Source organism: Coregonus clupeaformis, unplaced genomic scaffold (genome assembly GCF_020615455.1).
Source record: "Coregonus clupeaformis isolate EN_2021a unplaced genomic scaffold, ASM2061545v1 scaf1605, whole genome shotgun sequence".
Taxonomy (NCBI): Eukaryota; Metazoa; Chordata; class Actinopteri; order Salmoniformes; family Salmonidae; genus Coregonus; species Coregonus clupeaformis.
In genome coordinates, this window is record NW_025535059.1 from 1 (window position 1) to 124,516 (window position 124,516).

Here is a 124,516-nt window from a genome sequence, read left to right on the forward strand (position 1 = left end):
CCTCAATCCCAATGTGAGAGCTCTGAAAGAGGCGGAGGCAGCCAATGAGAGAGGGGATGAGGAAGGCCAGGGGAGGGGAGGGGAGGGGAGGGGAGGGGAGGGAGAGCAGGGTGGCAAGGTGAGGTCAGGTGAGCCACGCCTGGGGAACCTGACAGTGGCAGTCCTACACGCCTCAACAAGCCCACAATGCCTCCCTGATTAGAGTCTGTTAGGCCCCTGATCCCCATGGCCACTGTGACTGTGTGGACACAATGTATATGGAGAGCTGTGGGGGCAGAAGATCGATAGAATGAGTGGATTGTTTCACAAGGCAAAGAATGACTGAACTGCAACCGGGTGATTGACAGCTGGATAGATGTTAGGGTGAGGTGAGAGGGTGTGTGTGTGTTAGGTTACCTTTGCAGGTCTTGCGGTCTGGCTGGAGAGTGAAGCCTACAGGACAGCTGCAGCGGACTCCGGTCACCGCATCGTGACATGTGCTGTCACAGCCACCGTTGTTCACTGAACACGTCTCTGCAGAGAGAAACATACATCACAGTTAGACACACACACAGACACACACACACACACTGGGATTTTATAGGTGGTGGAAATGTTCCCAAAACCGGTTGCTTGTTTAAAAGATGTCTATTAGTGTACAGTGTAGTTTCAAAGAGGATAAGAAAAAAACAAATAAGAGACAGGAAGTGCTGTAGTAGTTTGCTCCTGTTTGCTCAAGGGAAGTGAACAAAGAAGACAGAGTTAGATAATGCAACAGATTAACAACGACACTATGGAGAATAAAGGATCAGAGTACTAAGAGCATAGTGTCAAGACATAAACAAATGAGTGTGTGCACGTGTGCATGTTTAGCTGCTCTTGGGGCAAGGTGAGTTAAAACACCCCCACCCCCATTCCTCCCAACTTCCTCACAGGACATCAACCAACTCCTGTCATGAGGACAAACCAGCTATTCCTCCAGACAGTTGTGGTCAAAATATATATTTTTTACCCTGGCTTTGACAAGAGCTTCCAGGCATTTTGGGGATAAAAAAGCAATTTCACCAGGCCAGTCTGTGCGTTAGATAGATTGATTTGAGGAATGGAGGGTGGTCAGTCAGGGAAAGGAGGGCAGGTCGGCTGCCCGGCCATGCCTCATAACCTCATCTCCAGACACTGACACATTTCACGGAGGAGATAGGAGATTTTTAACAAATGGCAGAAGAGAAGAAATTTGATGCCACTTTAAAGAGCTTGGTGTTCGTCTGCTGTTACATTATTTTGGCAGCCCTCACCAATAGCTTCAAACACTCTGGAAAAATAACACCATTAAAAAACTAAACCTCATATACTCAGGAAATCACAATATATTGCTCTGAGGGCAGCTGATCACTCATAGAGAAGCACATAGCATCACTTTTCCTCTAATAAGCTGAGGGATAACAGTTGGCAGTTAATTCACAAATAAGTCTATTAAAGACCCAAGAACCTATCTCATAAAGTGCACCAGAACAGCTGGCCTGGCTGTGGGCTTCACCACAGACTGCTGAGAGGGTTGAGACTGGTATGGAGAGGGCTTCTCACACGTGGTACCACAGAGGAAGCACAGCTCCCCCAGTCTCCACAGAGAATAACTTGATATTTTTGGGGAATACCTAGGCTAACATGAAATTATGCTGCAGGGAGCAGCCATGATGGGGCAGACCAAACCATCAAGGATCATAGATCAAGGAATTATATCTAAGTGGGAGAAAGTGTTTAAGCATTTGTTGCTCATTTCACTTCTGGTGACAGTGGTATCACAGCAACACTGTGACAGAGACCCCAGGCAGTGATCTGCTGGTATGGGCCTTCATGGGCCTGGCTCTGGCTGTAAATTAAAGACGATGGCTCAGCCATCCTGTGTAAGTACAAGGGCGCTGCGCATGGGTAGAGCAAGAGAGCATTCCTAGTGAACCACGGTAGTGTTGTGTGGTGATGAGTGGCACAGCCAGTGTGTTTGTCCAAATTGCACACTGTCTGTGAGGCACAGAGAGTTGGCAGGCACGTTGATGCAGAACTGTCACGACATGCCTCCAAAATGCTTAGTGAGGCAGTTATCACACCAAACAGTAATGATCATGTGTTAAGAGGGTAAAGAAATATTTATGACGATTATGGCTTGCCAAAAAGGAAGAGAGTGACACAAGCTCTGGTATGTGTGTGGGTTGTGTTTTCTGGAAGCGGACCAGCCATGTCGACAAGTGTGTGTAGACTGTAAATAGTACAATATAAAGGCTCTGATATGTACAGTGTATCAGTTCCATATGTTGATGTAATGTACAGTACACCTCTCTCCCTGAAGCAATAGTAATGCTTTATCATTTGACTACCAAATTACACCTATGTGGTGATAAGCTTTGGTTGTTTGCCAAGGGGAGACATACCTCTTGCTGGCTGCCAATAAAATACATTTGAGTTTGGGTGGTCAATGCCCACCAATTGGATAGTTGAACAAAATATTTCATAATCATAAGCAAACAAACACAGACACAGACACACACACTCTTCCAAATCCAAGCCTCTGAGTTCACCTAGCAGCAGACATGCAGTTAGAATTGGGATGTTCAGAAAATAGTACAGAAGGTTATTTGGAAAGAAGGACAATTATGTAGCAAATGTTTTTTCAATAATAATAATTTAAAAAACACATTAGGAGGATAACAACCCCTGAAAATGGTCTGCAAATATCCTCTACCACCGCAGCTTTAAAGGCAACCAAGCTATTGTGAGCTTTTGTCAGGCTTGGCTATATTGATTTCTGGGTTCATTTAGGGAATCTCTTTGAGCTCTGAGCTGACTTAAACCTCGGCAGAGAGCACAAGTGACCATGGTAACAACTTACTTTCACTCTTAGTTTAGAAACATTTCTTTATCTCTCTTAAAATACCTTGAGAGTGAATCTCCTTAGAGAATGCACTGCGCCTCTGTCGCTCTCGGTCTCTCTCTCTCTTGCTCTCTCTCTCCCCCTCTCTCTTCAGGTATCCCCCACTATTTGGAGCTTTGTAATTAAGTCATAAATCTCTCTGATATGCAGTGGTCTGATTCATTCATACAGATTTATGTGCTTATTTTTCTTGCCATCTGTCAGATCATAACAGCATAATTTATCCAGCAGACAATTTGGGTTGAAGTGCATTTGTCATGATTTGAATTGTAATTTAATAATATTTCATTGTTTCTCAATACAATTGATCATAAAATTGGGCTTGATGCAGAAAGAGTGACTTTTACAGTTGAAGTCGGAAGTTTACATACACTTAGGTTGGAGTCATTAAAACTCGTTTTTCAACCACTCCACACATTTCTTGTTAACAAACTATAGTTTTGGCAAGTCGGTTAGGACATCTACTTTGTGCATGACACAAGTAATTTTTCCAACAATTGTTTACAGACAGATTATTTCACTTATAATTCACTGTATCACAATTCCAGTGGGTCAGAAGTTTACATCACACTAAGTTGACTGTGCCTTTAAACAGCTTGGAAAATTCCAGAAAATTATGTAATGGCTTTAGAAGCTTCTGATAGGCTAATTGACATCATTTGAGTCAATTGGAGGTGTACCCTGTGGATGTATTTCAAGGCCTACCTTCAAACTCAGTGCCTCTTTGCTTGACATCATGGGAAAATCAAAAGAAATCAGCCAAGACCTCAGAAAAAAATTGTAGACCTCCACAAGTCTGGTTCATCCTTGGGAGCAATTTCCAAACGCCTGAAGGTACCACGTTCATCTGTACAAACAATAGTACGCAAGTATAAACCCCATGGGACCACACAGCCGTCATACCGCTCAGGAAGGAGACGCGTTCTGTCTCCTAGAGATGAACGTACTTTGGTGCGAAAAGTGCAAATCAATCCCAGAACAACAGCAAAGGACCTTGTGAAGATGCTGGAGGAAACAGGTACAAAAGTATCTATATCCACAGTAAAACGAGTCCTATATCGACATAACCTGAAAGGCCGCTCAGCAAGGAAGAAGCCACTGCTCCAAAACCGCCATAAAAAAGCCAGACTACAGTTTGCAACTGCACATGGGGACAAAGATCTTACTTTTTGGAGAAATGTCCTCTGGTCTGATGAAACAAAAATATAACTGAAAGGAAAAAGGGGGTCTCTTGGAAGCCGAAGAACACCATCCCAACCGTGAAGCACGGGTGTGGCAGCATCATGCTGTGGGGGTGCTTTGCTGCAGGAGGGACTGGTGCACTTCACAAAATAGATGGCATCATGAGGAAGGAAAATTATGTGGATATATTGAAGTAACATCTTAAGACATCAGTCAGGAAGTTAAAGCTTGGTCACAAATGGGTTTTCCAAAGCATACTTCCAAAGTTGTGGCAAAATGGCTTAATGACAACAAAGTCAAGGTATTGGAGTGGCCATCACAAAGCCCTGGCCTCAATCCTATAGAAAATGTGTGGGCAGAACTGAAAAAGCGTGTGCGAGCAAGGAGGCCTACAAACCTGACTCAGTTACACCAGCTCTGTCAGGAGGAATGGGCCAAATTTCACCCAACTTATTGCGGGATCTTGTGGAAGGCTACCCGAAACGTTTGACCCAAGTTAAACAATTTAAAGGCAATGCTACTAAATACTAATTGAGGGTATGTAAACTTCTGACCCACTGGGAATGTGATGAAATAAATAAAAGCTGAAAGAAATCATTCTCTCTACTATTATTCTGACATTTCACATTCTTAAAATAAAGTGGTGATCTTAACTGACCTAAGACAGGGAATTTTTACTAGAATTAAATGTCAGGAATTGTGAAAAACTGAGTTTAAATGTAATCTTGGAAAAAATATAAAACCTGTACTGTACATTTCTCCAAGTGGAAGTATACATTCCACACTATGTAACGGCATACATTTACATGCTCACTTCCAAAATACGTGATTCTGTGCATCCAAAAGGTTGGATGGTGTAGGCCTACATGAAACTTTAGAACAGAGAGGTATTCTGTGTTCCGTCTATTGTGTGGCTGAGTGCTTCTGGCTCCCTCTCAAGCACTAATACTCTGTGATAGCATTCCAGAACCGGCCACGGATACTGTAGGTGCTCGGCACAGCACAGGGCTTAATTCCCTTCATAGCAGTTGTATCAAAACACAAATAAACCACAGGGCCCTTCTTTGACTTGTTTCTAAAGAGCCATCACAGTAATAGGAAGAGAGGTTGAGGACTTTGAGTCAGGCCATTCACTTATCCCAGCTGTCACCAGCACATCCATTTACAGCTATCAAAAGAGAGGCATTGAACGTTTATGACAGGGTCAGACAGAACAGATTGGCCAAGGATTAACCCTAGGTAGGGAAGGGCTGTTCTATGATACAGCTCCAGGAAGTCCATTCTAAAGCCTCTATATTGTAGTATTCAATACATCCCATATATCTCTTACCTGTCTTTAATTTTCATCAAAGTGTTTTGTGCTAGTAAGTTGAAGGCTTCTTCCTAATACAGCAGCTTTGTTTTGAAAAGATGTGGTTTGACATGGGCAGCCACCATTATTATTGAAAGGGTATTCACAGAAGGACAAGGAAAGTGGGAAGGTGTCAAAGGTCAGGGGTCAGAGAGGGATGATGCCCATGTGTGTTAGGTTAGTTAGTTTCCACCGGGATGGTCAGCCTACAGCCCACACACAGACGGACGGACGGACGGACGGAGGGGCGCAGTCAGGAGTCAGGGGGTCAGTGGAGCCCCCAGAGAGGAGCCAGAGGAACAGAGATATTTACCATTGGGGAACAGCTGTGGGGCTGCCTGGTTCTGGACACTCCTCTCCCCTGCACACACATACACATTTAGTGCTCCAATTAGGACCATGGGCCAAACATCTGTGATGTCATCATGAGATTCATCCTGTATGTATATAATACTGTACATTAGTGGTATACTGTTCACAGGAATTTCCCCCATTTCTGGGCTGGTTTACTAAGCAGGCACATTCATGAAACACATAATATAGGTCATCTATTTCTACTGGATGAGACACTCAGAATCAATGCCAGAGGAATTGCAGAAAACCATTGATTTATCACAAGGGCAAAACTATTGATACACAGCACTATTGATAATGACTGACCAAAGAATGGTGTTTACTTTCTAAATCAAAACAGAAAATGGCTATGATAGACTTTTCTCTAGAACAAGAGGGTCACCTCTAATGACAAAGGCAGACAAAGGCAGAAAGATGCAATCATGCACATACAAGAGCCACACGTTCAAGAATTGTAGGGTGGAGGCGGACTTGAGGTAAAGACAGGTGTCAATCAGTTAGTGCAAGCTCTGCAAGCCATTATAGCAAGAGTCAGGTAGTTAGTGGTTAGTAAGAGAAGACAGGTCAGAGACAGCCAGATTCACCCTCATGCTTTGCTGGCAGGTATTTGGGGTTAAAAAAAATTAGAAGTTGTGACATCACAGAGCATGGTGCTACTGTTGTGTCATGTTGTGTAAGTGTGACACCACTCTCCTCGACTTGCTTAGAATCTCTTATTCCTCTGATAAATGATGGATCACACAGATCCATATCACTCTCTGTTTTCATAGAATCGCATGAAAACCGTTGAGGATTCTTTACCTCAGTGAGGAGACGGCACACACAGCATGCACTGTTTACATCCACTGTCGCCATTATACCAACATGACTGCATCCCAACATGCCCCATCCAACAACCATGCCTCTAGGCCACACCCCCAGACAGGATGCTAGAGCACTGTCAAAAGCATTAAAATGTACAACTACCATAAGAATGGATATACAGTATGGACCACCTAAAAAGTTAGTATGTATGTATGTGTGTGTGCATTTGAGCAATTGGAGCGTGTTCACTCTTTTGTGCATGCATGTGTTTATGATCGTGAGTGCATGTCCATCTACGCGTGTGTGTGTGTGTGTGTGTGTGTGTGTGGATGGCGTAGTGTGACTAGCTCCTCAGATGACTGCATCTCCTCAGCATGTCTGCCTCTGCCTGCTATTTGGATATGTTTATGATTTACTATACCAACCACTTGAATACTTCCACATGATGGCTGCTCCTTTCTGTTCTGTTAACTTTCTTGCTTTACAGAAACATACTGTATGTGCAAACACACTGGAGACCAGTCTAAGAGGGAGTTACGGTGTGTTAATTCAAGTTGTTTGTGTGTGTGTGTGTGTGTGTGTGTGTGTGTGTGTGTGTGTGTGTGTGTGTGTGTGTGTGTGCGCGCTTGTGCGTGTGTGTGACAGGGACAGCAATACGTAAGCCATAAATGTAGATATACTGCACCATGCTAATTTGATGTGTGTGTTTTTCCCCATATAGGGGCGCTCTACTGAGATGGAAATGTACAGCATGTAGAAGTAAATGTCTTGAGACTTGCACCATAAACTCTAAACCCCCAACAATGCACTAAAAGTGATAGACAGGAAAGATGAAAAGGCAAACTGTATAAAATAAAAGAGGCCTGCGTCATTGCCCATTATTGTTGAATAGTAATTGAGTTTGTTTGGAGAGACTGAGACAACAGAATGAATGAAGATGTGGTAAAGAGCACATGAAACACTGTTACCCCCAGAGCCTGTGGAGGGAAACCCAAGACCCTAACAGCCTGAGCGCTCCTTAATCTGTCACATCAGGCGCACATGTTTTCGGTTTTGGTAATGGTGGCACAGACATCTAATTTGGCCACGGCAGGCTTTGTAGCGTCCCCGCAGCCTCGCTAGCGTACGGCAGTAATGATAGGGTGGCTGACCAGTCCTTGACATGGGCCTGGATCTCATCAGCACCGTGGTGGAGAGGTGAACCAGACACACTGAGCCAACAAGCCAAGCAGTCACATACACCAGCCAGTAGTTCTTCAATGTAAATAAGGCATACTTTTACGACTGCTGAATACCAACTATCAATCACTTAGATCATGTATTTTCAGGTAGAGATATCTCGCGAAGCAACTGCTTTCTGTCCCTCTTGTGCGTTCTCTCTTCTCTCCAACTCCGTCAACGAGGTCTGGACAAGTAAACGGGCACGCAATGGATTATTTGTAATTTTAGTTAATTACCACATTTTCTGCGCTAAACTATGTAGAATATTTGCCTGTTGGAAACTACAACTACTACATCGCACAGTTCGGGCTTGATCTGATTTATCTCTACAGAAACTGCGCATCGAGCTCACAGAAACTGAGCACTGAGCTCACAGAAACTGAGCACCGAGCTCACAGAAACTGAGCATCGAGCTCACAGAAAATAAACGTACGAAATGGAATTAAAATAATTGAAACGACATCGGTCAATTAGATGTTAAAAAACCGAACAATATCAGTAATTTTAGTTAATCGCTCAGCACTACAAACCAGCCAACCAGCCTGCACACAGCCTCAGTTCACTTACAAAATGCCAAGAGCTGAATAAAAATATACTATATCTACAGTATATCCACCTGACAGAAAATGCCATTCAGGCTGGTTCAATTTGTCTCTTTCCATGGGTCATTCTACACCGACTCTATTTAAATAGTTAATGTCAACCACAGCAAATTATATTAACACATGTCAATGAGGTTGGGTTTGATTAGGTATACTTTCAGTGTTACATCATTGAGGAGTTGACCCTAGGTCTGAGAGAGTAGAGGAGCTGTGTATGGCTGCATAGGCTGGTGAAGCAGAAGCAGAGGAAACAAACTGTCCAGCTGGGAGAGACGACAGAACAAAGCAAATGCAGCCGCATAAAGAGAGAGAGAGAGAGAGAGAGAGAGAGAGAGAGAGAGAGAGAGAGAGAGAGAGAGAGAGAGAGAGAGAGAGAGAGAGAGAGAGAGAGAGAGAGAGAGAGAGAGAGAGAGAGAGAGAGAGAGAGAGAGAGAGAGAGAGAGAGAGAGAGAAAGAGGTGTCACAGCTGTAGACTGCAGCAGCACCAGCACCAGCAAATAATGGAAGCATTTTGTCTTTGTGTGAGAGAAAAGAAGCAGCAATCGAGACTTGGACATAAAATAGGTACTTGTCAATCTAAGTGAAAGGAGTTATATGCAGTCATTATGGAGCTCAACATTGCCTCTGGAGTAGCCTGGTAATGTGTGAATAAGGCTGTGGAGATGAATGACACAGTACATACAGATCACATCCTTTACTCAGTTATCCTCCACAACCCATCAAATGTGAGCTGACTCACCTACACATGTCTTTCCGTCGGTTTGCAGAGCAAACTTCATGTGACACGCACATCTGGGGCCGTGGTCCGTCTCCTCACAGATGTGCTGGCAACCCCCGTTGCCGTAGTTACAGGTCACTGCCGAGGAGCACACAGTTAAAGCAGTAGGAACATGCTGTACTGTCATCCATGCCTGGAGGTGTGCTGTGACGTCATCACCCTCTCAACCCCAGTGTGATAAAGATGTTTAGACACTCTTCCCATTCACACCTTGGTATGAAGGATCTCACACCACTAAACCATCACCTACTTAATGGAACGGAGCAGAACTGCTGACTTCAGAGTGTCATTCTCACTTGAAGACACTAGTTCCACTTTGGAATGAGAATACTGGTTCTTCAAAGTGACACAGAAAAATGGGAACGTTCATAAATGTTAAAAACACGAGTCTGGGTGTCAGTTATACCGTGTGTGTGTGTGTGTGTGTGTTTGTGGTGTGTCGAGTGTCGACATTAGCACTAAATACACCTGTGATGACAGACTGACAAAGCGTGAGAGCCAAGGCTTCCACCGCCATCCAGTCTGCACACCACTACCCCTGTGCCTTTTGGCCTTTTCCTGGGCTATTGCCAAAAAAATTTAGAATAACACTTCTCCAATCCTTATCCAAACATAGGCAAATCCCCCATCAGCCCCGGCCCCAGCCCTGACAGGACGAGCCCTGTTGCAAGGCAACAGGAAGTGTGTGCTGTCCATCACAACGTGTCTTTCTCAGAAACCCACTCCTTTAGTTACTCTAGTTCTGTCCGTTATCAGATGTTATAAAACATTTAGTGTGATAAACTGCCAGTATCATTTGGAAACAATCACTGTAAAATGTATTTGTTTCTCAAAATCTGTTGGATGCATCTGTTGTATGGTATTTGTAGAACGATCTACTCTATCTTCAATAGGTTTCTAACATGATAATAAATGGTATATGTGGTGCCAACGTGTACATTGTGTAGAGTAATGAAGATGGGTTTGTGGGGTGATGGGGGTCACACTCACACTTGCAGTCCCTCATGTTCCTGGTGAGCTGGAAGCCAGGTCTGCATTCACAGGCGACGCCTCCCTTTGGTGTCTCCCGGCAGATGTGAGCACAGCCATGGTTCTTATCCATGCAGGTGGGGCCCTCCTTGGTGCCCTCTGGTCGCGCTACAGGGAGAAGAAAGAGAGTGTGAGTTAGAGGTGACCTGATCACAGTTTCCACAATGTACTAGGTAGTCCTTTTCCCAATGCCACGCCCCCTTACATGACTGAATACACACACACATGCAAATCTCCAGGGTGGATGATAGCCTGTTAGAACACACTGCATTGAGTTGATCCTGCAGTCCTGTGAGCTTCATTGACAGACAGAAGTAGATACATTTTTCAAGCTCCGAGGCAAGAAGGGCTCGGTTGGACCGGAGAGGCCTAAAAAACACATATATTTCCAGAGGTTTACCACACTCTAACCACTATGCTTTGGTTCGGTTAAAATGGGTCAGTTTTCTGTGGATGCATGGATCCGTTATTACATTTAAGTCATTTAGCAGACGCTCTTATTCAGAGCAACTTACAGTTAGTGAGTGCATTCATTATTATTTTTCATACCCCCCGTGGGAATCGAACCCACAACCCTGGCATTGCAAACGCCATGCTCTACCAACTGAGCTACGTCCCGGCCGGCCATTCCCTCCTCTACCCTGGACGACGCTGGGACCCCATGGGTCTCCCGGTCGCGGCCGGCTACGACAGAGCCTGGATTCAAACCAGGATCTCTAGTGGCACAGCTAGCACTGCAAATGTTGTGCCTTAGACCACTGCGCCACTCAGGAGGCCTGAGTCTCAACACAACAAAGGGATGCTTTTGTTGGCCTCCATTATATAAAGCCATCTCGCAATATCTGAGTGTTTTAGCTATTCAAAGCTACATTCAAAGTGCAATGCAGATACATCATTTTTATCTCATTTATAAATGTATGAAAGTCACTTATTTAACACATCCGCGACACAGGAGGATTCCATTCCAGGTCTCACTTGTGTCATAAATTATAACAGGAGTCAGTGGCACATCTGTTATGCCACTATGTATTATGGATGACACCTTTAGGGATCAGAGCTGAGATTTGACTCCATGCGATGTGAGATAATGTCACTATTACAGATGCAGTGACAAGCCCCAAACCCACTGTCTCATTCAAAACCAAACCCATCTCTCATCCCCCACCCCTCTATGTGGTGAGCAGACACTGCGGTTGACTTACAAATGGCACCCTATTCCCTATTAAATTCACTACTTTTGACTAGAGCCCACAGGGCTCTGGTCAATAGTAGTGGCCTACAGTTGAAGTCGGAAGTTTACATACACTTAGGTTGGAGTCATTAAAACTTGTTTTTCAACCACTCCACACATTTCTTGTTAACAAACTATAGTTTTGGCAAGTTAGTTAGGACATCTACTTTCTGTATGACACAAGTAATTTTTCCAACAATTGTTTACAGACAGATTATTTCACTTATAATTCACTGTATCACAATTCCAGTGGGTCAGAAGTTTACATACACTAAGTTGACTGTGCCTTTAAACAGCTTGGAAAATTCCAGTAAATGATGTCATGGCTTTAGAAGCTTCTGATAGGCTAATTGACATCATTTGAGTCAATTGGAGGTGTACCTGTGGATGTATTTCAAGGCCTACCTTCAAACTCAGTGCCTCTTTGCTTGACATCATGGGAAAAACAAAATAAATCAGCCAAGACCTCAGAAAAATAATTGTAGACCTCCACAAGTCTGGTTCATCTGTACAAACAATAGTACGCAAGTATAAACACCATGGGACCACATAGCCGTCATACCGCTCAGGAAACGAGATGTGTTCTGTCTCCTAGAGATTAACGTACTTTGGTGCGAAAAGTGCAAATCAATCCCAGAACAATAGCAAAGGACCTTGTGAAGATGCTGGAGGAAACAGGTACAAAAGTATCTATAGCCACAGTTAAATGAGTCCTATATCGACATAACCTGAAAGGCCGCTCAGCAAGGAAGAAGTCACTGCTCCAAAACCGCCATAAAAAAGCCAGACTACGGTTTGCAACTGCACATGGGAACAAAGACTGTCCTCTGAGAACTGTTTTGCCATAATGACCATCGTTATGTTTGGAGGAAAAAGGGGGTGGCATGCAGAAGAAGAACACCATCCCAACCGTGAAGCACGGGTGTGGCAGCATCATGCTGTGGGGGTGCTTTGCTGCAGAAGGGACTGGTGCACTTCACAAAATAGATGGCATCATGAGGAAGGAAAATTATGTGGATATATTGAAGCAACATCTGAAGACATCAGTCAGGAAGTTAAAGCTTGGTCGCAAATGGGTCTTCCAAATGGACAATGACCCCAAGCATACTTCCAAAGTTGTGGCAAAATGGCTTAAGGACAACAAAGTCAAGGTATTGGAGTGGCCATCACAAAGCCCTGACCTCAATCCTATAGAACATTTGTGGGCAGAACTGAAAAAGTGTGTGCAAGCAAGGAGGCCTACAAACCTGACTCAGTTACACCAGCTCTGTCAGGAGGAATGGGCCAAAATTCACCCAACTTATTGTGGGAAGCTTGTGGAAGCTGAAATAAATCATTCTCTCTACTATTATTCTGACATTTCACATTCTTAAAATAAAGTGGTGATCCTAACTGACCTAAGACAGGGAATGTTTACTAGGATTACATGTCAGGAATTGTGAAAAACTGAGTTTAAATGTATTTGGGTAAGGTGTATGTAAACTTCCGACTTCAACTGTATATAGGGAATAGGGTGTCATTTGGGATGCAACCCAGGCAGGAAGATGTCTCAATTGACACTCACTGGACCTGCTGACACTCAGAAGGATGTTTGGGTCTACACTTCAGAGCTGTATACTGTTCCAGTCACACACATTAATATTGTAAATCACCTTTTTTGTTTTGCATGAGTACATGCATTTACATGCATAACAAAAAAGGTGATTTACAATATTAAAGGGCCCCACATCATTCTTACAGGCCACCCATACTGAAAGTTGCTTTGGATAAAGGTGTCTGCTAAACAGCATATATTATTATTATATGCCATGGAGGGCTGCACTGTACTGTTCATAGACAATCATTCTACAGTGTGTTCATGTGCCTGCCCTGTGGACAATTATTATTATATTACCTTTATTTAACTAGGCAAGTCAATTAAGAACAAATTCTTATTTACAATGACGGCCTACACCGGCCAAACCCGGACGACGCTGCCCTATGGGACTCCCAATCACGGCCGGTTATGATACAGCCTGGAATCGAACCAGGGAGTCTGTACTGACGCCTCAAGCACTGAGATGTAGTGCCTTAGACCGCTGCGCCACTCGGGAGCCCATATGATGTGATGATGGGAAAATGCTATCAGTAAGTGTAAATGTGTTGACGAATCAAAGAGCCAGAGCCTAGTATTATCCTCAATGACTTATGTATGTACTTTAACGCCTGCCTGCATAGGCTTCCTTTAATTACACCCTCTTGTTTTCCACGTGTTCTGCCAATAAACTGAACTGGCCCTTTTATTTAGTTTCACTTAGTTAGTTAGGGCTGATGTCAGAGACAGATATATTTCCAGTCCCTCTCTACTTTTTGTCTAGCTGACGAGGCAATGTTGATGTCTCGCATTAGTGCTGTCCATCACCTCAAGTCTGTTAAGAGGTGTTAGGATGTCAGGCTTCAGCCCTTCTGACAGGCTTCCTGCTTGTGCTTTTCTGATCTGTAAAAAGGGGTGATGGCGAAGGCAGAAAGATGGGAGAGGCTGAGCAATCAGACACTGACTGCAAAAACATACCGAGGACAGAGGGTAAACTCTGAACAAAAACACCATTCCACCACCACAGCCATTGAGACACAGTAAGTACAGGGATGATGACTGGAGTCCACTGACCATATAACAACACACCCTCTTTAAAGTGCAGCAAACCTCAGGAGGTCAGGGCGAGGGGAAACTTAAGCAGGAGTTGGAATTCAACGGTCCTTTCCCACTGCTCCGTGTCTCTCTGAGGGGGAGGCGAACCCAACACACAGACAGAGGGATAGAGTTTCCCACTTGGCAGCCCCTAAGAGACTCAAGATCACTTACCAGGGTCACAACGTGCATCCTCAAAAATCCCCCCGCTCTCTCCCCACCTACAGTATATGAGACCCCTCTCCCCTAATACCGCAGACTCATCCATCAATAGCGGGTGGGGCCAGGGCCAGAACCTGTGCTCTGCTCGTTCTCTGAGGACCTCGAAAAGCCGAAGTGTTGACACAATGGCCCTTTTCTCCCTGGCCAAGCTATGGAACCACCCTTTGCGGTTCTGTTCAACTGGCTGTCAAATACTGTCCTTTTTTATTATTACTACTACAGCTATTATCATTTCTGCGGTTTCTCTTGTTGAGAAATGAAATAAATAATAAATAATAGGGATGCAGAAAGAAAAAATTTTCCCATCGAGAAGTGAGCTGGGAAAAGTCGTGTAGGAAAGAAAAGGAACTGCGGATTGTGAACACCGCCGGTCCACTAAAACAAGCCTTTGACCCATGAAACATAACTCTATATGTAGAAACCAATAAAACATATCACAGGGCACTTTATAGACGGATCGCTGGCTAAGCAATATCTGTTAAAGTCATGGAGCCAGAGGGGAACCTTCCAAATGGTTACCAGGGGACAGACTGGACATTTGTTCTCACACTATTGAACAAGGACAGCGATCATCGAAAACCACTGACTGCACCGGTGGAAAAAAGAACACCCGGCAATTAGTGCAAAGAACAGCAAGAAAGAGAGAGCTTTTCCCCAGAAGCGACATAGCCACAGCAGCAGTATCCAACCAAGACAGGTCGTGACCTGCACACCAGACACTCAGGAGAGGCTTGTAACTCAAGGACTACTGCACTGCAGTGCCACCGCAGCAGCCCAAAGCTCAAATACTGCTATCTATTATCCCTCTCTGCCTCCCAGCTTCAGACACAATAGTGTTCAGGCTCAAGGCTAAGGCCTTTAAAGTGCACTGGAACACAGTAAAAGAAACACAAACAAGGCCATTTGGAGACTTCCATTTCTCAAGAGCTTCCAATAATACAATCATGTTCTGTGCATCTCTGACAATAACAGCACAGGGACAATCCACTCTAAATAGAAATAAAAGAGGACAGGGTATAATGAATGGAAAAATAGGACTAAACATACTCCCTGGAGAACGGTTCTGTTTGTCTCAATGTTCAGATCCCATCAGTAACCCCTCTAATGTAGTCCTTTAGATTCATCTGGAACTAAACACACTGTGCCTTTATGGGCCATTCTACACTAACACTTGTTCCTCTTATAGCACTTCATTAACACTGCCAACTAAATGGAGCAATTTAGGAAATTGTTATTACTACCTGTATTACACAACAGGTTGTAAAACTAATAGGATACAATCATACCCCTGGACTGGTATAGTAGGATTAAGTATTTTGTTTATGTAAATTATTTAATTGCAAATGTTTTGCAGGATGAAACTTTCCACCTTTGGCTACAATATTGGCTACTATCCCAAATGGGTAAACTTGCAATGTAACGTAATGCAGCATGTTGATCATGACATGTGGAAAGTGGCCCTCAGCTAATGAAGAAGAAACACATTATATAGTCCCCCAATTCTTACAATACATGCTGGGGTTTTATAGGCGTAGTCAGTCTAAGTGTTTGGGCTGGTGAAAGGAAGGCTTGTTGTACGGTACGAGTCCAGACTCCGAAGCCCCTTGAAGGGAGAAGGAAGCCCCATGGTCTTGATGCTGCTTGCCGTATTGATACGGCGCCACTGGTTGCTAGGGGGCCAGGGCCTAAACATGGAGCTACCAGGCAATTAAAGCAGCATTCCTTCCTCATAGATAATAGGCCATTACATTTTTTTACAGGAGTATAAAAATGTCTGAGTATGGAAAAGGTGGAGAGGGAGCCATGACTGGGCCGAGGTGCAGATGGGCCGGGGAGCGACAGGGCGTCCAGGGGGTCCACGTCGTGGCACAGCGCCGTCCCGATGGCAAGCGGATGCCCCCAAAAACAGACGGCAGAGCCAGCACACTGAGCCAAGCGCTACTGTTTGGGCCCTTCTGCCAACCGTTGGTTCCCTTCAACTCCCGAAGGCCTAGTAGAAGCAGCAACATTCCCTCACTGGGAAGAGAGACATAAATGGTCCCAGCCAGGGAAAGTGGCAGTTGATTGTGGAATGATATTTTCCTATAGGATCCATCTGCATGTCTGTGGTTAGGATGACAGGCACCTGAGCTACCAACAAACCTAATGACATGTACATTTATATTCTATAGCTGTGTTTCCAAAACAATCCTTGCATAGTTTCCTAATGATCCTAACTATATTATAGCTAAGTGGTTTAAATACTTTTGGTGTAAGAGATTAGACCTGATTTATTATGTGACTCTGCTTCTCTACCTGTGGGTGCATTCATTCTTTCTTGTTGCTGTTGTTGATGTTGTTGTTATTGTTGTTGTGGTTGCTGTTATCATTGTTGCTGTTGATGGTGTGTATGTCTTTGTGTTATTTATTGTATACAGTATGTGCATTTCTGTGTGTGTGTGTGTGTGTGTGTGTGTGTGTGTGTGTGTGTGTGTGTGTGTGTGTGTGTGTGTGTGCGCGCCCGCAAGTTTGCGTGCATGTGTGTCCATCTACAGTATATATCTGTCTATTCTGCAGCACCTGCTGTGGGACATGCCCCTCTCCCCTCACTCCTCTTCTAATCACTTCAAGGTCACCTCTCCTCTCCCAGCGGACCAAGCTATCCATGATCCCCCTCCCCCGACAGAGAAGAACACAGAACAACATAGAGATGCGCAACACACCAGAAGGATAGCATGCACAAACAAAGGACACTACCCACTCTCTGTAATAAAAATATATACGTTATTTCAAAGCCACATTCTTCTTGATATCAAAGGTAGACCAGCTGAAAGCAGTCGTCTGTCTGAGAGGAGAGGGAGACAGGATTCAGGCTGGACCTCTGGGTAAAGCAATGACAGCAAAGCGTTAGTGGAAAAATCCCACTGGCACTAAGACAGTCCACTGCGGCATGCTAGCACAGCTAGCTTAGAGATGGCCTTCAACAAACCCGCACTATGAAAAGGGATGTCTGCCACAAAAGAAGTATGGAGGATTCAGCAGTAGGGCAGCCAAAATTTGCTAGAGCCCAAGCCACTGATGTACAGCAGGTATATATTTGTTCAAGCGTGGGGAGCCATGGGGCCTATGAAAGCCCAGTCTAGACAAAGAGGGGATAGCAACTGAAGGTAATTTAGAGACAGAGACAGAGAGAAGGAGAGCGAGAGGAAGAGAGAGAGGGGGAGGAGGAGAGAGCACGAGGGGGAGAAAGAGGGAGAGAGAGAGAGAGGGAGAGAGAGAGAGAGAGAGAGAGAGAGAGAGAGAGAGAGAGAGAGAGAGAGAGAGAGAGAGAGAGAGAGAGAGAGAGAGAGAGAGAGAGAGAGAGAGGAGAGAAAGAGCGAGAGAGAGAGAGAGAGAGAGAGAGAGAGAGAGAGAGAGAGAGAGAGAGAGAGAGAGAGAGAGAGAGAGAGAGAGAGAGAGAGAGAGAGAGAGAGAGAGAGAGAGAGAGAGAGAGAGAGTGAGAGTGAGAGAGAGAGAGAGAGAGTGAGAGAGAGAGAAAAAATGAAAACGAGTGAGAGAGGATGAGAGGGAGAGAATTGCAGAGAAAGAGCAAGAGAGAAACATAATGAAAGAGGAAGGGAGAGAAAATGACAAAGGATGGAGGAGAGGTGGAGCGTCCTGAACGGTAGGACTCCTAGAGAAACAGTCTTTGATGCTGGACTAATGGTGAGACTTAATATGTAGCCATGGGAGTGCGGGACGTTCCAGTCACTCCATTTCCCCAGAATAGGAAAAGAGCCTAGTTATACGGTCGGGCTGCAGAGCAATGGAGCAACCACTCCTGCACTTGTAAAAACAGCTCTGCGGCCAGCATACAGCCAGACAGGCAAGCAGACATGCTGAGACACAGCTCCAGGAACGGGAATCGAAGGGACACTACAAGCACTTCACAGTAGGGACATCAGGCATGAGAAAGAGAGGCTTCTCTTTTCACACGACTGCCTATAACCAGCCATGGCATCATATAATGGGAAACACTTAAGAATAAAAATAATGTATCAATGCCTTTTGAAAAGAAGCAGAAATAGAAAAGAAGCCCAATAACAGTATTATAAAGTTATGTGTGCAGTGTATAAAACAAGCACCTGATACTCTCCACCATGTGTAATGGATTTCATAAAATCAAATAAAATCACATTTTATTTGTCACATGCGCCGAATACAACAGGTGTAGACCTTATAGTGAAATGCTTACTTGCAAGCCCTTAACCAACAATGCAGTTTTAAGAAAGAATACATAAAAAAATCACTCAAAAAAATACAATATAAAATAATCAGAAATAAAAGTAACAAATAATTAAAGAGCAGCAGTAAAAATAACAATAGCGAGGCTATATACAGGGGGTACCGGTACCGAGTCAATGTGCGGGGGCACCGGTTAGTCGAGGTAATTGAGGGAATATGTACATAGAGTTATTAAAGTGACATCACATTTATTGCAAGATTCTATGGACTACTGCAGTTATGGCTGGACATGATGTCCTGAAGTACACATGGCGTGTTCTGCATCCAAATGCTATAATAGAATGTGTCTCAAAAACTGGGCCTAAAGCTAAAGTCAATTTAAAACTCTTGTGTGCGTTCGTGTCTGTGTGTGCCTGCATTCATGCGTGGGTGTGTGTGTGCGCATGCATCTGTGTGTGTATGCGTGCGCGAGTGTGTGTATGATAGACGAGACGAGAGACAGCAAGTCTCATTGCAAAAGGGGCAACAACCCCCCTGGGAAGCTAATGAAAGCTCCAACCACAGGAAGAGGTTTTCAATGACAAAATAAACATTTCCAGGAATGGCAAGGATACTCATGTTCTACAGTTAAGGAAAGAGATTATTAGAAATTCATTGGTTGTCCCCATGGTCAGGTAGTTGACTAGAAATGGCTGGATGTGAATTTAGTGGTAAATGTCCGACACACTTCAAGACTATAGCACATTGACTGGTATTATTAATGTGTACCAAACTGCTCTCAAGGCCCTCTCCAAGTGATCGCTGTAAACCTGATATACCGAGACTACATTGAGTTCAGTGAGCAAGTGCGTGTGGGTGTCACAACAATTTATACTTCTATATTTAAACCAAACCATCAGGCACTGTGTCGCGCTTTGCCAAGGCCTGGTGCCATGAAGCATCTGTCATCAGTTTGATTGTGTGATTGGTATTATTCTAACACTCATTAAAAGTTGTATCTCAGTTCTCGTCTCTAATGAGTTCCCACAGAACACCTGCTCTAAGAGATTATCATTTTCAGTGTAGGTATAGAATAATAATTAGGTGGGTGCTTATATTTGTCTTATTTCACACATGTACAAGGGTATATTATACAGATGTCTGAATTGGAAATGTGTTTTTTGCATATCCCAACTCTCCCTGAGACAACCTCAGGGACACCCCACTGAGGGTGTCTCTTTTAGTTACTGGCCCAACGCTCTAACCACTAGGCTACCTGCTGCCCACAATTACCCCTGCTTAAGGCATATACACGTGTATACGTAAATACTTCTTTTCTATACAATGTCATGTTACTTTTCTGTGTAATGAATGTTGAAAAATCAGCAGTTTGCCAGATAAATAAGTGGACAGGCTTAAACTGAATATATGAACTTATATAATAGCCCATTAGTGTACACCATACGTACTGCCATACCAGATATATTTTTTTTTACTGAAACTGAAATGATACAGTAGATGTCTGAATTGACTGAGCAGCACGGAATTCCTAAGGGAGGCATTCCAATCTGCTGGACTCAATCTCACGCCCATACTGTATGTGTGTAGCAGGGACCCTGTTATTATTATTATTATTATTATTATTTATCTCCCCAACACATGGAAAAAGGAAACAATAAATAAAACGCAAAGAAGTAGAACCCTCGCTGACCTGAATGGCATTCCTATCAACCTGTAAGCACCTTGGCTGTTCTTTCAAATACTTTATATCTTGACTGGGAAGACATTTTGGGGAAGAATAAATGAACTGTTACATTCTGCCCAGCGAAACGATGGGAGCCTTCATTTGGAGGGAGAGTTTTTCATTCCTTTTTTGGAGGGGGCAGCAGGTCCTATAAGAGGCAGGCTAGTAGCAGACGCCCTTTCATTGGCTGTGAAGGCTGACAGCCCCCTGTTGCCTAATTGGCAAAGCTCTCTACTAACAAGAGCTCTCAGCTAGCAGGGGAATAGCCTGGTAGCGCCCAGCCCCAGACCAAGCCCCAGCCCTAGCCCCACCCCCAGACCAGACCAGCTCAAGCCCCAGACCAGCTGCAACGTTCCCTATCAGCCTCCCCCTCCCCTAACTCACCCGGAGAACACCTGATCCATTGATGAAAGGAATGGAAAGCTGATGTCTTTCTAATGAGGGTGATAAAGCTAAATGCATCCAAGGCCTAGCCCGTTTAAGGGGAGGACTGGCCAGGGCCATATTTATGAAGTACTGAGGGTCTCCTGTAAGCAAACTTGGCAAATACACTCGAGAATATATGTTTAATTCCATATTTTCTCTTTGTGACTTTTAGTGTAATCAAAAGAGAACCATCGCGCTCTCCCAGAAGCTTGGCTGGTACGTAAAACCCGCAAATGACTATTAGTGTAGCCTTTGCCACTTAAACATAATATTTGAATAAGCTGAGAATGTTAATGCTGAGGATGAGTCAGGGTTATTGTCCAATAACTCGGCCGACTGGCTTCCTCCTTTTCCCTATTAGCACACACTGTTGTAATAATAGCAATAATAATACGCAGATGCCTGCTGTTGTTCCGAATGTCTTTTCTAGAATAATGAAAAAATGACAGGCAGTGATCTGTTGAGTGAAGTGAGTTTGTAGATGTATGGTAGCTTTAATCTCTCTGTCCAAATGGATCTCATCTGGAAGCAATAAAACCAATATTATTAACATGAAAAATGGAACATCAACGGGGTACTTCATCGAGAGAGAGAGAGAGAGAGAGGAGGGGGCGAGAGAGAGAGAGAGAGAGAGAGAGAGAGAGAGAGAGAGAGAGCGAGAGAGAGAGAGAGAGAGAAATGGGCCTGGTTAGGCAGCGGTATCTGCCTGGTCCTGAGGATGTGTCTCTGACAGACAGACAGACAGACAGACAGACAGACAGACAGACAGACAGACAGGCAGGCAGGCAGGCAGACAGACAGACAGACAGACAGGCAGACAGACAGACAGACAGACAGACAGACAGACAGACAGACAGACAGACAGGCAGGTAGGCAGGCAGGCAGGCAGGCAGGCAGGCACACAGACCCTTCCCTTCGAAGCACACGATCCAGTCATTTGCTACACTCAAATAACACTGTTCTTATGAAACATAAACATGGACAGTTCACTAGGCCAGATTGATCTCATAAACCAGGCTTCCAAGATCCCTGGCTTTCTATTCTGAGGCTACATGAGACTGAAACTAGATCCTGTAGTGACATCACTGGTCACTGTCCCAGACCCCAAGACAATACAGCTCGCTAGCTTGTAGTCCTAAAACCCGGAAATAAGTTACCTCTGGTTTGTTCAGCCATCCCTATGGGAAAAATTCATGGGGAATGAATAGGGTTTTGGAATAAACGCCGAAAATAAGGTCTGAGGTTAACACAGGCTTAAGAGATCTTATACGTTTTGTTCTATGAGATAATATCAGTCAGTTAACATGACCTTTATGAATTATGAAGCCTTTATGTGCTTTTTATCATTACATAAATTCTTCAAAATTCACAAAAGATGACTGATGAAGCTGATGACGATTATGTCATAGAACAAAACGTATAAGATCTCCTAAGCCTGTGTTTACCACAGAACTTATTTTCGGTGTTTATCCAAAAAACCTATAGAAACGCCATTCATTTAATCTTAGAAAACCTTTTAAAATGGAAGGTCTTGCACAGTGTCATTCAAAACGCCATTCATTTTCCCCATTTTCCCCTTTGTCCAACGAACCATGGCGGAGTTAGTGCCTACAAAAAGACGCCATTATTATTTCTCTCTATTCAAAAGGCTACATGATGTGGACACGAGCGAAAAATTGGAGGGAGAGCAGAGAAGGAAAGAGAAAGCACTTGGGTAACGGCTCACACACCCACACTGCAGACAGAGAGCAGACAGAGAGCAGACAGTGGCTGCAAGTGGATATAATCTGCCTCACTGTGACCTCACCTTCCCTGAGACCTCAAGAGACTGTTGTACTCAAATCATAGAGGCTAGGCTTTTCTGTTTCAGTAGTACTGAAGAATAGAGTAAAATGGCATTTAAGGTTTCTCTTGTGAAAGAGACCTTTGGGCTTCCTTATTCAGGTTGATGAAAGTACAAAACATCTCCATCTCGATGTCAGGGTGAAGTCAAATAATATTTGTATTCATGAATTGACATGCTACCCAAACTAAAAGCATGATAATGTACTTATCAGTCAAGTTATTGGGAGCAGTCATTGTTGTTGTTCATCTACAGGTATCTCTGTGATAAGATTGGCTCCACACCTTCCCTTCTCTGACACATCCATCCCAATCACATAAACAAGTGCTGTTCCCGCTCCTGGCTACATATTTAATAGTTTTCTTTTCTCTCAGCCACCCCAAGGCCATTCATACCACTGGCAGTTAAGCTTCAAAAAAGCTGTCAGACTCTGCCAGATCAGATCAGTCTAATTTCAAAAGGACAGAAAATAACAACACACAGCTTTCCTCACAGCTCAGGTGTTTTCTAAGCACTCATACTGTTACCTTTGTTTACCTTTGCTGCAGGGCAGGCCTGTTAGGGCGGATCCTGCTGTCAAAGACCCGGTTTGATTCCCTATCATATCAGATCAGTCATAGAAGACATACCAGCAGGCCTGCAGTATTGCTACAGTATCCATGTGTCCAAAATGGCCCCCTATTCCCTAAATAGTGCACTACTTTTGACCACAGGCCTATGGGCCCTGTTCAAAAGTAATCCACTATATAGGGAATAGGGTGCCATTTGAGATGTTAGCCTATAGCCTTTCACTTGTAGTAAAGCTTAAACAAGGCTTAATGAAAATGCACCATCTGAAGTGTAAATGATACTTCCCCTGAATGGGACCATAATGAGGTCATGACCCCAGCAGTTTACTAGGTACCTTCAGGTCAGAGAGCAGGACTAATGAGCTCATATTGGTATCCTTTCCTGCACCATAAATCTGGAGCAGTCCCTTCGCTGGAATGCTTGTGTGTGTGTGTTGTCTGCATGTGTGTGTGTGTGTGTGTGTGTGTGTGTGTGTGTGTGTGTGTGTGTGTGTGTGTGTGTGTGTGTGTGTGTGTGTGCGTGCGTGCGTGCGTGCGTGCGTGCGTGCGTGCGTGCGTGTGCGTGTTGAGGATGCAAGGCTAACCTTTAGGCCTTTGGATGCAGGTATGCTGGTTGTCGCTCAGGAAGAATCCTTCTCTGCAGCGGCACTCGTAGCTGCCCATCATGTTGACACAGATCTGTTGACATCCACCATTCCCCTCCGAACACTCATCCACATCTGCAATGAAACAGGAAGAGAGAACAATCATTACAATCATAGAAAACAAATGGGAATGAGGAGATGGAAATAAACCACTAGGGTCAATTGGAGTAAGGGATCTACTCTGCAGTTACTTTTTGCAACCAGTCAGTTAGATTTTACTGAATGAAACAAGATATGATGATATACTGTAACAGCAACATAACAAAATGCAAGATTGTTGGCATGGAAGCGTTGACACAGGAGAATACAAGAGTTCATAATAATTTCGGAAAAATTACGAGCCAAATAACATTCATATCACCAGAGGAGTGGTTTCAGCAGTGCAGACTGCGGAGGTCACAAAATGTGGGGGAGATATGAGACATAGTCAAGAGAAGCAAGAGGGGGTTGTTTAAAGGTGTCTGAAGAGTTGGTGTCTCAGTTCACAGTTATCTTGCGTGGCAGAAGACGGAGCGGAGGGCTCACGGTTTGAAAGCCTCCAACTGTGCAGCACTAAGCCTGAGCAGCACACTCCTCTGGTAACTGTGGTAACCTGATCCACCTGGGGCAGAATACCTGTCGATGACGAGCGTCTGTCAGCCCCTCCACTGAAGGAATGCCACGAGAGGGGGGATCGAGGAGGGAGGAGAAGGAGAGAAAAGAGGGAGAAGAAAGGGAGGGGAAGGTAAGGGAGGGAGGGGAGAGGGAGGGGATCCACTTGAATCCTAGTGAAGTGCAGCACACAGCAGCAGTCTGTACAGTGGTATCTCCGGGGGCTTTGCTTTGCCACAGGGCATTGCGCCGTAGACTAATGAGTAGATTCTAACACGGTAGGTGCTGACATAGCATTTAATCCCACTGAGACTTCATTGTGCCTCTTACTCTATGTAAGATATTACTAAAGGTGTTCTGAACTCTCTGTCTGAAGCCAACTGAGACTACACCCAATCAGTGGTAACAGGACAACATCTATTCATTAACAACTTGTTAAAAACGTCAGAGCACACCGGTAACTACATGGGGTTTGGACCATAGAGAAACCAGGTGTAAGCTCTTTTAAATGTACAGCATCAAGCCACCATCTTATGGTGGGGAAAAATACTTAACAGTATCACATTAGGGACCTTTGGGGCCATCCACTAATCTTAGAAAACCTTTTCAAATGGAAGGTCTTGCACAGTGTCATACAATATTCCATACAGTATATTTTTATTTAACCTTTATTTAACCAGGAAGTCCCATTGAGGTCAGAAGATCTCTTTCCCAAGAAAGGACCTGTCTATGGCATTAGATGTTAGTCATGTTACTTGCCAGCCCAGCATTCCCTTTGCGTGACAGTGCCTTGACTCTAGGCCTCCTCCTCCCCTGGAGACCTGTGCTCTGTCCCTGACAACGGACAGCGCTGGAACCCTATCCATCCCCATGCTCGACACATCAATAATCTGCTGTATACACAAGGCTTTTTTTAATAAACTGTCATGCGAAACTAATTTTCTGTCTATTTGTCCAGTCTAAGAAGGCCTCTGGATGAAGTTTCCTTTCTGGGGGAATCTCAGCCTAGCATAGTTAGAAATGAAACTTCACTCTGTCCTCCTCTCTTTCACACACAAACACACACACACCTCAAACTCCTGAGTGATGTCAAAGTGGAACCTAACTAGACAGAAACCTCTGGGGTAGCTAAGTGGGTTAGTGGCGTGTGACCACAAGTCTAGTCCTCTGTTCTCACACTCCATCAGCACCGTTGCCTCCCTCCTCTCAAAACAATGTCATCATGTCACTCAGGCCCACTGGGAAAACCTGAGCACAAGCGCCATCCAGGTGACGTGTCTGTCCCTGCAGCCTTGAAAATAGATGCTAAATAAAGTTAGTGTTATAAGGACAGACTGGAAGGTCTAGGAAGGTTAAAGAAGTTGGAGTCATTTCAGAGTGTGCTCCATTTGAGCAGAGCTGCAATCCACCCCAGCCTCAGTGTAGCTGCTTTGGCTTTGACTTGACAGAGTCTTTCTCCACAGTGAGAGAGAGGGAGAGCGGCAGGGGTAACACCTTTCAGCTTAGCTGCAAGGAATCTGCAGCTGCACCTTTACAGATAAACTGTAAAGCCAAACACCAAACGCCCAAATACACACACCAACACAAGTGGGCTCACACACAAGCACGAGCGCACACACATATACACACACAAACACACAAAGAAATGCACTCATGACACATGCAAAAATGCACACCAAATACGCAGTCAGCCTCAAAAAGGAATTATCTTTCCAAACCCCCAGCGCATTAATGATGGTTTCATTTCCTGATTCCTTCATCCCTCCAAATAAGGCATCGCCTGTCAGTAGATCTCTCCTGTTTAAATAGCTCCAATAATTGCCTGTGTTTTGTGCTGGGCAAGGCTGGCATTCAAAGCAAATATTTCCAAGCGGAAAGAGATTCTGGCATGGCCAGGAGAAGTGCTCATTTTATTTGGATTTAAAATGTAAAAATAAAAAAATGTGTAGAGGATGGAATAACGTCTTAATGAAGTCAAAAGGGCTGCCTCAGTTTGGAAAAATTAGACATCTCTCCATTCTATCCCTCGATTTGCTGTAAGGAGGAGAGGGGGAAAGGGAAGATTAAGAGATTGGTTGTGTTTGCGGAGGCCATGTCCGCTGGTTTCTTAGATAGCCTTGACTGTATATATAACATTTGGCCTTGTGCTGACCTTTGCAGCCATGTAAACATGGCGGTTGAGTTACAGAAACTCCTCAACCCGTATTTTGGAGACGCGCTCGTCTTTTTTCTAAAAGGGTTCAGTGACTCTATGGCCATTTATTGCTGACCCAGCACCGGAGTTTTGAGGAGAAAAATTGAAAACTATGTGTATCTCCTCCTTAGTGCTGACCAAGATTTGTGTTTCTACAGACCCAACCGGCAGACAGACACAGACAGACAGACAGGAAGGCAGGCAGGGTGGCAGACAGACAGATGTCTTTGTAGTCCAGACCAGAGCAGACATCCCAGAGACATGAGGAGGTGAGACCGAGGCCGGCCATTCACCCTGTTTGTGCTTTTCATTTACAGGGGTTTAAGAAACACACACTCCCTAATAAGGCAGCAATCAGAGCCAGGCTGAAGGCAGCACACAAACAGCATGCTGTGTTGCCTGAGCTGCTCCGGTAGGTGAAGGAGACATTATGAGGATAAACATCCCTTTGGCTTCGCTGAGCATCGGTAGATGGGAGGGAGGAGGGACATAGAGAGCTAGTCCCAAATTAAAACAAGATCCTTTCTCTTTTAAACAGGATTAGAGGATTTCCTCTCCATTGCTGCTGGAGTTCAATGACACAATTCCTTCTCTCCACCCTCTTTACTGAACAGTGACCACGGCGGCAGGTTTGAACCGAGCCGAGACGCTCTGAGAGGAGCACTCAGTGCACACAGACACTGGCCACGTGTAAAGAAACACTCAGCGCTAATCAGGCACGTCAGCAGAAGGATGCACAAGTTGATGTGTTGTCTGAGCCCACGCATGCTCTCTGTCGGTTAGGTGGGTGGGTAAGAAACTGAACTCAGAACAGTGGGAGTGCTACTAGACTAGAGATACTTTGTGTTGCTTAGTCAATGCACTTCCTTAGGTTAAGCCAATGTATAGTGTTGTATGTTCAGGTCACTTTAATCAGGCTGATTTATACCCTGACTAGCGTGACTACAACACACAAAAACAAACAAGGCTTTGCTTAGGCTGCAATTTGATTCTAATTCAGTGGAACAGCTTGTTGTCATACTAACACGATATAAACAAAGCTAATGCTGCTTTGATTGAAACCCAGCCTCAAACGATGCACTCGTCACTCAGGTTACGATTTTTGGTAAATATACACAGAGAGAGCCTGAACTCCCACTGTCTCACATGGTTATCCCATAAATGAAAAATGAGCTTTGGTCATACCAAATGGTATTCCTCTGTTCCTCCAAAAGAAGTCTGGAAGTATTTAAAAAACAAACCCCAGGATGTGTGTTTGGGGTGGACAGGCTGGTGCCAAGAAGACGAGAGGCCCTGACGTCTCCTGCCTGACGGTTGGCTGTCTGCTGGATGCTTACATCCGTAAAGCCCAATCCCAGGCTTGAGTTTCCCCCCTGCCAGTCAACTCAGCTGGAATTGTTAATTTCATGGTGGATGGGGACAAACAATCCTGAGGGAGAGAGAGTGTTGATATCCTCTTCAAGAGCCAGCTAATACACCAAACCCAACTCCTCCTCCTCCTCCCTTACAACTCCTCACTCCACACTCCACCCTCCATCTCCCCTACCTGGACTGTGGAAAGCCTCCATGCCCAAACCTGATCTGTGCGTGTCACAACAACAGCAAATTGATTACACGCTGAGGAGAGGAGAGTATCTGATGAGACGGCTCTGGGTATCTGCATCTGCAATGGAGAGATGTTGGAGGAGAGCGGAGAAGAGGTTTATTACTAAGCGCCTAGAGAGCCTAGACTTTGTGATTTCCCCTGGATCAAACCAGAGGAGTGATAGCCTTTCCTCTGAGCCATGCTAGGAGAGTAGAGGGGTTAACCAGGGCATCATTATCTGGGCTCCCTCTCAAATAGCCAACAGCTTGACCCACATGATGACCATAGGGGAACAGTGAGGGTAAAGTAATCTCCTCATGTCTGTCACGATCGTCGTAGTAGTGAGTAGACCAAGGCGCAGCGTGTGAAACAAACATGACTTTATTTAATTAAAGTATCAAACAAAACACGACTCGTGAAGTCCACGGTTAACAATACCGACACGGAACAAAAACCCACAACACCCAAGGGAAAACATACAGTTTAAATATGGCTCCCAATCAGAGACAACCCACAACAGCTGACACTCGTTGCCTCTGATTGGGAGCCACTCTGGCCAACATAGACATAGAACAACTTAGAATACCCAACATAGAAAATGAACACATAGAATGAACACACCCTGGCTCAACATATAGAGTCCCAGAGCCAGGGTGTGACAGTACCCCCCCCTAAAGGCGCGGACTGCGACCGCGCCTCAACAAAACCCCAAACAGGGGAGGGCTGGGTGGGCATTCCTCCTCGGAGGCGGCTCCGGCTCCGGCCTTGACCACCACCCTTCCATAATTCCCCCGTAGCGCCCCTGGTCCGGTCTGACCCCGCTGGCTGGATCTGGACTGGACATTGACGGAGCGGATTGCTTACGCTCCGTTGTGGAGCAGCTGACCGGTCTTACCAGGCTGATGACTCGTACCCCGGGCTTGGTGCGAGTAGCAGGAACGGGCTGAACCAGGCTGACGACTCGCACCCCTGGCTTGGTGCGAGTGGCAGGAACGGGCTGGACCAGGCTGACGACTCGCACCCCTGGCCCGGTGCGAGTGGCAGGGAACGGGCTGGACCAGGCTGACGACGCACACCGTAGGCTTGGTGCGTGGAGCAGGGACAGGCCGGGCTGGGCTGTCGACGCACACCGTAGGCTTGGTGCGTGGAGCAGGGACAGGCCGGGCAGGGCTGGCGACGCACACCGTAGGCTTGGTGCGTGGAGCAGGAACAGGCCGGGCTGGGCTGGCGACGCACACCGTAGGTTTGGTGCGTGGAGCAGGGACAGGCCGGGCTGGGCTGTCGACGCACACCGTAGGCTTGGTGCGTGGAGCAGGAACAGGCCGGGCAGGGCTGGCGACGCACACCGTAGGCTTGGTGCGTGGAGCAGGAACAGGCCGGGCTGGGCTGGCGACGCACACCGTAGGCTTGGTGCGTGGAGCAGGAACAGGCCGGGCAGGACTGGCGACGCACACCGTAGGCTTGGTGCGTGGAGCAGGGACAGGCCGGGCTGGGCTGACGACGCACACCGTAGGTTTGGTGCGTGGAGCAGGAACAGGCCGGGCAGGGCTGACGACGCACACCGTAGGCTTGGTGCGTGGAGCAGGGACAGGCCGGACAGGGCTGGCGACGCACACCGTAGGCTTGGTGCGTGGAGCAGGGACAGGCCGGGCTGGGCTGTCAACGCACACCGTAGGCTTGGTGCGTGGAGCAGGGACAGGCCGGACAGGGCTGGCGACGCACACCGTAGGTTTGGTGCGTGGAGCAGGAACAGGCCGGGCTGGGCTGTCGACGCACACCGTAGGCTTGGTGCGTGGAGCGGGAACAGGCCGGGCTGGGCTGTCGACGCGCACCGTAGGTTTGGTGCGAGTGGCAGGAACAGGCCGGGTCGGGCTGGCGACGCGCACCGTAGACTTGGTGCGGGTGGCAGGAACAGGCCGGACCGGGAAACGACGCACACCGTAGGCTTGGTGCGTGGAGCAGGGACAGGCCGGACCGTACTGGGAACACACACCACTGGCTTTAAACGGGGATCAGGAACGGGCCGGACCGGACTGGCAATACACCTCAGTACCTCTCGCCGTGCCTCTACGACTTCCTTCCCTCCTCTCGCCAATGGCTCCCGTAACCCGGTGGCCTTCTCTCTTCGTCTCCTATTTCGCCCTGTGGCAGCCTCCTGCTGCCCAGTCGCCCACGCCGTGTGCCCCCCCCTAAAAAATTATTGGGGGTGCCTCTCGTCCGTCCGACGATGGCACTGCTGACGCCGCTGCTCCTCTCCTGCCTGGGTCTCCCCCTTCATAGCCCTCCGGTACCGGACGGCCTCCTCCTCGGTAATCTGCCCCCAACCGAGGAGGACATCCACCAGCGTCACCTCCTGCGTGTGTTCCTGGACACGCTGCTTGGTCGTTGTATGGTGGGTTTTTCTGTCACGATCGTCGTAGTAGTGAGTAGACCAAGGCGCAGCGTGTGAAACAAACATGACTTTATTTAATTAAAGTATCAAACAAAACACGACTCGTGAAGTCCACGGTTAACAATACCGACACGGAACAAAAACCCACAACACCCAAGGGAAAACATACAGTTTAAATATGGCTCCCAGTCAGAGACAACCCACAACAGCTGACACTCGTTGCCTCTGATTGGGAGCCACTCTGGCCAACATAGACATAGAACAACTTAGAATACCCAACATAGAAAATGAACACATAGAATGAACACACCCTGGCTCAACATATAGAGTCCCAGAGCCAGGGTGTGACAATGTCCAAATACTATCTGTCAAGATCTAGTCAAGTGAGGGGTGGTGATGGGGGAGGGGGGTTATCACACTACCATTTAAAGTTTAATAAATGCACTTAAAAGTGTTGCATCAAAGGGTGCGTGCTTCAAAGAGTGAGGATGGAGCGAATCAACGTGAGGCTCTCTGATGATTGCACTTTCCCATCAGCCCCCTGGTCAATAATACATCAGGCTGAATCCTGGCAGTTTGATTAGCCAGCCTTAGAGCAAGATCCCTGGGGATTAGAGGTACAGGCTCAACCAAGCGATCACTCAAAGCTGTCACAATAGAGTGTGGAGAAAACAAAGCTTTTCCACTTAGTCAGAGGGCTGTTGCCATGGGAATGGGATTATCACATAAGAGAATAAGGACATTTCATGCAGCTTTGGTTTGAGGTTGAAATAGAAGAACAGTGAATACTTTGACTATAGTTCATGCTCTTCACTGACAGAAGATGACTGAGGATAATCATATTGTTATTTGAACGTAAAGGCTTTATAAGCAATGGTATTGATATTGTGCCCTCTTGACTAAATACAGCTATGTGAGTCTGAGACCTGAGGTACTGCTCCTACAGAGAGAGAGAGAGAGAGAGAGAGAGAGAGAGAGAGAGAGAGAGAGAGAGAGAGAGAGAGAGAGAGAGAGAGAGAGAGAGAGAGAGAGAGAGAGGGTTTTCTGCTGGGGCCAAAGGTTAGTAAAGATGTCATTTGTGGTTTGGTAGCTATAAATCCATCAGGGTGTATTTATACAGATGTTAATGATACAGTTTTTTGCATCACATATCCCTACTTGAGCAATTCCAATGGACCGTACCAATGATAAGAATGATTTAGGGTCTAGAGGACCTAGAGGACCTTATAAAAGAAAACACATAGCTCATAAATGTGGGGACATTTGTACCTTAGTGGGGAATAATGGACATCATGCATTTGCTTTTGATTGTTATGCGAATGTGTGTGAACGAATTGAATTCAAATCCATTTTTTCCCCTATAGGCAGTGGTGGAAAAAGTATCCAATTGTCATACTTGAGTAAAAGTAAAGATACCTTAATAGAAAATGACTCAAGCAAACGTGAAAGTCACACAGTAAAATACTACTTGAGTAAAAATCTAAAAGTATTTGGTTTTAAATATACTTAAGTATCAAAAGTAAAAGTAAAAGTATAAATCATTTTTAAATCCTTATATTAAGCAAACCAGATGGCACCATTTTCTTGTTTTTTTAATATACTGTATATGAATAGCCAGGGGCACACTCCAACACTCACTCAACATAATTTACAAACGAAGCATTTGTGTTTAGTGAGTCTTACAGATCAGAGGCAGAAGGGATGACCAGGGATGTTCTCTTGATAAGTGTGTGAATTTGATCATTTTCCTATCCTGCTAAGCATTCAAAATGTAACGAGCACTTTTGGGTCTTAGGGAAAATGTATGGAGTAAAAAGTACATCATTTTCTTTAGGAATGTAGTGAAGTAAAAGTAAAAGTTGTAAAAAATATAAATAGTAAAGTAAAGTACAGATACCCCCAAAAACTACTTAAGTAGTACTTTAAAGTATTTTTACTTAAGTACTTTACACCACTGCCTATAGGCTACTTTTTAAGAGCATAAATATTCCTTCTGTCCCAACATCATTATGAACTAGGTGTGGTAATTCAGTAAAGGCCTTTAAAAAAAAGCAATTTAGCTCATAAAGAATATAATAACATTGTTTCCGCTTCACTTCTTCACTACAGTGTACCTCGTCGTAGAGATCTCAAGACATCAGTGACTACAAGAGCACACCATAAGGTAAATTATACAGTGACCGACAGCGGCATCTTACTCCACATGCACAGATTCACTGTGCTGTGACATCACATTGCTTCCACCTGACTTCCTGATGTCTTTGTGAGGTGTGTAGGGCTCCGCCGCCTGCCGCTGCCGCTGCCACCCAACATCATTAACACTGCTAGAGCCAATTACCAGGAGTCATGTGGTGCTGGCCGGTCAGTGGGGGCCAGAAGAACGCCTCGTTGGCAACTCCTGCCTAGCCCAACCCGGCCCCTGGCCTGACTAGCAGAGACAGCAACCCCTGCTGGCTAAGGCCAGGGCAGTGTGACAGAGGGCAACAGGAGGAGAGGAGCCAGGGCCGTGTGACAGAGGGCAACAGCAGAGGAGAGGAGAGGAGAGGAGAGGAGAGGAGAGGAGAGGAGAGGAGAGGAGAGGAGAGGGAGAGGAGAGGAGAGGAGAGGAGAGGAGAGGAGCCAGGGCCGTGTGACAGAGGGCAACAGGAGAGGAGAGGAGAGGAGAGGAGAGGAGAGGAGAGGAGAGGGAGAGGAGAGGAGAGGAGAGGAGAGGAGAGGAGAGGAGAGGAGAGGAGAGGAGGGAGAGAGGAGAGGAGAGGAGAGGAGAGGAGAGGAGAGGGAATCAAAGCCAACCCAAACATGTGAATCATCAACTTCAGGTGTTAAACAATAGATTTTCTGTGGGTAAAGGCGAAAGGGACTTGGCTCTATGTGAACTTTGGAGGATCAGATCAGGTGGGTCTAGGAGTGAATCACTCACTGATTACACTCACTGTCCCGTCCAGGTGTCAGTCTGCTCTCCAACCCACTACCCAGAGCCTCAATTAGGTCTGAGCTCCTCTGGGCAGCAGCTGCACAGCCACTCCAGTTACAGGCCAATAGAACTAATCTTATCGAAGGGGGAACATGAAACCCCCACCAATGCTTCTTCCTATCCTGTTTCTGTGGTAAGGATGAATCTCTTAGCATTCTGGAGCGGGTATGTATAAGACGGTATTCTTTCCAAATCCTCCAAGCTCTCATCCAACCCACAAGGCCAGGGTAATTGCTAGGAAAGAATAGGTGGCGCTCGAAGGGCTAGAAACCTTTTCAGAACCAATACATGCCTTACCAACTCAAAATAGTTTATCAAAATAATTTATCGCTAATTACGTTTTACTTTTGTTAATCGTTCAATGTGTGCAAATAAAAAGATACATCTGTTCATTGAATGTGTTATTGCACTGACTCTATGGGAGGTAAAACGATTCAAATGATTCAATGATGATTCATCCACTTGTTATTCACATCTGTGGGGGGACTAACTACGGCATATTACCAGTAAAACCATGTGTAATGCAGAATGACAAGGACTAGCTTTATACATCTAAATCCATGAAAAGACGCTGAGACCTGGGAGGGAGTGTGAGAGAAGAGAAAGCAGGGTTAGTTGGATGATTTCTCTGCCTGCTGGCCAAGAGGGCATCTGTGAAGAACACTGAAGTAGAACCGTGGCAGGAAGATTCATAGGATGATACACACATAACAAATCATCCTCACATGAACACACACACACTAACAAACAATTGAATACAGAACTATGTGTGTGTGTGAGTATGTGCAAGGGTGCGTGTATGCAAGGGTGTGTACATCTCTGTGTGTGTGTGCGTGATTGCGTGCGTGTGTGTGTGTTTGTGTGTGTGTGTGCCTGCACATAAAACAAGTATATGGATGATAAGATAGAGGGAAATATATCAAAGGGATTGATGGAAGCATGGCCTGAAGAGGCAGCAGGCCCACAACCGCAGATACTCCAGTTACACACCTGCATGCAAGGGATGAGCTCATCCACAGCATAGCAAATTATCCACACACAAATAAATGGGCCATGCTAAATGACTTGGAAAATAACCCTGCTTGTTTTGAGTTAAGAGAGAGATAGCGAGAGAGAGAGAGAGAGAGAGAGAGAGAGAGAGAGAGAGAGAGAGAGAGAGAGAGAGAGAGAGAGAGAGAGAGAGAGAGAGAGAGAGAGAGAGAGAGAGAGAGAGAGAAAATAGTGAAAGACTCTTTCAGTTCTTTAAGGGCATGATAAATATATATGAGTAGTTGTTGACTTTTCAAGCCCACAGCATGTATACAATGTTGATAAGTAAAGTTGTAGGTTGTGCTGATAAATAGTTTATCTACTGTTTATGTTAGTGTGTTAGAAAGAACACACTGATTTAATTCACCACCAACACATAATCACTCTATCCTACACCAATGAAGCATTTTGTAAACCAACAATAATACAGAAAGAGACAATGATTCACAGAGAAGAGAGAGAGACATCTGTCAACACATAACCTGTCTATGACAGATTAGAGTAGTTATACCAAATCACACTTGTTGCTATTCTCATTCATGGTCAACACACAGCAACAAACAACATCAAAGGTTCAAATGTTTCATGATGAGGTTCAAATCAATGTTTCTGTCTGAGGAGAAGCCAGGTTTGACTTGGGGTTTTGGAGCAGGGAGAGGGAGCCTGTGGGAGAGGGAGAGGAGGGAGAGCAGAGATGGTAGAGGGAGGGAGAGAGGGAGGGAGTGGGAGACTGTGGAGAGAGGGAGAGAAGAATAGAGGGGGAGAGAGAGGGTGGCTATGTTTAGCACGTGAGCAGAATTACACTCCCTTAATTTTGTAACCTTTTAAGTTAAATGGCCTCCTGTAGCTCAGTTGGTAAAGCATGGCGCTTGCAACACCAGGGTTGTGGGTTCGATTCCCACGGGGGGCCAGTATGAAAAATGTATGCACTCACTTACTGTAAGTCGCTCTGGATAAGAGCGTCTGCTAAATTACTAAAATGTAAATGTGTGCTCCAAGGGGCTAATATGAATGGCACACTGGTGTAATATTAAGCCATGAGAAAGTCTGGTCCACTTACAGCTCACTCAGAGCGCTGAGCCCAGGGTCAAGCTCTTCATAAATTCAGGCTTTTTTCGCATGTGGAAAACAGAAGTTGTGAGAGCATAGTCTACTTGCTATGTGGGACCAGGAAACATTTGCAAGAAGTGAACTACAGTAGTAGCAAAGATTTTTATAACTAACCCAAGGTAGACCAGAGCCTGTCTTTTCAATGGGAGCAAATTAATCATAGTGGGCAGAACGAGCAAGAAAGTAGGCAGAGTCAAGCACGAGCTAGTGAGATACTATTGGCGCGTTCTCCCACTGCCGGTCACAGTGGTAGTGAGTGGAAGCGCCAACCGCATGCTTCACATTTATGCATCCAGTGAAATATCTGGCTCATTGTTCTGTCTGTGGTAGTAGTCTAAAAGTCACACATAAGCCCTGACAAATAAATGATCCCGGCCCCAAAGCCCTTTTTTGAGGTATGATAGACATCCAGTCTGGAAGATAAATTCATGCAACAACATGAATTATGTCAAATTCAATATTTAAGACTTGGACATGTGCAAGTAAACCAGGCATTTCCTACTCAGGGACCTTATGTGTGCTACAGTAATTTATACTGAACAAAAATATAAACGCAACATGCAACAATTTCAAAGACTTTACTGAGTTACAGTTCAGTGAAGAAAAACAGTCATTTGAAATAAATAAATTAGGCCCTAATCTTTGGATTTCACATGACTGGGCAGGGGCGCAGCCATGGGTGGGCCCCCTTTCTTAGACGATCCCGGATGTGGAAGTCCTGGGCTGGTGTGGTTACACGTGGTCTGCGGTTGTGAGGCCGATTGGACGTACTGCCAAATTCTCTAAAACAATGTTGGAGGCAGCTTATGGTTTGAGAAATTAACATTCAATATTCTGGCAACAGCTCTGTTGGACATTCCTGCAGTCAGCATGACAATTGTACGCTCCCTCAAAACTTGAGACATCTGTAGCATTGTGTTGTGTGACAAAACTGTACATTTTAGAGTGGCCTTTTATTGTCCCTAGCACAAGGTGCACCTGTGTAATGATCATGCTGTTTAATCCTCTTCTTGATATGCCACACCTGTCAGTTGGATGGATTATCTTGGCAAATTTGTGCACAAAATTTGAGAGAAATAAGCTTTTTGTGCATATGGAACATTTCTGGGATCTTTTATTTCAGCTCATGAAACATGGGACCAACACTTTACACGTTGCGTTTATATTTTTGTTCAGTATAGTTCTCTCCTTGAGCTATCCAACAAAGTGACTGTAAGGACACAAGGTCATAAATCTGTTCATCAGAAAACACACACCAGGACGCACTCACACACACTCACCAAGGCAGTTGTGTCCGTCGTGTGCCAGGCGGAAGCCGTCATAGCATGTGCACCTGTAGTTCCCCGGGATGTTGATGCAGTCATGGACACAGCCACCGTTGTACTCACTCGCACACTCGTCTAAATCTGCAGGGAGGAAGAGACAGAGGGACAGGTTATGAAATGAGTAAGGCCTATGGGTTAGGACTACGGGATGTTAATGACTGACCTGCACCCCACCACCCAAGGTTTCGACTCAGCATATAGCCTGAGAGGGTGTTCTTGGTCAAATGAAACAGAGATTGGTATGACAAACTTTGCTACTTGTAAGACATGTTTAAGGAGTATGTTATTTCAACAATTGTTTGCATTCAGGTCAGAAACGTTGGTGCATGTATCCCTCATGAAATCTGCATAAACACTACAAATCCAAGAGCAGAAGACAAAAAGGAAATATACATTAACACTAAAGATGAGAATAGAATGAATCAGTGAGTGGGTGTGATGGGAGTAAATGGGTATGAAACAAGACCTGGTGTGCCAAAAGAGTGTGATATGTGTAATGTACTATAAATACTGCCACACAGACACAGTAAGTCAAGTTGACTCAACCTTTAGAGGCAGGCAGAGAGGGTACAGTAACTGTGGATGGGGAAAGTGAATTTGTCCATGAAGACAGGGAGATAACAGCTGAGATATGATGGGTGTTAGGAGAGAGAGGCAGAGAGAGAGTGAAAGAGAGACAGAGAGAGACAGAGGGAGAGAGAGTGTGAGAGAGAGAGATAGACAGAGGGAGAGAAAGACAAACAGAGAAAGATAACTAGAAAGAGATACTTATTTTCTGGCCCATTTAGGGCCAACAATCCGGGTGCTTCAGCTCCTCTTTGCAGCTGCCTGGTACAGATTACTCAGTGCTTGATTTGACTTGACAGCAATGGGCTGAGCCTGGACCAGTGCACTCTCCCTTTAACTCCCAGAGCTGCCTGTCACCTCAACGTTCTGCTGCTGATGTCACACAGGAGACATGAATGCCAGTCTCACTCTCATCTACCCTGGGCTAAGAGCATCTCATCCCCTCAACGAGTGGAGGCTTCCTCCCTCTTGTTCACAACACTGTCATTTCTCAAGATCAACATTATTCTATCCACCCAACTCCATTGTTCAGTCTGTTCACTATTCAGTCTGTTACAGACCAATTTGACTCATTCACATTGAATGCAGCACCATCAAATTCCTATCAAACAGGTGGATTTACTCCATGGGCAATACCAGTGAGATAAAAACTAAATAATGTTCTAGGGGTTAAAAGAAAGAGAGATTGAGAGAGAGAGAGAGAGAGAGAGAGAGAGGTCTATGTGATGACTTGGACAGGGGACTTTGCTAAGAGGCACTGAGGCATGATGCAGCTGCAGTGGTTCCCCTGCTGATGGACTAGACTAGATTGAGTGGATAGAATGGTTCTGAACAAGCCTGGCAGCCTTTCCTGTTCCCTGCTCTCCCTGACAACCTCCCTGGCATCCTGAGACAGAGGGTGTGCCCTGCCAAGGTGTGTTTGCCAGCCTCATGTCTGCCAGCCTGCCAACAGGAGTCTCAGTGCAACATGTCACCTGAGACCACTCTAAGGACCAAAGTTCCCTCCACACACCGTGAGTCAGGACCCATCAGCAAGTACCACATCTAGAACATGAATATTTATTATTCTTCTCTTTCCCTGTTTTGCTTTATTTCTCTCATCTCTCAGCAGAACTCTAAGGACCTATAGTAGCAGGGTATAAATACTGTTCCTGTGCTTAACAGTCTGTGACTGCTTACATTTTATAATGGCATTTTAATGTTGAATACAGAATGCTCAAGCTTGGTGTTATTGTATGGGTAAACATGCAGAGAAACAGGCAAAAACATGCAGTAAACAATGCAGTATATATCCAAGCATTACCTATAGGGCTGTGTGTGTGTGTGTGTGTGTGTGTGTAGACGTGTTTAACTATACTTTGACCAACAGGGGACATTTTGTTGGTCCCCACAAGGTCAAATGCTATTTCTAGGGGGTTTAGGGTTAAGGTTAGAATTAGTGTTAGGGTTAGAATTAGGTTTAGGGTTAGGGTTACGGGTTAGGGAAAATAGGATTTTGAATGGGACTGAATTGTAAGTCCTGACAAGGTTAGCTACGCAAGACTGTGTGTGTGTGTGTGTGTGTCAACACAACAACTGTTCGTCGGGAGCTTCATGAAATGGGTTTCCATGGCCGAGCAGCCGCACACAAGCCTAAGATCACCATGCGCAATGCCAAGCGTCAGCTGGAGTGGTGTAAAGCTCGCCGCCATTGGACTCTGGGGCAGTGGAAATGCGCTCTCTGAAGTGATGAATCACGCTTCACCATCTGGCATCCGATGTACGAATCTGGGTTTAGCGGATACCAGGAGAACGCTACCTGCCCGAATGCATAGTGCCAACTATAAAGTTAGGTGGAGGAGGAATAATGGTCTGGGGCTGTTTTTCATGGTTCGGGCTAGGCCCCCCTTAAAAAGGAAAATCTTAACGCTACAGCATACAATTACATTCTAGATGATTCTGTGCTTCCAACTTTGTGGCAACAGTTTGGGGAAGGCCCTTTCCTGTTTCAGCATAAAAATGCCCCTGTGCACAAAGTGAGGTCCATACAGAAATGGTTTGACGAGATCGGTGTGGAAGAACTTGACTGGCCTGCACAGAGCCCTGACCTCAACCCCATCGAACACCTTTGGAATTAATTGGAACGGCGACAGCCAGGCCTAATCGCCTGGCATATAGTGTATACTACCAGTGTGTACTCTAGTGTGTACAATTTCAGAATGAACTGAAAAGTAACACAGGGACAGTATAATTGAACAGCTATCCTAATATCTCAATTTCCACACTTCTTCATCCACAAGCACAAGGCCAACGCGTCAAATGTTATGATAGCAAAGGCTGTAATTCCATCTCAGCATATACAAGCCATTGGCCCATGCTTTGCCAAGGTTTAAGGAGTTTGTTTCAGTAACACCATATATACACCACTACAGTATCGCATCTACTGCTCCGCTTGCGCAGCTTTTGGTTGCAGTTGAAACCTACACTGGTTAAATTTTTACAGGTTTCTTACCCTTTAGCAGAAAACATCAGGTTTTTCTTTGATTAAAGTGTACTTTAAATTAGGTAATAAAAATGAAGAAGAAAAAACATTACAGTCAATGCTTTCGTTAACAGTAGACCAATAATCACAGTAATTTATACAGAAATGTAAACTCTAATGATTGGCAAAGAGATTAAACTTAAATGAAAAAATAAAACCAAATCACGATCATACATTTTATTTCAGGCCATACTCCTCCTGTCCTTAGTTTAAACCAGGTAAAGTCAATAAGAACTCACTGTGTAGAAACCAGGGCAGGACCAACAGCCTTGTACTGTACTGCACTGCCTTCTACCTACTATGATTACTAATATGATTATTAACCCACTCAATATAAGAGAGGAAGGCAGCTCATGGCAATCAACTACACTGATGTTGTTAATGGGCCTGGAGGTGTCTATACAGATGAGGTGCTATTGAAGAGAGAGAGGCACATACTCTGTCAGGAATCAGCTCTCTACTCTGTCCTCAGCTTAGATTAGCCTTTCAACTGGGCATTTTTTAATTTTCCTTTTTACATTAAATTCAAAAGCAAACCTTATAACCTGAAGGAAAAGAGCAATGAAAAACACAGTCAAATAAATTAAAGAATTATAATAGCAAGGGGGAAAAAATGACATTGTGATTTGGTTCTGCAGTAATACTAATAAAAATGGAGGGAAATAACAGTCCAGAGGCTTTGAACGCTCCCTGCTAAAAAAAAAACGGGTTGTGTCTGACAGGCTATAGACAGAGTCACAGGCAGCCCTGGGCTGTGGAAACATCTCTGACCGTTTGGCAGGCAGAGGCCTCTGGCTGCTGTTTCATCCGCTATCTTAATTCTCTTCTCTAACATGTGTAGGAAATGTACTGCTTCATTTCATCTTTGACACAGAAGAGCAGTCGGCTGCACCTGTCTTTTTCTCTCACACCTGTCTACTCTGCATCTCTATCCTCTCTCTCAGGTGAGTATGTCATTTAAAGCCAATGAGAAATGTAAAGCATAGGTGTGTGTGTGTGTGTGTGTGTGTGTGTGTGTGTGTGTGTGTGTGTGTGTGTGTGTGTGTGTATGTGCGCATGGGAGCGCATGGGTGCGTCCCTGACACCTTACCTTCACAGTGCTTGCCATCCCCCTTGTAGCCTGACTTGCAGATGCATTTGTATGACTTGAGCGTATTCTGGCAGATGGCATCGGTGCTGCAGTTGTCAATTTGCTCTGCACACTCGTCCACATCTGACAGAGAGGGAGAGATGGAGGGAACAGTGAGGTCTAAGGACATTAACAACTAACAATGTTTCCTATCCCCAGGTGGCTAATGTACAGTATGGGAGGAGGGTCAATCATCAATCTGACAAGGTATTCACCATATAGGATGTTCACTGTGGCTACACAACCTCTGTAAAGTGCCTGGTCAGACAGACAGACAGACCACCATGAGAATACAAGCAGTCACACTTGATAAAGACAAAACAACTCAGCTCAATAAACCCCACTACACTGTGGTATGTTTGACAGCTTAATCGTTCTCGGAAACCATGGTTCAAATAAACAGTTAATTCAGGCGTTTTTGAAGAACCAATTGCTTCATAACAATAAATAAGCAGTTGAGTAATTACTATAATGTGTAAATAAACAGTCTATCATTGATTGACCTGTGATGAACCTCTGTTTGACTGCCTGCTGGCTCGGACAATCTGTACCTTTGATACATGGGTCAGGAAATTGAGTAAGAAGCCAATGTTTTCATTGGGATGATATGATAGATAGCCCTCTGCCATGGTAATGGACCAGAGTTAGAGGGAAGAATGAAGTCTAGAAAGATATAATCAGGGATGTGATCAGGAAATAATATCAACTCAGGAAAAATAGGATATTAGTTTGAGATCAATTTAAATACTTTATGAATAGAGGATCCCAATCCTTGATAACATATTCTCATAAAAGATCATGCACATAGATATGGTAAATGATGGGTTTTATTAAAAGAGGTAACTGGGGAGTGGAGTGGGGGCGGAGTGGGCTCTATGGTGCCCTCCTCCCTAATCCAACCTGATCCCGGTTAGAGAGCCCAGGTGTTTGGGATGACCCCCCCCTTTCGCAGGGTAGGAAAAGCTTAACAAAGTTCACACAGCTTCCAATATCAACCCTTATCACAAGTCCTCTCTCTGCAGGGGCCCCAAGGACTGATCCCAGGGGAACACTGCCTGAAATCTGAGCACCGTTAGCTTAGCATCTACCCTGGGAGCCATAGGCCATCACTTCCATGGGCCTGACCACAGAGGACAATGACATTAGAAAACACATGCTGTTCTTTGGAGGTCAGGTCTCAATAATCCTTGGAGAAGCGTTTTCTTTTTTCCTGTACAAGGGAAGTCCATAGGGCCAACTGTAGCTCAATTGGTAGAGCATGGCGCTTGTAACGCCAGGGTAGTGGGTTCGATCCCCGGGACCACCCATACGTAAAAATGTATGCACACATGACTGTAAGTCGCTTTGGATAAAAGCGTCTGCTAAATGGCATATTATTATTTATTATTACATACACTTTTGACCTTTTGAAGACAAATAAGAAAATAATGTTTTCATCTAGATCTGGCATGGTTTGGTTAGACTGTCTGTCCCCATCCCAAGCCATGTTAACTACAGGAGCTTAGTAGGAGACTTTTCTCAGTCTCACACAAGCATTTGCAATACAAGAAGCCCCAAAGGCTTAAAGCTGTTAATTTCTCCACATTGATTTATATGAAGTGGTAACAATGGGAATCCTCAGGGATAGAAACAGGCTGGATCTTTTCTCCTCACTGATTATCCTTAAGGATGAATAGGATAACCACCATTTGTAAAGGTTCTGCGATAGTCAAGCAAGCAACATTCCACATAAAAACAGATTCATCTTTTAGTCAGGTTTAAGGGTTCTAAGGCTCTTTGGTGATTAATATTCATTAACAACAAAAACTAATGAATCTCACATTTCCACTTTACATTAATGCTCCTATCCGGGATCATTAACTGTCTGCAGAAGGTGCACTTGGTTTTACTGCTAAATAATGCTTTGTTTGTTAATACATTGTTTTAAAAATATATATTGTTACATCTCAGACAAGACGCAATACAATACTTTACACAACAAGATAAACTGTGGTATAATTTATGCCTTCAAAAATCAACCATTTATGATTTGAGGCAACACACCTTGGGATTAATTAATATCCTGTTTGAAAAGAGTGTCAGTATATCTGTCAAGATAAATCCTAATTTAGCAGGTGTAGCACCAAGATATCTAACTGTTTTTGAAGTATCATGCTTGATTTGCAACTCTGAGCTGTTGACAGTATACTATCCTGTATTACATAAACCACGAGTGAACTGTACAACATACTTCCTAACAGACATACTACATCAATAAAATAAATTTTACAAAAATCAAATGTATAAACATTATAAGGCCAATGTAGATGCTTCAGAAATCCTTTATAAGCTAATGCAGTGCAGTTTCATTATGATCTCTATGACCTGCAAATGATTGAATTGTTTCCTGGAAAGTGAAAAGTTATTTTCTCACCTTCTCATGTTTCTTTCACTTTATAAACCATAATAATGGTTGTATTACCTCTGTAGCTCAACTGGTAGAGCACGGCGCTTGTAACACCAAGGTAGTGGGTTCGATCCCCGGGACCACCCATACACAAAAATGTATGCACGCATGACTGTATGTCGCTTTGGATAAAAGCGTCTGCTAAATGGCATATTATTATTATCAAAATCACATTCTAGAACACAACCTCACTGAAAAGGGGGACTGTTCTCAACTTTCTATTTCTTCTTGTATCTCCAATCTTGCAGAGATCAACCTCCTCAATCAACAAACCTCCTGTATCAGCAGACCCAACCATCACGAGCAAGCACTTCACTCTGAACTAATTTCTAAGCCAAGCCTACACAAACTAATCTGTTGTCTAGATTGGCTGAAGCTAAGCTCAACATTTCAACAAGCGCTGCCATACTTTATACAGATATTATATTTCCACAGATCTGGACAACAACATTCACTTACACTGAACCTCCCTCTCCTTAACACTTAAGAACAGAGCAGAGCCAAGCTCAGTGTTTGCTGTGCAAGGCCAAGCCTCTCCAACCTCAACATTTGTTCAATGCTCATAATATTATGCTACAATTAGATAGCATTGTATAGGAATGTGCTTCCAGTTTGATACATCCCTATAACTGATATATTTCTGACTACCATAGAACAAGCACAACTCTGCTAGTGCTGAGTGTTGTTGAAGACGACAGCAATTTGTGTCCCCTCATTAGCCAAATGAGAGTGAGGGAAGTGGGTAATTATGCCAACACTTTGTGAGCTCATGGGCTGTCAGGTTAGGTCAGGGAACAGAGTCATATATATGTTTTAATCTACTTGAGTTCATATCTTGTTTACAGGTAAAGACCGCCAGTTAGTTAGTCACTCAAACTCCAGGAGTAGTTCAATAAAGTGGCACTTTGAGCAAAAATAGAATCTTAGCCAGGAAAAAGGAACACGTCAGATACATTTATATTTTACATTTTAGTCATTTAGTAGACGCTGCTTTCCAGAGCGACTTACAATTAGTGCATTCATCTTAAGATAGCCAGATGAGACAACAACACATCACAATCGTATCAAGTCCATTTTCCCTCAACAAAGTATTTATCAGCAAAGTCAGTGCTAGTGGGAAAAGAGAAGTACCGTTTTTTTCTTGTTGGGGGGGGTGGGGAGAGGTGCGTCCAGGGCGCTGTTAAAGTTATTTAAGATACTCCACAAAGAGGAAGGGTTTCAGACGTTTTCGAAAGATGGGCAGGGACTCGGGTTGGGATGTAGGGTTTGAGCCTGAAGGTAAAGAGGGGTAGTTCTCCTTGCTGCTCCGTAGGCAAGCACCAGGGTCTTGAAGATGATGCGAACCTCGACTGAAAGCCAATGGAGTGTGCGGAGGAGCGGGGTGACATGGGAGAACTTGGGAAGGTTGAACACCAGGCGCGCTGCGGCATTCTGGATATGTTGCAGGGGTTTGATGGCACAAGCGGGGAGTCCAGCCAACAGAGAGTTGCAGTAGTCTAGACGGGAGATGACAAGTGCCTGGATTAGGACCTGTGCCGCTTCCTATGTGAGTAAAGGTTGTACTCTACGGATGTTGTAGAGTGTGAACTTGGAGGAGCGAGTCACTGCTTTGATGTTTGCAGAGAACGACAGAGTGTTGTCCAGGGTCACGCCAAGGTTCTTTGCACTCAGGTAGGGGCACACCGTGGAGTTGTCAACCGTGATGGAGAGGTCTTGGAGCAGGCGGGCCTTTCCCTGGAGGAAGAGCAGCTCCGTTTTGTCGAGGTTGAGCTTGAGGTGGTGGGCCGACATCCAAGCTGAGATGTCTGCCAGGCACACAGAGATGCGTGTCGCCACATGGGTGTCAGAAGGGCGGAAGGAGAAAAGTAGTTGAGTGTCATCCGCATAGCAATGATAGGAGAGGCCAAGTGAGGATATGACAGAGCTGAGTGACTTGGTGTAAAGAGAAAAGAGGAGAGGGCCTAGATCCGAGCTCTGGGGGACACCAGTAGTACGAGCACGTGGTGCAGACACAGATCCTCTCCACGCCACCTGGTAGGAGCAACCGTATATTCCGTATACCAGGATATTTGGAAAAAGCCACATGAAGGTTTTTCAATACCGTCAATATCGTTGAAACTATTTCTTTGAAGTTTTTAATAGATTTGAATATTTGTAGCAACTTTTTAAGTAAATACCTACAGTCAACTTGAGCAATACGTTAGGAGATAAAGAACATTGCGTTCTTCATTTCACCTGTCACATTATTATGAAGCTTACGGTAGTCCCCAGTCACCTGTCACATGGTGTTTGTTTACAAGCACACAATGACGAGAGAATGGAGCCTTGTGAGTCACTCACTGTTGTGCAGCATGCACCAGGTGATCTAATTACAGTATGGAATTCACAACTAAATGTTTGCCATTTAGATATCTTATAAATATTAAGTTAACTGTCTAAAATGTGCTAAATGCTCTGCAGTTGTGCATTTGTTAATTTAGTAGCTAGTTAGCTATCTAGCTAAGTGGTTAGCTTCTTCCAAAATCAAGCATTCACTTGGTAACAGCAGATAATCCACTCCTGGATCAAGAGCCTAGCTGGCTAATATTTGTTTTGTACGTGCAGCAAACTGTGAGGAGCATTTTTGAGTTACTTGTATAGTTTAGGTCAGAAACTGTACAAAAAGTTCGCAATAAACTTGTTAGCATTTAGTTAGCATTCCCTATGGGATTTTGTATGTACTTGTTAGCATTGCTAACCTTCGGATTATAGAGTATCGGTGGGGTTTAAAAACAGCACCCCTTGTGTTTAGTGCCAGTATTACGGAATATTACATTTACATTTACATTTACGTCATTTAGCAGACGCTCTTATCCAGAGCGACTTACACCCTATAGCCAGTAGTACAACCACTTTCCAATGTTTTTTTTTTTTTTTTTGGGGGGGGGTTGGGGTAAGGGGGGGTAGAAGGATTACTTTATCCTATCCCAGGTATTCCTTAAAGAGGTGGGGTTTCAAATGTCTCCGGAAGGTGGTGAGTGACTCCACTGTCCTGGCGTCGTGAGGGAGCTTGTTCCACCATTGGGGTGCCAGAGCAGCGAACAGTTTTGACTGGGCTGAGCGGGAACTATGCTTCCGCAGAGGAAGGGGGAACGCAATGCCCTTGTTTGGGTGTAGGGACTGATCAGAGCCTGAAGGTACGGAGGTGCCGTTCCCCTCACAGCTCCATAGGCAAGCACCATGGTCTTGTAACAGATGCGAGCTTCAACTGGAAGCCAGTGGAGTGTGCGGAGGAGCGGGGTGACGTGAGAGAACTTGGGAAGGTTGAACACCAGGCGGGCTGCGGCATTCTGGATGAGTTGTAGGGGTTTAATGGCACAGGCAGGGAGCCCAGCCAACAGTAATCCAGACGGGAGATGACAAGTGCCTGGATTAGGACCTGTGCCGCTTCCTGTGTAAGGCAGGGTCGTACTCTCCGAATGTTGTAGAGCATGAACCTACAGGATCGGGTCACCGCCTTGATGTTAGCGGAGAACGACAGGGTGTTGTCCAGGGTCACGCCAAGGCTCTTCGCACTCTGGGAGGAGGACACAACGGAGTTGTCAACCGTGATGGCGAGATCATGGAACTAGCAGTCCTTCCCCGGGAGGAAGAGCAGCTCCGTCTTGCCAAGGTTCAGCTTGAGGTGGTGATCCGTCATCCATACTGATATGTCTGCCAGACATGCAGAGATGCGATTCACCACCTGGTTATCAGAAGGGGGAAAGGAGAAGATTAGTTGTGTATCGTCAGCGTAGCAATGATAGGAGAGGCCATGTGAGGATATGACAGAGCCAAGTGACTTGGTGTATAGCGAGAATAGGAGAGGGCCTAGAACTGAGCCCTGGGGGACACCAGTGGTGAGAGCACGTGGTGCGGAGACAGCTTCTCGCCACGCCACTTGGTAGGAGCGACCGGTCAGGTAGGACGCAATCCAAGAGTGAGCCGCGCCGGAGATGCCCAGCTCGGAGAGGGTGGAGAGGAGGATCTGATGGTTCACAGTATCAAAGGCAGCAGACAGGTCTAGAAGGATAAGAGCAGAGGAGAGAGAGTTAGCTTTAGCAGTGCGGAGAGCCTCCGTGACACAGAGAAGAGCAGTCTCAGTTGAATGACCAGTCTTGAAACATGACTGGTTTGGATCAAGAAGGTCATTCTGAGAGAGATAGCAAGAGAGTTGGCTAGAGACGGCACGCTCAATAGTTTTGGAGAGAAAAGAAAGAAGGGATACTGGTCTGTAGTTGTTGACATCAGAGGGATCGAGTGTTGGTTTTTTGAGAATGGGTGCAACTCTCGCTCTCTTGAAGACGGAAGGGACATAGCCAGCGGTCAAGGATGAGTTGATCAGCGAGGTGAGGTAGGGGAGAAGGTCACCGGAGATGGTCTGGAGAAGAGAGGAGGGGGATAGGGTCAAGCGGGCAGGTTGTTGGGCGGCCTGCCGTCACAAGTCGCATGATTTTATCTGGAGAGAGAGGGGAGAAAGAAGTCAAAGCATAGGGTAGGGCAGTGTGAGCAGGACCAGCAGTGTCATTTGGCTTAACAAACGAGGATCGGATGTCGTCAACCTTTTTTTCAAAGTGGTTGACGAAGTCATCCACAGAGAGGGAGGAGGAGGAGGATTCAGCAGGGAGGAGAATGTGGCAAAGAGCTTCCTAGGGTTAGAGGCAGATGCTTGGAATTTAGCGTGGTAGAAAGTGGCCTTAGCAGCAGAAACAGATGAAGAAAATGTAGAGAGGAGGGAGGAAAAGATGCCAGGTCCGCAGGGAGTCTAGTTTTCTTCCATTTCCGCTCAGCTGCCCGGAGCTCTGTTCTGTGAGCTCGCAATGAGTCATCAAGCCACGGAGCTGGAGGGGAGGACCGAGCCGGCCGGGAGGATAGGGGACATAGAGAGTCAAATGATGCAGAAAGGGAGGAGAGGAGGGTTGAGGAGGCAGAATCAGGAGATTGGAGGGAGAAGAATTGAGCAGAGGGAAGAGATGATAGGATGGAAGAGGAGAGAGTAGCGGGAGAGAGAGAGCGAAGGTTGCGACGGCGCATTACCATCTGTGTAGGGGCAGAGTGTGTAGTGTTGGAGGAGAGCGAGAGAGAGAAGGATACAAAGTAGTGATCGGAGACATGGAGGGGAGTTGCAGTGAGATTAGTAGAAGAACAGCATCTAGTAAAGATGAGGTCAAGCGTATTGCCTGCCTTATGAGTAGGGGGGGACGGTGAGAGGGTGAGGTCAAAAGAGGAGAGGAGTGGAAAGAAGGAGGCAGAGAGAAATGAGTCAAATGTAGACGTAGGGAGGTTGAAATCCCCCAGAACTGTGAGGGGTGAGCCATCCTCAGGAAAGGAGCTTATCAAGGCGTCAAGCTCATTGATGAACTCTCCAAGGGAACCTGGAGGGCGATAGATGACAAGGATATTAAGCTTAAATGGGCTAGTGACTGTGACAGCATGGAATTCAAATGAGGAGATAGACAGATGGGTTAGGGGAAAAATTGAGAATGTCCACTTGGGAGGTATGAGGATTCCTGTGCCACCACCCCGCTGACCAGATGCTCTCGGGGTATGCGAGAACACATGGTCAGACGAGGAGAGAGCTGTAGGAGTAGCAGTGTTTTCAGTGGTAATCCATGTTTCCGTCAGCGCCAAGAAGTCGAGGGATTGGAGGGTAGCATAGGCTGGGATGAACTCTGCCTTGTTGGCAGCAGAACGGCAGTTCCAGAGGCTGCCTGAAACCTGGAACTCCAGGTGAGTGGTGCGTGCAGGGACCACCAGGTTAGAGAGGCAGCAGCCACGTTTGTGTAGCCTGTGCGGAGAGGAGAGAACAGGGATAGGCAGAGGCATAGTTGACAGGCTGCAGCAAATGGCTACAATAATGCAGAGGAGATCGGAATGAAATGAACTAAACATCTGGGAAAGGAGAGAGCGGGGCCTCCCTCACCACAACTCCCAAATATAACTCTCCCAACTTCCACCTCAGAAACTATAATTGTTGTAAACTACAGCGGTTCAATGTTTTCTAGGAATAGACTAACTCAGCTAGCTAACTAGGCGCAGCATTATTCAGTGAACAGCTAGTTAGCTAGAATAGCTAGCAAACTAGCTAGCCATTGCTTTCAGACAAAGAAGAACCCCTCCTTTCACGGCACGAACACACAGAGAGAGCCAAACTAACGTTAACTAGTCACCCATGTCCCGAATTCCCTGAACGACTCGGGCTATCAATATGTAAAAAACAAAACACAAATGTAGGTTATGACTTACCCAGGCACTCCCAGGCGTGAAATAACTATACCGTTGCTAATAGCTACTCGCCAGCTAGTCCAGGTGGAGGGTTAGCCAGCTAGCTTCGTGCTACGCCCGGCGCCGCCGAATACAATACTAACCTACAATAATTACATACAACAACCCACGATAACTACCAACAATACCTAACTACAATCTAAATACATATGTAGGTTATGACTTACCCCTAGCAGCTACTGTTAGCTAGCCAAGTGCAAAGCTAGCCACTGAATTGACTCAGCCAGTTCGCGTCTGCTCGCTCGGTCGTTCCAGCTATTGTTTACTAGTAGCTATCCAGGTAGCAACAAGCTAGCTAAATTTCAAGCACAGTAGCCACTTGCTACCTGACGATAACGGTTCAGACAATGAGGTTAGAAAACAGCTGAATGGTAGGCAATTATTGTAAGTAACTACTGCAGGCAGCCAGCTGGCGTAACCACAGGCACTCCCAGGTATGGCACAAGGTCGGTATGAAGGTATGATAATCTGGATACTGCCCAAACCTAGTAGGGAGGAGGATCTGACGGTTCACGGTATTGAAGGCAGCGGATAGATCTAGAAGGATGAGAATAGAGGAGAGAGAGTCAGCTTTGGCAAAGCAGAGAGCCTCTGTGACACAGAGGAGAGCGGTCTCACTTGAGGAGGGGAGCGACTCTGGCCATCTTGAAGTCAGATGGGACGCAGCCAGTGGTCACGGATGAGTTGATAAGGGAAGTGAGGAATTGGAGAAGGTCTCCAGAGATGGCCTAGAGAAGTGAGGAGGGGATGGGGTCAAGAGGGCAGGTTGTTGGGCGGCCGGACATTACTAGTTGCAGGATTTCATCTGGAGACAGAGGGGAGAAAGAGGTCAAGGCGTAGGGTAGTTCTGTGTGAGTGGGACCAGAGGACTCATTCGGCTGAGTGAATGAGGAGTTGGTTGTTTAAATAAAAAGGCACCCACCCATCTAGGGAATTGGGTGCATTCCCTCCAACACATGCACAACAAAAGCTAATAAACATGTCAGAATCAATAGGTCCTACGGTTCAGTCCCGAGGACATTCCTCTGAACACTTCAGAAACAAAGTTGCCGAATGCATTCAGTAACGCTGCCCTCCTAATTGACTCATGCTACAGATGAAAAGCTTTGCTTTTTCAGGCCGTCTGTGTATGTAGATTTATTTCTTTGGTGCTGATGTATCAAAGTTGTTGGGAACAAGTTAAGGCAGCAGATGTTGAAGTCAGTGATTTGAGACAGGGATGAATAAACAAAGTCAAAACAACAAAACGAAAGAACAAAATAAAAATAAAGTGGGAAATGGTCAGACGTTTACCCAATTCCCTCAGGGGAATGAATGTGTGTAATTTTTGTATTTTTGCTGTAGTTCTGTTCTCATGTAGAAATGAAGTTTTGAGTTTAGGAGCCCAGAAATACATACTTTATGTAAGTAAGTTGACCTTTCTGCTCAAAGCTTGAACCCACGGTTGGATACCCTAGGAAGACAAGTAGGCCAGAGCATTTTGTCTGAGTAGTAGCCCTGTAATGAGACACATCATTCAAAGTCTAGTCTCTTCCATTCAGAGCTGGGCCGGGGTAGCTGGGTGCTCTTAATACCACATGAAGTGAAAAAGAGAACATGTCATGCACTAAGCCCTATTTAACAACCCAAATCCAGGAGAGCTGCTGTGTCTCCAGGCTTTTCCTATCATCCGCCTGCAAATCAGTCACTGTGACTACGCATGCTCTAGTCTTGACTGAACAACATTTTGCCTAGCCTAGAGATCAGAAGGGGAGATAGCTAATTGATTGAATCAAGTTGATTATTGCCTTGGTTTAACAAAGATCTGCAGACAAATGTGGTTCCATCCTCAGCATCATAGTACTCAGATATACAGCAAGTCAAGGAGTTTTTTCTGATATTGCGAGAAGAACAACCATAGAACTCTCTGAGTCCACTGCTGGGCAGCCATATCCAATGCACTCCCCACATGTGAGCCAGAGAGAGCTTCTAGGCCAGGGCTGTGGAGGTGAGACGTTGTCAGAGGTGCTTTCCCCCTCTGATTTATGGGCAGGTCCAGGGATAAGCAGTGTATTTAGCTGGGCCGGTCAGCTAAAAGGAAAGGGGTGCGTGAGTCGGAACAGGGCTGAGGGGAGAGGGGAGAGAGTGTGTGGGAGATTTTCTGGACTCAAGGTGTACAGTTCAAACACAGGGTAATGTTTACTTTGTGTGTTGAGACCCTCACTGTTTGCTCGAGCCCCCCGGACCGCCTCCTGCCCTGTCCTGGGCCATCCCCCTTCCTCCTCCTGCCACAGAAATAGACTGAATAATGCTGGGACACCCTATAGGGTAGACCCTTGGCAGAACAGAACGGCATGCTAGGACTAAGGTAAATAGAACAGTGATCCAGCCAGGCCAGTGTTGTTGTGGCTGACCAATACATAACGCCCAACAAGAATGTCAAGAGTCTGAGACTAAAATTAGTAATACCAAATCCAGACAGGAATGCAGATAATTTTTTAGTCATACAGTAATAATAGAAACAATAAACAGGATGGCCAGTCCATCATCACTCTTAAAAAAAATTTAAGAATACCAATGGCAGTATTGATGGGGCTTGCGACTCAACACACCTTCTGATCTGCACTAGTATCTCAAATCAAATTGAATTGTATTTGTCACATGCTTCGTAAACAACAGGTGCAGACTAACAGTGAAATTGTTGACCCCTGACCCCTGATGAGAGGAGGAGGAGGAGGAGATGGAGCATGGGACAGGTCCATAAAGTCCTGCTAGCCTTGCCTTCCTTCATGGAGCTAGGCAGTGGAAGTGAAGGGTGAAGAGCAGGATAGGGTGCGAGTGTGAGCCCTGGCAGGCTGTCACAGCACCTCACATCACACAGCGCACGTCTCATGGGTTATTAGAGAGACTAGGCCAGGAGACTGGTGGTCTAAAAAAGGGTTTGATGAAATGCAGACGTCAACATTAGTGCAAATCTTTGCATCCTCCCCCGCCCCCACCCAAATCCCCTCCAATTAATGAAGGGATACACTGTTTGACGTCCGGCAAAGCTTTTAAAACTTATGAATAAAAATATAAGCTGCTTCCATTTGGGCTATTTACACCCATCCTTCACACACTCTAAATGTTTAGGAATCATGACCACTGACTTTATCCTGATCTCCTAAAAACAATGACACCAACTTCAAATCTCTCCCTAGCTGGGTCCACCAACCATGCAGCGAAAAAGTCTACTGTAGGTGGGTCTTACTGTACGGTAATAAGAAAAAGGAACAAAACGGAACACGATGGAACAAAATGGATGGAACAAAACAAACTGTTAAGAATGTACTATAAATAAGAGCTGTGAAATGATTATCCTGGTCTAATTTGAAACAGCAAGGCAGGTGTTCATCTCTAGCTAGTAGTAGCTAGCATTCTACTGACACTAAATGAGACTGGGTAGGAACCTCACAGGGCAGAATGTTGACACATCACTGGGGTCTTACGTTGTGAGATGATGGGCACCTTAAGCTAATGTTATACTAGAACAGTATAGCCTGGGAGTGCATTAATGTGAGCCTTTCTCTACCGGAGAACAACGAGAATAACAAAGTTCTCTCTACTGGAGAACAAAGATCACTGGGCACAAACGTCAATTCAACATCTATTCCATGTTGGTTCAACGTAATTTCATTGAAATGAAACAATGTTGATTCAACCAGTGTGTGCCCCGTGGGAATGTCCTTACTCATCATCTGTTGCTTGGAGACCATAGTGCCTGGAGATGCTTTGCGTGAACGTTCTATTTTTACAGCTTTGAATGAGCAGCTACCCTACAGCTAATCTATAGCTTCAGCTCAAGGTTTCTGAATGGCGGTCAATGCTCTGTGGCTTTCATGGGCTGCATCCGGTGTTTGCGGTACCATGCTGTGCTGTGCCCATATAATTAGGATGAATGGCTGTGACATGTGTGGCCACACTGGTCTATGACTCATAGACCCTCCTATACCGTGGAAAACACTTATTACAGTAATGAAGTAGACCACTATATATACCTTATAGTGCTGTTATATATACCTTATACTATATACAGTTGAAGTTGGAAGTTTACATACACCTTAGCCAAATACATTTAAACTCAGTTTATCACAATTCCTGACATTTAATCCTAGTAAATATACCCTGTCTTAGGTCAGTTAGGATCACCACTTTATTTTAAGAATGTGAAATGTCAGAATAATAGTAGAGAGAATTATTTATTTCTATCTACTATATACATTTTATGGACAATTCTTTTTTGTTTGTTTTTACTCCTGAACTTCCTCTACCCTCAACCTCTCCGATCATTTTCATGATGTCCAACTGGTTTGCTTCTATATGCCATATCCTTCTAACTGTGCTCTTTCACAAAAGCTCTCAACCTATAACCTATATACTTATTATGGACACAGTATGCTTACATTATTAGTTATCTTGTTGTTATTAGTCCCATCCTTCAACTCCATTCAACTCCTCCCATCTATCTCTTAACACCATCCATATTGGATTTCTATTTGCCATATATTTTTCAACTGTACTGTGATGTTTTACAAAAGTTCTGAACATTTCTACTCTCATTATTTCTACAGATTGTAAATTGAAAATATTTTTTTTTGCTAAAAGTATTATTATATTATTGATCGATTGACTATGACTTTTCAGATCACCCAGTAATGCTATCTGCAGGGTTAGCTCCAGGTAAATATTGCAATCCTTTAGCCATTGCTGGACCTGTGTCCAAAAACAAGCTACAAATGGACAGTACCAAAACAAATGATCTAATGATTCTGTCTCTTCGCAGCAAAATCTGCAGAGCTTGGAAGATTGTTTCCCCCATATAAATAACATTCTATTGGTAGCAAGAATTGTATATAATAATTGAAATTGAAAAAGTATACATTTTTAATCTGGCGTCGTTTCGCGTATCAGTTCATAAACACTATGCCATGGGATCGGTACGTCAAAAATCTCTTCCCAACTATTTTGCAATCTATATGGGATGGCTGTCAATCCTTTGGTCCTTAAATGAAACTGGTATACTTTTTAATTTATCACAGTTTTCTTTAACCAATTATGTTATTTAATGCAAGGCCGACAGACAAGTCCCTTGCTTTTTCCCCCTTCCACTTTCCTCTTCCATTTTTGCGGTAATGCTGCAATTATTTGGTTGTAATTTTGGGTAGAGCAGACATTTCCATGTTTTTGTTAGCTGCATGTGCGACATAACTCCAACTGTCCTACCGATTATATCATTTACGAAGATTATACCTTTTTTAAATATTTTGTCCCAAATCATTTTTTAAATAAATTCGTATATTTGAGTTTAACCACAATATTTGTTGCATTATTTGTTCTGTCGTTTCTGGAGGATTAAATTGAAATTGCAACCAACTTTCTATGGCTTGTTTTAGAAATAGTGATATTTGGGAGATTATTTCCTTTTCAAATAACTGAAAGTGAGAGGTTGTAATCTGAATAAAGGGGAAAAGGCCATTCTTTAACATTGGGTGAGACAATCTTACTAATTTGCTAGAGAACCAGTTCGGATTTAAGTATAACTTTTGTATGACTGAAGCTTTTAGTGATAGGTCTAATGCTTTAATATTTAATCATTTCTGTCCTCCAAATTCATATTCATTATATAAATAGCCCGTTTAATTTTGTCTGGCTTGCCGTTCCAAATAAAATGGAATATTTTTGTCTCATATAATTTAAGAAACTGTTCGCTAGGCGTAGGCAAGACCATAAGCAAATAGGTAAACTGGGATAATAATAAAGAGTTAATCAGGGTGATTTTTCCACAAATAGACAGGTATTTACCTTTCCATGGTAGCAAGATCTTATCTATTTTTGCTAACTTTCTATTAAAATGTATTGGAGTGAGATCATTTATTTCATTTGGGATATGTATTCCGAATATATCCACATCACCATCAGACCATTTTATTGGTAAACTACATGGTAATGTAAAAATTGTATTTTTTTAGTGATCCAATACGTAATATAGTACATTTATCATAATTTGGTTGTAATCCAGAGAGGTTATTAAAATGTACCTAGATCCTCTATGAGGCTGTGGAGGGATTCAAGTTGTGGATTTAAAAGACAACATGAATCATCAGCGTGCAATGACACCTTTGTTTTTAAGCCCTGGATTTCTAATCCCTTGATATTATTGTTGGATCTGATTTTAATAGCTAACATCTCGATGGCCATAATAAATAGATATGCCAATAGTGGACAACCTTGTTTCACTCCTCTTGACAGTTTAAAACTTTCTGAGAAATAGCCATTATTTACTATTTTACACCTAGGGTTACTATACATGATTTTAACCCATTTTATAAGAGATTCTCCAAAATTGAAATGCTCCAGGCATTTATATATAAACTCCAGTCGTACTTTATTGAATGCCTTTTCAAAGTCTGCTATGAATAGCAGGCCTGGTTTCCCAGATTTTTCATAGTGTTTTATTGTTTCCAGTACTTCCTTATATTATCTCCAATGTATCTTCCATGTAATAAACCTGTCTGATTAGAATGAATAATGTCCGACAACACCTTTTTAATTCTATACATTTTGCTAGAATTAATGCACCACAACACTGAAGTGTAAGGGTCCTTACATTTTTTAAATGGACTGGATCTTTATATTTTCCACTTGTATCCTATTTCAGTAATAATGAAATCAGAAATCTTCTTGAGTGTCTGATAATCTACCATTTACATAGGAGTGGTTAAAACATGCTAATAATGGTCCTCTGAGTATATCAAAAAAGGTTTGGTATACCTCGACTGGTATGCCATCCAACCCTGGAGTTTTCCCAGACTTAAAGTCTTTAATTGCATCCAGAAGTTCCTCCTCTGTAATTTCACCTTCACATTAGTCTTTCTGTATGGCTTTTAATTTTACATTATCAATAGAAAACAAAATATAATTTGGTGAATCATGGGTGACTCCGTCATTTGTAACCAGTTTCAGTAAATTATTTTTGGTAGCATTCCTATGTTGAAGATTAAAAAAGAATTTGATGCATTTTTCCCCATATTCCATCCAGTTTGCTTTATTTTTATAATATATTACACTTGATCTTTCTTGAATACGTTTCTCCATTTCTTTTTGTTTTTCCTCTAATTTATTCTGAGCCTCTATGTTACAGTTTTTATTGCTATCTATCTGTTCTGTTAGAACTTCTATTTCCTTTGTTAGTATGGACTCCTTTGACCTACATTGCTTTTGTTTTCGAGATAAGTACTGAATTGCATGGCCTCTAAAGGCACATTTAAAAGTGTTCCATACAATAAGGGGATTTGCTGTACCTATGTTATATCGGAAAAAATCAGTTATAAATTCCTCTGTCCTAGTTAAAAACAAGTTATCATCCAATAGGCTTTGTTTAAATTTCCAATATCCTCGTCCACGTGGAAATTCAGTAAGAGTAATGGAAATGCCAATTATATGATGGTCCGACCGCATTCAGTCCCCTATCAACACTTTTTAAACTTTTGGTGCCAACGAGAAAGAAGTCAAGACGACTAGCTTGATTGAGTCTCAGCCATGTATATCTCACTAGATCAGGATATTTAAGCCTCCATATATCTACTAGTTCTAATGTATCCATGACATTCACGATTTCCTTAAGAACATGAGGGTGATTGTTTGTAGAGTGATTTCCTTTATGGTCCATTGAGCTATTTAAAACAGTATTATAATCTCCCACCATAATAATATAGTCTTGAATTGCTTGCAGGGTTGATCATTTATTATATATATTGTCAAAGAAGTGTGGATCATCATTATTTGGTCCGTAAAGGTTAATGAGCCATATCTGTTTATGGTCCAATAACATATTTAAAATAATCCATCTACCTTGCGTATCTGTTTGGACAATTTGCACATTCGGATCGAAATTACTGTTAATTAATATCATCACCCCTTTTGAGTTTCTTTGCCCATGGGAGAAGTATATTCGCCACCCCCCCCCCATTCCTTTTTCCACGCAACTTCATCTAGAATTGTTGTTATATACCTTATAGTGTTGTTTTATACCTTATAGTGCTGTTATATACCTTATAGTGTTGTTATATACCTTATTTTGCTGTTATATACCTTATACCTACAGTGGAGGAAAAAAGTATTTAGTCAGCCACCAATTGTGCAAGTTCTCCCACTTAAAAAGATGAGAGAGGCCTGTAATTTACATCATAGGTACACGTCAACTATGACAGACAAATTGAGAAAAAAAAATCCAGATAATCACATTGTAGGATTTTTAATGAATTTATTTGCAAATTATGGTGGAAAATAAGTATTTGGTCACCTACAAACAAGCAAGATTTCTGGCTCTCACAGACCTGTAACTTCTTCTTTACAAGGCTCCTCTGTCCTCCACTCGTTACCTGTATTAATGGCACCTGTTTGAACTTGTTATCAATATAAAAGACACCTGTCCACAACCTCAAACAGTCACACTCCAAACTCCACTATGGCCAAGACCAAAGAGCTGTCAAAGGACACCAGAAACACAATTGTAGACCTGCACCAGGCTGGGAAGACTGAATCTGCAATAGGTAAGCAGCTTGGTTTGAAGAAATCAACTGTGGGAGCAATTATTAGGAAATGGAAGACATACAAGACCACTGATAATCTCCCTCGATCTGGGGCTCCACGCAAGATCTCACCCCCGTGGGGTCAAAATGATCACAAGAACGGTGAGCAAAAATCCCAGAACCACACGGGGGACCTAGTGAATGACCTGCAGAGAGCTGGGACCAAAGTAACAAAGCCTACCATCAGTAACACACTACGCCGCCAGGGACTCAAATCCTGCAGTGTCAGACGTGTCCCCCCTGCTTAAGTCAGTACATGTCCAGGCCCGTCTGAAGTTTGCTAGAGTGCATTTGGATGATCCAGAAGAGGATTGGGAGAATGTCATATGGTCAGATGAAACCAAAATAGAACTTTTTGGTAAAAACTCAACTCGTCGTGTTTGGAGGACAAAGAATGCTGAGTTGCATCCAAAGAACACCATACCTACTGTGAAGCATGGGGGTGGAAACATCATGCTTTGGGGCTGTTTTTCTGCAAAGGGACCAGGACGACTGATCCGTGTAAAGGAAAGAATGAATGGGGCCATGTATCGTGAGATTTTGAGTGAAAACCTCCTTCCATCAGCAAGGGCATTGAAGATGAAACGTGGCTGGGTCTTTCAGCATGACAATGATCCCAAACACACCACCCGGGCAATGAAGGAGTGGCTTCCTAAGAAGCATTTCAAGGTCCTGGAGTGGCCTAGCCAGTCTCCAGATCTCAACCCCATAGAAAATCTTTGGAGGGAGTTGAAAGTCTGTGTTGCCCAGCGACAGCCCCAAAACATCACTGCTCTAGAGGAGATCTGCATGGAGGAATGGGCCAAAATACCAGCAACAGTGTGTGAAAACCTTGTGAAGACTTACAGAAAACGTTTGACCTGTGTCATTAACAACAAAGGGTATATAACAAAGTATTGAGAAACTTTTGTTATTGACCAAATACTTATTTTCCACCATAATTTGCAAATAAATTAATTAAAAATCCTACAATGTGATTTTCTGGATTTTTTTTCCTCATTTTGTCTGTCATAGTTGACGTGTACCTGTGATGAAAAGTACAGGCCTCTCTCATCTTTTTAAGTGGGAGAACTTGGACAATTGGTGGCTGACTAAATACTTTTTTCCCCCACTGTATACAGCCAGCGCTAACTGACATGACACACTCTCCTGTGCACACAGCAATTAAATTAATTGGCGGCTGCTTTAGCAAGATACAGTACCAACTATAAAGAGGGCAACATAGCAATTACAGCAGAATTGTTAGCCTGATATTTTTTAGCTGCTTCCTGTCAAACTATGAGGTATAAAGTGAATGGCTTTCTGTGTGCGAGTGAGATGCAGAGTAGAGCATGGCAGTTTTTATCTGACATAAACTGAGTGTACATGACATAGACTGACCAGGTGAATCCAGGTGAAAGCTATGATCCCTTATTGTTGTCACCTAATGTTAAAATCCACTTCAATCAGTGTAGATGAAGGCGAGGAGACAGGATAAAGAAGGATTTTCAAGACTTAAGACAAATGGGACATGGATTGTGTATGTGTGCCATTCAGAGAGTGAATGGGCAAGACAAAAGTTTTAAGTGCCTTTCAACGGGGTATGGTAGTAGGTGCCAGGCACACCGGTTTGAGTGTGTCAAGAACTGCAACACTGCTGAGATTTTCACGCTCAACAGTTTCCTGTGTGTATCAAGAATGGTGCACCACCCAAATGACATCCAGCCAACTTGACACAACTGTGGGACGCATTGGAGTCAACATGGGCCAGCATCCCTGTGGAACACTTTCAACACCTTGTAGTCCATGCCCAACGAATTGAGGCTCAAGGAGGTAATGCCAGATGAGTGAATTTCAATTAGGGCTGTCCCCGACTAAAAAAAATCTTGGTCGACAGAGAGTCGTCCTGTCCTTTCGCCCAATCGATTGGTCGAAATGTTTAAACGTATTTTTCCATCTATAGACACACACCCTATGTGTTTGAATAAAATCAACTACATATGCACTGACCTTGTCTGATGCTTTAAGCACACTGTTTGATTAAATAATTAAGACACACAAATGACTCAAGAAAGAAGAAAGATCCCGATGGTCACACTGTGTTAAAACAAATGACAGCAAGTGCCTACGTGACTGGCGCACGTTGTCTCGCTCTCCTCCCTACTGCAGCGAAAAGGCACCACAGCACAGCAAGTGTTTATTCCGTTGTCCGTGCTGAAGCTGCAACATCATTTCAGCCAATTCGTTTCTTACTTGTTTCTGACTGAAAAGTTCTGTTACCGAAATCCCTAATTTGTTTACGAAAAACATTCCCTATTTCCTGAACCCTTGCTCTCTTTACGTGAAACATGTAAGTATCACATGCATGTGACCAATAGGGCCTGACCTATAGCCTATCATAATTACATCAATAAATTGGTTATAAGTAATACCAGTCTGTTCTATCAATAATATTTTTTGTAAAGCCTTTATTACAGCATTGCAAAGACTCAAAACAGCCGAATCTGTGAAATTACTTGTGGTCCTCTGTAGCTCAGCTGGTAGAGCACGGCGCTTGTAACACTAAGGTAGTGGGTTCGATCCCCGGGACCACCCATACACAAAAATGTATGCACGCATGACTGTAAGTCGCTTTGGATAAAAGCGTCTGCTAAATGGCATATTATTATTACTTTATCCGACATCTTGCCGTTGCATGAGGCCTGGAGCTCACGGAATCAGTTGGCTATTAAACAAACACTCAAACAGGCAACAGAAGCAAGATCTGTAGATATATATGGATGATTTCTAAAGCCAGGCACATTTAACAGTTGATTATAGCCCTAATTAAATTGGGGTTTCCTCTCTCCTCAATTTTCTTAGACAATTAGGCTAAGGCAAGGGCTGTTTCCTCGTCTCTGCTGCTGCTGCCTCCGCCGCATTGTTCTCAATCCCAATATGCTGGTTAACTTTGCTATTACGCACATAGCAACATAGGGAAAGGTGCCAATTCTACGACGCACTGAAGATTGTTTCAGAACCGCGGACAGCGACCGTATCCAATATGGCAGAAAGCGCATTTGCTATATAATAATATTAGATTTATTAGTGTTTTTACATAATATAACCATATACAATTTCAGTATCATGTCTTAGAGTGATGGACTGTGCCATCCCTGTGGCCTCCGCTATGGATTAGTCCATTGAGACAGGCGCCAATCAGACAGGTGTTTTGTGCACCATTTAGTCGACCAACAGCCTATCGACTAAACAATCGACCAGTCGACTAAATGGGGTCAGCCCTAAATTCAATACTCTGTTTACAAGTAGAACGCATTCTTCACTATGCTCAAATCGTTCTAATGACATAAAAGTGTAATTAGAGACAAACACTATATGGAATGACAGTTAATTTTGACGTGTGACTGACATTCATTAGACATCTCTGTTTCACATGAACATCATTGCAATGTGAGACAGTCCATCTGGCTTCTCCTAATAGAACCATCAACACACTACTAAAGGTAAAATAAAAGGGAAATAGAGAAGAAAACTGTCCATTTAAGAGTACATGGAAGATATTGGTTGTCGAACGGGGTAGGGCAACGTCTGGCACAGACTTCGAGCTATAGGGTTTATATACAGTATAAAGTGTTAACATCCTAGGATATCTTTCTACAATTATCCTCAATTTGAGAAGATCACAGCTTTTCCCATGACTCCTCTCACCGAGGAAGTATCACTTTCATCAGTGACGCCACCACTGTCGTTTCAGACCCAAAAAGCTTCAGCCAAACTCCATGTACTGCACCAAATAAATGAGCTAGTTTTTTTCATACGAAACATTCCTTGATGTGTTGTGTTTTTCCATTAGTAAGCAGAATAAGAGCATTTCCTTTCATTTACAGCAGTCCCCAAAGCTGGTGCTAACCTCAAGGAATGTAAACACAAGCAGTCTGTAAACAAGACTCTCTCTGGCCCCCCCAACCCCCCTCCAACAACACTGACTGACTGACCACCACAGACCAGCCTAATGACGTCCCTCACTGACCCCAAAACTCAAAGTGAGGCGCAGCTGCATTATTAGGCCAAGCCAAAGGGGTCTCAGGAGAAAGAGTTGTAAGGAGGAGTAGGAACGGTCGGGGACAATGGCAGCTAGGCTCTCCTCTGTTCTCCACCCCACTCCTCTCCACTCGAACCATCTTGAGCCTCAGTAGTGGAGAGAACAGAGAACTAAAGCAGACAATCCCACAGAGCAGACACTCACACAGTGGATCACACCATTGCCAATCAGTGAGTCATGGAACAGAAAAATGGGGGGATTAATGATCTGAGAGCAGCCCCAGCTGTCGGCTCCTAACAGGGGATGGACAGGCCGGCACTCCAGTCCCTTGGAAGCTCTCCTCTCCTTGCTGGAGCCATCAACACTTTGAGGAGGTAGTTGGGCCATCAACTCTGTTCTCTATCCTCCCACTAACCGATGGGGACGCTGTCAGCGCCTCCGCATCCGCACAGAGAACAAAGGGCACAGAAAGAGAGAGAGCGAGAGAGACAGAGAGACAGAGAGACAGAGAAAGAGTGGAGGAGAAAGTGACAGAGAGCGGAAGAGAGAGAGAGAGAGCTATCAGACGTCCCACCACAGCGCAGAGGACAAGTATTACAGGCCTCATTTGGAGCACACTGTTTACATTACAGCTCAATAAATAAATGGGCTTCTAAGAGCTAGGGGTCTCAGTCAGGGAGGGTGTGGAGGAACAGCCTGAGTCTGGCCTCATTGTTTGGACTCATGTGTGTCTTCGTGTGTGTTGAGTGTAATCTTGTCAGTAAATGTTGGTGTTTTCACGTGTTTGTCCATGTATGTGGGAAGGGAGGGAGGGTGAGTGTGTATGTTGGGACAGATTTTCACTGTCCTGTCCATGTAGAAGCTACCTCCTCTGTCAGCATTAAGACCATCCTAATTGAGCATAGGAGCGCTGGAGCACTGGCACTGGGGGGGTTGATCTGCTGGGTGCTGATAAAGTGTTTTCTCTGCTCCAGGGGAGAAGAAAAGGTGCCATGACAGAGTTATGAGGTGTGTAAAAAACCTGATTGCTTCCCCTGGGCAGTGGGCAGGTTCTGAATGCCCCATGACAACCCAAACCTGCAGACACAATCTGACACGTCCAGAACAAGGCTCAGATACCAAGGCAGGAGCACTACTTCAGTCAAACCCCCAAATCGACTTCAGAAGGCTTCTCACAAATTAAAGCTAAATCATTTAGATACATATTTCTCTTTCGGAGGGAGACCCAAATTCGAAATCATTCGACCCCGTGTCTGACAACACTGCATACTGGCAAACCGTTTTCATTGGCTACCCCAAGCAGTGTTTTCTTAACAACCTAGAGTGTAACAAACACCTTCGAGCAAACAGACCTGTGTTTTTCCTGAGCTCAACACAACAACAACATAAATGTTACCCCTTCACCCATGCCAGATCTATACATTTGCTGTGAATGCTTCTGACATTTTCTCTTTAGTAACCAAGAGTGAATCAGTTACAGAGAAAGAATAGTGATCCCATACAGTATTTCCCTAGGTCTGACTCTTTAAATATTTGACACACCGTTGGCAAGGAAAAAATGTATTGGTTTTACATTCCAGCAGCTAGGATGAAAGTGAGTGACTGGCCAGTGGTGGGACTACAGAACTGGCCTGGGTCATGGCCTGTAGCAGACAGCCCAGTTTTTACACATGACTGTCAACATGCATGCAAACTGGCTGACTGGGTTGTTCTCTACCATTCTCTGACTACACTATGCCCCTCTAGAACCTCTGTCAAACAGCGACTTAGAAACAATAGCATCACAGACAATAAACACCACAGCCGGCCCACTCATTAGGCAGGATTAGGCGGCCGCCTATGGCGGCAGATTGACGAGGGCATCATTTTCGGAGCTAAACTGACCAAGACGCACCTCCAACAACAACACATAAAACCTCACATAATTCTACCCAAAAACAATGGCAATTTCTCTCAACCAGTGGCATATGGACTTTTTACGTGAGCGCTGATGATTTTGCTTGGCCATTCCCAGCGCCCCTCTCGAGGGTGCTGTTAGAAAGACGCATCGCTGCGGCGCTCCACCAACGTTCCGTCAAAGAATCAGCTTTAATATTGCAAATAGCTTGTGGCTTCTATCAATTGAAATTGTCTGAATCATTTCCAATCCCCCATATATATATTTTTATAAATATATTATTTTAAATATATACACCACCGGTCAAAAGTTTTAGAACACCTACTCATTCAAGGGTTTTTCTTTATTTTTACTATTTTCTACATTGTAGAATAATAGTGAAGACATCAAAACTATGAAATAACACATATGGAATCATGTAGTAACCAAAAAAGTATTAAACAAATCCAAATATATTTTATATTTGAGATTCTTCAAATAGCCACCCTTTGCCTTGATGACAGCTTTGCACACTTTTGGCATTCTCTCAACCAGCTTCATGAGGTAGTCACCTGGAATGCATTTCAATTAACAGGTGTGCCTTCTTAAAAGTTAATTTGTGGAATTTCTTTCCTTCTTAATGGGTTTGAGCCAATCAGTTGTGTTGTTACAAGGTAGGGGGGTATACAGAAGATAGCCCTATTTGGTAAAAGACCAAGTCCATATTATGGCGAGAACAGCTCAAATAAGCAAAGAGAAACGACAGTCCAACATTACTTTAAGACATGAAGGTCAGTCAATACGGAACATTTCAAGAACTTTTAAAGTTTCTTCAACTGCAGTCGCAAAAACCATCAAGCGCTATGATGAAACTGGCTCTCATGAGGACTGCAGAGGATAAGTTCATTACAGTTGCCAGCCTCAGAAATTGCAGCCCAAATAAATGCTTCACAGAGTTCAAGTAACAGACACATCCCAACATCAACTGTTTAGAGGAGACTGTGTGAATCAGGCCTTCATGGTCGAATTGCTGCAAAGAAACCACTACTAAAGGACACCAATAAGAAGAAGAGACTTGCTTGGGCCAAGAAACACAAGCAATGGATTAGACCAGTGGAAATGTGTCCTTTGGTCTGGAGTCCAAATTTGAGATTTTTGGTTCCAACCGCCGTGTCTTTGTGAGACGCGGTGTTGGTGAACGGATGATCTCCGCATGTGTATTTCCCACCGTAAAGCATGGAGGAGGAGATGTTATGGTGTGGGGGTGCTTTGCTGGTGACACTGTCTGTGATTTATTTAGAATTCAAGGCACACTTAACCAGCATGGCTACCACAGCATTCTGCAGCGATACGCCATCCCATCTGGTTTGGGCTTAGTGGGACTATAATTTGTTTTTCAACAGGACAATGACCCAACACACCTCCAGGCTGTGTAAGGGCTATTTTACCAAGAAGAAGAGTGCTGCATCAGATGACCTGGCCTCCACAATCCCCCGACTTCAACCAAATTGAGATGGTTTGTGATGAGTCGGACCGCAGAGTGAAGGAAAAGCAGTCAACAAGTGCTCAGCATATGTGGGAACTCCTTCAAGACTGTTGGAAAAGCATTCCAGGTGAAGCTGGCTGAGAGAATGCCAAGAGTGTGCAAAGCTGTCATCAAGGTAAAGGGTGGCTATTTGAAGAATCTCAAATATAAAACACTTTTTTGGTTACTACATGATTCCATATGTGTTATTTCATAGTGTTGATGTCTTCACTATTATTCTACAATGTAGAAAATAGTAAAAATAAAGAAAAACCCTTGAATGAGTAGGTGTTCTAAAACTTTTGACCGGTAGTGTATATATTTTATATATATTTTCCTTTATTATTTTCCCTTAACCCTACCACACCCCTCCCTTAATTGGAGTAAACGAATGGACAACAACACTTTGTACTGACAGCTTATACATACTATATACATTTTACGGACACAGTATATTTTACATTAGTTATCTTTTGTTTGTATAGTCCCATCCTTCAGCTACCCTCAACAATCTCCCATCTATCTCTGAAGACCATCCAGTTTTGATTTATATTTGCTATATATTTTCAACTGTGCTGTGATGTTTCACAAAAGTTCTGAACCTCTATACATTTTACAGACACAGTATATTTACATTAGTTATCTTGTTTTTTTGTTATTTTTTGTCCCACCCTTCAGCTCCCCTCAACCCCTCCCATCTATCTCTAAACACCATCCATATATTTTTCAACTGTGCTGTGATGTTTCACAAAAGTTCTGAACCTTTCTATTCTCAAAGCTTCTACAGATTGTAAATTAAAGATCAACATTTTTGCTAAGAGTATTATTATATTCTTGATCGATTGATTATGACTTTTCAGATCTGAAAAATCTGAAGAGATGGACACTTTTTACATCATGCAGGTTTCTCCGATCAACCTAAATGGCGCTCAATCAAATAAAAAATGCGCTGTCGTAAACAAACAACATATCCTGAAAACAGGACAGGTCAGAGTAAAATGAACAATATGGAATGGACAATCACAACTGTTGTCCAGGAGTTTCACCCCATTATCATGATCAGTGGTTTCATGTTTGTATCCGTACATTTCTGACAAGCTTATCATAGCGAAAAAGAAAATACTTCTGCATTTCCCGCTGTGTAAACTCATTGCAAATAGGCTCACGATAACTCCTGATAAAGTTGGGTAGCTGATATTCAGAGCTTAAATAGACAAATTGATTAGTCACAGGAATCAGGACTAATAAAGCCAATGCATCGGCCTGTTTTACAAACGGTGGGCCTACACTACCACATGGATGGGCATTCATACAATTCCATTGCAGGCTGACATGGTTGGCTACACCCTAGTAAGCACTAGCCAATGTCTTTTGGACGTCTTTTTTTGTGTGTTTTAAAAACGGTAGGCTTACCAAATAGATGGGCATTCATAAAATTCAATTCCAGGCAACACTGTAGGCTACACTTCAGTAAGCACGGACCGACGCCGACGTCTTTTGACGTCTTTTTTTGGTGCAGTCCAGACCGGCCTTGATTTCCACATCCACGGACATTGGTTTTTGGTCCGGTCCGGACCAAATCTGAACCAATCATAGACGTCTAGAGCTGTGGCGGTCATGACATTTTGTCAGCCGGTTATTGTCATGCATAAGACTGCCGGTCTCAAGGTAATTGACTGTTAATGAACACGTTTAGTATCTCCAGGCCTCCACGCATACAAGCTGCATACAAGCCACTGATGCACGCCTTTGCAACATCTACATTTAAAAAAGTTTAATAAATCAATGAAATATACACCATCACAATAAACCTATTATTTATTTAGTCAGGTCTAAAGAAACATTATGATATGAAGAAAATTTATTTCAGAAGAACAGAATATGAGTTGTTATCTGGCTATGCTCCATGCCATAGGCTGTAGGCTTGTTTGTTTACCTGACAAGATATGCTTATAAGTCCCATGCCCTTATTTTATATTATATGATTTTATAGTAAGAAGAATATAATTGAACTTAGCTGAATAAAATAGAATGGATCTTTTTACCATTCTGGAGCGAGTGCGCATATGAAGTGGCTATGTTGAGCGTAGAAGTGATCATTTGAAACAGGTAGATTTAGAGTAATTTGGCAACTTTGGTTGTGAATGATACAAAACTTAGAATGACTTAGAAATCAAAACATATATGGGCTGCATGGCGCGACTATAGGCTATTGATGGTTTGAGAAAATAGCATGCCTCAGGCTGCACAGCTGTTCTCTCATCAAGCGATCACATTTTCACCCATCAGACTATTCTCAATTGAATCTTGTCTTTACTAATATGTGAAATACGTTTTGATTTAGAATGGCCCATTATCAAATGGGCAGGAACCAGGGCAGGGGAAAACTACATTTCATCTGTATGCACTCCAATAGAAAATGGAGGCTGCGCGTTTTCCGCTGGTCCATTTTTCAATGATGCCCGGTAGGCTACTTCGGTTTTATAGTGGAGCATGTGCTTAATATGAGCAGCTGAGAAATAAATATAAGAACACTTATTTCACTCCATGCATCAACCACTGTTTGAGGAGCATGCTCTCGCTGCGCGACAGGTGATATTCCACCCAAACTCTGTATGCCATGGGCTCTCCAACCCTGTTCCTGCAGCTACCCAGTGCTTAATTTGGAAAACAAAGTGAAATCTGTTCGGGAACATCGATAGTAAACATGTTTTCGCAACTGAACATATTTCACTAAACTGTTGGCAGCCCCTCTGCGCACTCGAGAAAGGAATAAAGAAGAGAGAGGAGATGGAAATGCATGGTGGTAAGATATTCTGTAAAGCTAAAAATGTGTCACCCAATTAATTATGAAAATAAAATAAATCCCCTATTACTAGGCTTTTCAAAATCGCCCTGCACAATCAATGAACCAACAGCATCGCCTAGGGCTATACGTTCTCTCCCAGACTCATGGATCAAAATGTTTGAGTATAGCATAAGGTAACCAGTCCATCCAGTATGCATAATAATACAGTCCACACTCAAAGGCGATTACTCAAATTTGTTTAATTTTGGAGTATAGGCTAGACCAATTATGCACCAAAGACATCTTAAATCAGTTTTGTTTTGTTTTTCTGGCAAGCGTAATACGCGGTAGGCTATGTATTGCATAACGGCACAATCATCATTTTAATTCAGGGTTTTTTTCGGGCTTGGGCTCATAAGCCTATGCGTATGCATAAGCTCTAATATGCATATGAACGTTTTGATTGAATCATCACCTTAGAAAGCACTGTCCAATTTGTCATGTTAGGCTTTGAAACAACATCCACAATGACCATGATTTACACTCAGTTTCAACCTGTTGTTGAAGTTCTTTCTTCAAATTGATCATTATAGTGAGGTGAGTTTTAAAAGCATGATGATGTTTTGATGATAAGTGTTTGATTTTCGTTTGCAATTTCCTTTGATGTCAGAGTGGTTAGAGAGATAATATAGCCCTGAGTACCATGCCATTCGGACCTGATGGTCGTTAGCAAGTTGGGTACTACTAACGCATGTCCAGAGTGCATAACAGGAGATTACCTTGACTCAACGGTCTTGTGGAATTATACTGCGGTCATGACACATGACTGCCGGTGTGGCGGTAATACGGTCACCGCAACAGCCCAGACCGGCCTTGATTTCAATGTCCACGGACATTGATTTTTGGTCCGGTCTGGACCAAATATGAACCAATCATAGACGTCTACGTTTGGTTCAGTTTTTGTCCGGTCTGGACCAGCCTTGATTTGGCCCAAACATAGACGTCTATAAATGACTTCTTTTCAACTTTCATTCAGAACCGAAAATGAACCTGATTTCAACGTCTGGAAAATGTGGAATTTTAAACATACGGAAAATACCCTTCATTCAGAACCTACATTTAACCTAACTTCAAGGTCTGGAAAATATGTATTTTAGACATCTTTTCAACGTCATTTTGCTTACTGGGTCTACTGTAGTTGTGCAGGTGGCAGCATTTTTTTGTTTCGCTGAGGGCGGCATAACAGCAAGGACCGGCCCTGATAAACACAGAATCAACATAACATTGTGTTATTATTAATTTGTTGCATGCATAGGGCTCTTCACTTATTCACTAAGAATAAATAGGGCTAAAACGTGCTCATTATTATAGACCAGACACTATACTGTAAAAGGTAGTCTAGTGGTGAAAGCACATTTCCTGTAAATACACAGTGGGTAAATACACTGAGTGTACCAAACATTAGGAACACCTTCTTAATATTGAGTTGCACCCCCTTTTGCCCTCAGAACAGCCTCAATTCGTTGGTCATGGACTACAAGGTGTTGAAAGAGTTCCACAGGGATGCTTCCCACAGTTGTGTCAAGTTGGCTGGATGACCTTTGGGTGGTGGACCATTCTTGATAAACACAGGAAACTGTTGAGCTTAAAAAACCCAGCAGCGTTGCAGTTCTTGACAGACTCAAACCGGTATGCCTGGCACCTCCTACCAAACCCAAAGGCACTTTTTGTCTTGTCCATGAATGACACACATGCACAATCCATGTCTCAATTGTCTCAAGGATTAAAAATCCTTCTTTAACCTGTCTTCTCCCCTTCATGTACACTGATTGAAGTGGATTTAACAGGTGACATCAATAATGGATCATAGCTTTCACCTGGATTCACCTGGTCAGTCTATGTCATGGAAAGAGCAGGTTTTCCTAAGGTTTTGTACACTCAGTGTATATCAATATGCAAACTAAACCAGTTTCAGGTCTATGCTTGTCCTAACATCATCACCACATGTCCTTAAAGATCAAAGCCATGTTCACTATTCAGACAGTATATTTGTCTTGGACGGAACTGTTATCAATAGTTTCAACCATTGCAAAGATTATGATCTCCCTCCTTTCACTCAACTGCTCTGTAACAACAAGTACAGTGGTATTGGAGCACCACTTCTCAGGCAGATCGTATCAGAATATCCATTCTCAGAGTGGCAAAGCACAGCTAAATTGATTGTCTACTCTACACTCATGAAGATCACTGACCTTGAGAGGTTTCCATGACGACCTTGATATATTGATTAACAAAAAGGAAATGACAGCAAGAGAAAAACATACACAACAGAAGCAAATATCTTAAGAGAATGTAAATGTAATTTCATACATCCATTCTAATATGTGACCTGGAGCTACACTACCGGTCAAAAGCTTTAGAACACCTACTAATTCAAGGGTTTTTCTTTATTTTTACTATTTTCTACATTGTAGAATAATAGTGAAGACATCAAAACTATGAAATAACACATATGGAATCATGTAGTAACCAAAAAAGTGTTAAACAAATCAAATTATATTTTATATTTGAGATTCTTCAAATAGCCACCCTTTGCCTTGATGACAGCTTTGCACACTTTTGCATTCTCTCAACCAGCTTCACCTGGAATGCTTTTCCAACAGTCTTGAAGGAGTTCCCACATATGCTGAGCACTTGTTGGCTGCTTTTCCTTCACTCTGCGGTCCGACTCATCACAAACCATCTCAATTTGGTTGAAGTCGGGGGATTGTGGAGGCCAGGTCATCTGATGCAGCACTCCATCACTCTCCTTCTTGGTAAAATAGCCCTTACACAGCCTGGAGGTGTGTTGGGTCATTGTCCTGTTGAAAAACAAATGATAGTCCCACTAAGCCCAAACCAGATGGGACGGTGTATCGCTGCAGAATGCTGTGGTAGCCATGTTGGTTAAGTGTGCCTTGAATTGTAAATAAATCACAGACAGCATCACCAGTAAAGCACCCCCACACCATAACACCTCCTCCTCCATGCTTTACGGTGGGAAATACACATGCAGAGATCATCCGTTCACCCACACTTCGTCTCACAAAGACACGGCGGTTGGAACCAAAAATCTCAAATTTGGACTCCAGACCAAAGGACACATTTCCACTGGTCTAATGTCCATTGCTCGTGTTTCTTGGCCCAAGCAAGTCTCTTCTTCTTATTGGTGTCCTTTAGTAGTGGTTTCTTTGCAGCAATTCGACCATGAAGGCCTGCTTCACACAGTCTTCTCTAAACAGTTGATGTTGAGATGTGTCTGTTACTTGAACTCTGTGAAGCATTTATTTGGGCTGCAATTTCTGAGGCTGGCAACTGTAATGAACTTATCCTCTGCAACAGAGGTAACTCTGGGTCTTCCATGCCTGTGGCAGTCTTCATGAGAGCTAGTTTCATCATAGCGCTTGATGGTTTTTGCAACTGCACTTGAAGAAACCTTCAAAGTTCTTGACATTTTCCATATTGACTGACCTTCATGTCTTAAAGTAATGATGGCCTGTTGTTTCTCTTTGTTTATTTGAGCTGTTCTTGCCATAATATGGACTTGGTCTTTTACCAAATTGGGCTATCTTCTGTATACACAACTGATTGGCTCAAAAGCATTAAGAAGGAAGGACCTGTTAATTGAAATGCATTCCAGGTGACTACCTCATGAAGCTGGTTGAAAGAATACCAAGAGCGTGCAAAGCTGTCATCAAGGCAAAGGGTGGCTGTCACGCCCTGGCTCTGGGGACTCTTAAATGTTGAGCCAGGGTGTGTATGTTTAGTTTTCTATGTTTGAGTTTCTAGATCGCGTAGACTATGTTGGCCAGGGTGGTTCCCAATCAGAGGCAGCTGTAGTTCGTTGTCTCTGATTGGAGCCAATACTTAGGCAGCCGTTTGGCACCAGTCTGGGTGGGATCTTGTTCCGTAAAGGTATGTTATTAGTCTACCTTGGACTTCACGTATCGTTTGTTTGTTGTTTTGTTCGTGTTAAGTACTTTAATAAATATGTACGCTTATCACGCTGCGCCTTGGTCTGTCTCATCCATAAACGATCGTGACAGAAGATCCCACCAAATGAGGACCAAGCAGCGTGCCCAGGAAGAGAGAATAGCGATGTCTCAGGTGGGCAAATGGTGGTCATGGGAGGAGATATTCGCGGGGAAAGGGCCATGGGCGAAGGTAAATGCCCAGGCAGGAGAGGAGAAACGGCGCCAACCGTGCCGACGACGGACACCCGAGAGGCAACCCCAAGAAAATGTGGGGGGGGCACACGGCGTGGACGACGAGGCAGCAGGAGGCAGCGACAGGGCGTATCGGCAGACTAGGAGAGGAGGCCACCAGGTTACGGGGGCTATTGGTCAAGAGGGAGCAGGAGTTAATTGGTCAGAGGGAGGAGCTACAGGAGGCGATAAGGGAGAAGGAGAGTGTAGAGGCACGGCGAGAGGAGCTGGTTAGGCAGCAGAAGGAGCGGGGGTTTATAAGGGAACCCAGTCCCGCTCCTCGCACCAAGCAAGTGGTGTGTGTCGCCAGTCCGGTCCGGCCCGTTCCTGATCCCCGCACTAAGCCAGTGGTACGTGTTCCCAGTACGGCCCGACCCATTCCTGCTTTCCGCACAAGGCCAGTGGTGTGTGTTCCCAGTACAGTCCGGCCCGTTCCTGCTCCCCGCACCAAGCCAGTGGTGCGGGTTCCCAGTCCGGCCCGGCCTGTTCCTGCCCCTCGCACCAAGCCAGTGGTGCGCGTCGCCAGCCCGGTCCGGCCTGTTCCTGCCCCTCGCACCAAGCCAGTGGTGCGCGTCGCCAGCCCGGCCCGGCCTGTTCCTGCCCCTCGCACCAAGCCAGTGGTGCGCGTCGCCAGCCCGGTCCGGCCTGTTCCTGGCCCTCGCACCAAGCCAGTGGTGCGCGTCGCCAGCCGGTCCGGCCTGTTCCTGTCCCTCGCACCAAGCCAGTGGTGCGCGTCGCCAGCCCGGTCCGGCCTGTTCCTGCCCCTCGCACCAAGCCAGTGGTGCGCGTCGCCAGCCCGGTCCGGCCCGTTCCTGCTCCCCGCACCAAGCCAGTGGTGCGCGTCGTCAGCCCGGTCCGGCCCGTTCCTGCTCCCCGCACCAAGCCAGTGGTGCGCGTCGTCAGCCCGGTCCGGCCCGTTCCTGCTCCCCGCACCAAGCCAGTGGTGCGCGTCGTCAGCCCGGTCGGCCCGTTTCCGGCTCCCGCGCAAGCCAGTGGTGCGCGTCGTCAGCCCGGTCCGGCCCGTTCCTGCTCCCCGCACCAAGCCAGTGGTGCGGCGTCGTCAGCCCGGTCCGGCCCGTTCCTGCTCCCCGCGCAAGCCAGTGGTGCGTGTGTCCAGTCGGCACGCCCGTGCCTGTTCCACCGGTGCCTGCTCCGGCACCGGTCAGCTGCTCCACTCCGGAGCCAGAGCAATCCGCTCCACCGGGGTCCGGTCCAACTCCAGTCAGCGGATCAACTCTGGAGCCAGAGCAATCCGCTCCACCGGTGCCCAGTCCAGCTCCGGCCAGCGGCTCCAGTCCGGAGCCTGTACAGTTCGTTCCACCGTCGTCGGGTCCAGCTCCAGTCAGCGGTGCCAGACCAGACCAGGGGCGCAACAGGGAGGTGGAGAGAAGGTGGTGGTTACGCCCGGAGCCGGATCCGCCTCGGAGGCGGAATGCCCACCCGGCCCCTACCCTGTTATGTTTATGGGGCGCGGTCGGAGTCCGCACCTTTGGGGGGGGGGTACTGTCACGCCCTGGCTCTGGGGACTCTTAAATGTTGAGCCAGGGTGTGTAGTTTTTATGTTTAGTTTTCTATGTTTGAGTTTCTAGATCGCGTAGATCTATGTTGGCCAGGGTGGTTCCCAATCAGAGGCAGCTGTAGTTCGTTGTCTCTGATTGGGACCATACTTAGGCAGCCGTTTGGCACCAGTCTGGGTGGGATCTTGTTCCGTAAAGGTATGTTATTAGTCTACCTTGGACTTCACGTATCGTTTGTTTGTTGTTTTGTTCGTGTTAAGTACTTTAATAAATATGTACGCTTATCACGCTGCGCCTTGGTCCGTCTCATCCATAAACGATCGTGACAGTGGCTATTTGAAGAATCTCAAATATAAAATATATTTTGATTTGTTTAACACTTTTTTGGTTATTACATGATTCCATATGTGTTATTTCATAGTTTTGATGTCTTCACTATTATTCTACAATGTAGAAAATAGTAAAAATAAAGACAAACCCTTGAATGAGTAGGTGTTCTAAAACTTTTGACCGGTAGTGTACATTGAGTAAATAAAAAAAATCTGTGTCAAATAGATACGCCAAAACCCTTGAGTTCTTAATACCTTGGTAAACTGAAAGGGACTTTTGTATCAGTACGCTTTAAGGCACATATCCGCTCTGTGAGTAGATAACAGTACTGTAATAGCACAACAAATACCACTGCTGTCTAGACCAATGAATGCTCACAGCCAGCACCTAAGAGTGAATGTGATGAGAGATTTGTGCCAAAGTGGGAAAGGACTGGCTATGGTCCACGATGATCACAGAGAACAGAATGCTGTCTCCACAAGAGTTGCATTCTTCTTCTGTGGTGTTCTTAGGGTGGTCCAAGCCCAGAAAGCTGAACAGGAAGAAAAGCACCATTTAAACAGATATTTTCATGTGGCTTCATATGTGGTTACCAGGAACCATTACCAAGAGATCACAAGAAATGTCGGTATTTGACATCTTCATTAATTGTACAGCTTTGACTTTCACAGGTAAATACTTGCAACCTCTGCTAAGGAAAAGCAGTGCAAATCTATTAACATCTTCACCTTCCACGACAGAGCATGTATGAGGACTGGACAGGTTTAATTATTTAAAACTAGAGGATAACAAAGTGAGGAATAGGAGCCCCATTTACGAGAGCTTGTGCATGCCTGTAACACACACACACAGCCATAGCCTATGACAGACGGTGGAATCAGACATGGCTAATTCATTTAGCATAAAGGAACGAAAAAGAAGACAAAGCAAACAAAGAAGAGGAGGGAGAAAAAGAAAAAGGGAGGGGGGAACCTCTGGCCTTCCTTCCATCCACTTCTTTGTGGAAGACACACCACTTCTAGGCCTCCCTCCCTCCACTTCGGCCTCATTTTGCTGAGTCGCTCCCTCCAGGCCAGGGCTGGTTGGTTCCCACAGTGTGGCTCGGGGCTGAGGGCTGCTGCCTCTGGCTCCCTCCCTGGCTGCAGTAGGAGCTCTGTCTGCCAGAGAGACCCCCAGGCCCAGGACCAAAGGTTACACCAACACAGCCACCGCTCTGCACCGCACCACAGCATGTCCCAACCTCACCAACGGTTACCTTGGCGCTGTATTAGCTAGACAGTCACTTCCGACTTGAGGTTAGCTCAAAGGCTCAGTGATTAGCCTTGTCCGAGGCCCTTCACTCTTTCCCTTTTTAATTTCTCACTCTCTCTCTCTGCCTGCACCTCTAACCTGTCTAATTTCCCTTCTTCATTGTCCTCTTTTTCTACCTGTTCTTCACCATATCCTCCACATTATTCCTTAGTTCATTTGATGAAGGACAAAGAGGCCTGTCACCAACATCTTTGTTAAATCAATATTGACCTGACAAATTGTACCTCTTATTGTTCCAGTATCTCTCTCCCTCTCGATCTCATCTCTCTCTCTTGCTCTCTCTCCCTCTCAATCTCAACTCTCTCCCGCTCCCTCATCTCTCTCGATCGCATCTCTCTTCCTCTCTCTTGATCTCTCTCTCTCTCTCGATCTCATCTCTCTCCCGCTCCCTCTCTCTCATCTCTCTCGATCGCATCTCTCTCCCTCTCTCTCCATCTCATCTCTCCCACTCCTCATCTCTCCATCTCTCCCTCTCTCTCTTACAGATGTCTAAAGATAAAAAGCCATACAAATATTACTAACTGCACATTATTCATAGACTATCCTCCCACTCTTAAGACTTCTGTTTTCACAGTGTCCATTCTCTGCCAGGCTATGGTGGTGTTGCTGCTTGTCACTTAGGCTACAAACAGGTGCATGCCATTACTGAGTGACAACACTGTTCCGGTAACATTCCACATGACAAGCAAGTGTGTAATCGATGTTGTGGGAAATTAAGTTAGAAAAAAAGTTGTTATAATTGCAAAATGTAAACATTAGGTTTTCTCACAAGTGGGGGCCGACCACCCAGGATGCCACTCATGAACAACTACTCTGTTCATGAAGTTCTCAACAAACCTGTTCTGTTCACACTGCTGCTGTTTGAAGTGTCGCCAGTTCATCTTCATGGTTAGAGAATGGGAGTGTCAGGGGGATTTAAACATTGGTTAACGGTTTTGGATCAGACCTATAAAACAGGTTAATTTGCCACTTTTGTGCCAGTCTCAGAAAAGTGCAGCAGTAGCTTAACCATTGTGGTGAGACAAATATAGTCTGGGCATGCAACAGAATACATGATTTCCTGATTCCTTTATATCTCTGTAACAGCAGTTTGACACATGCCAGTGCAAAACAATATTTAAACAGAGTGGAATTTCCTAGGTACTTAATACAGAAATATATTTTGCATCAGCATACTAAAAGAGATTTCAATTGTCTTTACCAGTGTGCCTGTTCTTTAAATGTAATAAAATGTTGAGTAGGATTAATGAGGCATACTTCGTTTTTGTTTTTATTGTGAGATGCTGAAGTTATTGGTGTGTGTGTGTGTGTGTGTGTGTGTGTGTGTGTGTGTGTGTGTGTGTGTGTGTGTGTGTGTGTGTGTGTGTGTGTGTGTGTGTGTGTGTGTGTGTGTTTAACTATACTTGTGAGGACCAGAAGACCCCACAAGAATAGTAAACGAACTAAAAATTTGACCAACTGGTGACATTTTGTTAGTCCCCACAAGGTCAAATGCTAATTCTAGGGGGTTCAGGGTTAAGGTTAGAATTAGTGTTAAGGTTAGAATTAGGGTTAGGGTTAGGATCTAGGGTTAGGAACTAGGGTTAGGTTTTCGGGTTAGGGTTAAGGTTAAGGTTAGGGTAAGGGTACAGGTTAGGGTTAGGTTTAGGGTAGGGGAAATAGGATTTTGGATGGGACGGAACTGTGTTAGTTGTACAAGACTGTGTGTGTATGTGTGTGTGTGTGTGTGTGTGATCTTTAACAATGAACTAATTTGTAACTCAATTAGAAATTGGTCAGGCATTAGCTTACAAATTCACAATGCACAGCGGATTGAGGTAATGAAATCTGCACTAAATCATCATAGCGTAATGATAGGCTACTCCTCAGGGTCTGAAAGATAAAGCCTGGAGGAATAAAGGTATTTTGATGGGAAAACTTACCTTGAGTGGATTTGCCTCCTGAAGCGCGAGCTGGCTGTTGGACAAAGGCGACCAGACAGAAACCGACTAATCCAATGCTTGCGCGCATTAAAATGTGCAGATGCATGGCTACTTTATACTGTAGTTGGACTGTTATAGATAAAAACCTACTTTACAACGCTTAACACGCACAAACGGACGGTTTTTTTCTATATTAAAAACCTTTACAAATATATTGTGGGACTAGGTCCTTTCCTTTGTGTCTGCTTATTCTGTTTCAAGTGATCGGGTTTTGCGGAATGCCCGACAATGTGCAGCAATAGAGAAGCGGTGTTCTGTGATCATGTTCGACCCAGACCAATTTCAATTTAAGAGAAAGGCAGAGGGCGGTTTGAGAGAGATGGAGTGAGGCAGAGATAGTGATGGGTCATGCGCACAAGCATCGGCTCTGAGAGCCGGCTCTTTGTAGTGAATCAGAAGAGCCGGCTCGCATCGAGTGAGAGCCGGCTCCCAGTTTTTTGCCCATTCGCTGCTTAGGTTTCACTTTCACAGAGGTCTGTTATGATTGGCCAGCATGGCGACCAGCATGCGGCATTCACGTGAGAATTAAGGATGTGTAAACAGAGAGGGGGGCGGGGCAGACACACCACTTGACTCCACTGCAAGTGAAGAGAGAGACAGAGCGGACTGAGGAGCGTGTGTGCGTCTTGCATTGTCGTGTCGTTTAACTATGAGTGACACTAGAAAGCGAAGCAGCATCTGGCTGCAGTTTAAAGATATTGGGAACAAGAAAGCAGAGTGCCTTCACTGCAAAACGAAGGTCACTATAAGAGCAGGTTCCACCACAAACCTGCATAGACATACAAGAACTGTCCATCCTACAGTGCAGTTAGAGGAGAGAGGGCAAGCCAGCTCACCATCTACTGATCCTGGTGTGTCTCATACCAGAACAACAGCTGCTGTAACGTCTACTGCCATCCCCATGCGTGCAAGTATAACCTCTCCTACTGCAACTGATGTGATGGAGGGGAGACTATGTATTGTTGCCACATCAGTTCCTTCTGAGAGAATCTTCTCCAAAACAGGGCAGATACTCACGGAGAGGCGAAATCGTATCAGGCCTATCAGCCCATCCAAGCTGAGGCATCTGATCTTCCTGAATGCCAACCTGCCCTGAGGACTAATGCTGTTTGCTGGAGTTTGGTTCTGGTTTTGATTCTGTTCTGTGGATTTGTTTGAAGTTTATTGTTAATTTGTGCAATAAAAAAGTTTAATTGAAATAAACAAATGTAAGAGTGGTTTTGTCACAGAATAAATGCACAGAATTAGGCATTATAAGGTCTCTCATAAAAACACTGAAAGCAAAAGGGTTTTCAACACATAAACCATGATTTTTTTTCAAAGTTAAGGTAAAATATAGGCTACAAAAGATCCTAAATAAAGAAAGAGCCGTTCGGGAGTCGAAAGAGCCGGCTCTTCTTTGGGAGCCGAGTCAAAAGAGCCGGCTCTCAGAAAAGAGCCGAACTTCCCATCATTAGGCAGAGAGGAGGAAGGGGGTGGAGAGATGAGGATCCGCAAATTGCTCCTGCTCTCGCTCTCCCTCACGCGCTCTCTCTCTTTCTCCAGCTACTTGCAAGGACTTCTTTTTCTACAGGAATTTACGATCAGCGGCTGGTTGGAACGAGGTCGGGGGTTGTCATGGGCGAAAGGTCAAACTCCGGGTGCAATCCATGGACCGCGCGCCACACCACCACCAAGTTGGACAAGAGCCGTGTGGGAGAAAGAAAAAACCTCCAAACTTGCAACTGACACATACAGTGACAAATATACGAAGTTGTGTTGATAACACCCCATGCACAATGACCAGCAAACAGGTTGTAGTCACTGCGTGTGCTACGCGAGCTCTCACTTGCGCTCTATCTCCCATGATTGCTTCTCATACTAAATTATTATTACCTATTTTTGCCACTGCAAAAAAAGCAAGGAGCAAATCGCATTCTAAAATATCTAGAGAGCAATAAACACCATGACATTATCTGCTATTGAGCATTAGCCTGCAGGAGATTCAGTAAAGCCCCTGGCTTTACATAAATGAAAACACAAGTCTGGCATTTTGTATCATCTTTTTGTATTATGATCATTATCATCCTGATCTATACATGATTATTCAAGTCCATACATAGGCCTACTCCTTTTTCAAATTTGTTTGTACCCTGTCCAATTTGTCTGCACCACCACTTGAATTTGCCTATTGCTATACCTATGTGTAGGCTACACAAGGCAGACACCAAAAAATTACATTTCCCTGGCCACACCTCACAAATAGGTTTTCACATCGTCTAAAACCCATCAACAGATATCTCCAAACAGCCTAAATTTCACATCACCTGCCTGTTAACATACCTCAAATGATTCATTTCCTTTTTATTTACAGCAGGCCAAGCCTGTACTGCTTGCCTCCTCTAGAGGATAAGTGTCCCATTAATTATTATGTATTTGTGTTGTGCAGCTAGTCTCTACCTCCTCCTTGTCTCTTTTAAAGAATAAATAAAAGCTGACAAAAGGAAATACAAACAAGAATCAGCATGTTCCTGTTCTTTCATTGTGGCAGTGTCTCATGGCAGCTTTTCAACTTGAAAGAGGGTAAAGAAGACAGTTTGCTTTTCCACTCTCCTCCATAACACTGTATCACTGATCATGTGCTTTATACACCATTAGCACTGAAGGCTTACTGGGAATGAGGCTTGAAATGTGCCTGAATCAAAGCTCTAGCTATCTGTTCCTTCCTTCCCACATTACCTGGCACAAAAGCCTCAAAACTATACTGAGCCTCTTTTTCACACCTTGCCTTTTGAAACATGGATATTAGATTCAGCATGGCATCAGTATTAGATAGAAGACATGCTTATTGTATTTCATTTCCTCTAGGATTTAATCTGCTGTGCTAATGCATTATGTTTTCTGTTCACATTTGTTTTGAGAAAGATAATGCTCAATAATGATGTTCTCTAGCTCCTCTGTTTTAATGCAATTAGGGTCTTTCATTAAAATTGATTTGGAGATTTAAAAAAATCTATTTTCTACAGGCTTAGTCAGATAACGAAAACTTCTGATAGCAGGCAATCTTATAAAAGCTTGTCCATAAAGATGGATATCTCTGTGGCTGATAAAATGAAAACATTTTTAAAGAGTTCAAAGGTACAGAGAAACACTACGGTTTCTTTCTTATTTCTTTTACCCAAGTTTAGTCTTTGATTAGATTTTTGTTCTTTGTTTTTGCCTTGCAGGATGGAAGACACTTTCTGGGAATGTCTGATGCTCCTTATTCAAATCTGGGTGGTAAAATGAAGCCTGATCATATACTATTTTATGGACGTGCATTTTGAATAATAAAATCAACATCGATAGTACTCCTCTGTTCTGAACTTTAATGTCGTGTATCTTAATGGTTTCCCTAGAGTTGTTTTTAGAACCAAGAATAATCAAACAAAGTATAAAAATGCCCTTTAAAATAAATCCCTCTTGGCTTGTAACAGACATAATTTGAAAGGATCCAAACTGTGAAGTCTGGCAGCCTGGCCTGTGTAATTATAATAACATCCGTCAGAAGAAATATGGAAATATACATATCCCAAACCCAAAATCTCCAGGTAATTGTGAGCCCATGTATAACCAAATGAGCTGAGAGTCACTGGGGAGCCAGAGGAAGTCAGGCCACAGTGGCTGGGGGCCTGAGCCTGGGAGCTGTAAGTGATGCATAGTTTTTCATATGGGTACAGCAGTAACACTTACTTCATTAAGGGCCGAGGGGTGTGCATGGGCATCACTCTACACACAAACATACCTATTTTTACTTGAACAGACGCATAAGGGAAGCCCAGGTAATGTTTAATTTATGACCCTAGTCGTCATGAAAGGACTTCAGTTACACTGTGAATCCGGAGGAAAAGGAAAGAGTATGCCGGTAGGGTAAAGAAAGAGACTGGGAAAATACAGCTGCAGGCTGCAATACAGGCTTCTCCTATTAGATAAGCACACAGCTCCACTATGTAACCAAATGGCATCATATACTTCAGCAATGGGACTCACTCTACCATACAATTTTACATGTAGTAGTGCTTGCTTACATTTACAGTAATGCTTGTTTACATTTTCCTACAACACTGACATTGCAAACGCCATGCTCTAGCAACTGAGCGACAGAGGACCAAGATGGTACATAACTCATTCCCCATCTTCTCCCTCCAAGCAACACAGCAGGGTCTCTGGGCATTGACCATGCCAGCTCCACAGGGGATCAAATGGGGGGAGGTAAACTTAGAATCGAGTGAGGGTTAGAAGATTTGGAACCTTTGCATTGGTAGGAACGTCATAACTGTGCTCAAAGGCTATGGGTGATTATCTCCCACATGTTTTGGTGGTGACCTATTTGAATGAGCTAAATGGGCTGGGTAAGAGCTGCATACTCAGTAGTGGCTTTACTGTACAGACTACAGAGCATCTCCACGAATCCCCCTACGACCACCTAAGATCCAGCCTGAGGCAAACCTCCCACACAGGTACAGTCAGAGGACGAGACCTGCCAATCTCCCACACAGGTATAGTCAGAGGATGAGACCTGCCAATCTCCCACACAGACACAGTCAGAGGATGAGATCTGCCAATCTCACACACAGACACAGTCAGATGACGAACACCTGGCCTGAAAGAGCGACCAGGGATTATGGGGAAGTCCCATGACCTCAGCGTCCAGCACAACGTTTATGACTATATCCCAGTCTGCATTTAACAAGGCCTACAGTAGATGAGGGTCATATATTTCTGCTAGGTTTGTAACTTAACCAAGTAGAAAAGCACGCTCACAATAGAATGACATGAAACTATGCTCCTTTTGAAGAAAACTAAACTTTATGTGAAAATACATCTCTAATGTGTTCATTCACTCCTCTCTGTCTGATTCCTGGAACTGAACCTTGACAAGCAGACAGACGAGAGAAAACCCAAATGCAGATATGGTGCAGAGATGCTTTGTTGAGTAAAAGTTTTCAAACAAAACATTCAGACTACAGTGGGGGAAAAAAGTATTTAGTCAGGCACCAATTGTGCAAGTTCTCCCACTTAAAAAGATGAGAGAGGCCTGTAATTTTCATCATAGGTATATACGTCAACTATGACAGACAAATTGAGGAAAAAAAATCCAGAAAATAACATTGTAGGATTTTTTCTGAATTTATTTGCAAATTATGGTGGAAAATAAGTATTTGGTCACCTACAAACAAGCAAGATTTCTGGCTCTCACAGACCTGTAACTTATTCTTTAAGAGGCTCCTCTGTCCTCCACTCATTACCTGTATTAATGGCACCTGTTTGAACTTGTTATCAGTATAAAAGACACCTGTCCACAACCTCAAACAGTCACACTCCAAACTCCACTATGGCCAAGACCAAAGAGCTGTCAAAGGACACCAGAAACAAAATTGTAGACCTGCACCAGGCTGGGAAGACTGAATCTGCAATAGGTAAGCAGCTTGGTTTGAAGAAATCAACTGTGGGAGCAATTATTAGGAAATGGAAGACATACAAGACCACTGATAATCTCCCTCGATCTGGGGCTCCACGCAAGATCTCACCCCGTGGGGTCAAAATGATCACAAGAACGGTGAGCAAAAATCCCAGAACCACACGGGGGGGACCTAGTGAATGACCTGCAGAGAGCTGGGACCAAAGTAACAAAGCCTACCATCAGTAACACACTACGCCGCCAGGGACTCAAATCCTGCAGTGCCAGACGTGTCCCCCTGCTTAAGCCAGTACATGTCCAGGCCCGTCTGAAGTTTGCTAGAGTGCATTTGGATGATCCAGAAGAGGATTGGGAGAATGTCATATGGTCAGATGAAACCAAAATAGAACTTTTTGGTAAAAACTCAACTCGCGTCGTGTTTGGAGGACAAAGAATGCTGAGTTGCATCCAAAGAACACCATACCTACTGTGAAGCATGGGGGTGGAAACATCATGCTTTGGGGCTGTTTTTCTGCAAAGGGACCAGGACGACTGATCCGTGTAAAGGAAAGAATGAATGGGGCCATGTATCGTGAGATTTTGAGTGAAAACCTCCTTCCATCAGCAAGGGCATTGAAGATGAAACGTGGCTGGGTCTTTCAGCATGACAATGATCCCAAACACACCGCCCGGGCAACGAAGAAGTGGCTTCGTAAGAAGCATTTCAAGGTCCTGGAGTGGCCTAGCCAGTCTCCAGATCTCAACCCCATAGAAAATCTTTGGAGGGAGTTGAAAGTCTGTGTTGCCCAGCGACAGCCCCAAAACATCCCTGCTCTAGAGGAGATCTGCATGGAGGAATGGGCCAAAATACCAGCAACAGTGTGTGAAAACCTTGTGAAGACTTACAGAAAACGTTTGACCTGTGTCATTGCCAACAAAGGGTATATAACAAAGTATTGAGAAACTTTTGTTATTGACCAAATACTTATTTTCCACCATAATTTGCAAATAAATTCATTCAAAATCCTACAATGTGATTTTCTGGAAAAACAAATCTCATTTTGTCTGTCATAGTTGACGTGTACCTATGATGAAAATTACAGGCCTCTCTCATCTTTTTAAGTGGGAGAACTTGCACAATTGGTGGCTGACTAAATACTTTTTCCCCCACTGTATGCAAATTGCCATCATCAAAACTGAGGCAGCAGACTTTGTGAAAATTAGTATTTGTGTCATTCTCAAAACTTTTGACCACGACTGTAGAATTTACTATAGTTACAAAAGTGTATGTTTTTTGTGGACTGTAGTGTTTTTGCGGACATTACTGTAGTATTTACAAAAGTTATTTGTTTCTTTCGGATAATACTGTAGTATTTACTGTAGTATTCTACAGTATACTACAACATTCTATAGTAAGTACTACACATGATAGAGGATTACTACAGTGTGTAGTATAGTATTCTACAGTATACTACAGTTCACTATAGAAATCTACAGTAAGTACTGTACTGTTCCCCAATGGTGGAACAAGCTCCCCCACGACGCCAGGACAGCGGAGTCACTGACCACCTTCCAGAGACACTTGAAACCCTACCTCTTTAAGGAATACCTGGAATAGTATAAAGTAATCCTTCAACCCCCCCCCCCCCACCCCTCCCCCACCCCTCCATAAAAAAAAAGGTGGTTGTCCCACTGGCTATCATAAGTTGAATGCACCAATTTGTAAGTCACTCTGGATAAAAGCGTCTGCTAAATGATGTAAATGTAAATGTAATGTATTTTTTCATGTGGGCTGGGTCAGCCAAGGTTTCACTTTTCGAGGCTGCAAAACAAATTGGTTATTGTTACTCAGCCTTAAGACTTAATTTTAAACCTCAAGAGGAAGCAGGTTAAATTTGATACAAGGCAAAAAAATTAACAATTCCTCTTATTAGTGAGGTACAAATTACCAACATTTTAGTAATTATTTCCGTCTCGCAGCCTTCAGATGGAGAATTATAACGGTATTATATAAATATAATCCTGACAGTAATGGGGAGCATTCTTTCCTATGAGAGAGCAACGTTGCAGACTGTTTATCCTCCCGTAGCTTTTGTTTTTGGATGACGGTGCTCACATCACCTCATTCCTCGGCAACAATCGAAAATACATAAATACATCCTCATTAAATCCGCACCATATGTAGCATAATCCTGTCTGAAACACTCTGAAGCAATTTGGTTATGAACAACTAACAGGGGGTTATGAAAGAGGATGACGGTAAAGCTCATCAATTTGTTTTGAAGTCTGTTTGTTCTGCCTGCCTGAAATGATTTCAGATCAATGCTTGTCGAGACATTACGATGACAACAGGCAGTTAAATGCAACAGCTGTTAAGTGAGTGAAGTGGTAAGGCTGTAAGAAGGCCTGTGTAGCTGTGGCTGGACTGCCTGAGAGGCTCCAGAACTTTCCCCTGTCAGCTCTGTGTACTAGTTGTGCAGATAATCATAATCTTCCAGACTTACATGGTGGATCACATATTTCTCCCAATGGTCCTAACCAGACAGCACATGAAAATAAGGGCAACACCAGCAGTCCATCGTAAAGTGGTCTGTAAACAGTATGTTGTCTTCCATCAGCACATGAAGTTACAGCCTCAATCATGACTGTGCAATTACCACACCCCTCTATAGTCTCTCACTGTGCCAGTCTGCATATACAGCAGCTGTGAGGAGAGACTAGTCTGCATAGGTTTACAGACGACTGCCTACACACCTATTCAGCACAAAACATCCAGCAGAAACCTGGACTGCCCTCTAGTGGCAGCATGGTGCTCACACAAGCTCTGAAGGTTGACCACCTGTTTATGGCCATGTTCAGTATGAAAACGTTCTTTAACGTTGCAGACAGAAATGCCACAAATAGAGCCGATGGGATTCCTTATTCTACATGTCAGAGATGCATGTTTGTTCTAAATAGCATATTGCTATAATCATGTCACCATCATGTCACAGAGAAGCACAAAGCACTATTTTATTTCTGCATTTGTTAATCAATTCTTCCCTTTAAAGAAGCAATCAGCAGTTGAAACAATAACAAAGTGTTGTCCCTGCCACTGTTTGGGTAAAAAGCTGAGGGATGGGGTTGGAGAAATGTAACCACTCTTAAATTAGTAGACAGAGCTCTGGATGCAAGGACTGACCAGTTTTAACCATGTTTTGAGGCTATATATATAGTGTTTGTTTACATTTACTTTGTTTACAAACATTGGTGTAAAACAAGTTTATATTTTGGGTTCTGGTGGTGTACGACAGTTAAACTAAGCTCATGAGGCATTTATAAGTTATATTCTTCAAGAATCAAAGGGTACATATCGTTAATTTATAAGTAAAAAAATGTATGTATGTCACGGTTTCGGCCGAGGCTGCCTCTCTCCCTTGTTCGGGCAGGCTTCGGCGTTCGTTATACTAGCTGCCACCGTTGTATGTTTCATGTTCGTTTGCTTTTGTCTGTTTGTTGTGACACCTGTTCTCGTTTAGCGTAATTAGTGTCCTATAAGTTTCTCGTTGTGTTTGTCTAGTGTTGTGTGTTATTGATTTTGGTCTGTCGTGTGTTGGGCTTATTTTCGCTATTTCGCTCGGTTGAGCTTTCCTCCACTGCGTTGGAGTGTTACGCACCTGTTAGTGCGCTTTTTGTTTATTCGCCTTCGTGCGTAATTTTTGCCTTCGGGCAAGTCGTGTCATATTTTCCTGTTTGGAGATTGACTAAAGTCTGTTGGACTATCCTTCGGTGTTCTGCGTTTGATTCCACCACTACACCCACCTACAGCACGCGTGACAATGTAGCAACCGCAGATTTCCCCTTTAACTGGTCCTCCTGCTCAAGGCCTGAACAGTGAAGGGAGGAAGGCCCTTGGGCTGGGCTCTCATTGGCACAGACAGACAGACAGTGCCACTGCGTATTGTCAGTTTGGCACCAACTCACTCATTCATTCCTGAAGCAACATGCACCTCAAAGCTGCCCCACCTCTCAGGGAACGTGTGCCAAATTCCACAGATACAAACTTGAAGCAGGAATAAAAAATTAAAAATAGTTTCAAATTCACGTGTGTCATCTCTTGATACAATATTTTATACCATGCATTCCAGAAGACAGACAGGGTATTTAAAGACAACAGTCATTAGGATATTCATGTATTATGGGGCAATTCCATGGTAAATGTATGCCAAACAAAAAACATTGATTTTAAAGTTTAACAAACCATACAAACCTCTATGCACAAGGACTACTTTGAGCAATTTACACAACAAATCTCACAGACACACATTTACTGGAAGAACTGTGCAGATGCAAAGTTTGGATACAGAATTACGGTAAATTCTCCCTCAGTTTTTTATGCGACCACTTTTTCCAAAAACTAAATATCTACTCCGAATTAAGATTCAAATATGTCTGCAGAAAGAGTGGAAATGCAAAACTATGGATATGAATATCATTCTCTTCATGGTGATGTATCCTGAAGGGTGACAGGTAGCCTAGCGGTTAGAGCATTTGGCCAGTAACCGAAAGGTTGCTGGTTTGAATACCTAAGCCAACAAGGTGTAAAATCTGTCAATGTACCCTTGAGCAAGGCACTTAACCCTAATTTGCTCCAGGGGCATCCCGATACTATGGCTGACCCAGTAAAACAACACATTTCATTGCACCTATCCGGTGTATGTGACAATAAAACATATTTAAACTAATTGGTAGGTTTACCTTTACTTGTTAATTCTTTGAACTTTCATTATCCTTCCTCCTCATGAGGGAGAGAAATTAGAAAATATCTTAAAGATGTGTCGGTTTTTGGTAACGAAATTACAAGTCACAAGGCAATGTTTCTTAAACTAAATAATTTCTCCAAAACGAAATATGTGTTGATATTAGTTGGCATGGGTTCAATATTATTGTGTTTGGCTGTATTTCAAATAACTTTTAAGACTTTTTCTGGTAGATGTTGTCTAAGATCCCTTTTCCATATATCTGACCAGAAATCAAAGCCTTTGCTTATTCCACATTTTTAGGATGGAAAATGGTTGTATATATGTCTTAATAAATATTTGTATAATAGACTCTTAGCTTTCATTTGACACCCAATTTGACATGATCCTATGAATTTCACATGTTGGTGCTCATGGGTCCTTTTGTTGGAAATGCCCTAAGGTAAAATGGATTGAGTTGAATTATTATGGTAAAAGTTATTATGGTAAAGTTGTTGAGTTGATGCCATTCAGGATAATGATCAATTGTAGCTGACTTTCATTACTTCCGGTCTGTAAAACAAGAAAAAATGTAAAAAAAAGGGACAATTTTATACAATACACTCCAGTTATGTATCAGCCAAGCTTACAACGTGTTATATTGTCAGTGAATAGAACCTTCAGAATTACTCACATTTACATGTGGGAAGGGCAGAAGTCCAATTCCCTGGTCCATCCATCACCACGCCCCTATCACAGACAAATGTTACAGTCATCAAACTCAAAAGACATTCTTGCTTCTCTTGTCCATTAAGCATTTTGGACTCTGGTATAAAGGCATTTAATGTCTGTGAACAGAGATTTAAATGACAACATACATTTTCGTTCTATTGTTTTTAAAGGGGATGAGCGGTTTGTTCCCTAACATTACTCTCGGGGCCAAGTTCTCAACACCTAAGGGATGTTCCTAGTTTGCTAAAAAACATTGCAAAATAGTGCAGCTGTAGAAGCTATAGACTTGAAAAAGATTTGGAACCTTTGCACTTTGGAGGTGGATCACTCCATGTCCCATTTTTGGTACAGTAGATCTCCCTCGCTCCAATTAGTGTCCCTACACGACATCGATAGCCAATCACAGTGCTGTAAAAGTAAGGTGGTTCCAAATAGCCATTTGTCTCTCCATTTACCACCTCAGGAAGTTCAGCACACTGCACAGCTGAAAGACACACATTTACATGATTTACATGATTACATTACAACAATTTTGAAAAGATTATGGTGACAGTATTGGACGTTCAGGGTTGTTATAAACTAAAACAAAGATACCTAAAGCAATTTACCTATGACCAAGGTGTGATACAGTGTGGTGCAGTAGGGCGATTCGGTTCCATGCCATCAGAAAATATTTTCGGTATCTCAGGCTGTTCTGGCAATTCTCACATAGAAACTTCATTGGGAGGAAGGATGTTTGAAATGCTTTTTCCATTTGTATCACAAACCATTTTTGAGAAAATCATGATGAAAGTGGACATTTTAGGCACTTTTTAGACCTATACATGCCTCCTGTAAGACCATACATGATACAGACAACATCTGGGTGTCATTATACTCCTTATAGCGTGCTCTAAAATATGGAGTATGTCTTGATTCTGAAACACAATTTTTCACATTCATTTATAACATTGAAAATATTAATAACTCAAAACTTCCCTTTTTGATTTTGTTCATTTTAAGACATATTGTTTGTAACAATATATACTGTACAAGTATATACATACAATTTCCAGAGCTGGCTCTCTGCTAATTGTGACGGTATTATACATTTTATAAGCACCATCAACACCTCTGAGTGGCGCAGTGGTCTAAGGCATTGCATCGCAGTGCTAACTGTGCCACTAGAGATCCTGGTTCGAATCCAGGCTCTGTCGTAGCCGGCCGCGACCGGGAGACCCATGGGGCGGTGCACAATTGGCCAAGTGTCGTCCAGGGTAAGGGAGGGAATGGCCGGCATGGTGTTTGCAAAACCAGGGTTGTGGGTTTGATTCCCACGGGGGGCCAGTATGAAAAATAAAAAAATTATGTATGCACTCACTAACTGTAAGTCGCTCTGGATAAGAGTGTCTGCTAAATGACTGTAAATGTAAAATCAACACAGTGAATGGGAAAATGGATTCAAAGGGCACTCCCTCTGCTGGTGACTTGCTGAATGTGCAATCCTAAAGGAGGGCTGTGATTGGTTAATGACCTATAATGTCAATTTCTATGTATAAAATGGGTCATATCATTAAAAGTACCAGAGAGCCCATTCTGGAAATTTGACGTGTTTGAAGAGTATATTGTTACAAACAATATGTCTAAAAATAAGCAAAATCAAAAAGAGTAGTTTTGGGATATTCATATTTTTTATGTTGAATAAATTAATGTGAGAACTTGTATTTAAGAATCTAGACATTCTTCTGAGAGAAGATCTCTGTATCATGTACGGTTCACAGATCATAGGGTCTTACAGGAGGCATGTATAGGTCTAAAAAGGGCCTAAAATGGCCGATTTTATCATGATTTTCTCAAAAATAGTTTGTGATACAAATGTAAAAAGCATGTTAAACATTCTTCCTCCCAATGAAGTTGCTATGTGAGAATTGCCAGAACAATCTGAGATACCAAAAATATTTCCAGCTCCCGCTGGTGTGGAATCGCCCAGTAGCCTATCGAAAAAATTTATGTGACAGCCTACCTTCACAGATCGGAACACGCCCATCCCAGCCATCAGACATGCAATTTCTTACATCCCGTCCAACCAGTTGATACCTGGTTAAAAAAAATGGGTACAAAAAGTGATTTAATCTGGCAACGCATCATTTTATTTGTACACTGCAACAATTATGAGGGTTAGGTAGCCTCGAGAGCAAATAGAAATACTAGCAGAATAGAACTTACCCCTCATTACAAACCCCTGTGGCTGTATCCCCAAACTCTACACCGGTATAGACGAAATTACCATAAGAGATCTCTCCAGCCGATCCACATGATTTGCCTTTGGACAAGAAACATTAAAATATATTTTTTTTTACAAAGAACAAAATACACAAACCTTCACTACCACATAGTGATATATTATAGACTAGCTATGGCTCTGCTGCCACCTAAAGCTTAAACAATTTGTTGAATGTTCTTTAGGTACTATATACTGTGCATGTACTTTTCATATATTCATTAATACTTCTTCTTATGGGTTCTTACGTTCACATCTCAGAGTTACTGGCGTCCACTTCCCACTGACACAGGTACTATAGTAAGTGCCTCTTTTTCTCATGTATCCCAAGGCACAACTGTAACTGACCCGTTCACCAGGACCAAAGTCTGTCTGTGTTATATACCTGTCAGAAAGGTGTGCGTTGGGGAGGTACCGTGGCACTCCACATCTGCCTAAAGGAAAGGGAGATGGACCATTTTGACAATAGATAGAAATGACATCTGGTATAATACCAATGCATCATAATGTGTATTATATCTTTCAATTATCAAAGAGACAGATCTTAGATGGTGTTATGTTTACCATCAGGCTTGGAGCTTTGAGTTATATCATTAGAGGCCTGACAGAGTGGGAGCTGGGGCTGCCACTGGCCATCTGGTCCACAGGTGAGCTGCTGGGCTCCAGTCAGGAGGAAACCCTTAGAGCAGGTGAAGGTCACTGAGTCTCTGACCCTGTACACCGAGACAGCCTCACTCAGCTTCACACCGTTGGCTATGGAAGGATCAGGGCAAGTCACTTCTGCTGGAAGCACTTGTGGTTCACCTCCCACTAGAATGAGGACATTTCAAATGTTATTGTGGTTTTGTTAAATTCATTTTTGCATCAATAATGACATCATTGTTTTTGTGGCTCATTTTGGAGATAAGGAAGAAAATAAGATGTCTCCATGGAGACAATGACCTCATGCTTTGGTAAAAAGCACAACAACGTTGCAGTACATTAGATAGGACATTAGCCATGCTGTAGTAGCCTAAAGAAACGTTTGTTTACGTGATATTATCATGCTTTTGTGATAATGGGACAACTATGGACTGAACGTCCAAGGCCAATATGGTCAAATCTCAACAGCAGGATCTTGGTGTGTCGTGCCTACAATCTCTTAGACAAGTACAGGGTCATGCCAATCTGGTATTTCATACAGCAGGGCCTACTAAATTGATTAGGAGGCATGTTATATATCCTACTTAGAAAGGGATAGATCTTATTGCTGCATATTACTGTAAGATTGGTCATTGAATGTTGCACACCTTCACAAGTGGGAATCTCTCCACTCCAGCCAGAGTCTTTACACATTCTGTATTCCACCCCCTTCAGTGTAAACCTGTTCCAGAATCACAGAGAGGATGAAAACAAAGCTCAGGCTATAGACCTATTTCCTTACATTCAAGACACTTCCCACTGGGCACGGACGTCAGTTCAACGTCTAGTTTTTTATTAACATTTGGTTGAGTTTTCAACTAATGTGAATTCAACGTGAAAACAACCAGAAAATGTCACCATGTTATTTAGTTTAAAAGTTGGGTGAAAAAAATGACTAAACGCCCTTAAGTTGATGACTTTTTGCAAATCAAATCAGTTTTCCACTTTGATTCAACGTCATCACATTGATTTTTTGGGTTGAAATTATGTGGAAACAACGTTGATTTAATCAGTTTTTACCCAGTGGGTTACTTACCCCTCATTGCACACTGCATACGCCTTGTCCCCGAACGAAGCCCCTTTATAATCAAAGTGTCCATTGAACAACTCCCCAGCAGATCCACATATTTTCTCTAAGGAGAGGACAAGAGGACACATTAGAAAACAGCAGAGCAGTCAGGGAACGAATCCAGGGTGGATGTGCCAAACTCAACATAAAGACTCACACAGAGAAGTGTTAAGAAGGCAACACTGCAGCCCTCAAGGACTGAAGAGAACATAAATTAAACTTCCCAAATTTTGTCTCTTTGCAACCACCAGAGAAGTGTCAAATGATAGCTCCTTGCCACAACAATCTCATCCCACGCATCACATCAGACTCTGACAGAGAGAGACACTTATCATAACCATAATGATATGATGACATGCCATTCATTGAACCACACAATAACAATATACTGAGCTAAATGCTTAGCTGTAGCCTATTACTTACTTTCACACTTCATGGATAACTTTGTCCATTTTCCAGCTTCACACATGATAGAGCGAATGCCTCTGTACTGAGTGTAGCCCTCAGCGCATCTGTAGAGGACTTTTTCTCCATTGCTGAATATGTTTTGTCTCAGGTATTTGTCCCTGACTTGCATGTGTGGAAAGGACGGCGGCGCACCACATTCCGATGGAACTTGAGCTGTTTACAAACAAATGAGCCACACCAGAGAGGTAAAGCAGGATGAATGAGTTAGCCAGCTATAACTTTGATAAAAAAACATAAGTAACTATTGATTTTCTGGTTCATTAAGAAATAAACTTTGATATGTGTTTTTGGTTGTTGAGACAATTATACCATGTCCATTTCAAGCTTATCTTAAATTAAAATTACAAAGTTATTTCAATATATTTAGGGAAGTTAGCTGGTTAACTCATTGACCCTGCTTTGTAGTACTCAGCAACAGTGGCAATTTCAATCACTGCATTAATCAGATGAATATGTAAAGATGCTACAAATTACATTGTCAGTGTTACAGTGGACTGTGCAATGCTATGTTTACGAATATAATCATCTTACCTGAGGGATGTATGGCAATTGATAAAAAGAACACGATATTATACCCCAGATTCATAATTTCATCCACGTTTTATGTGTATTTGGATCTGTAGGCCTACCCACTGAAATGTTCTTATACTTAATAAAATACTATCTAGAGTAGGGTGTATTATATAGTTGGAGGGGGAGGTGGCGTAAGAGGGTGACTAGACATGTAAGTATACTTTTTTCTATTCAGATCTGTATTTACGTCAGCTACTTAGGCTTTATTCACTGGGCGAGTTCGTTTTGCATGGCCTGGTGCCCCGGGTGGGCGGAGTTTGCACATTTTAGACCATTCCATTGGTCCTTAAGTGAAATCTCCACCCAACTGGGTCACCGGGCCATCCAAAACAAACTGGCCCATTAGTAAGCTACACTGTATAGCCTACAACCTGTGTTTTTCCACTGATATTTGGAAATCATGTATGATAAGTGGACTAAGGTGCACTCCAAAATAGGAGTGAGTCAAAGTTGATATGTTTTACATATCTTATTTCCTCCTGAAATTCCAATTGCACCCATGTCTGTCAAGACAAGAGTGGAAAGCGCTACGGCCAATTTCACTTTGGGGACAAATCTAAGGGTCAAATATATAGGCACAAGATATTTTTTATTTTTAAGTATTTAAAAAAATAATTTGTTTACACTAACATTGTCTGCCTCTTCTTTCTCTTCACTGATTTACCTCCACTCCTGATCCTCCAATTTCACCCACATTTCTGTTCCAGCCTGTATTCATGTTGCAGAGCAGGTCCACCGAGAGCAACACTCCCTTTTTAGTAAGATTATAAACTTCTTACTTCTGCACACAAAAAGTAGTGAGGCAAGATCATGCCACTGAACATGTAGTGGGGGCACTAGTTAACCACACCCTCTTTTCTGTACATTCTTTGGACAGACAAAATATTTTTCCTATGATGGTGGTTAAACTGGCAGGGCAACCCAGTTCCCACCCAATCCAGTTCCCAACCAACTTCTGTCAAAACATGACTATTAAAAGCCTAGCTTGTCAACTTGTTAACTGTCCCCAATTCTATAAATGTAAAGTGTTGGTCTCATTTTTCATGAGCTGAAATAAAAAGATCCCAGAAATGTTCCATACGCACAAAAAGCTTATTTCTCTCAAATATCAAGAAACTGATTAAGCAGCATGATCATTACACAGGTGCACCTTGTGCTGGGGACAATAAAAGGCCACTCTAAAATGTGCAGTTTTGTCACACAACACAATGCCACAGATGTTTCAAGTTTTGAGGGAGCGTGCAATTGGCAAGCTGACAGCAGGAATGTCCACCAGAGCTGTTGCCAGAGAATTGATTGTTAATTTCTCTACCATAAGCCACCTCCGTCGTTTTAGAGAATTTGGCAGTATGTCCAACTGGCATCACATCCCAAGACCACGTGTAACCACGCCAGCCCAGGACCTCAAAATCCAGCTTCTTCACCAGCGGGATGGTCTGAGATCAGCCACCAGGACAGCTAATGAAACTGTGGGTTTGCACAACCGAATAATTTCTGCACAAACTGTCAGAAATCATCTCAGGGAAGCTCATCTGCGTGCTCATCGTCCTCACCAGGGTCTTGACCTGACTGCAGTTTTGCGTCGTAAACGACTTCAGTGGGCAAATGCTCATCTTCAATGGCCACTGGCACGCTGGAGAAGTGTGCTCTTCAGGAATGAATCCTGGTTTCAACTGTAACGGGCTGATGTCAACGTTGTGAAGAGTGCCCCATGGTGGCGGTGGGGTTATTATGGTATGGGCAGGCATAAGCTACAGACAACGAACACAAATGCATTTTATCTATGGCAATTTGAATGCACTGAGATACCGTGACGAGATCCTGAGGCCCATTGTCGTGCCATTCATCCGCTGCCATCACCTCATGTTTCAGCATGATAATGCACGGCCCCATGTCGCAAGGATCTGTACACCATTCCTGGAAGCTGAAAATGTCCCAGTTCGTCCATGGCCTGCATACTCACCAGACATGTCACCCATTGAGCATGTTTGGGATGCTCTGGATCGACGTGTACGACAGCGTGTTCCAGTTCCCGCCAATATCCAGCAACTTCGCACAGCCATTAAAGAGGAATGGGACAAATCAACAGCCTGATAAACTATATGTGAAGGAGATGTGTCGCGATGCATGAACAAATGGTGGTCACACCAGATACTGACTGGTTTTCTGATCCCACACTCCTTTTTTTTTTTTTAAGATATCTGTGACCAACAGATGCATATCTGTATTCCCAGTCATGTGAAGTCCATAGATTAGGGCCTAATGAATTTATTTCAATTGACTGATTTCCTTATATGAACTGTAACTCAGTCAAATCTTTGAAATTGTTGCATGTTGTGTTTACATTTTTGTTCTGTGTATTTGCGTAGACTTGCCATGCTATCAGCATTTGATTACTGATGAACCGCTCATCCAAGGACAGGATGTCCATATGGGGCAGGTATAGATTTATTTTGGTCCTGAGTCTGTCATTTGTTTATAGCAGGGGTGTCAAACTCATTCCATGGAGGGCCTAGTGTCTGCTGATTTTTGGTTTTTCCTTTCAATTAAGAGCTAGACAACCAGGGGAGTTCCTTACTAATTAGTGACATTAATTAATCAATCAAGTACAAGGGAGGAGTGAAAACCCACAGACCCTCTGTGGAATGATTTTGACACGTTTATAGAAAGCACCATTTAAGTGCCCTATACACCATCAGAAAATCCAACAATTTATTATTTCTATTCAAACTACAGTTTCAGAATTTTCCTAAATTACAAATATAGTAATACAAGTTTCTATATGACTCTTAACATTGCATTACAATGTCTCCACACGTTAAAGTGTTATTGGTTTAGGTAAATGGTAGCACCGGGTGTAGTACAATGATGCCTTGTCTCCCGAGTGGCGCAGTGGTCTAAGGCACTCTATCGCAGTGCTAGCTGTGCCACTAGAGATCCAGGTTCAAATCCAGGCTCTGTCGGGGATGTAGCTCAGTTGGTAGAGCATGGCGTTTGCAACGCCAGGGTTGTGGGTTCGATTCCCACGGGGGGCCAGTATAAAAAAATAAAATAAAAAAATTATAATGTATGCACTCACAAACTGTAAGTCGCTCTGGATAAGAGTGTCTGCTAAATGACTAAAATGTAAATGTTGTGCAGTCTTGCGAAAGATGCCCACCGATACACAAACAAGGGTGTGCAAGCGGTAATGCGTGACAAGGATGTTAGTTTCCAATAACAGAAATGAAAAAAGTAAATATAGTCAAAGGATGCACCCCTGCTGACTGAACCAAATAAATACTTCCCGTGAGAATAATGTATGCTTCAGTAAGTTCACGCTGTACATAGACACTGAAGTTTCAGATGGTAGTATAACAATGACACACCAGTCTGGAAACATTTGACAATCCCCTGCTGCCACCTTCCCTTTATGTCTTTGAGACACTTCTTATATTAGTCCTCTTTCACAGATACTGTAGGTCATATACTAGGTCCAATATAAGAAGGTTGAGTCATCTAGGTTATTATTCCCAGGAAGCCTCGCCCAGAGTCTTTCCCCATAGCCAGGGTTCTGCCACAGGCTTACCCTGGCTTTATAGAGAGACAGGGAGTTGTAGTGGAAACATCTAAACAGGATGACACCTCCCAATGAGCTCAATACATCTGGCCACACTATGTTCCAGAGGACCAAATAAAGTCAAACTGCCATGAGCAAGACGTTCTGACAGAGACAACATAATTTCTTGCATAATTTACACTTACATCACACTAAAAATATCTTACAGCATTATACCAGTATACTAACATCCTTGTCAGTGGGGAAAAAAGTATTTAGTCAGCCACCAATTGTGCAAGTTCTCCCACTTAAAAAGATGAGAAAGGCCTGTAATTTTCATCATAGGTACACGTCAACTATGACAGACAAAATCACATTGTAGGATTTTTAATGCATTTATTTGCAAATTATGGTGGAAAATAAGTATTTGGTCAATAACAAAAGTTTCTCAATACTTTGTTATATACCCTTTGTTGGCAATGACACAGGTCAAACATTTTCTGTAAGTCTTCACAAGGTTTTCACACACTGTTGCTGGTATTTTGGCCCATTCCTCCATGCAGATCTCCTCTAGAGCAGTGATGTTTTGGGGCTGTCGCTGGGCAACACAGACTTTCAACTCCCTCCAAAGATTTTCTATGGGGTTGAGATCTGGAGACTGGCTAGGCCACTCCAGGACCTTGAAATGCTTCTTACGAAGCCACTCCTTCGTTGCCCGGGCAGTGTGTTTGGGATCATTGTCATGCTGAAAGACCCAGCCACGTTTAATCTTCAATGCCCTTGCTGATGGAAGGAGGTTTTCACTCAAAATCTCACGATACATGGCCCCATTCATTCTTTCCTTTACACGGATCAGTCGTCCTGGTCCCTTTGCAGAAAAACAGCCCCAAAGCATGATGTTTCCACCCCCATGCTTCACAGTAGGTATGGTGTTCTTTGGATGCAACTCAGCATTCTTTGTCCTCCAAACACGACGAGTTGAGTTTTTACCAAAAGTTCTATTTTGGTTTCATCTGACATTCTCCCAATCCTCTTCTGGATCATCCAAATGCACTCTAGCAAACTTCAGACGGGCCTGGACATGTACTGGCTTAAGCAGGGTGACACGTCTGGCACTGCAGGATTTGAGTCCCTGGCGGCGTAGTGTGTTACTGATGGTAGGCTTTGTTACTTTGGTCCCAGCTCTCTGCAGGTCATTCACTAGGTCCCCCTGTGTGGTTCTGGGATTTTTGCTCACCGTTCTTGTGATCATTTTGACCCCACGGGGTGAGATCTTGCGTGGAGCCCCAGATCGAGGGAGATTATCAGTGGTCTTGTATGTCTTCCATTTCCTAATAATTGCTCCCACAGTTGATTTCTTCAAACCAAGCTGCTTACCTATTGCAGATTCAGTCTTCCCAGCCTGGTTCAGGTCTACAATTTTGTTTCTGGTGTCCTTTGACAGCTCTTTGGTCTTGGCCATAGTGGAGTTTGGAGTGTGACTGTTTGAGGTTGTGGACAGGTGTCTTTTATACTGATAACAAGTTCAAACAGGTGCCATTAATACAGGTAACGAGTGGAGGACAGAGGAGCCTCTTAAAGAAGAAGTTACAGGTCTGTGAGAGCCAGAAATCTTGTTTGTTTGTAGGTGACCAAATACTTATTTTCCACCATAATTTGCAAATAAATGCATTAAAAATCCTACAATGTGATTTTCTGGATTTTTTTCCCTCAATTTGTCTGTCATAGTTGATGTGTACCCATGATGAAAATTACAAGCCTCTCTCATCTTTTTAAGTGGGAAAACTTGCACAATTGGTGGCTGACTAAATACTTTTTTCCCCCCACTGTATCATTTAGTATGTTGTAGTCTTACAGGCTACTGACTTCTGCCTACTTATATAATAACATCGTCTTGTAAGAGCCACAAAGTTATGTTACTAAACACAGGCACAAAGAAGCACTTTAGAGCAGCATTGAATTTAACATCTATCATTATGGCAGTAATAAACAAGATACACATGGTTGAACACAAATCAGTGAACTGTAAGTATGAAAGTACCCATCTTTCCTTACGCTGTGCTTTTTCAGAATGCAAAAAATCTCCAGATAACATCAGGAAAAGTGAAAACAACAAATGTCAGTATAGCACATTTAGGAATAAATATTCAAAAACTTTGATGGCATGGCATATTAACTGTAACTACAGTATTAACGTCAAAAAAATAATATTTGCACCTTAAATCATGTTGTTACCATTTTAGCTGAGGACGTGCAATGGAAACATCTATTATGCAAAGAAATGGGTATTTCATAACATGGCCATGAATATGTGACAGAATAGCAGAGTGAAGTGTGAACTCTATACACACATAGTAATGTAACTAACTAATAACATGAATCCCTCAGCCGAAAAGTTAAATCCTGTATGGTGGTCTTTTAGCATTTGCACTCTAACTGAGGAAACACAAGGCTGGTCAAGTATGAGAATGTTCAAAAGCGATGATATTCAACTATCCAATTAAAGAGGTACATATACTGAACACAAATATAAAACGCAACATGTAAAGTGTTGTTGGTCCCATGTTTCATGAGCCGAAATAAAACATCCTGGAAATGTTCCATACGCACAAAAAGCTTATTTCTCTCAAATTATGTGCCCAAATTTGTTTCCTGTTAATGAGCATTTCTCATTTGCCAAGATAATCCATCCACCTGACGGGTGTGGCATATCAAGAAGCTGATTAAACAGCATGATCATTACACAGGTGCACCTTGTGCTGGGGACAATAAAAGGCCACTCTAAAATGTGCAGTTTTGTCACACAACACAATGCCACAGATGTCTCAAGTTTTGAGGGAGTGTGGAATTGGCATGCTGACTGCAGGAATGTCCACCAGAACGGTTGCCAGAGAATTTAATGTTAATTTCTGAGGACTAGTTTGGTCTGTAATAAAGCCCTTTTGTGGGGAAAAGCTCATACTGATTGGCTTGGCCTGGTTCCCAAGTGGGTGGCCCTATGCCCTCCCAGGCCCCCATGGCTGCGCCACTGCCCAGTCATGTGAAATCCATAGATTAGAGCCTAATTAATTTATTTCAATTGACTGATTTCCTTATATGAACTGTAACTCAGTAAAATCGTTGACATTTGTGCATGTTGCATTTATATTTTTGTTTAGCATATATTATTCACAAGACCTTAAGTAATTGTTTATAAACTACATCGTAGAATTAAAGGATAAGAATTTAAGGATAAGACAGTGTTTGTAGTCAGTGCTTTGTTTTTGATAAATTTTTCAGTGTGGCAACCCTCACCATTAGTTACAGTGTAAATAAAATAAATTGTAATAGACAAATCACTAAATGACTAAAATCTACTGAGACAAATAACCTCAAGGATGTCGTCTATTCAACATTCCAAAGTTCTGTTCACAGTAAATTAAACGTTGAATGTTGATAAGTGTGTGTGCAAGGTCATGTTTGTCTCAAATCATATCGCTCTTCACCCACACACACCATCTATCTAACAGATTCAACAGAAATAGAACAGCTGTAGAACAAATTCTGGCCACTACAACAACGACATTCCGTAACTATTTGCTGCTAAGGTGGTGTGCTTGAACCACTGCTTGACAATAAAATTGGTAAGGCTGGCATGGTATGAAGCAAGCCTGAGCATTAGATGATTATTCACCCTGGAGTGGATGGACTGGGTACAGACAGAGGGCACCTGGGTTCAAATTCAATTTGAAATAATTTCAAATAATTTAGCTGTGCTATATAGCGCTTGCCTGTTGCAATGGAACCAAAGTGCAAACACTACCCATCTGGCACTCCAGGCAGGCTAAAGCACACTCAAGGTATTTAAAAATATTTTAAATAGTATTTGAACCCAGGTCTGATGACAGCGAGGATGTGGGGGAGTGGAGACACTCTTCTTGGTCCTCTTCAACTATGGACAGCATCTTCTGCGTCTCCTGGGCTGAAGCAGTTGAGAGACTCCTTTAAAAAGGCAGAAGGAGGGGGAAACAGAGTGTTACTTCACATGCAAAGCTGTGCCAAGGCCAAGTGCAGTCCTCACACAGTTTGTGTTGACTGGCCTCTGCTACACTTGCGTTCAGACAGGAGGGTGAGGTCAATCACAAGACACAGCTTACTCTGTTTTTATAAGTTGCTGTTTTTAGAAAATTATCAAATTTAATGAGGCAATGGGGAAACTAAAATTGCAGGAAAAAAGTAATCTTAACCCTAAAAGCACCAACAGGGGTAAATGTTGAGGTACTTCTGATCCTTCTGAAAATGTTAGGGCTTTGTCAAGCAACTAGTTACTGACAAAAAACTAAACAATTTACCATCATTTCTTTGTTAATAAGGAGGAATTTAAAATCTATCTTCTGTATAATAGTGGTGCGCGGCTAAACTGAAAATGTGGACTCAATAGTAAACTTTGTGACAAAAGCACCAAATTTAGCACAGAAGTAGATGTATGTACCCTGAAAATACAGTGTATTCATACCCCTTGACATATTCCACATTTTGTTGTGTTACAGCCTGAATTCAAAATGGATGAAATCTATTTTTTTCCCTCACCCATTTTACACACACAATACCCCATAATGCCAAACAAAAAAAATGTTTTTAGACATTTTTGAATTTTATAGAAAAAATGAAATCCAGAAATATCTAATTTGCATTAGTATTCACACCCCTGAGTCAATACATGTTAGAATCACCTTTGGCAGTGATTACAGCTGAGTCTTTCTTGGTAAGTTTTGAAGCGCTTTCCACACCTAGATTGTGGAACATTTGCCCATTATTCTTTGCAAAATTCTTCAAGCATTGTCAAATTGGTTGTTGATCATTGCTAGACAACCATTTAAGTAGATTGAAGTCAAAACTGTAACTCGGCCACTCAGGAACATTCACTATCTTCTTGGTAAGCAACTCCAGTGTAGACTTGGCCTTGTGTTTTAGGTTATTGTCCTGCTGAAAGGTGAATTCATCTCCCGGTGTGAATGCAGACTGAACCAGGTTTTCCTCTAGGATTTTGCCTATGCTTAGCTCCATTCCGTTTCTTTTTTACCCTGAAAAACCCAGTCTTTAATGATTACAAGCATACCCATAACATGATGCAGCCACCCCTATGCTTGAAAATATGGAGAGTGGTACTCAGTCATTTGTTATTGGACTTGCCCTAAACATAATACTTTGTATTCAGGCAAACATTTTTGAAGTATTACTTTAGTGCCTTGTTGCAAACAGGATATTTTTATTCTGTACAGGCTTCCTTCTTTTCACTCTGTCAAAAATCATGTTAAACACTATTATTGCACACAGAGCACATTTTTACTGCTGAACTTATTTAGGCTTGCCATAACAAAAGGGGTAGAATACTTATAGACTCAAGACATTTCAGCTTTTCATTTTTAATTAATTTGAAAGAAAAAAAACATAATTCCACTTTGACATTATGGGGTATTGTGTGTAGGCCAGTAACCAAAATATATAATTTCATCAATTTTTAATTCAGGCTGTAACACAACAAAATGTGGAAAAAGTAAATGGGTGTGACTCTTTTCTGAAGGCACGCTATATAGATATGGACCCCAGATTTGGGCCCTGGGCGGCGTGGCAGCCATGTGAACTCAAAAAGAACTAAAATGTAAATACAGTATTTAGCTTCCATGCAATTAGAACTGAGTTGATAGTTCACAGCATTCCAAAGATACAGTGCATTGGGGAAGTATTCAGACCCATTGACTTTCTCCACATTGTTACGTTACAGCCTTATTCTAAAATGGATTAAATGTTTCCCCCCCCCTCATCAATCTACACACAATACTCCATAATGACAAAGCAAAACAAGGTTTTTAGAATTTTTTGCAAATGTATAAAAAAAACAACTGAAATATCACATTTACATAAGTATTCAGACCCTTTACTCAGTACTTTGTTGAAGCACCTTTGGTAGCAATTACAGCGTCGAGTCTTCTTGGGTATGACGCTACAAGCTTGGCACACCTGTAAGGTAAGCTTGGCTTATATGGCTTATATACATAGTTTAAGCTTTGTCGAGTAAAGATTAAACTATGTATTTAGATTGTAGTTAGGTATTGTAGGTAGTTATCGTGGGTTGTTGTATGTAATTATTGTAGGTATTGTATTCGGCTGAGTCCGGTGAAGCACGAAGCTAGCTAACCCACTACCTGGACTAGCTAGCGGGTAGCTACTGGTAACTACTAGCAACTGTGGATAGTTGTTTCACGCCTGAGAGTGCCTGTAATTACGCCAGCTAGCTGCCTACAATAATTACATACAATAATGCCTACCATTCAGCTGTTTTTCTAACCTCATTGTCTGAAGCGTTAACGATAGGTAGTAAGTAGCTACTGTGCTCGAAATGTAGCTAGCTTGTTGCTACCTGGATAGCTACTAAACAATAGCTGGAACGACCTAGCGAACAGACGCAAACTGGCTGAGTCAATTCAGTGGCTAGCTTTGCACTTGGCTAGCTAACAGTAGCTGCTAGGGGTAAGTTATAACCTACATTTGTGTTTAGTTTTTTTACATACTGGTAGCCAGAGTCGTTCAAGGGAATTCGGGACATGGGTGACTAGTTAACGTTAGCTTGGCTCGCTCTGTGTGTTCGTGCCGTGGGAGGATGGGTTTCTTCGCTGGCAGAAAGCAATGGCTAGCTAGTATGCTAACTATTCTAGCTAACTAACTGGCTGAATAAGTTGACGACGGACTCGCTCAAGCTGTCCGGACTAGCCCACAACGTTAGACACGGACACTAATGATCTGCTTGGCGTGTTGACACACTGGTGTTTTGTTGTGACCAAGTATTGGTGCTAAACCGTGTTGTTGGAGTCCGTCATGCTAGTTGGCTGTGGCGTCATATGACTAGGTGCCCTGGACGGTTTTCACGGAAGAATACTGTACCAAGTTAGCTAGCTGAATAAACTAAGCTAGTCTATTCCTAGAAAACATTGAACCGCTGTAGTTTACAACAATTATAGTTTCTGAGGTGGAAGTTAGGAGAGTTATATTTGGGTGTTTCAGTGAAACGTAAGTGAGGGAGGCCCCGCTCTCTCGCTTTCCCAGATGTTTAGTTCATTTCATTCCGATCTTCTTTGCATTATTGTAGCCATTTTCTGTAGCCTGTCAACTATGCCTCTGTCTATCCCTGTTCTCTCCTCTCCGCACAGGCTATACAAACGCCTCACACCGCGTAGCTGCTGCCTCTCTAACCTGGTGGTCCCTGCACGCACGACCCACGTGGAGTTCCAGGTCTCCGGCAGCCTCTGGAACTGCCGTTCTGCATTGAGTTCATCTCAGCCTATGCTACCCTCCAGTCCCTCGACTTCTTGGCGCTGACGGAAACATGGATTACCACTGAAAACACTGCTACTCCTACTGCTCTCTCCTCATCTGACCATGTGTTCTCGCATACCCCGAGAGCATCTGGTCAGCGGGGTGGTGGCACAGGAATCCTCATACATCCCAAGTGGACATTCTCAATTTTTCCCTGTCTATCTCCTCATTTGAATTCCATGCTGTCAGAGTCACTAGCCCTTTCAAGCTTAACATCCTTGTCATTTATCGCCCTCCAGGTTCCCTTGGAGAGTTCATCAATGAGCTTGACGCCTTGATAAGTTCCTTTCCTGAGGATCGCTCACCCCTCACAGTTCTGGGTGACTTCAACCTCCCTACGTCTACCTTTGACTCATTTCTCTCTGCCTCCTTCTTTCCACTCCTCTCCTCTTTTGACCTCACCCTCTCACCGTCCCCCCCTACTCACAAGGCAGGCAATACGCTTGACCTCATCTTTACTAGATGCTGTTCTTCTACTAATCTCACTGCAACTCCCCTCCATGTCTCCAACCACTACTTTGTATCCTTTTCTCTCTCGCTCTCCTCCAACACTACTCACTCTGCCCCTACTCAGATGGTAAAGCGCCGTCGCAACCTTCGCTCTCTCTCTCCCGCTACTCTCTCCTCTTCCATCCTATCATCTCTTCCCTCTGCTCAATCCTTCTCCCTCCAATCTCCTGATTATGCCTCCTCAACCCTCCTCTCCTCCCTTTCTGCATCCTTTGACTCTCTATGTCCCCTATCCTCCCGGCCGGCTCGGTCCTCCCCTCCTGCTCCGTGGCTTGACGACTCATTGCGAGCTCACAGAACAGGGCTCCGGGCAGCCGAGCGGAAATGGAGGAAAACTAGACTCCCTGCGGACCTGGCATCTTTTCACTCCCTCCTCTCTACAATTTCTTCATCTGTTTCTGCTGCTAAAGCCACTTTCTACCACTCTAAATTACAAGCATCTGCCTCTAACCCTAGGAAGCTCTTTGCCACCTTCTCTCCCCCCTCTCTGTGGATGACTTCGTCAACCATTTTGAAAAGAAGGTTGACGACATCCGATCCTCGTTAAGTCCAATGACACTGCTGGTCCTGCTCACACTGCCCTACCCTATGCTTTGACTTCTTTCTCCCTTCTCTCTCCAGATGAAATCTTGCGACTTGTGGCGGCCGGCCGCCCAACAACCTGCCCGCTTGACCCTATCCCCTCCTCTCTTCTCCAGACCATCTCTGGTGACCTTCTCCCTTACCTCACCTTGCTCATCAACTTATCCTTGACCGCTGGCTATGTCCCTTTCGTCTTCAAGAGAGCGAGAGTTGCACCCCTTCTCAAAAAACCAACACTTGTTCCCTCTGATGTCAACAACTACAGACCAGTATCCCTTCTTTCTTTTCTCTCCAAAACTCTTGAGCGTGCCGTCTTTAGCCAACTCTCTTGCTATCTCTCTCAGAATGACCTTCTTGATCCAAACCGGTCAGGTTTCAAGACTGGTCATTCAACTGAGACTGCTCTTCTCTGTGTCACGGAGGCTCTCCGCACTGCTAAAGCTAACTCTCTCTCCTCTGCTCTTGTCCTTCTAGACCTGTCTGCTGCCTTTGATACTGTGAACCATCAGATCCTCCTCTCCACCCTCTCCGAGTTGGGCATCTCCGGCGCGGCTCACTCTTGGATTGCGTCCTACCTGACCGGTCGCTCCTTCCAAGTGGCGTGGCGAGAATCTGTCTCCGCACCACGTGCTCTCACCACTGGTGTCCCCCAGGGCTCAGTTCTAGGCCCTCTCCTATTCTCGCTATACACCAAGTCACTTGGCTCTGTCATATCCTCACATGGCCCCTTCCATCATTGCTACGCAGACGACACACAACTAATCTTCTCCTTTCCCCCTTCTGATAACCAGGTGGCGAATCTGGCAGACATATCAGTATGGATGACGGATCACCACCTCAAGCTGAACCCTGGCAAGACGGAGCTGCTCTTCCTCCCGGGGAAGGACTGCCCGTTCCATGATCTCGCCATCACGGTTGACAACTCCGTTGTGTCCTCCTCCCAGAGTGCGAAGAGCCTTGGCGTGACCCTGGACAACACCCTGTTGTTCTCCGCTAACATCAAGGCGGTGACCCGATCCTGCAGGTTCATGCTCTACAACATTCGGAGAGTACGACCCTGCCTTACACAGGAAGCGGCACAGGTCCTAATCCAGGCACTTGTCATAAACAAACTTTTCACTTTGTCATTATGGGGTATTGTGTGTAGATTGATGAGGAAAAACATTTACTTAATCCATTTTAGAATAAGGCTGTAACCAACGTAACAAAATGTGGAAAAATTCAAGGGGTCTGAATACTTTCCGAATGCACTGTAGAGTTAAAAGTCTGATAGCACCGGCGCCCAATTGGTGGCCATCTTAGCTCGTACCGCTATGTGAGGTTAGCTCAATCGCCAATTTCTTACCTTCCGGGTATCACAGAAACACAACACTTTTAATGAATAAAACAGACAAATGTTCATAACATGTGGTTATGGATGAAATTGATCAAAATATCGGTTCAAACGTCTATTTTGAAACATCAAACTTGACTTGGGTGGATTGTGTGGGACAGTCCCGCATTTTGGCCCTTTGTTCCACGTCCCCCAACCAAACAATCATGTCCCGAATTTTATCAACAAATTCAAATACCACTAATTTAGACAAAAAGGTTGATTTGTCCCGTATTTCAGTCAGACATTCCAACCTGTCTCTTACAGTCATGTTGCGCTTATGAAAAAATATATAAAATAAGGATGTGGTACTGGAGATGTTAAACACTTCTCCAATCGTTGCTGAGATCTCAAATTCTGCACAGCGCAAGATGAGACATAGGCCTACTGTCAACCGAACACATTTCTCAAATCCTTTCTGGTCAACATCCGAGCTAAACTTAGAGAGGACAGGTGCCTAACTACTTACTTTTGTATTTTATCGTCAGAAGCACTCTTTTTGTAAGTAAATAGCCGTATTAGACTGAAATATACAAGGTCATTTTATCTAACTTGTGAGGCTCTCCATGCTCATTAGTTGCTCATTTAACATATTTGCTGGTACTTCACTCAATCAGTTTTAAAAGTCTGCCTTCCTAACTGTTTTACATTCCCTGAGACCAACCAGAAAGGTTTCCTTGGCCGAATATACCCAGATTTTCATAAAACAGCCATATACTGTCCTTGTCGATCAGTCTATCAGTGTTTTGTTACTTGTCATGTTATGTGTTTTTTGGGGAACCCAGGAAGAGTAGCTGCTGCTTCTGCAAAAGCTAATGGGGATCCAAATATGGGTATTCAGATATGGCCAGTGTCTTGGAAGATCACATAATGATTGATTAGTATTCTACATAACATAACCAAATATAATAGCATAGTATAAATGTTACTGTTTTAGGATGGTTAGCTGAATAGACAAAAAAAAAAATCTAATGCAGATAAAATACAAACGTGCGCGCCACTACGCAGAATTTGCTTGTATTGAAACTAAATACAGGAAAGCTATATAGTTTGTTAACACCATCCTCTCTAATTTGCTCACAAAAAAGTAATTGAAGATCAAATGATTGGCATGCAGGTGCAGTTTGGACGTTTCATCTGTAAAATGTGAAGAATGCTGCCAACATTTTGTACTCATGTAGGCTACACTGTCCCGCGAATTCATCCTGTTGTCCCGCATTTGGGTATTTTAAAATGTGGTCACCCTAAACTTTACAAAAAATCTGGTTATTTGGGGGAATTTAAATGTTTTACTGCTTGACAGACAGTGTCTCTTTGCAATCATTACCAATTTGAGGTCAATAATAATAACCCCCATTGGCGCTTTTAAGCAAAAAAATATGTTGGTGCTTTTAGGGTTACAAGGTAGAGTCAGTGACACACATAGTAAACAGCAGAATCGGGTCGATTCCGCAACAGCTAAAACTGTGAAGCGTGAGGCAAACCGGTTTTGGTCCTGGAGCGATCACCTTGCAGCAGCGTGAAGCGCACCCGTGCACACACGCAGATAATCTGAGTACATCGTCTTGCATTGTGCTTACCTGCAATATCTGTGGTTCATCCTACTGCTCGTGGCAACGTCATTTCACTGAGTCTCAGTTTAAGGACATAAGTAACATCATAAACATATTTAAAGAGAGAGAGACAATCATACAGAAAGACAACACTAACTTGGCTTTGTGCAAACTCTGCTCCCTCAGGGTCCTCGAAGGACTGCATGCTGGGTAGAAAGGGGGCCAGGGGGCGTCGAGATTGAGGTGGGTTGCCAGCGCTGTAGAGGCGCGGTCGCTTCACCTGGTCGTGACTGGACAGCGGGGTGAAACTGTTCCTTCGGAGGAATGTGGTGGGATCGACGTCATTACGGACTTTCGCCTGGTTAGAGAGGATGGAGGAAAGAGAAGGAGAATCTGAATCTGAGAGAAATAAATTATGTTTCACTGTGTGTGTGTATGTGCGCGTCTTGCTTGCTACACTTCTTGTGAAAACAATCCTGCTGGAACAAACAGAAGATTGAAGGCGCTGTTGCGGTTCCTTTCCCAGACATGTTATTCTTCCTCCATTTAACAGGGCTATGCTCAGGAAAAGGCAGTGTGGTCATGTTTATGAGTGTGACGTCCACACCACCAGGGACATCTGGTTAACACACTGAGACACTGTGGTCTGTTCACACCAGAACTACAGTGCCTTCAGAAAGTATTCATACCCCTTGACTTATTCCACATTTTGTTGTCTTACAGCCGGAATTCAAAATGGATTAAATATATGTTTTCTCTCACCAATCTACACACAAAACCCCATAATGACAAAGAGAAAATATGTTTTTAGACATTTTTAGCAAATTTATAGAAAATTAAATACAGAAATATCTCATTTACATAAGTATTCACACCCGAGTCAATACTTTGTCGAAGCACCTTTGGCAGCGATTACAGCTGTAAGTCTTTCTGGTTAAGTCTGTAAGAGCTTTCCACACCTGGATTGTGCAACATTTGCCCATTTTTCTTTTCAAAACTCTTTAAGCTCTGTCAAATTGGTTGTTGATCATTGCTAGACAACCATTTTCAGATCTTGCTATAGATTTTCAAGTAGATTTAAGTCAAAACTGTAACTTGGCCACTCAGGAACATTCACAGTTTTTTTGGTAAGCAGCTCCAGTGTAGATGTTTTAGGTTATTGTCCTGCTGAAAGGTGAAATCATCTCCCAGTTTCTGGTGGAAAGCGCACTAAACCAGGTTTTCCTCTAGGATTTTGCCTGTGCTTAGCTCCATTCCGTTTCTTTTTTTTTAAATCCTGAAACTCTCCAGTCCTTAATGATTACAAGCATACCCATAACATGATGCAGCCACCACTACGCTTGAAAATATGGAGAGTGGTACTCAGTAATTTGTTTTTGGATTTGCCCCAAACATAACACGTTGTATTCAGGACAAGGAGTGAATTGCTTTGCTACATTTTTTGCAGTATTACTTTAGTGCCTTGTTGCAAACAGGATTCATGTTTAGGAATATTTGTATTCTGTACAGGCTTCGTTCTTTTCACTCTGTCAATTAGGTTAGGATTGTGGAGTACCTACTATGTTGTTGATCCACCATCATTTTTAGAGCCAAGAAAGTTACCATTGGCCTCATGGTGAAATCCCTGAGCGGTTTCCTTCCCCTCCGGCAACTGAGTTAGGAAGGAAGCCTGTATCTTTGTAGTGATTGAGTGTATTGATAAACCATCCAAAGTGTAATTATTAACTTCACCATGCTCAAAGGGATATTCAATGATACAGGAAATAAACCTACACACAGTAGATTGAATAGAGATATGACAAGGAGAGCAACTCACTAATGGCCTATCCCGGTGAGTGTTCACAGCCTTCACTTTCAGGTCAAACATGTCCACTTTACAACCTGGCCGAGAGATGGAGAGAATAACAGTCAATGTTAACCTGAGAGCGGGAGGAGAGAGAAATATGTTGTGTCTGAGACAGGGTAGTCTTGGATGAGATATCCTACCATAAGCCACAGGGGTGAGCTTTAGAACCGTGTGGAGGGGACACTTCAAGAAGGGCAGGTCATCTGTGCCAACAGAAACAAAAATGACACAATGACTTCACTTGGAACATTACACGTGAGATCTATGAATCATCTCAAGAAAACTCAATCTTATGCAGTTAAATGACACACAACACAGTTAATGATACAGATGATTTAGATTAGATTATATCTTTACTCAATAGATTGCATTACTTCCCTTTCATGACATCTGGGATCGGGCAGTGACAGTCAGAAGTGCCCACTTCCCAGTCACAGTGTGGGCGAGCTGTGGCAGACTGTGGCTTTACTAGCCTTTAAAATGCTATTTTAGGCACAAACAACTTTTGCTCCTGACTTGGCAGACCTTTTAAGAGGGCAATGTGACATTGTTTAGCCTCAACTTTTATTTCTGTCCCGTTTCATCCAGGATGAACATGAGCAAGTGTTTTTCTACTCAAAATAAGCATAAGTAAGCTAAGAGGTGTGTGTTTGTATCCTAGCCAAAGTAAATGAGTTTCCTAACACAGGGCTGTGTGTCCATCTGTGCATCTCCATATCTATTTATAGAAGTGAATTTGTGTGTTTGTACCTGCACTCTTATCCAGGAAGTAAGCAAGCAGGCATCGCATGACAGCCTGGTGGCAGATGACCAGCACGTTGCCTTGTCTCTCCAGCTCCATGATGACCGGCTCTAACCTCTGCACTAGGTCCTGGTAGGACTATGGAGAGAGGAGAGGGACAAACTGAGCTCAATGATTCAGATGAATAGGCCAGATCTCTGTAGAGAAGAAAGGAAGAATTACCTCTCCTCCTGGGTAGCGGTAGTGGTACTTGTCCTGGTCTCTCAGGGAAAACTCCTCAGGGTAGGTTTCCTCAATTAACTCATAGGTCATCTCCTCACACACACCCTGAGAGACACAGAAATATGTCATTTTAAAAGACAATCATTATTTAACAAAGTAACCACTACCATGTTTTGTCTATGGGTCACTAGTGCACTGTGGTACTGACGGCATCAATCTCGTTGAGTATCTTCCACTGCTCGTAGGGCACCCCGAGCTCCTCAGCAGTCTGGATGGTCCGCCTCAGCTGGCTGGTCCACACCTTTAGGTCTGACAGACCATGCTCCTCCACAAAACCCTTTAGCGCTCCAGCAAACTGAGAGAGGATTAGAATAGACATAGTAGGTTTAATGGTTTAATTGTGTATGTAAGAGAGAGATGATGTCATACAGTGATTAAGTGATTTAAGAACACCTTCCTAATATTGCACCCCCTTTTGCTTCAGAATAGCCTCAATTTGTCGGGGCATGGACTCTTTAAGGTGTCGAAAGCGTTCCACAGGGATGCTGGCCCATGTTGACTCCAATGCTTCCCACACGTTGGCTGGATGTCCTTTGGGTGGTGGACCATTCTTGATACACACGGGAAACTGTTGAGTGTGAGAAACCCAGCAGCGCTGCAATTCTTGAAACAAACCAGTGTGCCTGGCACCTACTACCATACCCCGTTCAAAGGCACTTAAGTATTTTGTCTTGCCCATTCACCCTCTGAATGGCACACATACACAATCCATGTCTCAATTGTCTCAAGGCTTAAAAATACTTATTTAACCTGCCTCCTCCCCTTCATCTACATTGATCAAAGTGGATTTAACAGGTGACATCAATAAGGGATCATAGCTTTCACCTAGATTCACCTGGTCAGTCTGTCATGGAAAGAGCAGATGTTCTTAATGTTTTGTACACTCAGTGTACATAGAATACAGAGCAACATAGCAAGAGGTTGTGCAATGGTACTGTACTTGTATTGATATACTTAAAAGGAGAAGTCGGGTACCTTTTTCCCTTGAACAGACAGCATTGCGTCGCCCCCGATGCGTCCCTCCACGTTGTGGTCGCTCTCTCCGTGTCGACACAGGTAGAGGGAGTGAGAGTGCACGTGGATGTTCATAAGGTAGTACACGATCTTGCTCTGGATGTAGTCCTGCACCCTGTTGACCAGGAAGCTCCGGCCCACGTTGATGACCTGGATGAAGGACAGGTCCCTAGGGGTCAGAGGTTAGAATGGAGGTCAAGATAGAATTTATCAGTGACCTTATAGCATCTTGATCCCAAGCAGACTGATCGCTAATGATGCTAATCATGAAGATTTACTCATCAGTAAAATTAATTCTCAATAGTTGGGAGAAATCTGAGAAATTGAGACATACGAACTTCCAATAAAATTATACTGAACAAAAATATAAAATGCAACATGTAAAGTGTTAGTCCCATGTTTCATGAGCTGAAATAAGATCCCAGAAAATGTCCATACCGCACAAAAAGCTTATTTCTCGCAAATGATGTGCACAAATTTGTTTACATCCCTGTTAGCGAGCATTTCTCCTTTGCCAAGATAATCCATCCACCTGACAGGTGTGGCATGTCAAGAAGCTGATTAAACAGCATGATCATTACACAGGTGCACCTTGTGCTGGGGAAAATAAAAGGCCACTCTAACATGTGCAGTTTTGTCACACAACGCCACATCTCAAGTTGAGACATGTGGCATTGATGACTACAGGAATGTCCACCATAGCTGTTGCCAGATAATTTAATGTAAATTTTTCTACAATAAGCTGCCTCAAACATCGTTTTAGAGAATTTGGCAGTACGTCCAACCAGCCTCACAACCACGTGTAAACACGCCAGCCCAGGACCTCCACATCCAGCTTCTTCATCGGAGGGATCGTCTGAGACCAGCCACCCGGAAAGCTGATGAAACTGTGGGTTTGCACAACCGAAGAATTTCTACACAAACTGTCAGAAACCGTCTCATGGAAGCTCATCTGCGTGCTTGTCATCCTCACCAGAGTATTAACCTGACTGCAGTTCGGCATCGTAACCAAATGCTCACGTTCGATGGCCACTGGCACGCTGGAGAAGTGTGCTCTTCAGGGATGAATCCTGGTTTCAACTGTACCAGGCAGATGGCAGACAGCGTGTATCGCACCATTATTTTGCTGCTTTTACTGTCAGGAAATGTGTAATTTAACCCAGGTCCTGACATTTCTACTCCATCTGAATTAGAAAGTCACAATGGTCTGAAGTTTCTGCACATAAATGTATGAAGTCTTCTTCCGAAACATGATTTTGTGAATATTTGGATAAAAACAGCAGACCCAGATGTATTTATGCTTTCTGAAACCTGGCTCAAAAAAATCTATCACTGACAAAAACATTGGCATTGATGGTTACAATGTTTTCCGGTCAGATTGCAAATCTATATACAGTGAGGGAAAAAAGTATTTGATCCCCTGCTGATTTTGTACGTTTGCCCACTGACAAAGAAATGATCAGTCTATAATTTTAATGGTAGGTTAATTTGAACAGTGAGAGACAGAATAACAACAACAAAATCCAGAAAAACGCATGTCAAAAATGTTATAAATTGATTTGCATTTTAATGAGGGAAATAAGTATTTGACCCCTTCTCAATCAGAAAGATTTCTGGCTCACAGGTGTCTTTTATACAGGTAACGAGCTGAGATTAGGAGCACACTCTTAAAGGGAGTGCTCCTAATCTCAGCTTGTTACCTGTATAAAAGACACCTGTCCACAGAAGCAACCAATCAATCAGATTCCAAACTCTCCACCATGGCCAAGACCAAAGAGCTCTCCAAGGATGTCAGGGACAAGATTGTAGACCTACACACGGGTGGAATGGGCTACAAGACCATCGCCAAGCAGCTTGGTGAGAAGGTGACAACAGTTGGTGCGATTATTCGCAAATGGAAGAAACACAAAAGAACGGTCAATCTCCCTCGGCCTGGGGTTCCACGCAAGATCTCACCTCGTGGAGTTGCAATGATCATGAGAACGGTGAGGAATCAGCCCAGAACTACACGGGAGGATCTTGTCAACGATCTCAAGGCAGCTGGTACCATAGTCACCAAGAAAAAAATTGGTAACACACTACGCCGTGAAGGACTGAAATCCTGCAGCGCCCGCAAGGTACCCCTGCTCAAGAAAGCACATATATAGGCCTGTCTGAAGTTTGCCAATGAACATCTGAATGATTCAGAGGAGAACTGGGTGAAAGTGTTGTGGTCACACGGCCAAGGCAACAAAGGAGTGGCTCAAGAAGAAGCACATTAAGGTCCTGGAGTGGCCTAGCCAGTCTCCAGACCTTAATCCCATAGAAAATATGTGGAGGGAGCTGAAGGTTTGAGTTGCCAAACGTCAGTCTCGAAACCTTAATGACTTGGAGAAGATCTGCAAAGAGGAGTGGGACAAAATCCCTCCTGAGATGTGTGCAAACCTGGTGGCCAACTACAAGAAACGTCTGACCTCTGTGATTGCCAACAAGGGTTTTGCCACCAAGTACTAAGTCATGTTTTGCAGAGGGGTCAAATACTTATTTCCCTCATTAAAATGCAAATCAATTTAAAACATTTTTGACATGCGTTTTTCTGGATTTTGTTGTTGTTATTCTGTCTCTCACTGTTCAAATAAACCTACCATTAAAATTATAGACTGATCATGTCTTTGTTCAGTGGGCAAACGTACAAAATCAGCAAGGGATCAAATACTTTTTTCCCCTCACTGTACACATAAAATACACGTTTTCTGCGACCATTCTGACTTTTTTTACAAACCCAAGCAATTTGAATATCTAGCTTTGAATTTAAATCCTAGTGCATCCTTAAATCTTGTTCGCCTATTACCCCCATCTGCTATTGCTGGCTCTCTAGATTGTATTTTAGAATTATTATCACAGAATGTCAAATCTGAATTTGTGCTAATAGGTGACCTGAACCTAGACTGGTGGACATCCAACTCTGATCAACTCAAGAATCTATGCAATACCTATAATCTTACGGAGATTGTTAATGTAACCAGATTGAATGCTTATATCCGAGTTATCTATTCTGGCTAAGGATCCTGGGACTAAACACCTCCCTCTGCAACTGGATCTTGGACTTCCTGACGGGCCGCCCCCAGGTGGTAAGGGTAGGTAACAACACATCTGCCACGCTGATCCTCAACACAGGGGCCCCTCAGGAGTTTGTGCTCAGTCCCGTCCTGTATTCCCTGTTTACCCATGACTGCATGGCCAGGCACGACTCCAACACCATCATTAAGTTTGCCGACGACACAACAGTGGTAGGCCTGATCACCGACAATGATGAGACAGCCTATAGGGAGGAGGTCAGAGACCTGGCCATGTGGTGCCAGGATAACAACCTCTCCCTCAACGTGACCAAGACAAAGAAGATGATTGTGGACTACAGGAAAAAAAAGAGGCCTGAGCACGCCCCCATTCTCATCGACGGGCTGTAGTGGAACAGGTTGAGAGCTTCAAGTTCCTTGGTGTCCACATCACCAACGAACTATCATGGTCCAAACACACCAAGACAGTCGTGAAGGGGGCACGACAAAGCCTATACCCCCTCAGGAGACTGAAAAGATTTGGCATGGGTCCTCAGATCCTCAAAAAGTTCTACAGCTGCACCATCGAGAGCATCCTGACTGGTTGCATCACCGCCTGGTATGGCAACTGCTCGGCCTCTGACCGCAAGGCACTACAGAGGGTAGTGCGTACGGCCCAGTACATCACTGGGGCCAAGCTTCCTGCCATCCAGGACCTCTATACCAGGTGGTGTCAGAGGAAGGCCCTCAAAATTGTCAAAGACTCCAGCCACCTTAGTCATAGACTGTTCTTTCTGCTACCGCACGGCAAGCGTTACCGGAGCGCCAAGTCTAGGTCAAAAAAAGCTTCTCAACAACTTCTACCCCCAAGCAATAAGACTCCTGAACAGCTAATCATGGCTACCCGGACTATTTGCACTGTCCCACCCCCACCCCATATTTTTACGCTGCTGCTACTCTGTTAATTATTTATGCATAGTCACTTTAACTCTACCCCATATTACCTCAACTAGCCGGCACTACTGTTATATTTTATTTTACTTCTGCTCTTTCTTTCTCAACACTTTTTTGTTGTGGTTGTTTTATTTTACTTCTTTATTAAAAATAAATGCATTGTTGGTTAAGGGCTGTAAGTAAGCATTTCACGGTAATGTCTACACCTGTTGTATTCGGCGCATGTGGCAAATAAAAATGGATTTGATTTGATTTGGCAAAGGTCCCTATTGAATAAGTGCCTCCGCTTGACAACTCTTCGCTCCAAAAGATTGGCGGATTCGTGGGCGTAGGCGTGAACCTATTCAAGTAAGTAAGTAAATACATGCACATTATTTATTTTTACAATTCTATGTAATATTAGCTAGCTAGCTACAGCAGGCTAATGTGTGTAGGCTAATGAGCTGCTTGTTAGCTAGCCACCTAACTAGCTAGCCAGCCAACTTTACATACTACAGCTAGTTAATATTAGCTTGTTATCTTGATGTAGGCCTATTTATCATTGTAAATTAAAAACCTCATGCTCCAAATGCATTGGTAGATAACAGAAATGGAAGAGGGTGAGAGGATTTTCTGCAAAAGCTGTCAGAAAAGGGAGTAGCTGCACTAGTTAGATTGGGCAGGTTGTGGGATGACATTATGCAAATATTCTCCAGTTTTAGTCCCTAGAGAGGAAAACTATGAAGACCGACAGAGAGATGATAGTCAGGGCTGTCTTTCTTTGTGATGTCTGTTCTCAGATATGGAGAGCGCGAAAGCCTGTCTGCAGATGAAGAAGTCCCAGTGAATGTCCCAAGAGACAGCTGGCACATTCTTGTATGCCATGGGTTGTATGTATGCTTATGTTAGCAAATGTTGTATATAACAATACAGTTAAAAGTCACACACAATGTAGGCTACAAACGTATTACAGCTGTAGCAGGCAAATCCTTCTCCTTGAGGTATGCTGGGTGTGCAGGCTTCTGTTCCAGCTCAGCACTAACACACCTGATTCAACTTATCAAACCTAATGAGATGATAATGTGTATTATTGCTGGGCTGGAATAGAAGCCTGCTCACCCAGTAGATCAGGGAGTGGAGCAAGGTTGGCCACCTCTGGTATGGACTTTTTTGTTCACCTGAAATTATGCTTTAGTAATAATAGCCTACTTACTAAAATGTCTAACATTTACAAACAAGTTCGATTATTTGTACATTTTGAAAATATATTTTCATTCATTCAATGTTGATTCATTGAAGTGAAGTGTTTAAACTTGTTTTAATTGTTAACTTAAAAACATTATTCAAGATGAACTAATGCCAATGTTCTTTCATCACAGATCACAATTCTGCAATAAAAAAAAAGTGTCTGTGTTTCTGTTTTGCTTTCTCAAATGAACATTACTTTCTATGTCCAGTTGTGAGCTCTCCAATTTAAAATGACACCAGTAGATAATGTATATGAGGCTAACCATAAGCCAGATTTTCTACATGATTTTTCTGACATGAAATTGTTTCGTGCAAATCCAACCCTTGTATTCTAGGTACAGTACTGTACATGAAAATAAGGAGCTGGCAATTTGTAGGCTAATAAAAATGTATCAAAAATGAAAATAATGTGGCGTGGGGAGCGTTGTAATTCTACCTCGTTTATTTGCTGAGAATGTATCTGAAGGTCAATGGCATGGAGGAGGATTGCAGAGATGTTGGTGTTGGTGGGTAAAGAGTGACTTGTAAGTCAAAGCCACAATTTCCTTTACCCAAAGTACCCATGTAGGCCTATGTATTTTACAGGAAGTGAGCTATCATCAATGTCATGACACAAGTATAATGAAAGTGCCATAAGCTATAATATATGAGAATCATAATGTTAAAATACCATAATCCAATTGGTAGCACAACACATGGGAAATTCATGCTTAGTGTATCATTTACAATGTTATAATGCGCGTCACTGGCAATTCCTATCCCTTGGTGGGCAAATGTCACAATTTAATTTACTCACATTTACAAATGGTGGCTTTGATCACAGTTCTGAGGTTTAGGTTGCTTAATGTTCATAGCTAGCTAGCAGCGCAAGCAAACATTGTTGTGCAAATTCTCTTCACCCACCATCAAGCTCTGCAATCCTCCTCCGTGCCATTGACCTTATGATTTTGTCTCTGTATTCTAGCAAAGCAAAATCATATAGAATTGGAAAACCAAACACTGCGATGATCTTTTGTTCGTGCTTGCCCGGAATAAATTACAGGCTTTATGATGCTTCATGAACAGAATATTTTAAAGCAAACATGTGCTCCTCACATGATTGGTTAACGGCAGCGGTGGCTGCGTGGAATTTGTATAAAGTAGAGCTGAACTTTTTCTAATCGCTCCGCTAGCAGGGTTCACGCCGCTCACCTTACCACAATGCACCATTGCTCCGCGTGCTCCCGCTGAAAATGAATGGAGGCAGAACTTCATCTGGTGAATTCAGAAGTGGTGGAAACCCTACGTAAGGCCTACCTCCAGGAAAACAATATTTTGAGTGGTATGCAATTAGGTTTCAGGTCTGGCCACAGCACTATCACAGCAACTTTGAAGGTTTTTAATGATGTTCACTGTGCCCTGGATAAGAAGTTGCATTGTGTATCTGTGTTCAAATTGAGGTGGGTCTAGAGCAGGGGTGTCAAACGTACGGCCCGCGGGCCGGATCAGGCCCGCAAACGGGTTTAATCCGGCCCGCGAGATGATTTAAAAAAAAAAAAATCTATTTTTTTTTTTAAGTATAAAAATGCACTGGAATTTTTCAATTAAATAAACTGCTGTTCCAATTGCGTCCACTGGATGGCGCAATAGCAATTGTGTTAAGCAAGCAAACTGTTTATACCGGGGCAGAGCAAGTAGGTCAAGCACGTGCAGCCAATGAGCCTCATTGCCCCAATATGTCTCTGTCAAAAAAGAGAAAAGTGGACGCAGAGTGCAGAGTGTTCCAAGAAAAATGGTCATCCTATTTATTCACGGAATTGAATGGGAAAGCTGTATGTTTGGTGTGTTCAGAGCATGTTGCAGTGCTGAAAGAATATAACCTTCGTCGCCACTATGTGAGTCTTCATGCCGACAAATATGACAACTTTCAAGGACAGCGGAGATGAGAGAAGGTGAATGAACTGTTGGCGGGTCTGAAGAAACAGCAGTCTGTGTTTACTCACAGCCGAGACATCAGTGACGCTGCAGTGAAAGCTAGCTACCTCATTGCTAATGAAATCGCAGTGGCTTCAAAACCATTTAGTGAGGGTGAATTTGTAAAAACATGCATGATGAAGGCAGCGGAGATTGTGTGCCCTGAAAAGCGGCAGGCTTTTGCAAATATCAGCCTGACAAGAAACACAGTTGCAGACAGGATTTCCGATCTTTCAGTGGATTTGGCGAGCCAGTTGAAGCAAAAAGTAGTCATTTATTGCGTTTTCGGGTTGCAATTGATGAAAGCACGGACATTACAGATGTTGCACAACTGGCCATTTTCATCCGCGGAGTTGATGACACATTGACCGTCACCGAGGAGTTCGTGGAGTTGGTGCCGATGACAGATACAACGACAGCAGCTGATATTTTTTACCGCTGGTCGGGCGCGCTGGACAGGGTCGGAGTGGACTGGTCCCGCTGTCAGCCTGGCTACAGATGGTGCGCCCTCAATGATCGGGAAAAAAGCAGGCGTTGTGACAAAGTTCAGAGAGAAAGTGCAATCTGCAAATGGAGGACGTGATTTTTTGACTTTTCACTGTATTTTGCACCAGGAGGCTTTGTGTTGCAAGTCATTAAAGATGGATAACGTCATGAAGGTGGTCATCCAAACTGTTAATTTCATCCGATCCAGAAGCCTGAATCACCGTCAGTTTGACAGCCTTCTCAGAGAGAAAGACCACATCTATGGCCTGCCATACCACACTGAGGTAAGATGGTTAAGCCGAGGTGCTGTGCTGAGGCGTTTCTTTGATTTACGGAGAAGAAATTGAACAGTTCATGGAAGAAAAGGGCAAACCAGTGTTAGAATTTCATTCCGCAGAATGGATGCAGGACCTTGCATTTATGGTGGATGTTACAGAGCACCTGAATAACTTGAACAAACAGCTGCAAGGGCGCAACAAAATTGTCACGCAGTATTATGACAGCATACGTTCTTTCAAGTTGAAGCTGTCATTGTGGGAGACGCAACTTGCCGGTGGTGATGCAGCTCACTTCCCCTGTCTGAAAAATGTGCGCGCGACCCAACATGTGGCAGACATGAAGCGGTTCAAAGATAAAATAACGGGACTGTTACGGGAGTTTGAGCAACGTTTTCAGATTTATGTTTTTATGTTGATGTGCTATTGTTTTTAATTGATTTTATTTATATAATTTAACCTATTCTTGACTCTGTGGTTCTTGCACTTGTTTGGGGAACAGGATTTCATTATTTTTATCTACATTTCTGCCTGAGAAATGACACCCTGATATAGTTCTGTGATCTGTGAAACAGTTCTGTTAATCACTGAGGCATTGTGTGTTTGTGTGTTCTTTTTCTTTAGAATTTTCAAATAAACTTGACGTGTTTTATGATTAATAGTGATGTTGTGCTTGTACTATTTTGGACACACTGTCCTCAGGCTCCAGCTTTATGTTGTATGTTGATCGTATTAAAACAAAGAAAACAATCTGAAGTTGTTGTTTTTAAGTTATATATATATACACCATGATTTTTCCGGTCCGGCCCACTTGGGAATAGATTTTCCTCCATGTGGCCCCTGAGCTAAAATGAGTTTGACACCCCTGGTCTAGAGCGACAGGTAAGGATCATATCACCTCTACCTTACCTGTCACCCTAGACCCACTTCAATTTGCTTACCACCCCAATAGATCCACAGACGATGCAATCACCATCACACTGCACAAGCCCATCTGGACAAGAGGAATACCTACAGTGAGGGAAAAAAGTATTTGATTTTGTATGTTTTGCCCACTGACAAAGAAATGATCAGTCTATAATTTTAATGGTAGGTTAATTTGAACAGTGAGAGACAGAATAACAACAAAAAAAATCCAGAAAAACTCATGTCAAAAATGTTATAAATTGATTTGCATTTTAATGAGGGGAAATAAGTATTTGACCCCCTCTCAATCAGAAAGATTTCTGGCTCCCGGTGTCTTTTATACAGGTAACGAGCTGAGATTAGGAGCACACTCTTAAAGGGAGTGCTCCTAATCTCATCTTGTTACCTGTAAAAGACACCTGTCCACAGAAGCAATCAATCAATCAGATTCCAAACTCTCCACCATGGCCAAGACCAAAGAGCTCCCCAAGGATGTCAGGGACAAGATTGTAGACCTACACAAGGCTGGAATGGGCTACAAGACCATCCAAGCAGCTTGGTGAGAAGGTGACAACAGTTGGTGCGATTATTTGCAAATGGAAGAAACACAAAAGAACTGTCAATCTCCCTCGGCCTGGGGCTCCATGCAAGATCTCACCTCGTGGAGTTGCAATGATCAAGAGAACAGCGAGGAATCAGCCCAGAACTACACGGGAGGATCTTGTCAATGATCTCAAGGCAGCTGGGACCATAGTCACCAAGAAAACAATTGGTAACACACTACGCCGTGAAGGACTGAAATCCTGCAGCGCCCGCAAGGTCCCCCTGCTCAAGAAAGCACATATACAGGGCCGTCTGAAGTTTGCCAATGAACATCTGAATGATTCAGAGGAGAACTGGGTGAAATTGTTGTGGTCAGATGAGACCAAAATCGAGCTCTTTGGCATCAACTCAACTCGCCGTGTTTGGAGGAGGAGGAATGCTGCCGATGACCCCAAGAACACCATCCCCACCGTCAAACATGGAGGTGGAAACATTATGCTTTGGGGGTGTTTTTCTGCTAAGGGGACAGGACAACTTCATCACATCAAAGGGACGATGGACGGGGCCATGTACTGTCAAATCTTGGGTGAGAACCTCCTTCCCTCAGCCAGGGCATTGAAAATGGGTTGTGGATGGGTATTCCAAGCATGACAATGACCCAAAACACATGGCCAAGGCAACAAAGGAGTGGCTCAAGAAGAAGCACATTAAGGTCCTGGAGTGGCCTAGCCAGTCTCCAGACCTTAATCCCATAGAAAATCTGTGGAGGGAGCTGAACGTTCGAGTTGCCAAACGTCAGCCTCGAAACCTTAATGACTTGGAGAAGATCTGCAAAGAGGAGTGGAACAAAATCCCTCCTGAGATGTGTGCAAACCTGGTGGCCAACTACAAGAAACGTCTGACCTCTGTGATTGCCAACAAGGGTTTTGCCACCAAGTACTAAGTCATGTGTTGCAGAGGTGTCAAATACTTATTTCTCTCATTAAAATGCAAATCAATTTATAACATTTTTGACATGCGTTTTTCTGGATTTTGTTGTTGTTATTCTGTCTCTCACTTTTCAAATAAACCTACCATTAAAATTATAGACTGATCATGTCTTTGTCAGTGGGCAAACGTACAAAATCAGCAGGGGATCAAATACTTTTTTCCCCTCACTGTATGTAAGAATGCTGTTTATTGACTATAGCTCAGCATTCAACACCATAGTACCCTCCAAGCTCATCATCAAGCTCAAGGCCCTGGGTCTGAACCCCGCCCTGTGCAACTGGGTCCTGGACTACCTGACGGGCCGCCCCCAGGTGGTGAAGGTAGGAAACAACATCTCCACTTCGTTGATCCTCAACACTGGGGCCCCACAGGGTGCGTGCTCAGCCCCCTCCTGTACTCCCTGTTCACCCATGACTGCGTGGACAAGCACGCTCCAACTCAATCATCAAGTTTGCAGACGACACAACAGTAGTAGGCTTGATTACCAACAATGACGAGACAGCCTACAGGGAGGAGGTGAGGGCTCTGGGAGTGTGGTGCCAGGAAAATAACCTCTCACTCAACGTCAACAAAACAAAGGAGATGATCGTGGACTTCAGGAAACAGCAGAGGGTGCACCCCCCTATCCACATCGACGGGACCGCAGTGGAGAAGGTGGAGAGCTTCAAGGTCCTTGGCGTACACATCACCGACAAACTGGAATGGTCCACCCACGCAGACAGTGTGGTGAAAAAGGGGCAACAGAGAGTCTTCAACCTCAGGAGTATGCAGAAATTTGGCTTGGCACCTAAAACCCTCACAAACTTTTACAGATGCACAATTGAGAGCATCCTGTCGGGCTGTATCACCGCCTGGTACGGCAACTGCACCGCCCGATCGCAGGGCTCTCCAGAGGGTGGTGCGCTCTGCTGAACGCATTACCGGGGGCAAACTACCCGCCCTCCAGGACACCTACAGCACCCGGTGTCACAGGAAGGCCAAAAAGATCATCAAGGACATCAACCACCCGAGCCACTGCCTGTTCACCCCGCTATCATCCAGAAGGCGAGGTCAGTACAGGTGCATCAAAGCTGGGACCGAGTGAATGAAAAACAGCTTCTATCTCAAGGCCATCAGACTGTTAAATAGCCATCACTAGCACATTAGCGGCTGCTGCTGCCTATTGAAATCACTGGCCACTTTAAGAAATGGAACACTAGTCACTTTAATAATGTTTACATATCTTGCACTACTCATCTCATATGTATATACTGTATTCTTGTCCATATATATATATATATACATACACATATATATACTTAAATTCCATTC

The 124,516-nt window shown here is 43.6% G+C and overlaps 3 protein-coding genes across 3 annotated transcripts; all 3 read right to left on the reverse strand.

Annotated features, from left to right (window-relative positions):
* Window positions 1-396: 396 nt before the first annotated feature.
* LOC123487289 (signal peptide, CUB and EGF-like domain-containing protein 3) lies at window positions 397-78,443 on the reverse strand (the record flags this gene model as incomplete). The annotated part of the gene is made up of 8 exons (XM_045218487.1): window positions 78,065-78,443; window positions 41,134-41,256; window positions 36,911-37,036; window positions 23,696-23,830; window positions 10,188-10,334; window positions 9,159-9,275; window positions 5,752-5,799; window positions 397-513 (listed from the first exon to the last, which is right to left on the reverse strand). Coding segments are annotated over exons 1-8 (919 nt in total), but the record flags the coding sequence as incomplete, so codon positions are not given.
* Window positions 78,444-87,805: 9,362 nt separating this feature from the next.
* On the reverse strand, window positions 87,806-94,108 carry LOC121537519 (complement receptor type 1). The gene is made up of 11 exons (XM_041845127.2): window positions 94,003-94,108; window positions 93,427-93,624; window positions 92,971-93,067; window positions 92,543-92,616; window positions 91,818-92,063; window positions 91,502-91,687; window positions 91,199-91,295; window positions 90,996-91,069; window positions 89,298-89,477; window positions 88,956-89,011; window positions 87,806-88,834 (listed from the first exon to the last, which is right to left on the reverse strand). Exons 1-10 carry the CDS (start codon window positions 94,055-94,057, stop codon window positions 89,001-89,003), a joined length of 1,218 nt encoding a protein of 405 aa, XP_041701061.1. The 5' UTR covers window positions 94,058-94,108; the 3' UTR covers window positions 87,806-88,834; window positions 88,956-89,000.
* A 6,555-nt stretch (window positions 94,109-100,663) lies between these two features.
* On the reverse strand, window positions 100,664-113,019 carry LOC121538466 (6-phosphofructo-2-kinase/fructose-2,6-bisphosphatase 2-like; the record flags this gene model as incomplete). The annotated part of the gene is made up of 8 exons (XM_045218488.1): window positions 100,664-101,563; window positions 109,110-109,310; window positions 110,769-110,833; window positions 110,939-111,001; window positions 111,549-111,678; window positions 111,763-111,867; window positions 111,971-112,117; window positions 112,798-113,019. Coding segments are annotated over 8 exons (987 nt in total), but the record flags the coding sequence as incomplete, so codon positions are not given.
* Window positions 113,020-124,516: the final 11,497 nt, after the last annotated feature.

What these genes read in the sequence shown, in the direction of transcription:
- LOC121537519 (XM_041845127.2), bottom strand. Translation starts at nt 94,057, where the DNA reads ATGAATCTGGGGTATAATATCGTGTTCTTTTTATCAATTGCCATACAT. An exon ending in ACAGGGGTTTGTAATGAGGG is followed by an intron (nt 91,070 to 91,198) that starts GTAAGTTCTATT and finishes TTTTTTAACCAG; the next exon opens with GTATCAACTGGTTGGACGGG. An exon ending in GCGTGTTCCGATCTGTGAAG is followed by an intron (nt 89,478 to 90,995) that starts GTAGGCTGTCAC and finishes TGTGTCTTTCAG; the next exon opens with CTGTGCAGTGTGCTGAACTT.